The 114,021-nt window shown below is 43.1% G+C and overlaps 1 protein-coding gene across 2 annotated transcripts; it reads right to left on the bottom strand.

The window, feature by feature from the left end:
• Positions 1–7,442: 7,442 nt before the first annotated feature.
• On the bottom strand, positions 7,443–109,050 carry DENND5B (DENN domain containing 5B). 2 transcript variants are annotated; one of them, XM_082279936.1, is made up of 22 exons: positions 108,923–109,050; positions 65,461–65,526; positions 60,597–60,706; positions 54,789–55,455; positions 44,630–44,817; positions 40,348–40,881; positions 38,749–38,980; positions 36,505–36,655; positions 27,660–27,753; positions 24,186–24,317; positions 23,072–23,224; positions 22,477–22,555; positions 21,177–21,258; positions 16,509–16,637; positions 15,651–15,772; positions 13,760–13,905; positions 12,010–12,128; positions 10,766–10,953; positions 9,994–10,076; positions 9,722–9,848; positions 8,793–8,967; positions 7,443–7,949 (listed from the first exon to the last, which is right to left on the bottom strand). In XM_082279936.1, exons 1-22 carry the CDS (start codon positions 109,032–109,034, stop codon positions 7,766–7,768), a joined length of 3,873 nt encoding a protein of 1,290 aa, XP_082136062.1. In that variant the 5' UTR covers positions 109,035–109,050; the 3' UTR covers positions 7,443–7,765. The 2 variants fall into 2 exon arrangements, with proteins under 2 accessions (XP_082136062.1, XP_082136063.1); XM_082279937.1 differs by lacking the exon at positions 65,461–65,526 and having other exon boundaries at positions 108,923–109,037.
• Positions 109,051–114,021: the final 4,971 nt, after the last annotated feature.

Here is a 114,021-nt window from a genome sequence, read left to right as displayed (position 1 = left end):
TTGGGGGAGAATATCCTGTGCACCACACCCACTTCTAGCCAGCTTCACACTATTTATACAGTCAGGAACCACAAACCATCGCGAGAAGTTTAGATCTCAGGCAAGCCAGTAGCCACACTGATTCTAGGCTGGAGGGTTCATACTGCATGGTCCAATTTAGAGCACATTCTCGTTATCTCAGGGGGTAATGACAGTTCAAAAGCTGCAAGTGTGCAAGCAGGTGAACTTAATTTAGGTGAGAGCACTGAGCAGAAGAAACAGGCTAAGGAGACTTCATGGAAGAGTTCACACTATCTCAAGCACAGAAGCACAGAGTCTTTGGGCTGACTTCCCAGCTCATTTGAAATTAAATCCATGCCTTTAAAAAAACCCCACAACCGCACAACAGCACCACAGAGATGGTTCTCAGTTGTACTGACCATTTCTGATTACTATTGGAAATCTCTTGCTGGCTAGCACTTCACAGGTCTTCCACCATGCATTTTCTGGTATGGGTGTGGTGGATCTGGTATGATCTATCTGGGCTTGCAAGGAGCAGGGACAGGATGTGGGGCAGAGAGGGGACATGATTAACTTGATGTTAGTGAATGTCTGCACCTCCTAAAAGAGCTATGGACTCAAGATGAAAAGCCATGGAAAGGTGCTTTTGCAAAATACCTGTTTCCTCTTCCTCCCTTTTGGAAGGGAATCACTGCCATCCTCACATAACAGCCAAGCAAGGATTTTTATGCATTTCTGCAGTGCTTAATCACATTGCTGAAAGTACCCATAATTACTGTATTGTAGCTAAGTAGGGAGAAAGCCTGTTCTTCTGTCTGGACAATTGCACAACTCTCCAACCACACACAGCTGACAGACTTGCAAGCCCAGAACACCACAAATCAACAGGTTTCACCAATGCCTTTAAACTGCATTTAATCACAGATGAGACCTCAGGGCACCTCTGCCACAGCAGCACTGGAAAGCAGCTCTCAGTCACACACCAGTGGATGCTGGAGGAGCAGTTACTGACCCCAAGGCTGAACAACCTTCCTTGGTGAGGCAGAACTGGCTGCAGCAAAGCCCCCCACTCTGTACATCAGCTCCCTACCTGCAAGATGGGATATGACACAAGCAAATTGCTTAAAGCTCTTGGGGGAAATTGAAGCCACCTTTTCTGGTCTTTATTGTATGCCTCTGTAAGAAGAAAAAGGAATTTTTCTTCATATCTAAATTATCAATATATTGTAAAAAATAACTACCTGAGTCCATCACCTTTAGATTTTCTTCTTGTAAACTGTTTATTTTTTGATGTGTAAATATATCACAATATATCACTTGGGTGCCTTTGAAGGAAAGAATTCTGCATGGGAGGACATTGCTGGTGGGAATATTGATAAAGATTAATGCTTGCTTAGCCTCCAAGGGCAAGCTGCCTCTGTTGGACTTCTTTAGGCATAATTAAAAGCAGCCAAGTGAGGCCTCTCCTTGCAAGGCCTACTGAAGGAGCCCATCTCTTCCCACTGGCTGCAGGGGCAGGGTAAGGGAAATGGCTTTCCTAGGCTAACACCAGCCTTTGTGGAAAGCTCTCGCCGAAAGCAGGACAATGCAAGGTTTGCAGAGCACCAAACCCAACATCTGGCTGCTGTTGAGTTTAATTCCATTTTAGTTTAGGCTTGTTGGCCTAAACCAGTTTAGGCTGGCCATAGGAGCAGGGGAAAATCTGCCACTGAATATACTGTGTGGAGATGGGGACATCTCTTGCATTCTCCATGCCTGCCTCTTGCTGAGAGAAAGATGCCCTCTGATAAGCATTTGAGCTCCTTGGGAATTACTTCTGCTGCACAGTCATGCCACATGCACTCTGCAAGTCCAACTCAATTGTTCATTCACCACATTCACTTCTTTAGCACCTCATCCTGCAGCAGGGCTGAGAACCCAAAACTGGGTGAACTGGCCACAATTCACCCATTTCAGCTAGCTGCTCTGGCCAGTGACTGAAAGTCACTGGATACAGGGAAGGGGCCATATAAAACTAAAAGGACCATACTGGGCAAAGAACAGTTATTTTCCACAGAGAGAATCGTAAGTGTTGTCTATCTCCTACATTTACCCCTTGTGCAAGATGAGTGAGGTGCACGAGTCCTGGACAACCACTGCAACATCTTACAGATTACTCTGTTACTCAGTGACTGGTGTGAACATCTGAGGCTCTCTTAAGTAAACCACAATTATTTTACATTTATGGACCCCACTGAACCCATTATTGAATGGCAACAAGGTAGTCATTAGATCACATAGCAGTGAGCTCTTTTCAGCATGAGAAATATGCTGTGGGTGAGGATTGGGGGGGTTGGCTGTGTTTCCTCTTACGGCTTTTCTCTCCCTCCTCTCAAGACAAAGGTGGGTTTGGTCCAAGGAGAAAATAATTTGCCTGGTCACATTCTGACAGAAGTTCATTCAGAGGATCTGAGATGCCCTGTGAGGTCTGCAGGGAATGCAGATGGGCCCTGTGAAGTGTCAAGGCTTCCTGCCGAACCACAGCTCCCCACTGACAAATCAGCTCTGCAGTGGCTTCGGCAGAGAGCTTACCATAACCAGCCACCAGATAGCAGACCCGTACAGGAATTTTCCCATTCCCTTCCCACCCTGTGCTGGGCTCAAAACAGCTTTTGATACATGGCTGATGGAATAGCAGGAGAGAAATTAGGAGTGTTGGCAATGAAATGCTCCCTGACTGCAGTGACAGGAGCCTCAGCCTCTGAGCTGCTGGTGTGACAGCCAGGGAAGCAGTTTCATTCATAACCTGAGCACATTTTTTCTCATTGAACGAGATTACCTGAAATGTTGGAAAGGAACAAACTAGGTTGATGAGCTATTTCAACTCCTACCCATGCAAGTTTTCTCAGAAAGTTTTCTTCTATTCCTCCTCTGCAGAAAACACTGCAGTGCTCCCAGACTGCATCAATGACAGCACAGTGGAGAGGAAGTTATCTGCACTTGCTCATCTGGACAAGCTTAGTTCTGCCCTACTACAAGTACAGACTGCCTTTAGGATGTCAGACCTCACTATCTCTGATTTACACACATTTAGTCAGGAGGTGCACAGGTACGGACACCCCAGCCACTGACATTTGACAATAAGCAGCTCTATGGATTTTATTCACATTTATGGGATGCTGTAATGTTGGTAAGCACCAATATCATCACACAATGTATTTCAGGATGCCCACATACATGGCCCAAGCTCTGAGACTTTCAGTCCTCTCTTGAGATCCTCTGCCTCTTCCAAACCGAGAGTTAAAATGAATGAGCAGGCATGCCCCGCCTCACACACACCATGCACACACACATGCAGGGCTCTGCACTTCAAACTGTCAAAGTTTCCAAAAATTCTCCTGTTTCTGCCAATTCCAGCATACCCAAAGCTGGGAGGGACATGGGGGAAATTTCTGAAAATCCAGTCCAACTTAGAAGAGAGGGCATTTCACAATCTTTTTTCTTTGTCTTTTTTTTTAACGCTTTTTTGTGGCAGGCATCCATCTCTCTCTTGTCCATCAACCTTTCTTCTTCCACAATGTGCTACCTGACAGACTGGAGAGCATGAGCTTCATTCCAGCATCTTAACCCTGAGTTCTAATATCAGAGCAACTCATCTCAAGAGAGGAATGAGACTCTTTGCTACAAGTTAATCCCATCCTCCTTCTCCCCACTCTCCCAGATGCCAAGGGCAAAGCAATCCAGGTTGCCTAGCCAACGCTACCCTGGTAAGAGCTCAGCTTCACTGTGATCCCATTTCTTCCCTGTAATCAGCCACATTTTCCACCTAAGCCTTGGAATAAAGAGCTGCTCATGCTCAGCATGGTCTCTGCCTCCCCTTTGTGTCAGGGGAGGCAGAAGGGCTGGTTTTGGGAACAGGCCCTCACACTGCCTTTTCCCCAGCTTTGCTCCAGCAAGTTCCCAGTACCAGTCACCACCAGCTGGATCATTCTGTTCAATTTGTTCCCTCCAGGCTCAGATCAGCTCCTCGGCTTGAGACCCGAATCTCTTGATTCCTCTGCAAGGAGAAAGTGACACCAACCATTATTCTCACAGTTTTATTTGTAAAGGACATGGCATGAAAAGCTGTATTTCAATGTACTTCAAAACCTGAAAAACCCATGTCGGTTTGTGGTGTGTATGTTAAAGTGCTCGATAGAACAATACTTTTACTAATGTCATCTTGAAAATAATCCAGTTCTTATTCCGTTAGTAATAATGTAAGGACAAAATATACTTAATGGAGACATTTAGGGATCATTTTAAGCTATACAGGGCACATTTGTACATTTCAAGTGTAACACACAATATTTCCCCTCACGATGAGCACCTTCATTTGATTGAAAGGAGGAATTTTCTCAAATACGCTGCTGCGGAACTACCCTAAAAACACATTTTTGAACAATGATAGCTGATTACACAAACCAACTTGGAATAAACATGAGTAGGTTTTTCACTAAACAGTACAATTTCATTTATTTCAGAGAATTATAAATACACATTTTGTACATTGTGAGGCATCTGATTCTCTGACTCCCTCAAGTTACCACGCTGGCTGTTAGTAGAACAGGACTATGCAAACTCAGACATCTGCAGATGGGCATTGGATAGGAATTTTTTTGTTTTTTAAAAAGCAGATACCAGAGAGCTTTGGTCTTTTCCAATATTCCCTTTCTCAACCAAAGAAGGTGCTTTAACACTGAAGTAAAAACTGTGTTAGCTTAGAAGAATCTTGATGGGTTTCTCACCATTCTAGTGGGTAGAATGATTTCTGAAAACCTTACAGAAAAAAACCTCTCAGTTTCCAATAAACAAAAGTAGTCCACTAAAAAAAAATCATACATGGCAGAATAAAAATTCACTATGAAGAACTGTTCTCCCAAGGCTGTCAAATAACTACTCCTCTAGGAAACTGAGGCACTCAGCTGTGCCCCTTTCAACATATCTTGGAGTAGTTTATTGCCTACAAGGAAAGATGAAACATACATAATTTTTACTGTATTATTATTAATACGATGTGAAACCTGACAAAACCAAACAAGTCAACACTTGCTGAAAAAGCTGACGTGAAGTTGTGTTAAGTGCTAAAGGTTCCTTAATGTAGTCTGAAATGGGGAAAGGCCCTGATTTGAATTTTAAAAATTCTCAGGTTTTGACTTCTATTAACTTAAGAAAGACTTAATGTAGTTATTGCCTTTTTTCTCTGTGTGTGGTTTATTCTTTTAAATGAATAACCTTTAGAAGTGCCTACATTTCTACTTAATCCTGCTTGCACTTAACCCTTGTCATGTCAGATGAATGCTAGGACTGCTCCAGTCATATGCAGCCTTTGGAGAAGTCTGCAGCAGTGTACTTTGGGAAGCATCCAGCCAGCAAATGCAGATGATGCTGTGAAGAAATCCAAGGACTAAAGAGGTGGTTATTTCAGTAAAATGAAAGTCACTTAGACTCTGGGTTGGGCGTGAAAAAATCCTGTATAGCAGTCATTAGACATGAAAGGCCTGAGTTGTAATAGAAATCAAAACATCCTAAGCAGTCATTACCAAATAATGCTGCCACATGGTTTCTGGTGCTAAATGTATAATTCATTGATAGAATTAAGTACAGGGACACATTTTCAATTGCTGCTGAAGGGCTGTCATGCATTGTCTGCTGACTTTAAGCAGACATGCCTGGCTACACAGAAAATCCTAACACCCCAAATTTCACATTTCTGGAAACGTAAGAGAGATGTCACACATCTGTGGGCTCTCACTACTAACTCAAGACACCATTCACAGCCTTTACATTAGTTACTCACACCCACAGCAGTGACATGGCAGTGCTGCCCTACAGTATTTGGGATGAGTTTGGTCAGTTTAAGGAAGCACAAGCCCAGGAGGAAAGAATGGTTACTGAAAACTGGAACCCCCATTAAAGTCAAAGGCTCCTTGACAGTGTTATTTTACTGCTTTCTTAGAAACAAAAAGACTTCTATAACATAAAACTCTCCAATGAAACTAAGTTCCACGAGGAGTTTTCTTCTGGCTGGGAGTATGACGTGAAGCTTTGACACGGAAGTGAGGGATGTTCTAAGAACTGGGCAGCAGAAGGACCACAGGAAAACAGAGAAACTTAACAAAAGGCAGGTGAGAAAGCAAACCCTAATTTTCATCCTCTTTCCTTTTCCTCATCTCCCATCCCTCTTTCCACCACATGCACACTATGCCAAGACCTGCCACTGTCCACCATTGCCAAGTCCCTCCTAATGCCACTTGAGAGCACAGTGCAAGGCAACACACAGTACCAGGGGGCCTTTCCCAAGCCTCAGCTGACAGTGAGACATCCAAAGAATCCACTGACCAAATGCCCAAGATCACAGGGAATAAACAAGTGAAAACAAAAACCTACATTTAAACTAACTTCCAAAAATCAAAACCAGGTGAAGCTACCTATGTCCTCAGATCCTTCCAACTCCCATCCACAAGAATGGAAAACACACTCTGTGTCTGCTGCATGGTATTCACGAGGTGATTCTGACATAATCTCTTGTTAAATTTGTATCATACAGTGGCTCCCAGTTCCTCACCGTATCTCTATATATGCAGTGTATTAGTAACACATGAACTGGAAAGAGTGTAAGAGAGAAGCCTCAAAACACCAATGTGAAATTAGCCTTTCTTCCTCCTTTTGCTTAATTCCTTTTCTTTTTGTAGCTGGATAACAAGAAAAAAAAAAAATCCAAGATCCTGTACTCCCCCTAGGAACACTCATTCTTTTCAAAGCCAGCTGATACAGTTCAGTAGCACAGCAACAGCAGTGTTTGTGGCTCTACAGCAATGATTCTTCTCAAGTACAGCAAGAATTTGGTATAAACCAAATTCCTCACCATGGAAAAAAAAATGGTCATCCACAACACAAACTGGCTGAGGGTGAGGGTGAATCATGAGAACATCTAGACAGGGAAGGGACAGACTGAGTTGAGTCCCCATCTCAGGCTGCAGCAGCAAAGCTTCCACAGATGTCTCATACTCTCAGGCTCTAAGGCTGACAGCAGTCCTCTCCTCCAGTGTTTTAAGCATTCCAACACTTGTTTCCCCTTTTGGAGATCAACAGGAGTGACACAAAAGACCTTACAGAAAAAAAAAGACGACTCACTACTTCCCTGCGTGGGAAGGTGAGTCTTCAAACAAACAACAAACTAAGAGAGACCATGTACAGTAGGGTAACCAGCATATGCTTACAGCGTTTCCAAGAGTGACACGATCACAATGGCTACATAAGGATATTTGCTGTATTAATTTGCAATACCTGAAAAAAGCCCTGCTGAGTTTGCACTGTATTTACACATTGATTGGCTTCTTCCTCACAAGCAAGTAGCGGCATCCCTTCCCACCTTGGTCCTTCCCTCCCTCCCCCAAGACCCTCCCCTGCTTTAAGCTACTCATAGTCAGAACAAGAACATTCAGTCTAAGAAAAATTTCTTAGAGTAATATAATTTCTTAAAGAAGATAGCGTATTTACACACATCTAACACATGAAAATACTCTATTTTTTGTACTAAATTTCTGTTTCAAATAAACTACAATACTGCATCTTAGCATTCTGCAGCTTTAGAGGCCAGTCCCCATCTGGGCTTCCCAATCCTGCTTCCACCAGCAGCTTTGCCTTACAGTGGTGCACTACCGTGGCATTCAAGTCCTGACAGGTCTCCAATTGTGGTTTGCTTGTTTGGGAAAGGAGTAATGAAGTTCTCAGCAAAGCCATGCTAAACATCCACTCCTTTAATGAGTGATCCTTCTAGGATGATGTTGAAATCTTGCAATGTCTGTAGGACTCGGATAAGGGAGTTGACAGTCATGCGGTCCCGGAGGAGAGCGTTCTCCTCGTACATCCTCGTGATGGGCGGGCACTCTGCCAGCAGCGGGATCCACTGAGGCAGCAAGTGGTCCCTGAAAAGGGCAGGACAGGCATTGTTTTAGCACCAAGTACAACAGATTTCACACTGGAATTCTCCTCCAAGAACATGACCCTAGACATGCAGCCCCTTTTAGCGTGTTGTTTGCACGTACAAGTTTCCCGTGTAATCGCAACCCTTGATTTGGTTAGTAAAATACTACCTACTGTAGAAATGAGAATTGAAAGATACTAGCAGAATTGGACATTTGTAAAAATTCAGCAACATTTTCGGATCAGGAATAGGGAAAATAAAACTTGAGGAAAATCTGACGGATTGTTTTCCAACTGGTTTTCCAAGTATCCAGACAGACAAGACAAAAATGGTACTTATTTCTAGACATACCAATTTCTACCCTCCAAAATACAACTAAGCTCCACCCTCCTGCCCCTCCCCAAGTCCAAGAAAGAAAACGCCCTATTAGGAAAGAAAAGTTCATCTAGAACAGTTCTGTCAAAATTATAACAGACATCCCATTTTCACAGGCAACTGAATGAGAATTTAGAAATTCACCAGCTCCTGAAAAGGAACTCTACATTCCTGAAGTCAGTACTTCATCAAAAATAGCATTTCAAGACAGATTTCATACACATGACTGTCAAGCTAACAGTTACAAAAAAGCTCAAAACATTTTTAGCAGTTTAGACACTAGCCATGTATTATTAGTGCTTCTTTGCTCCAACTCTTGACGTAGTACTAAAGCAGCCTAAGATAGGCATTGGATAAAAGATAGGTGTAAGATGTCCTAAAATGGAAAACTAAAGGTAATAACAATGGTGGGAAAATATTCTTCTAGTCTAATGCCAGAGGACACATATAATGAAGAGCAGTTCGGTACCTTGTCCCCAGGCAAACCAGGATTTGGAATTTGCCATCCTTTCCAATGTTCCTTGGAGCTGTATTGATGGCATTCACATAATGACAGAAGGTTTTGCATGAAGATCTCTGAAGCAAAAAGGCCTCCTCGTTGTCTCCAATCTGATCACTGGTTTCAAAATAAGCAACAGCTTTCTCTGTGGTAGGGAGAACATCAGAACCCAGTGAGCAGAAGCACTTCATTGTGACACAGAATCACACAAGGGAATCCTTAAAACACCTGTTCAGAGCTATTCCACAGCTTATCTATGGATTCCTGATTCTGAAGACCATAGGTAGGTGATCACTTCCACCTTTAACATGGCATAGCATTGGTCAGTCTGGCTGATGTCTAACACAGGTAACACCAAGGAGCTGCACCAGTGCACCTCTCAATGGTTTCACTGTAAGTGATACCATCAGCCTTGGTTTTTCACTTTTTCTGAGTAAGCATTTACCCTCAGGCTAACCATCTCAGCCTGCAAGCCTGTTCTAAGGGAGAAAGAACATCTTAAATTACCCCTACATAGGCCTGCAGGTAAGGATCACCAGAACACCAGTGCAGTGATTAGGAGAGTTCTCATAAACAACTAAAAATCCAAACCTTTCACTTCCTGCCCTTTCCCAGCTCTCCCTCTAACACTGATCGCTCTTCTACTCCAGCCCATCTTCTTTCTCTCAGGAAAGCAGCTGTTTGAACTACAAACTCTTAAATTTCTACACAGACTCATATTCTTCTCTTACACAGAGTTTAGTAATTCTTGTCTTCCATCGGGTTTCTCATTAACTTTAAGCAACCTGGAGCAGGTGCTTGGCAGGAGAAATGGCACCCTAGCTGATGAGAATCCAAGGTCTGCGTGTGAGGAGTCATTTTGCCCTAAGCTTTCTCCTCCAGATCACATACCAGCTTACCTATAAAATCCCAGATGAAGACATTCTTATGAAAAATGCGAGCTGATTTGAATCCATGGTGGAAGACCTGCTCCAGTGCTGCAACCAGACCGTTTTCTCCACACAACAGAATGGTAAGGCTCCCTCTCTGTGGGTAAGGGAGAGTAGGTAAGTACAACTTGCCTTGTTTGGATGGCAGAAACTTCAAATCTAAAGGTAGTACATCTACTGGTACTTCAGTGCCATTTCTGTTTATAAGAATATACAGGCAAGTAATGAAAAGTAGGAATTACCTCTTTCTCTGGCTTGTGAAAGTGTTTCACAATATTGTTCACGGCTTCCCCAATTCCCTCTTGGATCTGCCCCGCATTAGGCTCTGTGAAATGATGGAGAGCAGACTAGCTGAAGTGGTTGGTTTTAAATGCTGTATTACTCCTGGAGGCTAATCTTTCCTTGCTTGACATTTCAGCAGTCATGTCCTCTAATTTTACAGGAGCTGGACAGATGTATGAACAGGATCTACACTGTCCCATCTCCGTGCTTTAGCACAGAATGCCTCCTGTGACCCTCACAGTCCCGTGTCCTGTTGCAGCCAAGTGCAGTTACTCATAAAAGCTAATTTTAGGGACGTGAGGTTGATGTGCACAAGGGTCCCTCCAGAGATAAGCTCTGCCATAAGGCAGTTCACAGCAGCCACATCAAGCTCTGAGCTGCCCTGAGAAAGGCCTGTCTTCCCACAGACTGCAAAGTAAGCTGGGAGGCTGAGCAGCATCAGCTACTGCAAATTCTGCTGCCTCCTCCTCCCTCATCTCATATCTCCATGCTCCAAAGAAAGAGATTATTATCTCTCAACAGTCAAAAGGGGACATTGAAAGAGGCAACGTGTAGGTCACAGAGCAAACACCAACCAGGGAAGGCAGGAAAAGCTCATCAGCTTGCAGCTGCTGCTCTGCACCAAGCCTTGCTTCAGGATGAACCCTCCTGTTCACAGCAGCTTTTTTTTTCTCCCAGCAGTCGGCAGCTGCCCCCTTCTCTATGACCCTGGGGAGGAAGGCAAGGACTTACTGGTGTTCTTCCCTGTGAGGGAAGTGATGCTCAGCCGCCGAGTCACCGTAGGAGATTTCTGCTGGGGCGGGGTGCGGCACTGCTTTCCCAGCTCCTCGTCAGACGTGGAGGACACCAGCTCTCCAATGAGTATTCGCTCCAAACTGCCATCGTCAACGCCTTTTCCCAGCCACCGCCCACAGGGGAACCTGCAGCGCGCCCAGGACAAGCACAGCTCAGCCACACACACAGTGCAGCCTGATCTCAAAGCTGGGGGACAGCTGGCACCCCATAAACACTGCCCACAGGCAGGGAATACTTAGCTCCGAGAAAATTCTCACAAAGCAGAACTCTTTGGTGCAGAAGGAGCCCCTGCACCACAACTGATCGTCCTTAGAAACAGGGAAATAGGCAAAGTTTGGGTCACACACATATTTCATGGTCCACACATTGTTTTCTACCAAGCTGTTTTTCACTTGCAACCACAACTGATATTCACCCTTTAAGCACGTTGTGATGATGAACAACCAAATCCCCACAGAGTTCCCCCCAGCTGAGGCTGTGACATCTCCTTATATTCAAACCTCACCTCACATTTTACTGCTGTGCTTTTGGATCCCATACACAGCCCTAATAAAATCCATGCACATGTTCATATCCCCAGTCACCGTATCCCATGTCATCCTACTTTCCCCCTATACACTGTGCCAACTCTGAGATCTGGAGCTCACCTCTCTGAATTACAGTCTTCCAAGTTCACATTTTTAAAAAAATTAAGTCTGCTAAGCCACGTTTTGTAAAACCAATGATGAATTAGGAGATCAATTTGACAGAGACCTATGTACTCAACAGAAGATTAAGATATCATCAAAACCTTTTATTTTCTTAATATTTCCCCTAGACCACCCTTTCAGCTCTTGGGGTTTAAAGAGTTAATTTGTGCACAATTTTACCACACTACTTTAAATCAAGAGATTTAATTATTAGACACAAACATATGAATCACTTCAAAAGTATCCATACTGTCTGTCCTGTCTCAGACAGATGCAAAGAAAATCCTGCACTCAAATCTCATTTAATATTTATCAAATTATGTGACTTCCACCAAGGCTTCTGAAATGAGAGAAGCGGGGATGGGGGAGACCAACCCAACCCTACCAGGGACTCCAATCAGCCCCAGTCAGAGTGAAGGAGAAGGTGAATGCTTCCTTTCTTTCTCTAAATTGAAGAATTTCAGACAAGGAGAATTAAAACTTGTTGCTTACTTGTACGTGTGTCCTGTTATTTCATTCCTGACCATGACACAATCAACCAGCCACTTGGCCAGTAGCCCTGAGTTGTCATGGCCAATCTGAACGGTCGTCAGCTTCCCCAAGTTCTGGCACTGAAATGAGTAACAGTTTTTGCTTCATTTAAAAAAGAACAGACAACACACACCCCCACCACACACACACATATGGTCTCAAATACAGGCTTTTATTCAGTTTTCTTTGATTTCTAGAGTAAGTATTTTCGACCAAACATGCAGAGCATTTTGAAAAGCAGCATAATTAAGACAGGAGAAAAGAAATAAAACTATTAAAAGCTTGTGAAGAGATTGCGTTCTTTGTTGGGAGCACTCTGAATCCTTCTGAGAAGTATTAATTACACATTTCTGAGCTAAGGTGATAAAAATGCATACTTTTGCAAAAGAAATAGATCTTCAATACAAACAGCTTTTCAAAAATGCATTTGGAGCATACTGACCTTCAGCTGACTCACTCTACACTATGCAGCAGACCCTACATCCTTTCTTATTTTCAAAGATTGATTTGCTTTGATTGTTGGGCCAAACAAAAATCTCTAACATGAGACACAGCATCACGAAGACACAGAAGAAGGAAAACAAGGCACTGTGAATTCCAGTGCAATATGTAATTGTAGGTGGGGCTGGCAACAACATCTGTTAACATCACCTAAATGCTTCCCTTGAAAGACCTTGGTTTTCACTGCTTCTGAGGCTGCCAAACAAGCAGCTTGGGCTGACATTTTCAGTAGTGGGTGGCTACCCAAGTCGATATTTTAGGAAAGTTTCAGCCAAAGGAATAATCCAGAACAGCATCAATATGGTCCTTAGAAATATCTAAATATGTCATTTTGCCTGTTAGAAGCCTGCAGATCTTTTCTACAAAATAGTAATATCTGAATGAGACGTGGGCATTTATCTCAGAAATATCCTCTATGTCAAAATTGACCTATATTTGGCAAGAGGCTTTTTTTTGCTATTGTTGTTGAAGATCAGTCTGCATATGTTCAGTGGATACAACCCTAATTTCAGTAGCAGATTTTCCTACAAAATCACTCTTTAATGGATATGGTACAGCCCGGAGCTAGAGGAGCTTGAAGGGGCTTTTCCCTGCAATTCCCGCTACCAGCTGCTTTGGCATGGCACTGAGCCAACCTGTAATTGATGGGTGGGAAAGCAGAGGGGAAAGCAAAGAGAAAACCCCAGCAAGCCTGGAGGAGAGAGCCCGCTGGGGATGGCAGCTCCCAGTGTGCCAGGGACAGCACCTGAGGCTGGGAAGTTGAAGAGCAATGCCAGACAAGGGGCTGAAAAGAAATCTGGGACTGGCCAGAGGTCAAAAGGGACTTGGGTGGTAGTAGATAAACAGAGCGAAAGAAGGGAAAAGAAACTTGGAAGAGAGATGAGGAGTTGGAAATGAGCACTGAAATGGAAAATTAGGCAAGAAGGTGTGGAAGGGAATGAGACATGGAAATAGATCTGCAAGATGAGGAATCCTGGGCTGGACAGGGACAGCAGTGATGCCTGCGGTTAAAAGTGGTGTGTGCTCACAGGAAAGCTTCATCTCACACAGGAGAGGCAGGCTGTTTTCCTGTACATGTTTGAACCTACAGTGACGTTGAAAATCAGGACAGAATCTGAAATGCTGTGCTCTTAATAACCCCTTAACAAATTAATATTTATTTGGAAGCACGTTTCAAACTGAAAGGAAAATGTGAAGAGCACATACTCACCTCAAACGTCATTTCTAGGTGGTTTTTAGGAATCTGCATGACGCCACTATCTCCCAGTTCTCCTGACACACATATCCACGGGTTTGATGTGGTTATTGCATTGCTTAGTTTTTTGATAGGAATTATCACTGACCTGTAAGGGATCACTGAGAACAGGCAGAGGGGGAAGCACATTAGTCTTGATCTATTTATTTTTTTTTTCCCCTTTACAGTAAACGCAATTTCTGGCAAACCACGCCTTTCCCTTGAAGGCAAGCTCTCGTTCCACGTCTCAGAAGCCAAGCAGGAGCCCGCTCCCGCTGCGGGCGGGGGTGAAGGGCAGCGGTGCCGCACGGTGGAGCTGCAGCCCCGCGGCACAGCCGGGACCGCTCCGCAGCCCCGCCGAACGGGACGCACCCGCCTGCGGGAGGATGGGGCACACGGCAGGCCACGGGGAAAGGAGTGGCACGATCACTGAACACTCTGGTTTGGAAGGCACCTTTAGAGGACGTCTAGTCCAACCCCCTGCAGCGAGCAGAGACATCTTCAACCAGGCCAGACGGCTCAGAGCCCCGTCCAACCTGACCTTGAACACTCCCAGGGATGGGGAGTCCACAACTTCTCTGGGCAGCCTGTGCCAGGGTCTCACTACGCAAGATGCAAAAAACTTCTTCCTTGCATCTAACCTAAACTGACCCTCTTTTAGTTTAAAACCATCACCTCTTGTCCTACTGCAACAGGTAAATGATAAAATGTTTGTTCCCATCTTTCATATCGGCCCCCTTCAAGTACTGAAAGGCTGCAATAGGAAATGGCTGGCAGGCTGGTGACACCACAGCTGAAGTCTCAAGTATGGTGTGTCTCTGTGGACATCCCCCTGTTTATTCTTCTTCCTATTCCTGTTCTTATTCTCTTATGCTTCTGCTTTTAAATCTGTACCACCCGTACATGCTTAAGACAAGGACTGCCACCCACCCCAATTTGGATTTGACTCTGACACTGCACCTCTAGCACTGCAAGACTCTCTCTCCCCTTATGTTTCACAAGCTGCCTTTTTGACTGGGGAAGCTAAGCCAGCTTCTTTTACTTTTGTGTGCCATCCAATCATACTGCACCCAAAACAATACCCTCAAATTCCAAGCACTTGTCCTACAGGAGGAAGCTGTCAAGCTGGATGCCCCACAGAAATAGGTAATCAAGGATGAATGCACTGCACTAGTTCTGAGGGATTTATTACTTTAAAAGGAGAAAAAGTAGAATGAGTGCCTGTTTTGACAGCCATGTAAAACTTGCTTCACTTCACTCTGAACAGGCAGGGAATTTAAAAATAAGGGCTGCCCAGGTGAATCCAAATAATTAGGTCGTCTCTTGGGATCCTGCTTTTTTGCGTTGCCCAGTACTGGAGAGACAAAGATGCATTCTCAGGTATCAATCAAATCTCTCCTCTCCTCCTTACAAGAGAGGGTGACAAAGGGAATCTTTCTGGCATTTAAGAAGAGACAAAAATACATCTAAAATACACCGAGGAGCACAAAGTATTTCATCCCCCAATATTCCATCTCCTCAGTCTGAAGAGAGCAGGCTGTTTGGATGCACACTTAATGAAGGCCAGAAAGAAGCATTAGGAGATAGAGGACTTGTCTGGGAGGGAAGATGAAAGAAACTGTACAGAGAGCAGCACTCTCTGCTGATTACCTTCCTTTGTGCAATGCTCTTATCCAGAGCACTCCCACACAACCTTGGCTCTCCAGCTGGTTTCCCAGAGCAACACCCAGCACCCCTGAGCCTGCAGCAACAACCAAGGCTTCCAGATAAGGGCTCAGCTACTCAGGCACCAGCAACATCATCTCTTACAAATCATGACAGCAACTAATTTTTAATCAGAGGGAAAAAAATTGATTCTCCAACTCACTGATTGTAGTGAAGACGCTTGTGAAGCAGAAGTAATCCACAGCATTGAGTGAGAGCAGGTGATAAAGAAACTGTTCCCGTTCTTCTTCACAGCGCAGGAAAGCGTAACGCTTGTAAAGTTTCCTGGGAGAAACAAGTAAATGGCATTTTTGTTGTTGCTGTTGAAAAAGCACCATGTATCTTTAAAAGGTGTTTGAATCTCAAAACACCAAATGAAGAGGGGCTCTTAATGGGAGGTATGATTCCCCAGTAACAGAAGCTGCTAGGAACCCACCGAGGGCATGTAAATGTGCTGCACGTGTTTTACAGAGCACTCTTCGCTCCACGCTCCCACAGCAAGGCTACTGAGCTCATCTCAGTTTGGGGTTTGCTGCAAAGCACAGATAAAAAACTAACACTACTCACAGCAGCAGATCTGAACTAACATACAGCAACCTCCTTTCTTCCCCATAACCTCCCACTGTGGAATGGTCTCGTGTAATAACCTCATCTTAGTTCTGCTCCCTACTGTGACAGAGAAAACTCAGCAGAAGGCACCAAGCAGCAGTTGGAGTCCTCCCACCACTCTGTCACTTCAAGGATCATAGGGCTGCAGTGTGGCTTGGATCAGTGCAGGGATCTAACCAAGAACTGATGCCTCCTTCCTGAAATTTGTGATGCGTATTCCATGCAAATGAGTACAGTTTTGCCCTGCTGGGTGGGCACAATCAGCTCTCCCATCTACCTGCTGCCCTTCAATCCCTTCTAGCTGGAAACCATAGTACCCAAACGGGGTGCCTGGCTGCACCCCAAGTAGCAGCACCTTAAGACACCACTTCACAATGTGAAAGTGAAGATTTGAAGAAAAGAGCTGGCTTACTTTGCAAGTGCCTGGTTGGAAAGCAGCTGCTTCAGGTGCTGAGACAAAAGCTTCTTCTCCAGAGAAAGTCTTATCCAGGCACGGGCTCGCCCCACATCAGTCTTTATCTCACTCATGTTCTGAACATGCCTGAAACGTGTGGGGAAGAAAATAAATAGATGAATCATAAAAATTCTACATGCTTCAAATGGCAACATCCAGTGTGATGATGCACAGGTGAACTGGAAAATGTCTTCTGACATAATTTCTAGAGAGATCCCCAGCAGGGCCCTCCAGAACCCTGCACTGTGGGAATGAGATCCCTGGCAGCCCCAGGCTGGCATGAGGACATGTTGCAGCTTTTCCTGGGCATGGCAGGCCATAGGAGCTGCTCTGTGTTTGCCTGGCCAAGGTGAGGAGGGGTAAACCTGCTTACCCCTGCACTGCCAGGGGCAGATGCTCACATGGACACTGCTAGTGCTTAAAGCAGCCACCTTGTGAGACCCAGTTGCATCTCAGCTGCCACCTCAAGCTGCTGACTTGAACGGGTGCATCTGGGAGGGCAGAGAACAAACACATATCCTGAGAGTTTCTCCCAATCACACTGGCTCTGAAGGCTCTAACAAACCCCTCACGGGCAGCAGCAATGGCACATCTGAGAAAAGGAAGACTGCTAAGGCAAAAACAGCAACAGGAAGCTGCAAGCAGAATCCCATTTTTAGGGATATAAGAGGCTTTCCTGTAAGTGGTAATTTGAACAGCCCTCCATATGTTTCATCTGCAGGAAAGCAGAACTGTTCCATGGGGGCTTTCTGCTACAGTTTTGCTTTTCTTTTTTCTTTTTAAACTTCCCACATTTCAGTTTGGAGAATGCCAGAAACTCTAGTTTTAGAGCACAGGGAGTTTTAGAAGAGGAGGAGAACTGCCATGGCAGGGTGAAGCTGCTTCCAAAAACTCCCCACTTCGTTAAATACACAAGAAAAATAAGTAACAGTTTCCAGTAAGGGAAAGAAAAGACTACAATTTCTTAATTTTCATGCACTCTGCATGTTAAATGCACAGGCAATTCAACCCTCCAAACCTCCATGGCAGGCTCAAAGTACCATCAGCAGAAGTCTGAACTAGTCCCAGCTGCGATTTACTGTCCGACTCCTGCAACTTCCTTGACAGCCCTCCACGCATTGCTGAGTGTTGGGGAATGTGGCAATATTTACTCCAAAGGAAGTGCTGTGACTGATGCTTTTTACATTGACTACTATAGTCTCACTGTCTCGTGCTTTCCCCCATCTGTTACACCCACGCGTGTGCTTTGTGTTATATTTAGTCCCTACATTATTTGAGAAAACTACCCTCTTATTTACAGAGCCTCTACCGGAGCAGGTCCAGGACCTTTAGGTCAAATTTGCAAAGAACAACTTAGAGCTGTCCAGAAATATGAGTTTGCTCTGCACAAATGAGGAGCATACACAGCCCAGCAGCACTGCTCTGTGCCAGGCTGACCTGCACGGTTCAAGCCTTGCTCCTGGCATGGGAAAGCCCTTCCTGGCTCAGAGCATGGCAGCCAGCACTGGACCTTCCAGCAGAGAGCTGGACACGTGACCCTGCAGTCCTTGAGAAACAGGATGCACGCTACACTCAACTACATCATGTTGAGACACTCTCCTCAGACATTTCAAGTCTTTTGAGATGGGAAGATCAAAGCACAGACTATCATCTCCCTCCCCTTCCCCCCCCCCCGCCCCGAGTGCTCAGCTTGGATTACATCTAGTATGAAACACTGAACAGAATATGTTATTTCACTGTGAGAAGATTCAAGTACAGATGGACTCAACCTCATTCCATGCACGCTCTGTGCCTCTTCATTACCTGTTTCTGGTTCAGACTAGATTAGCATTAATTGTGCATTTGGGAAAAATAAAGATCTGCAACCATGCAGCTTGCCAGAGATATTACAAAGATTCAGTAATCAGTCTTGGTGTCAGCAAAAGCAGAGTGTAACAGAATAGAGCATGCAGGAACCCAAATTTATTTCACTGTCAGTTGTGAGAGTCAGAACAGCTCTATTTTTATCTGTGACCTCAGTGTAAGCACCGTATGCTCACCACAGCACAGCAAATTCTTCTTGTCAGAGCACTGAACAGCCATTTCGATGCAACTCCCCTGGTTTGGACTTGCTTTTAATCCCATTAGTAATAAAGAAAAATCTATTTGCCCTGTCAAATGAAAGCCTGTGGGTAAGGCAAGACAAACCCTCTGCAAACAGCTGTGCTGACAGCAGAGGTTACAGCCGCTCAGCATCGCCGTGCCCTGAGGATGCTGTGCACGCTCCCATCCCAGCACAGTCAGGGTTGTGCCTATAGCTCATGCCAGGGAGGCAGCAGGTCTTTGCTCAGCCTTCTTTTTGAACACAGCAGGTTAAGCATCACTGCTGTGGGCCCAGTGCCCAGCTCACAGCCTCCACTGCAAGCTCCTGCAGGAGGGAGGCACGACATGGGCATGAGAGCAAGTGCTGATAGTAAGGAAGAGCTTGCCCAAAGGGTGAGGATCAGAAACTTGAATCCAGCTGGACCAAAGGTTTTGGGGAGGCCTTGATCTTGACTGGTTGGGTTGGATGCTCAGCAATGCCTGAAGGGTGAGGCCACGCTGGAAGCAGGCTGTAGCTGGAAGAGGGGTGGGAGAGATGATGCAGATCCTTGCCAGGGGACAGGCTGGAGGGCATACCCCCAGACTGGCTTGTGCCATTGAGATTCCATGCACAAAACCAAAATAAACACCCCGAGCATCTTCCTTACCACATCTGTGATGCCAGGCTTTTAGGGGGGCAGAGGACACACCACAGTACCTGTAGCACAGGCTCAGGGCACATTCAGAGCATGACTGTGACTCAGTCCTACTTTTAAGTTGTTTACATAACCTTGCATGAGCCATCAGAAACAAGCACTGCTTAAGGCAATGCTTAATCCTCCAGCCATTAGTTCAGTCAGCACCACAAGCCCCACAATTTAACAATTACCCATCCTTCAACTTCAGCCCGGGTCTCTGTGTGCAAACAAATATTAGGCAGCATTCCTTCCAAGCAGGAGAAAGTGTGCCACGAGATTACAGATGACAGATTCAACTCACCATCTGCCCAGCATTTTCTATGACCAGACATGTTTGTGGACAATCATGAATACCCAAGATACTACAAAAGGTAATGTTCTGCTTCTGAACTTTTTCTCTGAAGAGTAGTAAGAAAGACTTTTGTGATTCAAACAAGACAGCTCAGATCCGTGCTGGGCTTTCATTACTCCAGTGGAAGCTCGTGGAAGACAGAACCCATGCACACAGCAGTGAGCACACACAGCCTCCTCTGTCAGCACTCCCCTCCCAGCACTGGCGTTTCCGCTCCACATCCTCCTTCATCCTTCCCTCAGACTGACCCTCTGCATGCCTGTCAGTCTCCCAGGACTGAATTAAGGAGATAGCTGCCACATCCCATGAGAGGGATGCTAAAATGGCAGACACATGTTCAAAATGACCTCTTGGCACTGCACCCCTAATTACACTGTATGTATTCTCTCTCCCTCTGTTGCATGTTGTTTTAGCCTTACATGGCATGTCATGTTCTTTGAAATCAGAACAAAAGACTCAAACTACATAGCATCAAACTAAAAGGTTGCACACTGCAGGTGGGAAGTAGAGTGATTTTTTTTCCCCCTGAAAAATCTGACTGATCTATCAACACAAATAGTAAAAACCACATTACTGTAATCAGGGTTTTGTGAACTAACGACAATTAATCTTATTTTTACCATAAGATTTTTTTTGCCATATTTTTAGGTGTAAGAAGGATGTGGTATTACAAGAAACAGTACTCATGTTGTCTCACACATTAAAATGCCAGCAATTGCTCTCAGCCCTTTACAGATGAGCATTACTACATTTCTCCTTCTCTCTTTGCGTGGCATGTTTATCCCACTGCTATCCTTAGCCCTGGCAAGACAAGTGTCAAAACAGTAGCCTGACCTGGCAGTGGCTTGATCAAGGAGATGCCCTGAAGAACTTCCCCCTGCTGCTGCCAAACCAACCTCCACCTCTTCTGACTCTCTAATCCTTCTGATTCCAAACAAACACTGCTTGAAAAGGTCTCCAGAGCCAGGCTGTGGTCTGCTGCAGAGAACCTGCCCAACTTCACATCCCAACTTTAAACTTACCCAAATTCTAGATCTGATTAAATTTCTGAACTTGTACATTTGTTACTATCTGCCATGAAATGCTAGTAGAAAAGAAAGAATATTGCTCAAGCATTGCAAACAGGTTTTTATGTCCCTTTGCTGTGCCTATAAACTGTACTTGCTGGGTCAGTAATTAAAAAATGGATGAAAAGAAACAAACTGAAAATACCAGGGAATTTAACATATCTGCTGTTATTTGTAGAAATTGGCTTTATTACTGGAAGAACTCCCCTGGGAAAACAGAAGTCCCAGTAACATATGTGTGGTTTTCATTCTCTGTCAGCTAAAACAGATCAAGTGAACACACAAAAAAAGTTTTTCAAAACAGAAAGGCAACACGCTGTAGATTTGAATGTGGGCTGAAGAGAAGGTTGAATTCTCCTAAGCCTTTGCAGACCCAAAGCCAGTGAGGACTTTACCTTATGCTACACAATTAAACCCACAATTAACGCTTTAGAGCCAAATTACATACCTCATATCTTGTATCAGGGAAACTCTCAATGTAGGCAGAGTAATTCCTGTATCAGACTTTCGTCTTTCTGTTCCACCACCAACTACAGTGGAGAAAATACACGAAGTTAATACAACACTACAGTAACAGTCTGCAATGCATTTATTTTACATACAGCTGAAAACAATCTTAAGTGGCTGGTAACTGCACTGTTTCTGTGCACTGTCATTAACTCTATCCTGGAAACAGTGAAGTAGACAAAATGAAAATTCTGAACATATCACCTATTCCTTCCTTAATCCAGCACGGAACTTGGAGATTTAGCTTCCTTTTTTGTATGTGAAATACCTTAACTTAAATCTGTACAGCAATGAATTTTATTAGCAGAAGTTTCTATGGAAAGCTCACAATTGAGAACAACTCAAATAAAATTAAGCTACAGTAACATATTCAATGCAAAGAATGCCATGCATTTCTGTGCTCTGTTCTGCACAAACCACTTTGTGGTGACACATTTTTCTCTCAGGAATTTGTGCCTGCCAGCCAGATTGTTTAGTGCATTACTCACTGAAGCTTATTAAAAAGTCCTTTCATGGGAGAGACTTGTTTGTCCATAAATGCCTCTTTGAGGACTGATCATACGAGTTCCCATCTGTAGGATCCAAACTGGAGAGTCCTTGAAATATGACCCACTGAAGTTCAGAGTTTTACTACAATACCCCTGCCACGGGGCAGGGAGATCTCAAGGTTATCAAAAAACCTCTCTTAAAACACTAAAGTCATTTAGTGACTGTAAGGGGCCAAGCCAAAGCACAAATTGAGTACCTAGACTGATGGACAGAGATTAATTACAGAATTTCTGAACTGTACCACCCACCAGCATAAAGATTTACTGAACATGGAGTTATTAATATTGGGATTTGAGAGACAGATTATGCTCACTGAAAGAAAAATGTCAGCTGTCTTCTTCCCAGCTCCACACTTCCAGCTTCTTCAGAAATCATCTCTTGTGGAGACAACTGCTTCTTATACCTCACTCAGTGCTCATTAAAAGGGAATGAAGGTAGTGAACATACATCGAGCGATTTTCCAGACAAGGATGGAAACTATGTTCCTTCGCCTCCAGTGATTTCAATCTACTTTGTCCAGACATCAAGACATCCCCACAATGATTATGACAAGTCACAGAACGTAAATGTGGTATTAGCAAGGAAATACACTGAAAATCCTGCACGGGTTTCATGTGGTTGCACTGTTCCTCCCATGGCTGAGTTCATTTGCTGTGATGGACTCCTCATGGAGTTACCTGCCAAGTACTCACCTGGGGATTCTGCACTGTGCTCTTGCTTCTCTTCTCTCTCCTGGTACTGAAGCAAATGGGACCACAAAGCAGATTTCCCCTGAAAATGGAATATGTAGTACATATCTTTAAATAAACCAGGCAAAAAAATAACCAATAATGGCCAGTAAACATGGCAGAATAATGGTATGGCATTTGAATGGGTAAAATGTTCAGTAATGAAAACCAATCCTTCTCTCTTGGGCCATGAAACCTCAGGAAGAGAGAGGACCATCCCACTGACCTAGCAGTCACACTGCCCACCTTTTTTCTTTGTCCTCCTTTGTCCTCTGGGTTTCCCTTGTGAAGGTTGAAAGGGAATAAACCAAATACGTACTTGACAACAGCACTGCAATTTCCAGAGGGGAAAAGCTCCAAACTATCTCCCCCAATAAAACCCCAAACACCCGAAACTCCTCAAGCCTTCACAAAATATGAAACAGGGACACTGATCCCAAAGACACCTCCTGCTTTATCTTGGAGTCACACCATTGAGTAGCAGCTTAAAAAGCAGAGATGGCGTTCAGTATTTGCTAGAGTACTGCCCACACAGAGCCCCAAGTTTCAAGCTACCAACCTGCTTGACCTGCAGACCATGGCTCCAGATTCTTTCTAGAAGATCACAGAGACTGGCAATCAGTGTATTTTCCTCCAGACCCGTTATATTGGCTTCTCCATGTCCCAGCTCAACTGCTTCATGGCCCATTTTCTCTACCAACATGCGTTTAGTCTATTAAAAAAAAAATCCCAACAGCTTCTAAGAATGTTATCCAACAAGGGACAGAATTTACAGCTGAGTTTATTTACACATGCTTAATCTAGAGACCATTGCTAATAGAGAGAAACTTCAAATCTATTTGCAGAGATTGTAAATTAACAAATATAATTATATTAAAAATGTTTGCTTGATTACTTTGAATCATAGAATACCCAGAGCTGGAAAGGACCCACAAAGACCAAGTCCAGCTCCTGTGCCTGCACAGGACAGCCCCAAGAGTCACACCGTGTGTCTGAGAGCATTGTCCAAACGCTTCTTGAACTCTGGCAGACTTGGGGCTGTGACCACTTCCCTGGGGAGCCTGTTCCACCTGTCCTATTTCTATACCCTTTTTCTATTGTCCTATTTCTACGCTGTTGATTTACTACCAAGCAGAGTACAGAATACATCTCCAGTCTTCCTCAGCTTCTGTTTTAATTCTTGTTACAACCATTAAACACTCAGGTAAAGCAGTATATCACCAACTGCAACAGACACAAAGAAGCTGCATGTCCATGGCTATAAAAGCTTCTTTAATATTAGGAATTGTTATACTTCATTTGCTCTGCATAAACAACAAGCACAAGCCACATGTGCTGAATTCTTCCCTTTTGACCAAGGATCTCCAGGCCATTCTGTTTAGGCTATGTGTAAATATGAACAATTAAAGGAAATCCTCCAGAAGATGTCTGATCATGCTGGTTCTCCTTCCTGTCCTTTCTACTCCTTCCATCAACTTCAACTGTGTAAACAGAAGAGCGACAACACGTTCCTTTCTCTTCTAGCTGTTGAAAAACACTACAGGGATATCCACCCTGCAATACCCAGGTATTCCAACAGAACAGTGCCATTCCAGCTGTGAACCAGGAGAACATCTGCAGGTGCTATTTAAGCTCACTGCAATCAAGGGGACAGCACACAGTGGATGACCTACCTTCATGCGACATTCCTTCAGCAACCCTTCCACAAATTTCCAGTTGGTCTGTGCAATCACAGCTGGAGAGAGGTCTGACAGTTTGGGCTGCCTTAAATTTTTTCCTAAACTCCTTGCCTCCTGCATGTATTTCTGAAAAATAAAGAGAATAATTTTAGATAGTACAGGTCAGAGTCACTCGCCTCATTCTACTCCTAGGCAAGCAAGGTGGGGAAAACAAATGAGCTAGTGTTAATCTAGAAACAAAATCTTTATTTGTCTCATGTTTAGGTGTCAGGCTGGAGAAATGGATTGATCCCTTTCGACAACAGAAAAAGCAAGGTATTTTCCTGAGTGGTAAAGAATCAGTCAATATTAGCCAGTAAACTGTGCTGTTAGTCACTAGCATGAAGTTAGGCACAAGTGCATAAAGTGTAATACCTTCATTCAGCAATAAAGTCAAAACACCAAGAAAAGTTTCTTTCCACTGTTATTTGATTCTCACTTAAAAAAAAATAAATTAAAAGAATTGTCTAATTTGTGACCAGACTGTACACGAATAGAAAAAAAAATCCTTTGAAAATAAATTGCAAGAAGCAGAAATAGACATAGTGAAGGAGAAAGATTTCTTCCATTACTTTACATATACATAGTTTATGTGGGAAAAATGAGACTTGATCTTGTTCTCGATTAACTTCTTGATTACAACTGAACCTCTTTTTAAACCGAGATGACACTTGGGTTCATTCATGTTTTTACTATGGTAATTGTTAAGTATGGACAAAAATCAACATACTTTTAAAAAAACCCCCAAGCTATAATAGAAGACTTTAAACTTTCCTGCTCCACTTCCTTGTCTTCAGGGGTAGGGTATTTTTTGCTTTGCTCTGATTTTTGGGGCTTGTTTTTGTTTTCGGGTTTTTTTTTTTGTTAAGCCAAAACCCACAAACCAATCAGCAAGTGACCTCTGACACCAACATCAGTGAGAGAGCTACATGCTGAGCAAGGCCAAGAAGTTGGCTGGGACTATCAAAATGTTGTTCAAGCATTATTTGTAACTGCTTCTTAAAAAGAGCAAGGTAATAGAATGGTGCCAAATGAAAGCCTTGAAAAGCAGCGCTCATAGCCTGGTGTGGGAATGCTCTGTTTCCACAGTGGGCTTTTGTCTGGCTAATGATGCCTCTCTGGGGGATGATATGTGACAATGACCGCTCTTTCCTAGAAGGAGCAGATCACATCCCTCCAGGGAATTCTTGCTGCTGCTGGCTGGGTTTTCTGGGGAACTGAGAGGTCACTATGGCTGCTGCATCCTCAGAGCTTTCTGTCTGGGCAAAAAATTTATTCCATAGAATCATAGAATGGTTTGGGTTGGAAGGGACCTTAAAGATCACGTAGTTCCAACCTTTCTGCCATGGGCATGGACACCTTCCAGTAGATCAGGAAAAGCAAAACCAAAATCTAAGCATATTGAAGTTAATTGCAATACCTCGTACAGCTTTTCTGACACAATTGGATTTTCTCAACACAGAAATTTGGACAAGAATCACTTAGCATCACTCCAACAGGTCAGGTAAGAATGTAAGGTTCTGCCATGAAAAGCTGTGTTCCACTGAAGTTTTCAGTTAGGTAACTACAGTTTCACCAATACTGTAAGGATTTTAGAACAGTTCAAAAACTACAGGTGGGAATAAAAGAAAAAAGTTACAGATGACAAAAGTGTGTTGTTCAGCAAGCAACCTCACAAGTGACTTCCATCTGAGTGCAAAAACTAACAGTAAAACCAGTGATAAAGTAATACAGGGAATATAAAACTAGAAAAACTAATCTTTCTTTTTAAATGTGAAGGGATAAAAAGTGTGGTTATAGTCTGAAGAGTATAAAACATAGATAACCTTGCTTTATTCATTGTATATCTTCTTATTATATTAAAATTTAAAAAAAATATTAACTCTAAGGTTCCAGAGAAGAAAAAGGGTGGGCTGAGAGAATCAGTTGATTGCCCTCTGCCTGTTCATCAGCATCCACGCACTTCAACCCTCTTGCACACTGGGATGCAACGATCCAACAGTCAGAAAGCAATGCTTTTGGGATTTGACACCCTAAACTGAATTGCCAGGTGGGAAACATGGAAAAAAAACCAATCCAAAGCAAAACAAAATTGTTGTCTTTTAGCCTTGGAGCCATTGTGCTTTCCAGGGAGCTGGTGTGGAAGCTCCTTTCCAGCTACGTTTCCGATTATAACCACACTTCCAAGCGCTATAGGGACGTGCTCATACTCTACAAGAACGGGGGAGGTTTGAGGCACAGTGAGGACAGAGGTTCCTCATGCTAACAACATCTCAAAAGCAGCTTTCAACAAGAAAAACTAAAACATACCAGGCAGCATTCAGAGAAGGATTTTTTAGGAGGCCGTGCAGGAGGGGGTGGTCCCTGATCCCACTCCCAGAAGGCCATTGAGTTCTGACGAAGCAAAAGCTCCTCCGATGGCTAAGAGGAGGCAGATGCCCCAATGGCAGAACAGCCAGAAAGAAAGAGGAGACAAAGCAAAAGAAGCATGCATATGATCCACAGCCAAAAAAAGAAGAAAGTAAATACATGACAAAGTACTGAAAGGGCTCTGCTGAGATATACACACACAAGGCACTGTTTAAAATATACTTGCAAAGCCATGTTAGCAAAAATAGCAACAAACATGTACAAGTGCTGTTTTGCTGTGTTTCCATGAAACATCATTCAAAGCTATGGTTGAAGAGTCCTCTCATCCACTCAGGTTCTTTTGGAGGGCAAACTGCAACACTGACCAACATTATTCAGCGAGTTTTACCACAAAACAGCATGAGTGTTATATTTTTGCTAGTGACGTACAAAAGAAGCAAATGGACATCAATGGAAAAATGTGGCAGAAAATATTTAATGAAGGATGAGGAACTGAAAAGATGGGAAAGAAATGCATGTATGTGACTGACATTTACAAGATGCATGGGAGTTTCCAAGCTCTAGGCATAAAAAGGCCCCAAAGTCTTAACCTTTCAAATAGGCATACTCATGTCAGAAATCAACGTAAGAGAAAGGAAAAAAGTTCCTTTAAAAAAAAAAAAAGGAAGAATCCTGCCTCATTTGCTTCTACAGGGCTGACATTTACTCAAGGACTTGACTTTTCCAGAGACTTCCACCCTGGCCAGAGTTTGGCAGCTGCGCTGCCAGGGCTCTGCTGTCTGCATGCAGTAACACGGCCAGGGTCTAAATCAGCAAATAAGCCATTTTCCTGATGACAATGGGGCTGTCTTGTTCCCATATAATAAAAGCACTTTATTTATGTTGTGTGCTTTGAAGTTGTAGAACATCTGTGACAAGCAGAGCAGCATCTAAATGGCCACAGAGACCCAACCAAACCTTACAGTAGCCACAAAACTGCCCCAAGCAATAAGCACATTGTTGTCCAAACCTCCACCTCCTGGATCACAGCCTGTGCTGCCCTCAGATGAGGCCACCCACCTCCCTCATGTCGTTGTCCAGCCCGATGTGCTCCGAGTGCTGCCGCAGGCGGTCCTTCCTGCGCTGCGTGGTGGTGCTGCGGCTGGCCCAGCGGCTGGGAAATCAGAGAGAGAAGACATGTGTGAGCAGAAGAGAATCAGGAGGGAAAGCCTGGGTCAGGAGCTGAAGGACATCCAATGGGTCTGCAGCAAAAGAAGGGAAAGCCCAAGCTTGGACCTTGCAGTAAACACGGGTGCGAGCTGGCGCTTGGCCTCCTCGTGGGGAACCACCCGGGAGGTGACAGGCCAGCACTCACCCAAGGGACAAAAATCCTGATGGAAACGTGCCCAGCTGCCTGCCAGGGTCTCCAGTGAGAGCTCCTGCTACCCGAAATGCAGGTCATGCCACAGCATTGATGCCATCACTAGGTAAGTCACTGTTCTTAGTTACCCAACACCACTGCTGCATTTGATGAGGTTTGGTAAGAACAGTGTCTTTAGCAAAAACCAAAATACAATGATTTTTTTTGAGCAGCAACTTCTACGATTTTGCTCTTTTGTGAGAAGTGCTACTTCTCCTTTCTCCACTTTCTGTGGTACTTCCAGGAATTATTTGAGACAAACTTCTCATTGCAAGGTTAACTTATGCACCTATGTCTAAAGGTTATAAACAATACTGGTGTTCCTGGGACTAGTCATGTTGCTATTTTCACTTTATCTTTTTTCTTTAATTTGGTTTCTAAGTACCACACAAAGCCTGGGTTTTTTTCCACCTGTTCATGTATGTCCAGTTGAATTCTTCCTCTCTCCACACAGGTGGTATTGGTGAGGACAGCAGTCTCCAGATCCCAAACCCATGAATTCCTGTGTGCACCCCGAACAGAAGCATATACAAATAAAATCTGGGATCTAATTGTTTGGGCAAGGAGTTTCAGCTGTTGACACAAGCAGATGAATGCCTGGGGAGGAAACTCTTGCACAGACCTGGACTTGGTTTCTGACCTGTCTGGCAAAACACTGGGAATGTGTAGGGAGTGGAATCTGACCCAAGAGAAGTGCAGGGATGTGGCCCCTGGTGACCAAAAAAACCACCTCTGTTTCCAGAGAGAAGGACTTTGCAAACATGTATGTAACTATCTTCACCAGTTCCTCCAGCAAGTCAACCAAAGACTGAATTTTGGCTCACCACACAGATACAAAGGGAAAAAAAGCCACAGGAACTGTTGTTTTAGAAGTCAAACTGAAGTCCCATGTTACCTCACAAATAACGTCAAGAAAACAAATACAAAGGAAGAAATCTGGGTCTGCATGTAATTATGGTTCATCACCTCAGGATCCCATATGACAACACATTTATTTTTAAAGCAATTTTATTTTTTTGTGGCCTCAAGTCTCTGCTAACAAAACAAAACAGCCCAATAGGTGTCTGCACAGCAAATGCTGATACCTTCACAGAGGAACACATCACTGACATAAGTGTCTTTGCACCTCCACAGAAGTCTTAAAAATATACAGCCCCTGAGTTTAATAAGTCACCATTATAAAGTTGGTTTTTTTTCAGAAGCAACAGCCAAAGCCTTGTTAGATGACTAAGAGGGGGGAAAAGAAACCCCTACATTTTAATAATCTCAACAAGCAGAGATGTCACAGGAAAACACTCAAACAGAGGATAGCAGATATTAATGTGACTTTAGCCACTGGGCTCTGGAGACCTTCCATCTATTGCAAGTCAGGACCACGTTTATGTTTCACACAACAGAATGCCAGTAACACATTGGAAATTTAAGTTATAGATCAAATACTACCCTGTATCACAGTATTTCTGCTCCATTTTCTGATTTTAGACAGAGCTTGGATCCCTCTCCACCTGCATTTCTGCAGTTACTGCAGATGAAAGAATTACTAAAAGTGTCCTTTGAGGGAGCACATCTCACCAAAGACGAAAGCAGAACGAAAGCCACAGAATAATTACAAAATAATACACCACCATTAAAGCATTTTCAGTTCATTCCACAGCTGTACTTCACCTGGGAGAAGGCACAGCCCATTCTCCAGATTATTAATCAGAACTATTTGAAAGTTTTAAGCATTAAAAAAGTGAAGATCATTGGGTGTTTATGAAAAAATAGACTGCTGCTTGTTAGCTGGAGCAATTACACACACTGAGCTGCATGTTCCCTCTTTTCCAAACTCTAAGTTGAAGAAGAGGAGCTGTTGAGTCGATGGGTGAGGTCTGTGCATTTGGATGCTGCTCTGAATCTGTCTGGGAGGTTTTGTGAAGATCTAACAGCAGATAAGCAGGATTAAGCAGCTAAATCTTTTAAAGCCTTTTCTTTACTGGGCCACATAGAATTTTCCCAAAACAACGCTTCAGTATTACAATAACCATTCCCTCTCCTCAGCAGTGTGTTTTAAATTGCTCTGCCTCTCCCTGTGATCACTTGAAGTGATTTTAAGGGGGATAAAAGCCCCAGTGGCCATACCACCTCCCTCGGGTTGCCGAAATCCATGCGGGTACCTCTCCTGGCCCTGTCATCAGCTGCTGCTCTATTCACACCTCAGCCCAGGTGCTGCCAAAGCAGCACGGAAAGCTGTTCCCCCACCAGCAACCCTTTGCTTCTTGTTAGCCCTCAGACTTGGGCTTTTCAGATAACCACTACTGCTGGTGTCCCTCCTCTCCTTGTCCTGAGGAGATGAAGCCCTCCTGGCTGGTCTGCCTGGCACCTGAGAGCACGCACAGCACTGCTGCTCAGCCTGGATGCTGCCCAAGTACTCCCTGACCCCCAAAATGTCCTCTCCCCTTTATTTTTTGCTGGTAGAGCCATGAGCATGGACTACTGGCATGTTTCATTTATTCCTCACAACAGAGACATTGCTACAAGCACCAGGTCTCTGGGGATGGAGAGGATGCGGCTTGGGTGCAGTGTTGCAGGGAGCCCAGGGACCAGCTGCCTCCATGGAGAAGTGAGGAAAGGCTCATTTCAGTGTGTCTGCCTGTATCTAACTCCCATGTCCATAGATGAATGCTCCTCACCTCCAGGGACTGTGGAAAAGCAGTGATATTTCAGAGGAGGGACCAGGAAAGAAGTTCAATACATGGAAATGAAATAAGGCACCTCCAATTACGACCTTTGTAACATGAAGGCAGTCAAGCCAGTATAGTTTAGTATCAAATTAGACCCAACAAGCACAGGAATAGGTTTGCAGAGGTTGAAGGAAATGTAATGGTGCCATTTGGAACACTCCACGTTAAGTATCATCTTTTACATTTCTGTAATAAAGAGGTAAGGTAGTCAGCAGCAAAGCTGCACTGTCAGAAACAATCTAGCAAACCAGCACCTCACACCAGGGACTGGCCACACTGTACTGAGACCATGTGTACACACCTCTTTCTTCCCCTACCTTTTCCCTGGCCTCCCTTTTTAAAGCTCCCTGGAGAAATGAAGAAATTATGTCTTCCCAAATCAGATATGGGTGTAGCAGGCAAGATTTATACTGCAAAACATGAACATGCTGCTAGAGAACTTCTTTCTCAGATGGATTTAATCAACATTGCTGTCACCATGAAAACCACTACTGTAATTTAGAATCCATTTACATGTGATAAAGGAGAGAAGGAAGGAGACAAATGCACTTGTCTATAGGACAGAACCTAAATCTCCTCATATACACCATCTCGTGAGCCAGGCTGCTATTCAGGTCTGCAAATCATGACAGTACCCATTCTACCTATATATGTCCATCAAAGGAGTTACCTGAGTTTCTGCATCCACAAATTAGCACAGAGCTGTACTACACCCACCACCAAACCCCCCCAAAGCATGCACACATTAAACACACACAGACTGCACATGCAAACTCCTTGAGCTCAGATGGAGTTTCTGTGGGACCACACAGAGATTCCAAGTCAAATACATGTCAGACCAAACAAGAAAAAGAATGTTGAACCTGAGCTCCACCTGATCATGCATGGGCTGACAGGGGAGGGGATCCACAGTGTGAATCTGCTCCACAAACACTGCTCCATGGTAAGGAGAATGAAGACTTAGATGGAGATCTCTGCTGCAGGGTGGAATAGGAAAGCTTTGAAACTGCTCATTGGGTGGACAAAAATTAGTAAAATGCCTTAAAGAGAGTGGCCTTGAATTGACAGGCTCTTTTACGTGTTTATATGAAAATAAGTGATTTTAAAGGGTGACACACACAACCGTCATCCTTTGCAAGGAACAGCTGTAGTGAATGACCAGCATCACCTCTTAAGCCCTGAGGAACCACTGTCTTATGAGGTATTTAATTTTCAAGTCCCTTGAGATAGAGGTCCTGTTCAGGGCAGAGCAAATGGAATAGCGGATGCAAGGATACAATGCACATTTTCCCCTGTCAGCTTCAATTCTGCACACCTATGTTAAAATGATATATTAACTCAGGGAAGTTAATTGCACTTTTCCTGCCTTGCACCAGCTGAGCAGAGGATCAGTAGCTCAGGAGACTTGCCCATCAGGTTCCAAGTCACCACAACACACATTTCCTACCTCAGAAACCATATTTAAGTACAGATTTTCCATCACAATTCTTGAAAATGAATATATTGGAATAAAGTGGTTCATATTTTCATTGCACCCATCAGTGGTTTGCTACATTAGGTTACCTAAGTACTGTAACTGCTTGTTTCAGATCTTCTTACGTAATAGGTGAACTTTTACTACTCACAAAATTTAAATAAGCTCAGTGCTGCGTATGGATGGCTCATTGCTGACTCATTTCATGCTCATCCAGATGCACTGCAGAGATGCTACTCTATATAACTTGCAATTGTTTGACTTGATCAAAAAAGAAGATATCTTCACTTAACATAGCCTTAAAACAGTACCCAACAGATAGGGAGGTAGTAAAAGGCCATATAGTATGAAGCACTCATTAAAAGAGAAAGGCCATTTCCCATACAAAAAGTAATTTAGTTAAAACCAGAATAAATTCTGCCATCATACAGAGAGCTACATCAAGCCCTTTGCATTATATTTGCATAATATTTCCTTTAAAATCATTACCCGCTGTTAAATGCTAGCAACAAGCAAACAAGAGTCCTGTTTAAAAATGAAGAGAACCATAGCCCCAGGCAGATCAACCCTGGGCAGTTTCCAGCTTGAAGGGAGGGCTGAGGATGAAGGCCACAGGACAGTGCCCATACAAGTCATGTCATAAAATGGAGCACAAAAATGAATCAATTTCATACACTCCTAGTGCAAGGGTTTTGTAAATAAATACTGACACAGTGGCCAGATCAGCAAAACACAGCTCAGGAACAAATGCCTGGAGAAAGCAAACAACTTCTGAAATCTGCTTCATGGGCAAGAGCAACACATCACTCAGCAAAAGCCTGAGGTGAGAGGCCAAGAGGTATAGTGGGATCTGTGCTTGAAGACTTGGACTGTGCCCTCCTTTGGGGATTGCTGCAGGTCAGGTAGGACAGACAAAAGCACAAGGCTCACAGAGAGCCGGGATGCGAGTGAGAGGGCTCAGGTGAGAGAAGTGGCCAGGGCAGGAAAGAGGAAACAGGCTGGTCAGGGAAGGAAGCAAGGAGGAAAGCAGGGCTCCAATAAAGAAGTGGGGGGAAAGCAGGTCTAAACAGAGAGGAAGGCAAAGAAAGGGTAATTAAAGCCATTTTGTAAATGTATAACAAAGCAAGCCCTTCATTTGAAAACCAAAAGAAACAAGAAAAAAATCAGTTCAGTTGTTCTTTGAGGGCATTCAATACAAATCACCAGAATGCAAATATATTCCCATGCTTGGGAATCACTGTTTTCCTCTGCAATATTTAATCTCATTTATCAAGCTTCTTAGTACAAATTAAGTTACAAGGTAATCAATTAGATTGAAAACACAGCTTGTTTCATTGTTTTAATTTTGCACTGTAAGCATATTCCCCCTAATTTAACAATTAGCTAATCAAAAACCATGAAGTGTTTATGTAGCTTGGCTTTTTGTCATTCAAATTCCACTCCTGGATCATTGCAAATGCATCAGCCAGTGGAGTCCCAGCTACAATTTTAAAGCCTGGCAGAAAATGCACACAGGGAAGAAGGGAACACATAGAAACCACAGTGTGGGCTGGGGTTTGAGAAAGGAAATGAGGGCTCTGGAAACCACAGCTCTTTTCCAGAATAATAGACAAATTGCCCAAGGGACTGCAGCGTGTTTTCTCCTGGGACGCCTTCTAGGAGGACTTCTGCAGAAGCCACTGCTTTACACAGTTAGAGCAGCATGCAGGGGATGCTTTGGTACCCAGAGGAAGCTGCAGCTACTCTCTGCAGATTCAGAAGGTTTTCCCATGATGTGGGGGATGTATCAGAGGCAATGAGCACAGAGGGAGTCCCTCAAGTGGGACACTGCTGCCTGGTGGGAAGGAGGACAGAACTGGATGGGGTGTTCTGGGTTTAGTTTAAATTGTTTAAATCACATATAGGATCTAGAACTGAAGCTAGAAGTGTTTGTTGTCTGCATTACATTTGTGATTTAGATAAAACATACCACAGATATAACAGCCCAGTAAATGACAGAGGTATCTTTAGTGCTCCTCCTGCTTACAGGAAGGGAACAGCCAGATAACATTATGAGCTCTGGTTATATATTTGTTAGTTTATCAGTCCAGAAAGGGAAGCAATAAATCCCTGACTGCTGGCCACTGAGGACATGTTTCCATTAAAACACCTTTGAATTGGTCTATTTGCTACTGTCCAGCAACAATCGACTGCAACATGGGAATTATTCCCACCTTCCCACAAAAGCATGTCCTTACAAAATTCAGGACAAAATTTGTTATGTAAAACTGAAGCCTGCAAAAATAATTGTCATCTACACAACAATATCCTTTGCATTTGTTTTATAATATAAATATACAATATCTACATCTAAAGTGTCTGGAAATGTAGCTGGAATATTCTCTTACCCCATACCCAATATGCAAAGGCCCAGTCCTATAAGCAAAATGTATCTCCAAGAACACTGGGAAATTGAAACTAATGGAAGGCTATACTTAAATTGATTTTGTGGTCAGAAGAGTCATGCTGTATTTGCAGAAAGCATGGAAAAGCTGTTCAATACGTGGCTGTAAAATCAGCAGAATTACATATCTTAAATGGGAAAGAAAGAGTCTTCTCAGCTGCTCACATGAAAACCAGGAAGAAAAAAAAGATATTAAACAGATGGTCTTGAGATTTTTCCAACTACAAACCTTTTTGGCAACATACAACTGGAGGAATTCCAAACATTTGTCACTTTGACATCGCATTGTGGTAAGCGATGTCAAAATGGGGTTTTGGTACTTACAAATTCTGAAACATGGTGCAATCTAAATGAAAATTATCACTCAAGGAGTTAAAGTCACATTTTAGAACAGGTACCAACCTAACAGAAGCAAATCTCAAAGGGCATAAGGAAAACTATTTTAAAGTGATGCTTATTCATAGATTCACATAGATTTTGCAATAGAGACAGAAGATTTAAGCAACTTCAAGCAGGCTGGGCACACTCACACTGTTGCTGACACTGTAAAACTGAAACCCACCCATAAGGATAAGAGGCAGACTGCTAAATACAGCACCTCACAAGATGAAGAAATCCTCCATTCCTCAAAGGACCATTACCCATAAAATTCTGTCTCTGTTTGCAAGAAGACTGAAAGCAAAGGAACTTTGAAATATGTGTTCCTCCTTTTTGGTTAGTCCTGGGGTTTTTAAAATTTCTTTTAAAGAATTGCATTTCTTCAAACATTCAGTGCTTAAGGATATCTCATTTTACCATTTGCAATTCTTACTCCTAGCAGGTTATTAAAAAGGGCTTAGCTAGCATGGGTATGCACAAAAGGTGTATAAATAGAACTTAGTGGGCACTTCATGCAGAAGCTCAGAGCAGCGTGTGTGCATGTACACAACTAAAACAAGAGGTAACTTTAACATTAGGACAGCTGCAGCCTTTGAAGCTCTTGGATTTACCTGTGCTCCCACATTTTGTCTTCCAGACTGGAATTGAGAGCTTCAACTGGTAATTTAATGAATTTGTAATCAAAGATGCACAAATACTTCACATTTGAAGAGGGAGAAACCCCTCCTCATTCAGGGGTTTTGAAGGAAGAAAGATTAAAAATAAAGGAACTCACAGCACTTACTTTGTATTATAACTGTACAGGTGTAAAGTATATCAGTGCTCCAGGTTCCCATTTCACATTAGGTAAATGAACCATGTAATGGCATGCTAAATTCCACAGCTATAGGTACCCCTATAATCTTATCAAAGTGCACCAAAGAACCTTATCAGACTCAAAAAAGAAAACCGGGTACAGAAGCACATACTTTCCACCCTCACCAAATTATTCGTCCAGGGTATTCTAATGTGGAAACTGAAGGAGAGCTATAGAAATCTCTGGGTCAAGTAATAACAGCTAAAGAGAGGAACAGAGTGGGCATTATTTCATTCTGCAGGATGGTATAGAGATGTCAATACCAAAATTTCTTCCAGAATCTGAATTTTGGCTTGAGTTCCCAAATTACTGTATTCAGTGCAAAACAGTCAAACAATTCATTTGAAACTCGTAAGAACATTGCAAACTATGTATGAGAAGACAGAGTACTTACCACTCAACAGAAAACAGTAGTGAGGAATCTTCCCCAAAACAGAGCTAACGCTTCCTGACATAACCCAAACAATGGTTATATCTTCAGAAGTGGCAGCCCATACAAACCAGAAATGGGAACAGCTGTTGGGTTCAATAGACTGGTTATATGCCATCCAAAATTAGGACTTCTGTCCAGTGATGTGAAACATTTGTATGAGAAACCTGCTTTTAAATACAGAAATGAAACCTGACTTACTTGTTATTGGTGGGTCCCGTTGCCAAGACATCAGACTGCAGCTTTGGGAAAAATCCTTGTTCATATTTCCCTTGGCCAATCTTCATATCGAGCAGGTGAGGGTGGATGGCTGTGTGGTCAATCTTCATCAGCCGCTGCTCGATGGACTGCGCTGCAGGTGACAGTCACAGGTGAGCAGCTGTGTCACCAACACCCCAGGGCACGCGCTGTCACTACAGCAGTGCTCATGCTCAGACCCCTGAAAACCCACTAGAATGTTAAACAGTGACCTCAGACACAGAAATCTGCCACTCACAGAGGTGAGGAGACACTTGTGCTGTTTTTTTTTTTAAATTTTGCTTTTAGTTTCTTTACCCAACACAACGAGCACTGGTGCAAACGTGTTAGCTGTTAAGCAAGCAGGTATTACAGGAGCCTACGAGATGCATTAGGAACTGGCAAGAGCAGTGCCATCTTCCACCAAAATCCCTTGTTTGGTTTTAAGGCTTCTTCAGCAGAACAGAGACCTCCAAGGCCAGCTGCAACCCCTGGGGGACTGGGCACCTTGCTTAGCCCCAGATGCGTTCCCTGGGCAGATGCATGGCTGGGGGACACTCGAGTTCTGCAAACATCTGGGACTATAATGATCCTCCTCCTGAAACTGGGTATGCCTTTACTGGATGACAGGCCTTCAAAAAGCACAGCTAACTGTAGCAAGACCTGAGCAGCATGAAGAAGATGAACAGATTCTTGGAAACAGGGAAGCCTGTGGTAAGATGGGAGAGGGCTCCCCAGGAATCTCAGCTCCACTGAGACTAAAGCGGTTCAATCCTTTGCTTGAAGGACTTGCGGGTTTCAATCTCAAACCTCGAGCAGGATGAAAATAAAACCTTGTCACCCCCCCTTAACTTGTGAAGAACTGGGGAAAGGAGGTGTATGGGGGAATTCAGCATTTAATTAGCAACCTTAATATTCAACTCTTTCTAGCCCATCTATTAACAGGCAGGCCTGTTCTTTCAGCGTATCACATCTAGTGAATACATATGCAAAACGTGGAAGCTAAATCTCTTTTTCATTTGTCAAGAACAACACAGAACTCATTTCCTCATTTTATAAAACTGTGATGGGAAAGAAACTGTCACAAGATTTACATACATTATCATTAGAAACTCAGCAAGTATTTTTTTCCCCTCTAAAACAACATAAAAATCACTTTGTATGGTTCCATTTTGGAGAAAAGGAGTGGGTAGTGTGGGGTCAGAGGGTTTGAAGGGTTCCAAAAACAGTTAAACAAACAGGTGCTGGATCAGTGCTGGGGTCACATATACTGTGAATGGTAAATATGAAGGAAAATTGGTATTACTATCAGTTTGCTGCTTTTCACAAGACAGAAAATGAGGTTCTGGTGCCACAATATCTGCCAAAACTAGACGCTGAATAGACAGTTGACCTGCAAATTAGAATTGGGTTTAGACAGAAAAAGTTAAGCAGACACAGATTTCTATTTCTGACATGTTGATAACAAGTAAAACACTGAAGGAGTTAAACAGAAAAAAAACCCATGAGAAATGTGTTTGCCCTAGCTTACTAATATGTGTCCCAACAAATTTAAGAGTATAATTTCCCTGTATTACTTAGAAATTAAATAAATACTTACACAAGTATTAAGTAAGAAACTCAAGTATAATTTGAAAATGCATCCTGTGGCTGTAATGGAAAAAAAAAATCCAAGCCTTCAGTAGAGCGTATTGTTCATTAACACTGAACATCTACTGCTGGAGGTACTAAATATGCCACACAGGATTACGTCCCCGGCATCCCCTGCTGCTTTAACCAAATGGTGTAAGGCAAAACAATGTCTTTTTATGGGAAGGGGGAGACAAGGCCAGTGGAGCAGACACCGGGGCTCAACTCCTCAGAGTGGCTGGCACTGGTCCAACCCCCAGGCTGAAGGAAAGCTCTCCTGGCAATGGAACAGGAGCTGCCTGAAATGAGAAATTGTGAGCCAGTTCCGTTTGGGTTTGGGTTGAGTTTATTAAAGGCACCAGCCTAGGAGAGCTCAAAGGGAAAGTAAAGCTCCTGCCATTTCTGGTGTTTAATAGCATGCTAAAGTTTTTGCTTAGATGAGATAAGGACATTGCTGAGTCCTCCTCAGGTAGCTCTAGGACTTCCTCATCAACTGCAACACTCAGATGACTGAGGACCTATATTTCCTGGTGGCTGATACTGTACTTTTGAATATTTTACCAGCCCGTCTGAACGTACCTGCTTCTTTCAAAGTGCTGCATTTCTGGTAGTTGGATGTCCGCAGTGCAGGGGCCCTGACATTATATAGCCTTATTTTCTCAATTCGGGAGTCAAAAACTCGTAGAAAAGGGTCCTTCTCTTCCCACTGGGAGATGATCTTATTGTCTATGAAGGTTGCAAACATCTGTGTTTCGATGAAGTGCGAAAGGAATGGGAGGTAAGGCTCAGGTTGGTCCGAAAGGAAGGAAGCCTGAAATACAGAACAGCTCATTAGAGCCATGTTCCTGCCCAGCACTGACATGCCCAGCCATCCTTTGGCAGAGAACTGATCCAGCAGCCAGCAGGAAGGCTTGGACAAGGTCTCCCCGCCATAAAAACACCACTCAGAGAGGTGTGAATGCATCTACAAAGGGGTTTGGTTCAGAACTGTAAGAAGTAAGCTGTCAGGGAGGCTTTGTGACAGCTGGAACAAAGGGAATATGGAGTCACTGAAGTAGGGCTCGTGCTGCCTGCTTTTTCAAAGCAACCTAGCAGCTATCACCCACAAGAATAAACCCTGTGCAATGCACGGCAGACCAGCACGTGTGCTCACTTGGGACCTCTGGTCTGGGCCTCACTGCTCAGGACCATATCGCTTATTAAGGTGTCACACCTATCAAGGGGTGTACAGTGCTCTTCAGCTTATGCTCTTCTGTGATGTTACACAGGGCAATTAATCACGAATTTCCAATTAGAACTGTGTGTCTAAGTCTTTAACTGAGCTTTGAAAACCCTAAACTTAACAGCCCATTTTATTGCAGAGGCACTAGCAGAGATTGCCTAAACAACCCCATCCTTTTGAATGCTGCACTGTTTAATGCCTGAATACAAACAAACCAGTAAAAGGCATGGCAGCAATTTTTTTTAATCAAAAACTCAGATCAGTATTTAGTCTGTTCCTCACTACTCATCCTTTTAACCTTTTCCTTAGAGAAGGACTTGTATCTGAAAAAGATGATGGCTAAGAACACTATCTACTTTGTAGGGTCACTCAGCAGTTGTGCAAGCTTCCCAACATTTCCCATTCCTTTTGCTATCCACCCATCTCTTTATATCCCCAATTTTAATCTTGAGGGATTCCATTCCCTCTTGTGCACACACTACAATGGAGTCATAACAGTACTCTTGTGCCATAACGAAGTGATAACCTTCTTCAGAACAACAGTACCCATTACCAAAAACCTCTACAGTGAGATTAGGAAACATGAAAGACTAGATTTGTTTTTTTGTGTCAAGTGTGCACCTCTCCTCTCAACAAACGAAAAAAGAAAGAAAGACAGACAGAAAAAGAAGTCACTTTGCATTGCTACCCTTCCACCGAGCCCACAGGAGCAGCCCCATGAGCTAGGCAGAAGCCTGCCAGCTTGGTTTGTACCAGTGAGGATGGCTCTGAACAGCTCAGTGGATGTGCTCCGATTTACTCTGGCAGGAGATCTGGCCCTGTGTACTGGAAATGGACAAAACTCTCCATGAGGCAGATGAGGAACAGCAGATTAAAGAGCACCTAGGCTATACATACAAATACAGCTATCCTCCCTCCCCTTTTAGATAGAGACACGAATACATGGCTATCTTTACTTTGTCAAAGTTTTGCATTTGTTCCCTGTTTGTCAGCCACGACTCCATGTCGGGGGCAGCCTGGATGACAAAAGCCTCGTAGTCAGCGAACATCTGTGTGAAGCGGTTGGCGAAAACCTCGCGGAGCTGCACGTTCAGTTTGTAGTCCCTCAGCTCCAGCTCCTCACACGACAACTTCCCATCCTTCTCCTCTGTGAGGGGAGTGGTGATGGTCATTTTCTCCATGGTCACGCCCGTCCTCTTGGCCAGGGCTTGCAGGCGGGCGATCGTCTCGTTGCCTTTCAGCAGCTCGTACATGTTGAGGGCATTGCTGGGGATGTTCCCGTTCTTCTTGTCATTCACCAGGTCACTAAGAACCAGATTCTTGAGTTTGGTGGCGCTGTCGCTGCAGTGCAGGTTGCCTTCTGGAGGGATCCCAAACTGCAGGAGTACCTCAGAGATTTCCTGGATAAACTCCAGCTTGTTGGGGAACTGGGGGAATTCCTCTGGCAGCTCGATGAAATGGTTATCGATGTCTACAAAGCACAAGTTTGCCTGAAATACAAACAGAAGTCTCAAAATGGACACTCAGCACTGAACTGGTTCCTCTGTGACGTAGCCTTTTTTCCCAGGGTGCTTCCAGACAGAAGGGTAAGCAACATGTACACAGGACACTTTAGCTGCGCTGTCTAGCCTGTGACATTTCAGACTTCAGTAAAGCTGAGGGCCAACTGGATGACAAATAAAGGCTCCTGCCCTCTCCTGTTCCCCCAGGACATGCAGACCCCAAACTTTCCACTACAAAGATTTCATATGCCCTCCCAGAGCACACCGGCTGTGGGAAGACATAAAAGGCAGAAAAGCTTTAGGTGTGAGAAAAAAGCAGGATTCAGGAATAAAGCAGAAGAGTTTAGAGATCAGCTTTGGCTGCGAAAACTTGAAGAAGATATACTTAATAGCAAGCAAGGACATTAAAACAATGGTTAGTTTCTAGGTTTGGCAGAGATAGGTTTTGAAGTTGCAAAAAATTTGCTTAGCAGGATAGATAAGTTTAAGCTTAATAATGGAATATTGTGTGTTCTTACATAAGGTATAACAAGTGAGCATTGTGTACAACAGATGTACGTGCGCTGTTTGCGCTTGGTTAAACAGTTGTCTGTAATTTTTAGAAGCACACCAATTGGCTAAGAAGCTTTTAAGAATGCTCTGTAACCAGGAAGTCTTTGGATGTCTGGGACAGCATGAGCTTTGTACCACCTCTGTCTCAACTCAGTATGTGAGACTGATAATGGACTAAAATAATAAAAGGCTCCTGGAATGCTTGTTCAAGCTCCCTGTCCTGTTTGCTGATGAAAACGCCAACACCACCAAGCAGGAAGTGCAGCACCACTTCTCAGCCCATCTAAATACCCCTTGTGTGAGTTACTGCATCTCACGGGCACATTTATTTTACCAGGATCCAACTGCAAGAAGCCTCTGCAGCTGTGCTACCAAGAAATGAGATGTTCAGCAAGAAAGATGACACTGCTTCAAGCAGAACTACAAAAGAGGGTCCCATGGAAATCCTTTGGGATTATATCTGAGTACAGCTTGTCCATTAGAGGCCAAGCCCTACCTCCCCACTCCCCTGACCCCCTGTTTCCATGGAGGCTTTTAATATTGGCAATTCCTCTGCCTGAGATTTAAAGAGAGTGCTCTTAGCTTTGTTATGAATGGAGACGGATCTCAGCCCATAAGATTAAAGCTAAGTGGAGACATTAATCTAGCAGAGCAGTTACTTTTACTAGGAAAGTGTCGATGGAGGGATGGAAGAACCCCACATAAAAATTAATTACATTGCAAATGCACCCTCAGGAATAACAGCAGAATGAAAAACAGTAATTGATCTTCTGAACGGCGGCTTACATCTGAAATTCGCTGTCTGAGTGCACTGTGCTGAGTAAAATCTTAAACCAGGTCAGATTCCCAAGGTGCTGGGCTCTGATGGGTTTTATCCTGGCATAAAACTGCAGAACAGGAGATGCAGAAAACTTACAAGGCAGCAGCAGGTCTTTGTTAGCCTGACTTGGCCATTAGCACAGCTCCTCTGCCTTCTCTCAGGCTCTTTTCATGTTCTTTACTTCTTACCAAATGCCCTAGACTAATCTTCAGATTATGTGAAGATAAATGATTTATTTTCCTTCTTTTTTGAAAAGGTTAATTTTCAGCAGGACAATACATTCCACAGCAAACATGTTTATAATGCATTGGGTATTTTGGGGACATGTTAATTAACATTAATCACCTTTCACATAGACACTTTAAAGGGTATGAGGATTCATCTGGTAAAGCAGAAGTGTCCCTTCAGCTTTTTCATATTAAATTTAGTCTGTACAAAGAAATGCATTTCTTCATACAAAACAATTTGCTTTATTTAACTATGCAGCTATTACAGAGTTGTGGCATGTGTCAGTACCATTCTTTTGCTCAGGGACTGCCTTCTTATCTATCAATATTTCATTTCAAAGGCTTTTTAATTTCAGCTCTGCATATCATTTACAAAATTTGAAAACTGAGATTTGGATTCAGAAAACCCTTGGGGAATTGGTCTCACTTCTCTCTTCAAAAACATCTGATGATTAAAGTTAATGCAGAGAGATTAGTAACCTTAAGACAGCATGATAGCCAGTTGTTAGAATTTTTATCTCTAACAAACAAATGGTTTATATTTAGAGCAAGAGCTTGAAAAGCTAGCCTCTGGCCTGAACAATAAAGGAATGCTAAAGCGAACGGTGCTTCACCACTGCTCACATGCTGAGGGGGTTTTTATTTTTTATTGTCTAGAGGAATTTGAGATTCAAGATCTTCCCTCTTCAATATGCTTTCTTTCTTTCCCTCTCCCACAGAGCACACTGGACCTGTGGTATTCATAAATGCTGATATTTTCCACTTATTTGTTAAACATCATGGAGGGGACAGATTCCACCCCACTATTACTCTTCTCTCCCTGGTGATATTTGTTATTCCAGCGATACTGCAATATTAAATACTGTCACGTTAAAATTTTAATTTAAGGAAAATGACAGCTTAATCTGCTAACCAAAAGCATGTGACTAAGAATTTTAAAAACCACAGTAATTATGTAATATTAGCACGGTTTTACTGAGGAGCATAGCTAGATAGCAGCTTTGCTTCCACACCAGTGCAGATTTCATGTGGTCTGGTCACTGTATCCATAAGGTAAAACTTGATTTGCAGTTCCATGCCACCAAGGCTGACTCAATCACCTTCATGCAATACTTAAAACAGACCTTTATAAAAAATTGTATTACCCCTGCCCTGTGTGTATCCCTCCACTTCCACACAAAACCTCCCACCCCTGCATATTCTCCTCTGCTGCTGCTCCCACGTGCATTCTCAGTCAGAGCAGGTATTTGGAAGCCTTAGGAACTCTGCCCCTAGGAGAGGTTCCCTCAGCACAGCCACTGTCAGGAGATGTTACTGCTGTATGAACAGATACTCTTGGCGTTCCCACTGATTTTAACAAGAAACCTAAGTTAAAAAGCACACAGCATGCACTGGTTCCAGTCACCACCTGGAATGCAGACAGGTGAGCCATGCTCCAAAGACTTTGCTGTATGGCCAGGTTAAAATGTGAAGCAGTTTTACTCACCATCAAATTTTGAGGAGCAAAATCTCCATTTCACTCTCCACCACCACCAAGGATTTAACCCTTAAGAGGATGACCTCTCCTTCCTTTTTTTTTCCTCTCTAAATGGTTCACAGGCACAGTATTAATGCAAACCTGGCTTGTTTGAGGCCAGGATGCTGGTCTAGTAATAGACCAGGAACACATGGGCTCAACCAACGATGGGATGGGGCTGGCAGGACAAGGTACACTCCTCAGCAGCAGGGGGACAGGAACAGGTTTACACCATCTAGCAACTGCACCTGACATCCAGATCCATCAAGATCCTCCCTGAATGAAATATTCTTTAGCCCTCTGTCAGTAGGACTGTGACACTGACAGAGTAACAAAACCTGGTGAAGTATGTGATATAGGGAAAGCCAAGAAATGTTCAGCTTTGTCACAACAAATAGCAGACAAGAAGCATTTAGAAAACAAAACAGTAAGTGGAACTCATTAAATTCAGAAATGGACCAAGAAGGGCTGTGGAGACTTCCCTACTATCTCACTCCTGCTGGCAATCAGTCCTCACAATGCCAGACAAGCCTCCTAACAGCAAGCATTGTTTTCCAGCAGAAACTCACACAAATATTAAAAAGGCATTTCAGGATAGTAACCCCAAAGGTGGACACTGACCTCCTGAGGCAGCTCCAGCTTGGAGCGGTCGGTGCCCTCCTTAGACTGCAGCCCCATCAGGTAGGGAACAGGAGCATCCAGAAAATGCAGGAGAGAGGCAGGAAGGATGGGGACGTACACATGCTGCCACTGAAACGGGAACAGCAGCGTTGTGATTCCTTCTGCCACCGTCATCAGACGCTGATAATCTAGACATGGGAGAGAAAGAGAGGCAGATATTGAATTATCTCCCTGTATTCTGCTTTTGAGACCTGTTTGGCAAGGACATCAGTGACAAAACAAGACAGAAACCATGTTTATATGATAAGATGTTGTTTGGAAAGTAAGACAGTACTTAAGAACCTTAAACATTATTTAATTTGTTAAAACTCCTTCCTCCCACAAAGAAACTGCTGAGCATAGATATTCATGCCTTATCTAGATCTTTTCTGTCATTAAATTAATATATTAAAAGGATACCAAAAGTTCCGTCTGTAGTACAGGATAATAATAATACTCTAATTTCATAAAAAGCATGTATTTTTACATGGGGAGAAGAGGAGAAAGAAGTGAACTTCAAGGAAATATTGTGGTTTCTCACTTGCTCCTGCCTGCCTGCTTCTGCCTCACTTGCTACTATTTCCAAGGCTGAGTGTACGTTCCAGAAGACTTGTCTTGGCCACATACCAGCAGAAGTTTACAGTCCCTAGGTATATAAAAGCAGTGCTTTTAAGTTAAATCCAAACAGAAGCCTAATATAAATTTAGTTCACAAATACATTCTGTATAGCTAGCATATGCATATTTATATTACATTACTTTCCCAAATTTGTATTTAATCCACTAGCTCATTGCTTTGCAATATTTTGGTTCCAGTAAGCACATTGTGCATTATTTTTGAAATTAAAATTTATTTTGGCCCAGCTGAGCTGGATGTTTCACATTTTGAGTAAGAGCAAATTATTTATCAAATATCCAGCTGGCATGATGCAATACTACAAGCTATTTTGTAATATAAATGAGGGGATAAATTGAGAACAAACTTTTAAAATAAATAACTAAATAAATCACATATTGGTATTAAAGAGATGGTCATTCTTACAGCTCAAACTGCAGACAATCCATCTGGAAACAGGTAAAGACCCTTGGGTTTGTAAGCTCCATGGCTGTATCCGAACCCAAGTCTCATCAGTGCCAGGCAAGTCTCATGAGCTCTGACTTGAGCAACTAAAAGATTTTCCCTCTCACTGAGGCCAGACCCAGATCCTGGGTAACACTTGGGTTGTTGCCCATCTCTCCTAGTCCTCTTTGCCCCACTCCAGGAAAGTAAAGATACACGTATGAACACCCTGGTTCTGAGTCAGGTAAGAAGGCTTTTTCCTACAGCCCCATTGATGGCTTTTGCCTGGAGAGGAGCCCAGCCTGACCCTTCCTGTTTCCTTAACATCCCAGCCCAAGACCTTGGCAGACACCAACAACAGCAAAAGCACTGTCATCTGACACTGCTCAGCTATTAGGAGGTCTCTGGGAAGATGCTCTTGAATAAATATGCAAATTACAGCAACAAATGCATAACCCATTCTCCTTGCTAGCACCTCTCTGTGAAAAACCAGCCACAATCTGCAGAAGGTCAGTTGGCAGGGCAAAAACATTTTTCATCTTGTCTTACCAATAGCTATTCAGTCAGTCTTTGAAATTATTTTCATGCATACAAGTCAGTCTCAAGGTTACACCTCCCAGCTACTGATCAGTCACTTACGAATCCCTAACCACACAATGGTCCATAATTATACATGTGCATTCACTGTCCTGGTGAGGAGCACTTACACAAACTCCAGTTATAATACCTACTGTCTCATAACATCTCATAACCCTGAAAGCTTTAAAGATTAAAAACAAAAGAAATCAAATAGAGAAAGTAGCATGTCTTAGTATGCAAGACACCTTCAAAGTCAGTTCTGATCTACATAGCCACATGAAGAAACAGGTCTTGGCAGCAAAGTTGCAAGGATCTTTTTGAATAAGAGCATTCAATTCTGGAAATGCATGCTGACTTTTCTCTGGTGCTACTAATAATATTTAACATGGTCACTAGCACAAATTTTGTAATCAATTTAGTACGAGAAGAGCTGTTTAAAAAAAAAAAAAACCAACGAGTGATGACCAAATTATTAGGCTGTTACCAACTATCAATGCTTGTCAGTGATTAGCAGATAAAAAATGTTTATGTACCCAGCAGTTTTAGCTGAAGAGAGGGACGTTCCAGTCTCCTCCAAAAAATAATATTCAAAAATCTCTAAATTATTTTTTTGTTATCTGTTTCAGGAAGTCAGAAACTCTAGTTACTTTTCATGTACTTTCAAGCCTGTACAAGGTTAGACACCTATCATGTAAAGCCTGAAATAATTTTTGATGGAGAGATTCTTGTACCTATCATCATTTGAAGGAAGCTTACATGGTTACTGAGGACAACCTGGGACCAAGGGATTGAGGAAATGACCTCAAATTGTGCCTGAGGAGGTTTAGATTGGATATTAGGAAAAATTTCTTCACTGAAAGGGTTGCTGAGCATTGCAACAGACTGTCCAGGGAAGGGGTTGAGTCACCATCTCTGGAGGCATCTAAAAGACATGATTTTGTGGCAGTCAGAGACATGATTTAGTGGTGGGTTTGGCACTGTTAGGTTTACAGATGGACTTGATGATCTTAAAGGTCTTTTCCAACCATAATTATTCTATGACTCTTCATGTTCAAAGCTCAGCCTCTAATTTGTTCACAGAACGTTTTCCAAGAGAAACTGCTCAAGGAGGATAACCCCAGGGCAAAATGGTCCCTGGGGTTTCTACTGCAACCACTGCCTCCTAACAGCTTAGCTGGACTCGGTGCAGTGCTGTCTCTCACACCCAACCTTTCCACTGAGCGAAGGAGAGGGCAACAGAGTCAAGCTCAAAGACTCTGGGTCCACCTCCCTTTTCTGGCACCATCTGCTGGGGGCCCTTGGCCAAGTATCTCAGTTCCCTGTGCAGGACACTCAATGGCTGCAGGGCCGTGCTCCACTGCAGGTTTGTAGTTCTGCTGCTCAAGCACCATATTCAGCCAAGGTCTGGCAACATTCACATGGCTCACAAGGTATAGTGCTTAAAATGCAAACCCTGAGATATTCCTGTAGAATTACAAATCACTGTTTTCTGTTGGAGGTGGAAATGGTTTCAGCATTTGAACATCAATTCCTCATAGAAGTTTTTCTGAAAGAGGACAAAACTTGACAATTATTTGTATTGATGTTGATTTTCTGTAACACACTAACAGGACAATAAGCAATCAGAAATATCTATCCCGAAGAGCTTAAAGTTCAAACACAGGCAGTGACTGAGAGAACAAAACAAAATAATCTTCTTTTCATTTTACAAACTGAGTATAGAAGCTCTGAGTTGTTAAGCAATTCACAAAGCTCAACATAAAAATTGCTTTTGCTGCCACAAAAGAGTGTGTTATCTCAAAATCCTTCCCAAGCAAAGCAAACTCAAGATCCTTTGAGAAGGAAAAAGACATCAGTGTTATCCCTGCCCCAAAGAGCTAAGACCTCATCCAGGTTCTACCGTCGAAACAGGTTCAAATCTTTGGTCATAATCAAACAGAAGAGAATTTCACCTGGGACCTTCTCAGCAAATGCCCAATCACAGGAATTTTGTGTATAAGGTATGTGTAAGAGCACACATGCTCATTCTACCCAGAAACGGCGTTCCTGCTGGGAACAGTGTACTGTTATTCCAGTTTCAACACCTCCAGCCTTCCCAACAAAAGCACAACTAGGCCATTTTCCAACTCTCTGTTCCAGTAACCTACCAAAGGTAGGGCAGAAAGCCTACCACAGCACTGGAGTCACAGCCTGGATCCTCTAAATCCAGTCCAAGGCTTTAAAAATAGACTGTGCTTCTTTATTTTCCTATTGAAGTCTCACTTTATATACAATTTGAAAGCACTTGGAAGCTTTTGAAAAGATGAGTTACCTGGACACCACTTCCTTTCCTCTACTGCTTTTAGAACACACATAAAGGATAACTGCAGCTTTGGAAAGCCACGTATTTAAAAATGTGTCCTGGAAAATAATGGTGTTCTCAAAGAGTACCTTATCAATATGCACCAAACAATTGTCTTTAAACAAAATAAACCAAACCAACAACAGAGAAAGAAAAAAAATCAATGAACCTTAATGAAGAAAAGCTAATTCTTTAGAGGGAAACACTTGAGCGGGCTTTAAAACATTCTTGTGACCAACAGTTTTTCCACATGCTACCTCTTCAAAGTATGATAAGCAATTGTTATTCAACTGCTTTTTTTTTCTTTTTTTTTTGTAACAAGATACGAATTAGATGAGCCAGATATATAGGAAAAACTGGCAAATAAAAATATTTTGCTTTGAGCTCTGAGTATGAGTCAGGAACAGCGCATAACCAGACCTGTCTTGGGTCTGGGTACCTTCAGATCTGTAATGTTTAAATATAGCACACTGCAGATGAAAAACGAAATCTGAAATTCACATTGGGAGACAAAAATTGTTTATGAAAGCAAAGGTTTTCAAATCAGATCTCAATAGCTCCACAGAAGCAGCACACACAAGTGCTGCAGACATCAAAGTGCCCTGGAAGCTTCCACCTTTCATCTGGTTTGTGTGCTGGCAGCTGTGATGGCTGACAAGCCAGTCCAGGTGACTTGAAGAGATGTTCAGATAAAACACACAAAAATGGTGCAGGAAATGCTTACTCAGTATAGAAATCACCTTGTTGCAGTGCTGCATTCAGGAACCCGGAGAGGCGCTGTGTCATGGGGTTGTAACCAGCACTGACCCAAGGAAATGACCCCTGGCATGTCACTGCCCCTCATCCCTGGGGGAAGGGTGGATTTACCAGCGGGTGACGTAGCACATGAGTTACACCATAAGAGCAGAGTGGCAATTTATGCAAATATGAAAATACATATTTTCTTAAAAAGAAGGGTCAAGACAAGCCTGCATCTAATTGCCTGAAGTAAAAATTAGCCTCTCAAACTGGGGGTCAGCTCTGCCCCAAGGGAAACATCCCAAGGCCAATATTCAATGAGGCCAATTTTCACCCTTTTTCCTTGTTGGCCAATGCTTAATGTAAAAAGCTTCTGCTTCAGTACATTTCCATTTATATAATTTAGCTATGTCACAGCCTGCCATCAGCAGTTCAGCATAAATTAATTTCTAATTAAAAGCCACCCCAAGAATTAGCTCCCATTAGCAGCATGGTTAGGACCTCTTTAGACCGCCATGTTATTTATCTGTCATTTGCCATAACTGCAATGTAAAGGCAAGTTTAAATTTCTTCCCTCCCCTCATTCTTGAAAGGTGAAGATGTTTCATCATGGAAAAAAAATGAGATCCAATTAAAAAAAAAAGTGGAGAGGTTGTGGTGTGTGTGTGTGTGCATAGCGTTAGAAGCAGTGGCCCAATCTCCCTTTACAGCTCACTGTGAACACAAACAGAAGTGGGGCTGTGGCACAGACCTGAACTAGCTCCTTCTCCTTTTTTCCCAATGCTTTAAAACCTTCACTTTTCAGGTCATACTGACTGGCTAACAAAACTGAGCAACTTCTAATTAAAAAATAATATTGTCTCTTCACCTAAGTTAAAAAGGAAGACTATATATCATTCTCTGATTATTCTACCCAATTGCTTGTCTTTTTTTTCAGGAAAACACGCACTGCAGCCTCCTCTGAGTGTGGTTCTACTGAGGCCCTAAACCCAGGTCTCTTCCACAGCATAGAAAGATTCTTCCCATAGAAGACAACTTCCCACTGATTTGGATGAATATTAGTGAGGAGGGCAACTGTTTAAATAATGAGCAGAAGAGCAAAGGTTTTCTATGGAACTATTTGGTGTAAGAATGCTTTAAAAGGCAAACATATTATGCATGTATTAATTTTTAAAAATCTCCCCCAAAACAGACTTCATAAGAAAGATTGTTCAGACACAACGTTCTCTAGGCACTGACTTCATATATGCATAGTCATTTGTATTATAATTTCAAAGATCAAAAAAAAAATAATGCAAAGAATATTTCAATCTTGGAGGAGCAATTACTCAAGCCCTTGGAAAAACAACTTGGAAAACGCTCAAAATTATAATGAGTAGAAACAGCCTAAGCTCTAAGAAGTTTATCTCTGTCTCATCCACACGTTCCCTCTCATGCTTAAATCCCTAGAAAGGCAGACATACAAAATGGATTGCTGAGGTTTCCACAGAGCTCACAGTTTAATTCATCTCTCTCCAGCAGGAATCTCACACCAGTGGTGTTTTGTTACTTATCCTTTGGAAATTGTAGTAGCTATTGCAGAGTGGACACAAACAAGACCTTACACCTGTGCAGTTGCACAGGAGAGCTGTGCTCTGAATAAAGGGCACTTACAAGAGCACTGCAAAGACTGCACCCTGAAGAATCGCAGGGAAAACATATCTAATCCCTCTTTCAAAGTCCAAATGTTGAAAACTTGCCCTATTTAATCTTAAAAATATTCTCTACATGCAGAAAGATGTAACCTGAAGCTACAGGAATTCAGGTACAGTGAAAGTGATTTCAGGTACAGCTTTCCACACCACCTTTGCAGATCAAAACTGGCACTTCCCACCAGCAGTGGTTGTGACTAATTCCCTGGAAGTCCACAATGTCTCCAGGAACAATAAGGGCTGATCTTTTCAGTCTTGCCACTGAGGTGCAAGCACAGGTCTCTGCCCATTACCCAGCTATGCAGTCAAAAATGTGTGGGAACAAAGCAGCTGAAAAAATGAGCTCATCATTCTTTGCTGTCAGTCTCTTCAGTCCTCTGCTTGACCACCACAGCTGTAAAGTGAAGTTACAGTCCACTACAATCCCTGCATTTTCCCAGGTGATGGGGTACCAGTCACTCCTAAGACACAACCAACAGTGCAGCTGGATACCCAAAGACTACTGCAGCAGCCATGGTACAAACAGCCACTCACTGGTCCTGTCCCCACGGCAGAGCTGTGCCAGACACTCTCGTATCGTGCTGGGAACACGTCCAGGCAAGCTGGGTAAAGTCACCCAACACCCTCACCTCTTCATTGACCTAGATGCCTTTGTTCAGACTGCTGGAAACATTATGCCTCAGCCACAGGGTTAAAAATAAACTTTTTCATCCTCAACTCCTAGTTCCCTTGAGAAAAACCACTCCAGAAAAGCCAGTACAGTCTCTGTGCAACTTTCCTGCCAGCCTTTCACTGCTGTTATCACCAACTAGGCTCATTGTACGGTCAGGGTTGTGCAACAATTTGTATTTTCACTCAACTTTGCAAAAGAAGCCTTTATTCTATAGAAGAAGAACAAAATTTTTGGCAAGCTTGAATGAAAAAGCTTCCTTCCAACAGGTCTAGGAGAACCACAAAAAAGTCAGCTTACATTTCCCATACATGTTAATTGCAGCTCTCTCACTGAAATAGTTTAGTGAACTGAAGCAGGTTTTGGTCCAGCTCTGATTTCTCGAGTATTACAGGATTATGTAAGCGAATTGTGATTTTGTGTAAATAATGCAACTGGTGGATCCTCTGCTAATCTCTTATTGAGTTTGGGTAGGTTGCACCAAGGCCAGGCCTCTGGAAACACAGTCCAATGAGTCCATCCTCGTTAAAGCAGGAAGGCAAAGAAGGATGAATTCGCAAAATCCCTCTACCATTTGTTATTTTGGAACAAGAGATACGTCAGCCAAAACCTTTTCATCTTTTGCCTTGAAAGAACTTGGGAGTTAAAAAAGTGTTTCTCCCTGATGGATCTCAAAGCTGAAGAGAGCAGATTTCAGTACCATCTAGGCTGGTTATATCTCAAACTGGAAAATAGCTGCTGTTTTCTTTTTCAGGAATCACAAGACTGACATTTAAAAGAAGCCTCAGTGCACAATTAGCCAAGCACTCAGCTATCAGGCTATGCCAAAACTGAGGCTTTGCACTTGCCCTCCACTCCACATTCCTCACCTCTGGGAACCAGCATTACGCTGCTATTTACATAATCACAGAATTTCCCTAATACAGCTATATATTTTCCCCCATGCACCATCAAATTGTGTCTATATTAGACAGACAAGTAAAATTCATGTCAAGGACATCCCTAGATTCACAAATAGAAGAGAAGAGAAGGAGAAGAAAAAAAATTCTGAAGTTTGAAGGGTGAAAAGAATTACTTCTCACTATCGAATTTTTCTTTTAAAAAAACCCCCACACAATGAAACCAAACAAAACAAGTAAACTCTTAAATTATAACCAGTAATTGGAAGAACAACAATTATTTATCTAACTTCTGGTGAACATGAAGGCAGAGTCAAAATTATTTAGTGGATATTTTGTATCTGTCTCAATGACTACTGCGGAAGTAATGCATATACAGGCTGCTCTCCACATGCACAAAATATTGCTAAAATGTAACCTGACAAGCACATGTGGGAAAGAAAAAAGAAAAAAAAATTCTCAGCTCTCAGGGAGTCCATAAGCAGGGAGCAGGGTGGGACTGATGAGCAGGGATGGGTGAGAGGCATCTCAGTGGTGCTGCGGTTTAATATCAAACTCCGGTGTAAAGTGGCAAAGGCAGCATGATTCAATCCGAGGAAGAAAGGGGTAAGTGCACACACACACACAGAGAAGCAGGAGGGAAGGGAAAAGCAGCCTAATCAAAACTAACAGCAGGATTTCTGCTCACACTTCAAACTGAGAGAAGATAAAACCTTTCATTTTCAGTTCTTGAAAGCAAACCCCTGGAGTCCATGTGGAGAAGAGCTCTGCAAAGAACTATCAATCCTTTGAATTCAGCCATTTGCAGAGGAACTACCCTCCTTCCACCTCCCTGAACATTTTTCCCCATTCTCAGTCATTTAGTTATTAGCATTACCATTACACACTTCCTGACCTTTTCTTTTATACGACAAACCCAAGCGATCCCTTCTGGAGCCTGAAGGTTCATTATCCACACTCATTTTAGACTATTTCCCATCCTCTCTCCCCGTTCCATTTCAAGCTGTTTGCTGCTCGAATCACTTCTCTTGAAAAGTCTAGGTATTCAGCATCTTTTCACTAAAAGGTATGTGTACCTCCTGGCTCCAGGTTTTTCATTCTACTCTGATGAAACCACTGCCCCACCCCCAAAATTTTTTCCCTGATGCACATTTTCCTAATGTAGGATATCACAGATGCCATTTGGGAACCTAAATTACATGGACTGGCTTCCAGTGAGACTTAGAGGAACACCCAGAGAGTCTGAACATCCCTTTGAAAATCAGCAGGAAAACTTGAACTTGACATGTTGGGCATCCAAATACAACCAGGGCCAGACTCACAGGAATCAACATCGTACAGGAAACAGTAACAGGGGTATAAAATCCCAGAGCATGCCCAGTGCTAAGTCAGGATTCCCCAAACCTCCAGCAGAGTATTCCACTATTACAGAAAGACACAACCATAGCACAAAAGGTAAAGACCAGATTTTCCAAAGTTTGCTGGCACACTTCAACACGGACAGGCTCTGTGCAAGCAACTTCTGCCAATGCTTGGCCAACTCCATTCTTAGGGTCTCAAAAAGAAGTACCAGCATCCTTGTCAGCAAAGTTCCCAAATATCTCAAGCAGGACTAAAAAGGAATGACCTGTAACCCCACTCAGTTTCAAGCCACCATTAAATCTTTAGCCTCCAAGTGCTAAAAGACTCTCAGTGTTCTAACAAGAACATATCCATCATATGGGAAGCACGAAATTTCACCAGACTTTGATACGCTAATGAAATTTGAAAAACAAAGTAGCAAGAGTGTCTTCTGCAAGATGTATTACTTTCTGCTGGTATTTTTGAAGAAGATAGGATTAATTTCATGCTGTCTTGCATGATCAAGGGCAGTGTGAGGATAATAATCAAATGTATTCTATTGCTAGCTGCCACAAGTGATAAATACAATGCATAATTAAACAAGCAGCACCTAGACTGCCTGGAGGAAACAATTATTTAGTGCTTTCATTAGGACACACTTATTTCTCTTGTTTTTTTAATCCATTCTCACATTTCAAAAATCAACCTTAGCTCCATATAACATTAAATTCGATGAGCTCCTGTGGCTGCAGCTGCCCAGGAACTGCCTGCTGGAAACAGGCATTGCTGGGTGAGTGCCCACCTTGTGAGTACAGAAGGATCTGCATCTCCAGAAGAACACAGGTGAAAACCTGGACCAGGTTCTCCAGGCCCAGCAGCTCGAAGACCTCCCTCAGAGGGTAGTCAGAGAGCGGCAGCTCGTTGGGCCCAGGTCTCTGGCAAATGATGGGCTCGTAAACCCCATAAAACTTGAGCGACCTCCCTGGGGGCGGCAGGGGCACCTCATAGAGGATGTTGTGGATGTAGCTCTCCAGGGGCAGAGGCGGTGGCTGCTGGGAGGTCACTGCTTTGTAGAGCTGGATCAGGAACTTCTTGCAGGCTTGCATGAAGGGCAGAGGGGTGATGAGGCATATGCACTTGGAGACGTAGAGCGTGTCCCTGCTGATGTCGTAGGAGTTGTAGCGCTGGAGCTTGGCGAGGGACGTGGCATCGCCCTCGTCAATGCTGCTGGCCAGGGAGTCCATGCTGCAGGAGGAGGAGGCGCAGACGCTGCTGTACTGCTCTGCGTTGTGCATCTGGTACAGTGTCTGCATGGCTGTGCAGATCTGCTTGCTCGTGACCTCCTCGTAGAACGTGAGCACAAAGCCGTACGTGCGGGAGCCATCCTCCCTGGTGATGATGAACGAGTGCAGCTGCGGGTCCCTGTTATCCGCCTGCGTCCTGAAAGACAGCCCCTTGGGCATGCACAGCTAAGAAAGGAGAAAAGAAAAGAGAGTTACTTAAGAGACAGTTTTGGTTTTTATTTTTGCTGTACAGGCACATTCTTTTTATCTGCTGCACCACAACAAGCCATTTACCTTTAAACATAAAAATGATCCAAGAACAAACAGCCTAAAACTGATGCTACTTAAGAGGGAGACATGAGTGAAGAAAGGAAAGCACCCTCCAAAATAACCCATCTATTAAGTCATTACAACTCATTTTCATTACTTGCTGAAACTCTTTTCACTGCTGAATAGCCTTTGTGTTATTTACTTAAGCATCATATAAAAACATCCAGTTTTGCTCTCATTTGCATATATCATGCCTACAGTACTCTAAAATCAGAGAGCCAAGGAAGCATCTTATACCACTGAATTTAAATTACAAAGACTTCTTGGAATTCTTTGATCTTCCCTAATTTTCTGGGGAAAAAACCCAACAAACAAACCAAACCCCAACTGTCTGGCAGCTACTACATTTACTTTCTTCTCTAAGTGCTACCAAATAGCTTAGATTGGAAAAAAGGCGGGGCAGGGAGGGAAACACCCAAAATCTATGAAAGCCTTGTTTTTGATTTACTACTCAGCAAAATCCCTTGCAGTGATTCTACTACACTGGGTGTTTCTCTGAAGCATGGCCCTAGTGACAAATCAGGCATTTTTCCAGACATTCTTTGGGAATGCTATCAGCCACCTAACACAAAATAAAAACCATCCAGCAAAACTTGTTTGAATGTGCATCAGCAGGAAACTCCTCATGTTCTAGCTAAATAGCTATGTTTATAAACCAAGAACTAAAGCTTTATTTGTACAATCTAAAGAAATAAAAGGAAAGAAGAGAAGAAGAACCTTCAAAGTGTTCCTTTTCAAAAAAGGCAACAGTAGAAGCCAACTTCACCACAGGATGTGAACCTACTCATAGCTGAGTGCGTCCCCTAATGTCTCACCTTGATCAGGAGTAAATTCTTCTGAGGCTGGAAGAGGTCAGGAGAAATAATTGTATATTTTCAGGCACATCCTACCCTGAACTTCAGCAGTGCACCTTGCAGAGACCACTCAACAGCCTGATAAAGCTGGGAATTAGGCAAGTGGTCCAGACTCACCTCACTACAGGCTATCAGGCCCCTAAATTATCTAGGACAGCTCTTATGTATTGCTCAAAAAGGTAATGTGTAGGGAAATAAGTAGCCTGGAGTTGGCAGAAGAATTTAATTCAATTGATGGGCTTTGCTGACACAAACCATGAAATTGCAGCTTGAACCATTTCTGAAGAGCAGCCACATTTTTATTCAAAAGCTTTATAGCTTTTATTGAGGCATTAACAGCAGTGCCATGGTTAAGGCTTCTCCAGTAAAGAAGTAGTAAAAAATCCTTGTTTCACACTTTATTTAAATTTATTCTGCACAATAAAGATCTCTCTTAACCTCATTTTTTGGCAGGCTAGCTTAATAAAAATTTATTTCTAGAATGCGGGCTTTCAATGGTGGCTATAAGCCTTATCAAAGCCAGCCAGGCTGAAATCATAGGCTTAAATCTCAGTGCTATCAGAGATTATATTTTCTTCACTTTACAGAAAAATACCTGGACAAGCAAATTAGATACACTATTACAATCAGGCACAGATAGGCATTAGGTAAATTCAGATCAGCTGAGAGTTTCAGAAGGCTGTTTAAATAAATTTCCTCCAAGACTTAATTATTATTCCCTTGTCCTTTATATACTGAGTAAACATACACAAAGGAATGCCCATCTATTAAGTTTCAGCCACAACTTGACACATGCAGAACATTGACCTTTTAAGACCCTAGCTGCAAACCTTGGCCCAGAGACTCCTGCTGTTGTTAGACCTATAAGAGGACATGGGAAAAAGCAGAGGAAAAAAAAAAAAGAAGATGGGAAGAACTGAGCCAGGAGGAATGACCAGGAGTCGCTTAAGAAGCTAAGATCAAAAGGAAGAGCCTGTACTCATTTTCCAGCAGTACAGAAAGCTTTGAATTTGTGGTTAATGCAAGAAAACTTTCATCTTAGGGCCTCGGACATCAATCACTTCCCATCTCATCTGTGTCACACATGCCACAGGAGAGTGTTGGAGAGTGGCTTGGGATGTGCTAAGGGGGGTGAAATCTTACCCGGCTGGTGTGAGTCTGGCTCACTATTGCTGAGAACACAGTCAATCACCTGCATTGCATCTTTGTATAAACACTGAGAACTATCCAAGATTACTGATTTTGGTTTCCAGAGCACTTCACTATTTATATTTAAACATAACCATCAGCAGAAAACCGTGGAATTACACCATATTTGCAACAAGGCTTATAACAAAGATGGTTTGTAAAAACAAAAGGAAGCTGCACCAGGATAGATAAAAAGGTATCAACTAATCCATAACCTGATTATCCATAACATGAGTAGGAGGTACCCCTTCCCCAAGCACAGAGGCAGGACACACACACACACTCCCCCACCATAATCCCTCCCTCCTTCTTCTCCTTCATCATTTGCAGATATTTCTGAACCAAAGGTCCCCCCCCGGACCACTGCCCACTAGCATTGGTTCACCTCTTCTCCATTAGATCCTTCTTTTCACTTTTTAAGCATCTACATATTTTTCATGTTCACAACTTGCCATGGCAGCAAGCTCCATACCCAAATTGCACTGTGGGTGAGGGGGTGGAAAGATGTTTTTGTTTGTGTTAAAGCCTGCTCCTTCCAATTCCACCAGGGAACCTTTAATTCTTTTATTTCAGTACATGAGACGTTAAACAGATAATGCTTCCTTGAGCTTCAGAAACACAGGCAAAGATATATATATACCTTGATGAATCAGAGGGCTAAAATAGGAGGCTCATTTCCTAAAAATTTCTGTTTCTCTCTACTGAGAACTTTAGTTTGGTACAACACTTACTTGCATAATGGCCACAGAAGATAGTATGTGAGTTAGGCAAGGATAATCACAAAAAGCAGTGGGGGGGAAAGACACAATTCCCTATTAAAGAGAACTCTGTACTTTGACACACACTTTGAAACAGAGAGAAAACATGACTCTTTGGCAGCTTGATTGCTTGGGACTTCAGGGGGCTATTTTTAAAGCGACAGGATGGTTCCAGAAGGCAATTGAAATTCCTTAGGCATCCAGCAAAGCCAGAGTTCTCACAAGTTAACCTTCAAGGATTTATGCATTTTCTTCTCTGAGGAAAATTGCTTCTGGAAGCTCACATAAAGCAAACACATAGGCAGAACTAATGCAGCAAGGCAAGATCAGAAAGGCCAATAATTGCCTCAAGGGATTCTGTGGAGGTGGATATTACTTTAAATTATGTTTCAGATCAAAACAATAAAGAAGTTTTCCAAAAGATAATTTAAAAGATCATTAAATATGGCTGCTGTTAGTAAACGCTTTTTTTTTCTCCAAGACACATTGCAAATGAAAAATGTGTTCTTCAGATATTTGACTTTAGTTGAATGCAGCTCAGTTCAATTATTTTAATAGGTCTCCTGCTGGTTTTAGCATTCCATTTTTGTCTGATACTATGATCACACTTCATGAATATTAGACATTCTCAACTGTAACATGAGAGACAAATAACGCAGCAATTCCAGCTGCTTTATTCCTGCTGCACACCCCTCACCACTTCGTCCTGGAACACCCCCAGTTCAAAGGCAGAACTAAAAGGCATAAACAGCTGTGGCAGTTGAGCTATTACCATCTTAAGTGCTGAGGAAGCATGGCTCCGAGTCCCTCGTGCCTTCTGTATAAGCAAAGTGATGTGGAGACCTGCCCAAATACCACCCCAGCTCCAGCAGTGCACGTTTGGAAGCAGAAGACAGAAATCCCCAGCTGTCAGCAGGCAGAGGGCATGACCGGGCTCATCTCTGCCTTTCTATGCACATGCAATGCCACAGGATCAGCTCTCTGTGTCACTGCTACTTCCAGCTCCTGTACTTTCATGTTAAATATTTGGCAGGATGCTAAAAATGAAATTCAGTGGAAATTGAGATGAACTCCAGGTTTCTACACCTTCATGACTGCAGGGAAGTTCCAAATGCATTTTTGCATTTGCAAAAGCCAACTTAATGTGGGTTTTATGTATTCCCCACCTCTCTATCTGCTGGGTGAGGGTCAGGAGATTCTCCTGACTTCACGCCTGCACCATACAATGAGGTCAGTTCTGTTTTGAAGCAGGTAGTGTGCTATCCTACCTTCCTCAAATGCCAAGCACACCTAAACTAGACTGGGGGAAGGGGCCCCCTAATTTTCCAAAATGGAGTTAGACCCAATACACATTTTTGAAAACAGCTAGGAGTAATATTGTTTAATGCTGTTGTTACAACAATTGGTTACTTTTAAATAAAGAAACAAATGGCATTTTCTGTACCGGGAAGCTCAAATACCAGTAATCTGTTGTCTTTGTCAGGTTATGTTTTTAACAAGTGCTTTGGTGATTTTAGAATCATCCTTTAATTACCAGTTCTTCAGAAAAATTCCCAGGGGACCATCAGTCTTTCAGTTGTCACTGCCCCCACTGTTTTCTCCTCCCTTCCCAGTCCATGGGACTCAGCCACACGGATGCTCACATCAAATATAACTGAGAGGAAAGAGATGTACAGGAGATGTATTGGTGCAGAGGTGCCATTAAAAGTGATGACCCAGAAAAAGCTGTGGTTTAGATAAGTTCCAGCTTCTGTGTAAAGATTCCTCTTCCCTTGCTGTCTGCAGAATCAAGGTGCTTTGTATTCAAAAACCTCACATGGATATCAGTATCTTAAAAATTAATTGGTTTGCCCCTCCTTCCTACCTGTGGATAGGTATCCCAGGTGACCACACCCCTTCTCACCCAGTCCCTGGGATGGTGGTTAGACTTGTTTCATCATGCAGCAGACTTAGAACTAACGAGGGAAACGCAGCACTTTACTTTTGTTGGGCCTGAAAGCATTATGAGTTTTCACAATACCTCTTCCTCTACAGCTTTTCATGCATCATGCCCAGTGAGTGCTCTTAATCCCAGCAGAAGCACCACAATCACAAGATCACAAGAGCATCACAAGGGCTGGCTGTAAACAACTCAGGAACCTCTCGAGAGCTGACACTGTCACGTAACAATTTGAGAAGAGAGTTTTTCTCTACCTACCATGTTGACAGCATCCTGGTCAAAGGGATTCCACTCAATGTTCTGAGGATAATGGGCCAAAACTTTGGACTTGAAGGTTCTTCTTAGGGGACTCTGGTCGAAATTCTCTCCTGCAACAAATGAAGAAATAATGACTCAAAACAGCAGTGAGGCTTCAGAGAGAGCTGGCTTGGGTTTTCTTTTTTTTTCTTTTTTCTTTTTTTTTTTTTTTTTTTGGTGAAATCTGATGGACATTTTAACTCTCAACAGAGGTACTACTCTTAAAAGAGAAACAGAAAAGATTCCCATTCAGTGTGACCTTACCCTCCTTTCCACAAAATCTTACTGCAGTTGCACAACAGCTTACAGGTAAGTATTTACAGAATAGAAATATATTGTCAAGAGAAAAATCACTGCTGAAATTTTATAGAAAAAGACCTTGCAATCAGCTGGATTCTTGACCTTCCCCTATAGCTTGAGTATCGTGAGATGGCTTTACTTAGTCACTGAAAGAGCACTTTCCCTCAAGTTTGTTAGAAGCTGTCTTTAAGGTCAATAAAAAATATGAGCACCTCTTGGCTATTATAAATTATTCAAGGATTCATTACAGATGATCTTTTTTATATTACAAGTCCTGTGTGAAAATTAAACATTTATTTTTTCTACATCAAATTTCAAGGACAGACTTCTGCCACACAAAGAATCCAGCAAGTGCAAAGAGGAAGACTGAAATTAGACATCAGGCAGAAATGCATCCAGTTATCAGCATACAAATTATTTCACAGTGATTCTGTTAATGGAGTTCCCCTCACTGCATTGTCTACAGCATGCAAAACAGTAGACATATTGCAGCACCATGGTGGTGGAATTACCATATTGGAAGTGTTCAAAAAACCTGTGGATGTGGCACTTGGGGATATGGTTTAGCAGTAAAAAGGCAGTGCCAGGTTAATGGTTGGATTTGACAATTCTAAAGGTCTTTTCCAACCTTAATGATTGCACAGTTATTTTTCTTTTAGCACTAAACGCTACAGCTGTATTTCCTGGGGAAGGAAAAGATAGGATGAGACCTGGCTGAGGGGACTGGGGGACAGACACCTTCTTGATGTCTCCAACTCCCTGAAAGGAGGTTGTAACAAGGTGGGGGTTGGTCTCTTCTCCCAGGCAACAAGTGACAGGACCAGAGGAAATGGCCCCACATTACACCAGTGAAGGTTTATACCGAATATTAGGAAAAATTTCTTCACAGAAAGGGTTATCAAGCATTGGACCAGGCTGCCCAGGGAAGTGGTTGAGTCACCATGGAAATACTTAAAAGACATGTAGATGTGGCACTTAGGACATGGTTCAGTGGTGGATTTGGAGTGCTGGGCAACGGTTGGACCCAGTGATCCTAAAGGTCTTTTCCAAAGTAATGATTCTACAATTCTACAAGAGGAGCTCTGGCAGGAGAAGCCAGCCTGCTTCTGGAATTGCTTAAGGCAAACCAGAAATCCAGCAAAAGTGTATGCATCATAGCAATAAAGAAAACTGAGGTTATCAGCTGAACTGGATCACATTAAAAGGTATGTCAGGGTTTAGTTGGTTAGTTCATCACTTCTGTCAAGTTGGACCTGACTTGCCATGAGCTGCTATGGCAGTCCAGAGCACAAGATCTATGAAGATCCTCCTCATGCTCAGTTACAAGCTCAGGCAATTACACAAAACCAGAGACCACTTCTCTATTTCAGAACATGGCAGTAGAATAACCTCTTATTTTGGTCCAAAAGTTCCTTGTAAAGCCATTAAAGATATGAAGTCCACCAATTCCTAAAATTCTACAAAATAAAGATCCCAACAAGTAAAGCCAGCAAAAATTCTGTCTCCAGGTTTGTACTTAGACATACTCAGCAACATTTTTAGCTCTTAGAATCAAACAGTAATTAACATGCTTGCACAATCAAACAAATCTGCATGAGGTTATTTCCCAATTAGATCTTCAATCATTCTCACATCTGACATAGGCTACCTTACCACCGTGACTTGGCAGAAAGACAGGTAGTTGATGCTAAATTTATTTGGTTGCTTCTATTAAAAGTTGGAAGAGAATATCTGGGTGACTTCATGAAGTTCTCCACCACTAACAGTAAGTGACTGCTGAAGTTTAAATTTCTTTAAAGGTTTCCTTTCTCATGACCAAAAAAAAAAAAAAGTTTTGGTTATCAAGTATAAGCATTGCTTTAAGAAATCCAGCTGCCCAAAACCAGCAGTTACAATGTCCCCGTAGGCTGACAACATGGATTCATTTTAGCCAGAAAAGTAAACGGCACAAACAACTTACCTCTCCAGAGTCTCTGCAGTGTTTGCATTTTACTACTCCAGTGGTTTAAGAAAAAGATAAACTTAAGGTAAATCACACACACAGAAAATACAATTCTCTCAATCAGTGACCATGAGGGAAAAGAGAAGAGCCAAGACACCACACTGGAGTAAATCAACGTGTCGTTAGCTTGAAAGGACATGACATTGCACCCTCCATACAAAGCTGCCTCATGCAAAGACAAGCAGCGCAAGCTTTTAGAGGGGATACATAATTTAGGAAAGAAACAGTACAAGGCTATGACAGGAGCAGCCTGTGTGTGAGGGTGAAATGTCATCATTTGCCCAAACTAGCAGGAAACACCCCAACTCCCACCAAAACCAGCTGAGAGGCATGGACCATGACAGCCAGCTCCACACTGACATGCAGCTGGAAGAGAACCACAGGGAGCAGAATCTTCTTGGCAAACATAAGGGAAGGGATCTGGACTGAAGGGTACCTGATGCTATCAGCTCTCAGCCTTGGTAGTTCTGACCTGCTGGGTCACACGTGGCAGAGAGAATTTACTTAGCTGTTACTCTGGGCAAACAGTGAATTTTCATTAAGTCTCCTACGTGCTTTTAAGTGCTTCTTTGCTAACTTTCCAAACAGGATTAGCAAGGCACATTAAAAGTGAACCAAGTATCAAATGCAAATTGAATCCATTTGCTAAAATACTAATGGCCAGATAACAGTACTATGAATATGGACAGGAGCATTGTATTTGATGAGTGCTGCCCATGCAAGCAGCACAACTTACAGAGACAGCTGCCTATCAGAGGCAAATTAAAAAACTGGGTTTGAATTGAATCCTTTTGCTTTCAGGATATTAAAAAAAAAATTAAAGTACTTTTAAAAATTGTGTAAAACGTGTCAGATTCAACTTCCATTTCATTTGGATGCTACATCCTGTTAATGGCACTCTTAAACAACTTGTGCCTTCCTTTTAAGGAGCTGGCTTTTAAAGGGACATCTAGTTTCAAATTAAAAACAAATGGTGAAGCGATGGATGCTAGATCAAGAAAAAACTGTGCTAATTTCATTTCAAAACAAAAAGATTGCTCAAAATTAGAAAATAAGCCTGATCCATGTTTTTGGATGAAGGATACAATTACTAGGGAAACTCAGCTACAGCAGTGAAGTTGTTAATCATGATGACTTTCCTAAGAGTGATCCTATGTAAAAAATTAGTGATCTTAAGTTTTAAGCAGATCTGCTTCAATTAATTATCACAGTGACAGAGGCATACAAAGCCATGTACCAAATAGGCAGAGGCATCCTCCACCCACACCCTCTGGTCCAGGGAATGTGAGCTATCTGTCACTCCTTCCAAGCTCTGGAACGTGGACAGGAATGCTTGTGACTACAGAAACAAAAATATCTTTTATTCCTTTAGAGGAACATTCTGGGAGCTCAACTATGCACAGTGCTCATGGTGACCACCTCTGTGATAGCTACCTCTAATTAAAAGCTCTCAGCACACGCAGCTATGTTCTCTCCCTGCAGATGGAATTTTGTTAAGCTTATTAAATAACAGGATGACCCTGCACGAGAAGCAAATAATACACAATGTGTGAGTGAGAAAACAATGCGGGCACAGGAATAACAGTGCTTGGCTGGGGAGCAAGCAAGCTGTTAATTGTCAGGCTCAGGAACTGGTTAGTTTAAGTAGTGCAGAAACTGTGCTCTGCTGCTTTTCTTCCATGCCTCCCCAGGATGCCAAGGTGGCAGTGGGAGGCTGATCAGAGTTCAAGGACATTAACTCAAAGGCCTTATTTCTGACCACATATTCTCATAATCTTACAGCAGAGGATGGAGATGATATGAAAAGGACTGCGACAAGGCAGACTGAACAGTTCTCATTCCAAAGTTTTAAAATCTGCATTGTCTATAAGACAGTAGTGGATTTTGGGGGGGCTGAGGAGGAGGGCAGTGTCTAACCTGACTTTCGTATGTCGATATGTAAAGGAATTGATGGATCATATTTAAGCAGGAAGTCACAGGGGGATGTGTACCCTATCAATACATCTAAATTATCTGGAATTTTTTGGAGGGGCTATGTGTCTGTGTGAACCTCACTATTGCTATTTAAATCTAGAGTACAAAATGTGCTTCCTTGAGGTGTCAGGAAGCTTTTGTGTCTCTGTAGCAGAAATTGGTGGAGCTGAACTTTCTGGGCCCCTTTGTTCACAAATCCACATAACTAAGCCTTGTTAGATTTCTGGGTTAGTATCCTCTAATATGGCCTCATGAAAGATAGTGTTCAGTCTGCCAAGCACAGAGATCTAGCACACTCTCCTCTCCACCAGCATACTGACACCACTACTGGGATTTTGCTGGAGAACCACATCTGCCAAGAGAGTTTCAAGAAATAGAACAAAAATTACCAAATACTGATTTAAATTAGGTAAAAGAATGAAAAGAGTCCAAGAGTTTTGGTTTTGATTTTGATCTGTGATCTTTAATTTGATTCAAAAGGAGTTAGAAGACTGAACACATACAAACAGAGAGGTCCTGATCATTGTTTTATCCTTAACCCCTCTTTACCTGAGGTTTTGTCTGCAGTGTCTGAGCTCTTGCCATGGAGGTCTGCTTGTAGCCATTGGTACAAGACTACACAACATAACAAACAGAAATAAAAAAAGCAAGTATGAACAAAATGAAAAGATACACAATGTACTAGAGAAGGGGAAAAATATGAAGCAGACATTAAATACTCCTCCTCGCAATCTCTCTTCCCCCTGCTACCAGCAAAGGGTAAATCCACACGATAAATAAAACCTTCCATGCCTGGATTACTACAGAGGTGTTGAATGCAATGACAGACAGGGTAGAAATACTTGTCAAAATTAGTAACAAGATTAAATTCTCAGTACTTCAAACAACACGCTGCTTTACAGCTTCCCTATTATGAAAGACATCTTTGTTCACATGTTGAGCCCTTCCAGAGCCTGAGAAACTCAGGGGAAAAAACACATCAGTCCTTCAGCTAGTGTTGAACTAAACCCAAGAAGTGTTATGTAATATAATAGTGTTAGCTATGCTGTTACACCTTCAATCCTGTACTGCATGCCATTTTCAGGACTTACTGAAGTTACCTAACACCTCTATTCATCATTTGTCTCGTAACTGGGTGTTTTTAGACTAAAATTTGAATAAATAAGCTATGTTTAGAACTTGGATGAACAATTTTAATGTCTTCCAGCAACAGCTACCACTTCTAAAGGAAGAGCTTCTTGCTAGCATGTCTAACTGAGGCTTCTTCCAACTGGTTTGCTCATCTCCTGCAGACAAACAAAAATGTTTCCACAGATGCCTTGGTATTTCTTCGTCAAAAAAAGTCACATTCACACACTACACAAAGGCATTACACAATCCTCTTCAAGTTAAATCTCTTTTTATAGAGCTGGCACCTATGTTAAAGCTGCAATACCAATGACCTCTCTGGTGATTCACTCTCTAGGTGTAAACTCAGAGTAGTTCTGCTACAACCTCCTACTTGAGCTGTTAACCCAGACATCAGTTTAGAGGACCCAGAGAGTTCTGCCAAGGCCAGATTTTTTGGGAAGGCAGCCCTCAGCAGAGGGCACAGGAGTTCTTTTAACGGAGGTGTTTAGATGTGAACTTGTATTTTAAAATCATTTTCTCTTTTCTTTAGGAGGCACCTGAACATAGCCCACATTCAAATCTGCAGGATGATGTTTTTCCACCCCACATGTCTTGTTTCATTCTAATTTTGAGCTGTTTGAACTAAAAACTTGCATAAGTATTAAACTAAAGGAAACAAAACAGTTGTTAGAACTAGAGATGCCTCCTGCTAATGGCCCATATCTACACTATCTTTACAAGTCTCTCTGCCAGGGTGTCCTTTCAGCTCTCCCCTAAAAATTTTAATTCAAAGGGAATTTGGCATTGAGCTTCCACAGAGGTAGCCACCACCTTTGCAGTAGGAAGAGCGAAACGGAGCAACTCATGAAGTAATGTAGAACCAGATGCACTGGGACAGGTTCTGGTTTGCTGCCCATTTCAGTCCTTTGACCATTTACTATCATCAATCACAGGGCTAAACAGTCACAGAAGTTATGCAAAAACTCCTCCACAGGAAGTGAAATTGACAACAATGATAGAAATACAGAGCTATGGACACTCCCCTGGGTTGTACAGCCTAATTCTTTACACAAACACAATGTAATGAAACACTATTATTCCCAGAAATTAATTACGCTTGGAAAAGGTGCAGTATTTAAAAAATTCTATTAAAAAGGAGATCTGTTCACATAAAAGTCATTGCACGTCTAAATAAAGACAAAAAGGCTCTTAGCATGAGAAATTTAGTTTGCCATCATCTCTTCCTTCTGTCCTTGATTAAAATACTGAACTATCTGCCTACTAAGTAACATCATACAGCATCAACACTGTCAGTCTTAAAATAGCCCCAAGTCCCAGCTGCCAAGAGACCACAGACATGTCACTACACTAGCAAGTCAGTATGAATTATGCCATCGCTTTTACATAAAAATTGTATTATAATCTTGTCAATTCCAAAAAATTAAATTATGTCCGTTTGGGTGGTTTTTTGCAGTGGAGCAGGTGGAGTTTAATAAACAGGTACCCAGTGCACGGTGCTCCAATGCTTGGAGTCTGTCTCCAAAGGCTGAAGGCATTAGCAGGCAACAGAGGAGCAAGTATAAAACTGGACCTATACTTAAAAGTACAAGAAATTATTTAGGCTTCAGGACTTCACTTTTTCTACGAATCAACGTGTGGAATTCACTCATACTCTTCATGCTGCCTTAACAAGTATGGGCTCCCAATCTAGGGAAAACATGCCCCAGAGATCCTTGGCCTATCCTGTTCACATACAAGTGGCATATTTTCATTTCTATTGCATGTTTATATTCAAATCTGCTGTATTTTTTGAACACTTGGTATGGAATGAATGAGCATTTTTATTAATAGAGAAAACAATCTGAGCAACAATTAAAAGCTCATTTAAACTGAAGTTTCATACATCATTATTCTTAAACTGCCTGCTAAGTTTTTGTTTGGTTACACAGGACATGAGCAAGGTACATAAACACATGAAATTGAAGAGTTTGAAATGCAGCTCTCAGCTCCCAAAAGAACATCAATGATGGCAGAGTGACAAATGTTCAAGCAGGAGTAAGACACCACCTCAGGTCCTTAAACACAGCAGGATGCTAAAGCCTGTCCAGCGAGGGGATCTCTGGCTTTGGACCAACAGGCACCTCACTACTGCAGTTTTGGGCTGAACTGCAAAGAAAACGAAGGCATTTTAGATGCCATCACATCCCCTATGAAGTTTGAACAGCTTCCTACTCACTGCAATGCCAGTTTCCCACTCCTTGCTTCATGTGCTCACCTCCCTCCACAGACAGAACACAGGATGAGGTGCCCAGTCATGCCTTTTGCACAGCACATCTTCCATGCTTGTGCTTTCTACTTATTTTCAGGGACAGGATCAAGTTCAAGTGCATCTAATTTCTGTCTTAGAATACGATGTTGCATTCTCAGACTGGTTTTGGAAATAGTCTCACAAATACAATTTCTGATTCAAATGAATCTTAAAACAGGTTTTGTTCTCTACTCCATTGTGACAGAGGTAGCACAAGAGTCTTGTCCCGAGATCTGTTTGTTACAGTTGGTATTTCTGGAAAAAAGGAAAGAACCCACCAAAACCCACAAACAAGTAGAACTTACCATCCTAAAAGTCCCTGTACTATTATAGTTTAGGTTTGTGTGCAAGAATGCAGGAAAGAAAGGGAAGTTTCTCAGTAAATTTTGCTTTGGGGCTTTTTAAAGACAGGAACAGCCAGCTTTATTTTTAAATTTCCAGTCCACTCAGTTATCTCTTAAACTGGGCTGTATAAAGATAGATTTTTTTTTTAAACCACTCTGCAATGCACATTCTACCATGCAGCAGTATTAGTCTCCACTCATCAGGATGGCAAGTTTCAGGTGTTTTGTTACTTGAAGTCAGAAGCACTTGCACCAAAGCTGAGTTTATATAGTAGCAGAGCATTAATTAGTTCACTGATACAACACCTCCTGCCAACCTAATTAAGCTCAGCTTGCAAATCAGTACAAAAAAAGAAAGTTTAACTTGGCCTGGACCATTTTCAGCACTAGACAACTTTGACATCAACAGAGCATGAAGATGTCCACACTGCAGCTTGAATACTTGGCTAAACCCAGGGATTTAGTTTTCTTTTTACCCACGTCACACAAGCTTGAGGCCTCAGTTCCCTGGACTCAGCAATGTTACACTGGATTTCTCCAGTTTAAAAGAAGCCCTTCCTTGCTGATGTTGCCAAGAGCTATCCCCTGATGTGCTGAGCCACACATGGGATGCAAGGGACTCATGGTTGGGCTTTACTCAACACTGTCCACATGCTGTTGGCACCAGAAGGAAGCTATCCCCAGTTTCTGAGGAAGATCCATCTTCTTCCAAGTGCACAGTCCATAACCCAAACACTGGCACTCAAGATGGATACTTAAAACACCCTGATCAGGGATAGCCTCTTTGCAGCCCTTTGAAGAGCTGGCCCACACCTGTAAGGTTTAGACAGCTGGTTTCATTAGTGGGGCAAAAGAAGGATTTAGAAAGGGTGGACCCAGAAGTGGCTCCCCACTGTAGTGAGTTACTTCTTTTGCACACCCTTTACAAGCACAGGGTTACAGGAAGGCAACTGTCACCTGTCAAAGCTGCAGCTGCTAAGCTTTAGGAAAACTTAGTTAATATGTGGTCTTGATGGGAAAAGGGTCAGTCAAAGAAAGAATTTTGCTTCTTGCAGTCAACAAAGCTCCTTCATTGGCGTAAAGTAGAAGCACTCCCTTGTGTAGCACAAACTCTGCTTAGGGAGTTTTGAGAAACTGCTGTTTAAGTTGCTGCCAATAAGGAATCGTCCTTATGACAGTTTCCAAAAGCCAGTCTTCCACTAGTTTTCAACAAATGAATCCTTTTAGAAGGAGAAAAGACAAAAAACCTTCTGCACGCTGAAAAGTCACAAGAACCCTCAGGCAAGGTTTGAAATTACCAGCGCTTCCGGACGGAGCAGGGTGGCAAGCAGGAATGGAGATGCAGAGAGACAAGGATCTGCTGCCCACACAGCCATATTCGTTCTTTAAAGCTGATACTTCCACTCAAGAGCTACCTGAAAACCATTTCAATTTGGAGACTCCTCTCAGCTGCTTCAACCGAGCTGTACCACAGTAACTGGAGATCAGCATAACACTGCAAATGCTTTGACGGTGGGCAAAGCTGTCACCAAAGGACTGAGGCATTTATACAACATGCTGGATGATGAAGTTATTATTAGCTCTGAAAAAAGGAACAATGGAGTTTTGTCAACTAGAAGCGTAAGAACATTGTTAAAAGGAAAAAATGCCACCATGAATAAAAGATCAGCTGTTGTAACTACTTCAGGAACATCTCTGCAAGAAAATACAGGTGTTAGACAACACCAGCTTCATTTACAATCTGAAGAATGACAGTGAGTTTACAGAAGGGATAATTAAGTGCATCAGTGCACAGTAATTGTGCATGTAAGCCACATGAAGAATATTCTTTATGCTTGTGTAAACCTTAAGTAAATCATTACTAGTTAGATTAGTTAGATACAGCCTTAGGTTTTATTCATTGCAGCAGACCTCTATTTCAGACAAAGCATAAACCCCCAGTTTTAAGCTTTATCACTCCTGCCTATTTTGTGGCCAGTTTCCAAGTTTACTAAAAATACAGAAAGCTGACACCAGTACCCAATCACCAGGTCACTGTAAAGCTTCAGGACTCAAATCCAAAGGCATGGACAAACACTAATTTCTGGATCCAAACTAGATTCCAGGTGGAAAACCCAAAGCACAGCATCTTTTCTACCATGCCTCTAGATTTAGTTCAGATGCCTACAAAGGCTACCAGAAACGAAATCCTTTGGCGTCCCTTAACACCTTGGGGAGTATTAGGTGCCAAAGCATCTGTGGAAAGAAGGATCTCACTTGAAAAGGCCAGAAAAGTAATTGTCTCTGGGTACAGCTCACAAATGCCCTTGTGCCTCAGAGGCTTTCCTGCCTTGTCCCACTCATCCCCACAGACATCTGGAAATAAAGGCAATTCTGCAAGTGTAGTCCTGACCCTTGTGCCTCAAAAACACCACTTCAAGGCTTCTACCAGATTTCCTCTCAGGGGTATTTTGAAGTTGCTTGCTCACCCAACAACCCAGCTTTAAACCCCAGGATACACCTTCCACTTGCCATCAAGATCTCTTAAAGAACACAGAAAAGTGCAAAGGGCTCTGTATCTTACAAGATTCCCCTTTGCCAAAGCTCAGCAATGAAAACCAGTCTCTCACCCCTTCTTCCATCACATTTCCACTGCCACTCCAGTAAAAATCCCTCTATCAGAAGACACCCATTTAAGAATGGCATATGTTTCAAGAATGTTTTTAGACCCTAAAGGTAAAAAGACCCAGGAGAGCCACAAAAGGGAACAGGGAGCAATTCCTGGCCTGAAACCAGATTGAAGAGAGCCAGTGGGACTCTGAAAAGGGAGAGATGCACAGAAAGGAGAGTAAGAAACTGAGGTCCACTTTCAACCAAAGTGCATGTCTTACCTATTATTCAGTGCCCTGCTAGTAAGAGTTGAAAGCAAGAGAGAACAGAGATCTAAATACACCTAAAATTACTTGGCTTTTAAGCAAATGTTTGCTCTTTACCACTAATCCTCTAATCTTCTGGTGCCGGGATTCCAGGTTGATTGGCATACTAAAAATACATAGGTAGAAGGCATGTAATTGCTGCTCTGATTTTTACATAAACATGACCTGCCACCAACTACAGATCTACTTGAAAACCAAGGCTTTTAGAGCCACCTCAAACAGACACCAGAGCCCTCCTGGCCGTTGCACACAACTCCTGTTATTTCTACAGGACACATGTTGTAGTATTTTACACCTTCCTTGGGCATAAAGTGGAATTTCATGGAGTTAAATAAAATGCTTCACCTAATGAGGCAAACTATACCATGCTGCTTTGGAGCCTCGGCCGTTACATTATTACACATTAGAAACGGAGTGTTTCATACTGAGCAGAGCAAGGCTGCATTAGGCACGGACCACAGCTGAATACACTTTAGCAACTACAGTCTTTGTGAGTGTACAAAGGTCTGGAAGGTCTAATAAACACAAGGAGTACATGCAAAAGGAGAGAGAATTAACACAATGTACGGGTGTAACAACGTAACTCTGAAAAGTGTGCTGTCTTGGTGTGACAATGTGGGGCAGCTAAATCTGAACATCCTGTTGCAAAAAAACAAGAACATTGTCATTTTGCATTGAAAAAGTTGTTATTCCTTCAAATCAAGGCAGAAGAGAGTAATTTTGGATGCTTAAGGATGGGTTTCAATAGTCCCCACACAACATTCCCTATAAAACATAGGCCCACTGACTCAATCATTTTTCTGTGTTAGAGCACACATGCTCTCACAACCTCACACTTGTGCACACTTCCTCTCTCCCAAAGAGAGGGGCCTGGCAGGAACACTCTGCTCTGGGATAAAAGCTGCCCCCTGCACCTGCGGCTCTTCCACAAAATGGCCTGAGCAACAATAGAGACAGTCCTCAAACCTGGACACCAGCTGGCTCCTAATTCCACACAGAAATGCGGCAGCATCAGGAGTTCCTGCATTGCTCCTGTGGGATTAAAATTCCCATCTCAAATCAGGCAGGATACACACATGTCAGATTAAAGAGACACAGGCATTTGCATATATCTTCAGGGTTTGACAGGTTTGTGGTGATTTATTCTGCAACCTGCAAACACACCAGGAGCATCCCTGATGGATGCCTCCTCAATGCCAAGGTTAACAGGTCTGTGTGCATTGTATTAAATATTTACATTAAGGAAGCAATTTCTTTTTTTTTTTTTAAATATTTAAATGGGAAGCACACACAAGAGGAAAGACCCAAACTAAAAAATATTTGTGACAACAAACGATGCAGATCTTAGCAGTTACACAGCTGTTAGCAATAAGCTAAGCAGAGGATAGCTGAGCACAAGTATTACTGGATATTTGCTAAAATCAAGTCTGTAGTTTTACTATCAAGATGAAAAAATACTTTCTTGTTAAGGACTATAAGATGATTCACTAATATTAGATTACCACAGAATATAATGAATATTTCAAGGGCCTTACATGTATACAGGCAATCAGTCCAATAGGGCTGCTCTCCAAGTTGTCACAAGAACACGCGGTGCATGTGGGGAACAGAATTCCCCTTTGAAATCAAAAACACTATGTATGTATAAGATTAAAGGAATCTGAGCACTCACATACAGCTGCAAATTCAAGGGTCATAAAGGAATTCCAAAACATTCAAACTTCTACCTAAACTTATTTATGAGCCAAACCAACAAAGCTTCCAAAACACACTTCTTTTGCCTCTGTAAAAGGCTGCTTGCTGAAGTAGGACTTCACGCCAGGCTTTGAATTCAGTAAGGTTTATTCTCTGTTTATACTGATATGACAGCCTGAATATGACTTATTTTAATGCAGAAATATGAAACTTCAACCTGAATCTGTATTTTGTAGCATCAGAGTATCTATTTATAAACAGCCTGAGGAACGGTGGGTTCTGGGGGTGCTTCTGGTTAACCCCTTCCCAAATTATTGCCTCCCTAAAGAAACATCCTTCTGCCACCCACGCCAGAGCTCTAAACTATTTGGTGTGTTTATTCAGGGACCTTCTCCACCTTTCCTGCTTCCTTTCTTACACTGGTGCTTCCCAACAAAGCTGCTTTAGGCTGCAGGTTAAGCGCTGAGCCCCATTTCATTCAGGCCAGGAACACTTTGATTTTGCAATGAAGGTGGAAGATACAGCAATCCTGTACTAAAGGCACTAACTCATGTCACCTTCGCACCTTTCCACTGCTTTCTCCATGACTAAAGAGTTGAGGGATTTTGATGCAGCCTGCAGGGGTAGATCTTGAGCAGGTGAATTAAGGGCAGCAAAACCTGAGCCCTACACAGGTACAGCTCCTTCTCCATGTTAGGTCAAAGTGCAGTGGCCCTACCCAAATGATAACACACAGACTCACATGACCCTGCAATAGTCATCCAGGTGGACTCTCCAACAGAGGTCTGCACTTTCCTAGACAAACAACAACATTGCTGCATCTCCCTGAACTGTCAGGGCATGACAAAGAAGCCATTGAATCAATATTGTCTAAAATAAGTGATATTTCATAAATCTTTATTTTCTGCTTTGAAAAGGCATTTAATTGCAACCTTGTGTTAACCTGTAGAAGCAAAAGCACTGACTTCTGTTCTAACCCAAGGTCAATTTTTCCCTTTCCCTAACCTTTCTTTTACTTAGTATTTTGGAAATTGTGCTCTTTTAAGAAAGACCGTAGTTCAGTAAGGAAACTACAGTATGGTGTATTCCAAACAAAAAGTAACACAAAGCTTTGCAAAGACCCTCAACAAAAACAAAACTCCAAAGCTAGATGATGAACTTGGAAATTGCTGCACCTCCATACATTTCAAGTCCAACATATCCCTTTCTTCAAATCCATGATCTGTGCAAGCTGAGCACATACAAAACTTGAAACCACACATGGTCTTTAAGATGGAGAAAGGAGCTGCACCAGCTCAAATTTACTGTGAGGGTGGTGAGGCACAGGAACGGGTTGCCCAGGGAAGATGGGGTTGCCCAGGGAAGCTGTGTTTGCCCCACCCCTGGAAGTGTTGAAGGCCAGGTGGGATGGAGACCTGAGCAACCTGTTCTAGTGAAAGGCGTCCCTGACCACAGCAGGGGGGTTGGAATTACCAAAAATTCCAAACCATTCTATCATTCTATGAACTTTCCTGAAGAGCCCTTCTACTTGATGACAAATAATTAATTCCCTGACAAGAAGAACAGCTCTGCACTTTTCACAGTGCAGAGGCAGAAGAGGCAGAAAGCAAGAAACTGAAATGTGAACATAATGGTCAATCAGGAGTGTCCTAGGTAAGCAAGCAGGACCTCAGACCCCAGCACTGGCCATCACAGAGAGCATCAAATCCCCTCCACGTTTGTCAGGGATACAGGATCTGTTCAAACAGATTTGTAGAATCTTGCTACTCCCTCCTGAAACCCGGTTTGTCATCACCAAGGTAGGAGTGAAATTGTTCCAGCATCCCTTTAGCTGCCATCTGTGCTCCCACAGGGAGGGGGCCCAAACTTGTCAAATGCCTTGAATTAAAAAAACCCCACTTCTTGCATTAGAAATGGGAAGAGGTGGCAAATTCAGGATAACAGCCTGAAGCCACTGGCCATCAGCAGAGCACACTGCCTATAATTAAGCAAGAAAAACAGGTGCCCCCCAGAATCCAAGTGTAACAACTGCATTGGGGAAAGCAATTTTTGAATATCCAGAGACTCTGAAACTCAAAGTGGTTACTTGTTTAGGAAAAAATACCAGTCTTGAAGGACAGAAGATAAAAGGGGCTTTGGGTTACAGCAAATCTAGTTTCTGTTACTGGCCCTACCTCATTTGAACAGCCCAGCCCTCCCCATCTGCTCCGCCCACCTGCAGCATGGGCACAGCTCTCATGCAAGCCATGATGCTCCCAGCCAAGACTGGCAAAAAAAAAAAAAATTTTTTTTAAATCACTACCAGAGTTGGAGAGGTTCATCTATATTTTCCAGCCATTTCAGTGACTATTTGAGGATGTACACTGGAGACTCCTTTCAAAGCCCATCCAGTTCTGTAAGTACCCAGCTGGAGGGCAGGTTTTCAGAAAATTAGTGGTATTTTTGTTTAGTTGGGGCTTTTTTAACCTTTTACTCCTGCTTAAGAGAATGCCCCAAACCATTTCATCTCCCTCTAGGGAAATGGTGTTCCAGAAGGCACTGCTGGTAGCTAATACTCTTCTGCCTTAATGAATAATCTCACAACCACTAAATGTTCCAGGCCATCAGACACTGCCTGAGGAGACCATATCATGTATCAGTAAGCACAAGGCAAGGCTGGGCCTTTGGTCCCTTTTTCTTCACTGAGACCTGAAGGAGTTTTCTAGTGATGAAAGTATTCAGAGACCTGCTCTGTTCCTGTGTCTCACTTCACTCATCTCAGACAGGTTTGCTGCTCCAGATTTTTCCCTAAGAAGGAGGATTTCTTACGTTGTGTAGCTTATAATTAATTGGGGCACCTCAGACCAGAAGGTCTGCTTGCTCTCCCTACATGAGCTTCTGAAACAACAAAAACATGCTTAGCATGTGGCGGGGATATGGTTCAGAAGTTCATTTGGGCTTAGCTTTGTACAAGAAAACAGTTTTGACATGCAAATTTAGGCAGACTCATATTTAGCAGAGGTTTAGGAGGCCTAGAAAGCATTCAGAGCATGGCTGTGCCTGCTATGGATAACACATGAGCCCATTCCAGGTTGTTCCCAGTGAACTCTCATAGCTGCAGTCAGAGAAGGGATGACTAATGCTGAGCATATACACAAACAGACAGACCGCTGTCAGAGTCACAGAGGAAGCCGAAGAATTTCAGGTATAGAATCATCCAAAATATGGACCTGTAAAAGCAGGGGGATCAGGATTGAGCGGATCAGAATAACCAGATCAGGAAGGACCTCTGGAGGTTATCTAGTCCATGTCCCTGTTCAAAGCAGGGCTGACTTCAAAGGCAAATCATAGTGCTCAGGAGCAAGACAAAAAAAATTTTTGAGATGAAAAACTGCAATGACAATTCAATAGCTGCAAGGAGGAGAGAGCAAAGTAAGACATCAATATTTCAGAATCTTTGGAGCAAACAGTGTAAGGCAGGTTCTCTCTGATTTAATGCTTGCAGTGCAAACCAGGAGGCACTTGTGAACCTGCAAGGTAAATGCCAAGCAGGAAAACAGAGTCTGTGAGGCACTTGAGCTATGAATCAGCCCTTGCCAAGCCTCTGCTCTTCTCTTCAAAATATTTCCACCTCCTAGTCTTCATGTTGTTTAGTACTAACACATCTATAATGGTATAACACAATAGCAGCAGCATCTCTAACATCATCTCTTGGCTGGAGACCACACACTGAACTCATTTCATTGTCTGCCACCTTGCCTTTCCAGGAGAGGAGAGCCCGGCACACTCAAAGGCATCATTTGTATTTCCTGGATATTACAGCTCTGTGGACACTGCATCTTCTCCTGACTTTTTTATCTATGGCCACATACAGTCAATCATGCTGATTTCTCACTGTGAAGCCACTTTTTTTGGCAGCTGTCTGCTTTCACAACAAGGCCCAAGAAAAATACTCTGCACAGTTTCAGTGCTTCTCCTAGCACAGCTGCATCTTGAACAGGACTTAGGCTAATCCCTCCCAAACAGCCCTGTTGCTCTTGCCTTGCCACAGAGCAGCCTGCTGCAGCCCCTCTGACATTGGTTTAATGCTGATTAGTCCCGACACAATTCTGGTGCAGGCTTCCTGCCAGGCAAGGGAATGAACAAAATTGGTTTGCGCACAGACCAGACGACAGCTGCAGTCACTCCAGCTCAAATCTGTTGAATAAGGACCCTTTTCTTGTTTACCAAGATGAGGCTAAATTAGCCCAGCATGAGACAGAAGGACAGAGCAAATCCTAAAAGCCAGCGATGCCAACCTGGCTCTGAAGGTGTGAGATGAAACTTGGTCAGGCCCCAGCACTTGGGCTTAAGGAAGCCACAGGGGAAGTGCATGCTTTGTGTTAAGCAAACTCCCAACCCAGGGAAGAGCTGGAGTTTTAAAAAGAAAGTATTTTGTGGGGAAGATTACAAGCAGGATGCCCCCAGATTTTTTTCAGAGCCCGAGAAACAGTCTGTGCATACTTTCTTGGAGCATATTTTTCCCCATCGCTTTTTTTCTCCAGCCCTAGGAAAAAAGCCTCCAGCCTTCATAATCCCCCTATCCCCACACTGCCCTTGTTTCTAAAATGCAGAGCGGTATCCTGTTAGGAAGGTTTCCTCCTCAGGAGTGACCTATTGATTTGATCTGGAATATCACCTCTGTTTGTGGAACTACACACAGATCTCTTGACATGAATTACAGAATCCAACATCTTCCCAGAGGCAGCACATGCACAGAGGCAAAAGATGCATGTGAACTGCTTGCACAAACTTACTGTCAGCATGGCTGGTATTACTCAGGCTATTACAAAATGGATTTAATGGAAACGTAACACTGCTGAGCTTTCTGGTCTTTGAGAAGTCTTTAAACCCATATCCAAAACTGGATACAGCACCATAGGATTTTCCTTCTATATTTAAGAAAAGCCTGGCTTTTGGTGCTTGCAGGGTTGGCTGCTCACTGACTGGGGGTTTATGGATTTGCTAAGTAACTCCTCCTTTGGTCTGGGCACCTCAGCTCTGCAGAATGCTCTTTCCCATCACATTTCCTCCCTCAGCCACCAGAAACAAGGCTCCTGCCCACGTCAGCTACAGCTGAGGCACCACCTTCCCTGTTTTCCAGTCTATGCGTGGCCTGATCCAGCAAGGAAAAAAGCTTCAAGTGTTTTACAAGCATCCTCACAAAATGCAACTACAGCTTTGTGCTGGTTTTGGCTGGAGTAGAGTTAATTTTCTTCACAGTAGTGAGCTATGGCTTGGATTTGTCTTCCCAAGCCACTGTTACGCGTGCTGGAGCCCTGCTGTCCTGGGGATGGCTGAACACCTGCCTGCCCATGGGAAGCAGCGAATGAATTCCATTTTTTTTTGCCTTTGCTTGCACAGGCTGTTTTTAGTTTACCCACTAAACTGTCTATCTCAACCCACAGTTTCTCATTTCTACTCTTCCAATTTTCTCCCCCATCCCACCAGGGGAAAGTGAGCAAGCAGCTGCATGGGGCTGAGTTGCTGGCTGGGGCTAAACCATGACAAACTTCTTTCTAAGGGGGCTGCTCTAACACAGAATAAGAGGTAGAACATTTGCCTTCAGGCATGAAAAATGTGTTCAATTTTTTGCTTACTGGAATGAGGAGAGACTGTGTCTAAATTTCCCTCTCCCACTTCCCAAAAGAGGCGATATCAACCCAAAACGGCTTGCTGCACAACAAAAGAAATGCACCATAAGTACATTGAAAGAAGACATGCAAGAAGAATCCCAGCCATTATCCAGCTGTACTTTCAGTCAGTCCATGAATACATTTGGTATCTGCTCCCTGCCCAGCTTCACATGCACTGGGATACTCCTAACCAGCCCTCATATAACAGAAGGCTCTGTGTGGTATCTCTCAAGCGGTGTGTCTAGCCACCAAAGGAGATCCCGGCAACTAAAAGCATCTAAAGAAAGTCTCATTTTAGGTTTACTTCACATGTCACCTACAACACTCCCAAAAAGCAATATGCCATCTTTTATTTTAAAAAGCCAAAACAAAGTAACAAAAAAAGTGGTGTAGACCAAAGGAACTTTGCATTTAAAGCCATCTGGGGAACTGTGCAAAAGGACCTGGCCATGCAGAAAGCTGCCTCAGGTCACAATCTAAACACCTTTTTTCCTTATCAGCTGATCAATAGACAGCTTCTACACAGAGAGAAAAGCAAAAGCCAGTCTTTTTGAGGACGCTGAAAAGAAAAAAAAAGGAAACTTTCTTAGAAGACAAAAATGGACACAGAAGGGGAGGGGAGGTACAAGGCGAACTTTTATATATCTATATATTGACAAGACAGAAGTGTTACTAATTTTAAATTCAGAATTTATTCATGCAGTTACCAGTCTTTCTGAAGTTCCCCATTTTACCTCCAAGACTTGCTGTGTCTACATAAATATAACCATATCAAAGACTGAAGAAGATTTTAAGCATCTGAAGATGAGCACCAACAAACCACCAGTTTTTGGAACAGTAGTTTCACTTCCCTGAAAGTAGCAGACAGGGCAGAAAGGTCTCTCAGCAGTCAGCAACCGTCAATAAACAGTTCAGTAAATTTACCATGGCAGAGTTATTTACTGCACTGGTGCTGGGAAGTCACTTCTGCTAAAATATTATTACAGATGAAGCTTAGCAGAAGTCTCAGATCCAGCACAGGACAAGCAGTGCTTTCATCAACCCATCATCCCTCAGAGAACAGGCACTCAAGTGAGCTTTTGGTAATCCCTTTGCTACGTTATTCCCCTGTGACCAAGTTGCACAAGTTACCTTTAAATGGATCAGCACCTCGGGTGACTGATTAAAGTCATTGCTCATCTTGAGTGAGACCTCAAAGCAGGCGTGTTGATCGCTGTTACACCTCATATAGGTTTAAAGATTTGATATGGAAAAGTCTAAAAAGTCTAGTGATTTGCCATCAACCCTTTAGGACATAAGGCTTAGCCAGGTACGAGAGCAACACACAGCTGGCTGGCTCTTGGGGAGATGGGTTGGAGGGATACAAGGATCTCCAATGCAGGGAGGTACAGTCAGCTGGTTGGCTAAGCAGAAGGTGTCCAAGAGAGCACAGCTCTAACTCTCCTTTCATCCCTGTTCACCTCTTTTTCTCAACTTGGCAACTGTACTGTCTTGCATTTCAATCTTGTGATTTATTGAATGAAATAAATTTAAAACAAAGTATCTTTTATGCTGACCTCAAGCTGCTTCCCTTGAGAAAATGTTTCAGGCCAAGCGCTGGGCATTAGATACTGTCTTCCTTCAGGGTGGCTATGCCAGAAATGAGGGCACCAGAGCACCATCACTGTATGAAACTCTCTATCCTCTGGATATTCTGGAGAAACCAGCACAGCCCTGAGGTGGCTGTCCCCCAGGCTCTGTGTGGCAGGACACAGCCAGGCTGGCTCCCTGGCAGCAATAGGACAGGGGGGGTGAGAGAACCCCAACCCTGGTGCCAGAATAACACAGGCCAGAGCCAAGTGGCTGACTCAGAGAGCAGAGTCCACAACCGAAAGCAATTAAAGTATCACCAAGCCTAATTGCCAAACAGGTGTATATTGCTACAGTCTGTTGCTTTGTTACATTCCCTCCCAATACCCCAACAGCTCGAATCTATTCCTAACTCCATGGCCCCAGGTGTTCCTGACACATTACCATTGATACAAAGGCATGGATTGCCTCAGTAGGCACCATACTATGTAAGGCAGTTTGAAATTATTCAGAACAGGAAGCAGAGCCCCCATTCCTGATTTGTAGTCCTGCTGCTTTCCCTTCAGTCCCTCTTAAATGATATCCATATTTCTTTACTCACACATGACCTGAGTCACAAACAATTAGAAGAGAGTGGGAAAGCTTGCATTATGTGATTATAATCAGATTTTTTTGCTCCTTGTCTGCAATGATCTTCTATCCACCCTTTACAATAATGTAAAAAGCAAGGCAAATTCAAGCATGCAGAGAGAAGCAGAGAGAAGCTGGAATAAACATTGTTCTGTTTTAATGTGTCCTCAACTGTTACTTATATGAATGTCTAATTACCCTGGGTTTTTTGCAATACAAAAGCTGACTTGGCCTGCGCTCATGCCACAGGACTTGGGGATGTTTTCACAAAGGCAAAGCTTTTGAACAGAAAGTGAAATTGGGGAGACCACTCTGCTGCAGCCCAAAGGTGGGTGTAGGGTGGGAATGAGAGAGGGAGGAGGATACCATAGCTCCCACCAGCACTGCTGTGTGCGCCTTCCCCCAGGAGATGCGACACAAGGGAAACCCCACAAAATGCCCCAGCTGCAAGGAAATGCTTATGCTCGCTCTCAGATGGCAAAAATTAATCATGCACAAGGCAAATCCACAGGAGACCTGGGCTCCATTTGTTCCAGCACTCAAGGAACTGATGGTTGTTTGCTTTAAATATGTATTATTTCTACACAGTAGCAGTTAACATACCACTTATTACTCCCAGCATCTGATAGGAAGGTGCACATTGATGCTGGTTCACAGTTCCCATGCAAGTTACCCACCCATAACACAGGAACTGTCTCTTAGAACTGCACACAAAGAGTGCTTTGCAATTTAAGCTAACTGATAGAGGGGGAAAAATATAAACCCCCTTGCAAGCAAAACAAAAACCTGTTTCCAGGAGGTGTGTCTCCATCATCTTCTAGCTACTGTTTTCCAACACTACCAGCCATTAATCCTCAGAAAGATATGCTTCCACTTAAGAAGAAAATACTGCACAGAAAACGAAATAAGTTGGAAATTATAAACTTGCAATCATGACAGCAACTGCTACTAGAAGATTTTCTCTGCCCTTCTGGCTCCTATTTAGCAGGTTTCTGTTCCAGTGTAACCATAGGAACAGCAGTGAAGAGTCTCATTTGAAAGCCTTCACTTCAGCTGGTAGGTTAACTTATGAGACTGCAGTGGGCTTGAATATTAAAAACATTCAAACAGCTCAAAAAAAAGCTCAATTTCTATTGCAGGAGACAGACATCTATGTTGTAAACAGATGAAGTGCCCCACCAATAAACAGAACAAACCAACCCTACTGATGGAGGTTACTAAAAATCAGGCTCAATAAACAGGTTAAGAATACAAATCCTGAATTGTTTAACACACTAAAACCGACACCATACGTTTCCTGTAGCTGTTTTTTTGTGTAACAGACCACAGCAAGACAACTGGATGAACAATGACAGTCCTCAGTAACACGACAACTTCACTGCAACATTCACCCAAACACGTGAATTTAATATTCTAAATTTTACTTAATCTTTCAAAATAAAAAATGACACAGTTCTGGCACATCATCTTTCCTTTGGGAAAAAACACAAGTCAGCTATCTTAAAAAAAAGCCACAAGAACCAAGCCAACCAAACACATGGCCCAAAGACACAGGGATGTTAAAGGGAACACAGGTAAAATAAATAAATTATGAATCAAAAAGGTCCACCTAGGCGCCTCGTATCTATGCACTTACACCTTTTTCCTAAAGAACTTTAGACAGCCACTACCCTAAAGCATCTGTTAATTTTCACACCTTAGCAGTAAGACTCAAGAGTTGGAGACACATTCAATTATTCAGCAATAGCTATTTAAAACACTGTATTACAATAAACAACTGAACAAAAAAACAGATGGGAACATGTTCATGTTGTATTCACTACAATGACAGGCCTGTACATTACGGGAAAGCATCGTGTCCATTTTTTATAGATTAGTGAATACAGTAACTTTTAAGTGATTATTATGTCCATGATCTAAAGAAAAAGCAACTAATCTTTTGGTACTTATCTGTTTGATTTGCTGCCTCAGTTCAGAAGGAGTATCGACATTTTTCAAGCGGTTACAAAAATTACGGGATCTCTGCGAGACCACAAGAGAGATGAAGAAGAATATAAAATGTACGTAGATGGTTACTGAAGCTCCATTTTAGGCAACAGGATTTGCTGTCCTTAAAGTGGCTGCAATTTTCTGCTTAATTTCTTATCCCTGCTCCTGCTCCACAGGCTCTGGCTGGGGAAGAGGCAGGAAGCGATGAATATTCTGTTCTCAAGGCTGTCTTAGCATCTCTTGTCAAGTATTTAGCAAGGATCAGACACATCCAGATTCTTTTTCTTGTAACTTTACTCATTACCATTTCACTGCCCCTTTTACAATTTTCTGTCTATTGCTGCTGCTCAAACACACTCTTCAGTCTGTCTTGCACACATTCACTTTTAGCTGATGCTGAGACTTTGCTCCCACAGGCCACTCTCTGCTTTGCCTGTAGCAATAAGATTTTCAGGAGTGTTTGGGACCCCACAGATCCCTGCAAAAGTACAGCTGATGTGGCAAATAATGTGGAAAACCCCAGTACTTTTATTTTCTCTTTGGTAATATTGGCCATCTCTAACCACAGCTTCAGAACTATGATCTGTGTAGCCTTAGAGAAACTGAATAAAACATATGCTCATGTCACTGGGAGCTCTTCACATCTAACCCAGAGCTAGCAGCCTTTACTGGCTGGACTGTTGTCAGGAGACTACAGGTGTTCTACCAAGAAGGTTTGTACTGGCTATAAATAGGAATAGGCACCACAAGCTGTGCTTGTAGTTAATTTTGGATTTATTTTAAGAGAGAAATCAAAGTTTTCTATTTCCTGTGTCCTTGTTCTAAACACCTGTAAAGCTGAGTCAATTCACTTTGTTACAAATGCCACAAAAAGATCTCGGACATCCCTGTTCCAGGTTTTCACATTTCTTCTGTTTAATGAGCTTCATTATTATTGCAAAGCCCTGTCCCTGCTTTATTTACAGATGGTAAATTATGCTATGTTCAGATCCACAGATAAAATTTTCATGTTAAACATCTGCACGTTAATTACGATATAAAAGTCTCCACAAGCTCCAGTGGGTTCCATGGTAGGCTGTGATGGCTCAGAGGAGTTTTCAGCCTCCTCTGTTAAAAAGACAGCTGGAGGATGTGGAGGATATGAAGAAAAGGAAGCAAGCAACACCAGCTTTAAACTTCAGGGGAAACTGTCTCTGGTTTTGCAGGCAGAAAAACTTTCAAATTTCTCAAGCGTGGAAATTTTACATGAAGGAAAAAGGATTTCAACATGCACTGATTAAAAAAATGAAAACAAAAGACAGACATGCTCCCTAGAACTTGAGGCCCCAAACTTGCAAAAGAAAACTGCTAGGACACAGAAGAAAGGAAGGTAAGAATGAAATAAGTGAAAACCAACCGAAATGTAGGATGATGAAAAATATTTAATTACCTCCTTTTGAAAGAAGGTTCCCATAGCTACCTTACCAAAAGCTGGCTTTTGAAGGAGTAATTGTGGGGTTTTCCAAATGTGTAGCCAGCAACTCCCTCTTACAAAGATCCTGATCATTTCTCCCCTCCCTCCCACTCTCCCACACACTGCAAGGCAGTCCAGTAATATGCTGCAATTGGACACAATTGCTTTTAAAATTTATACCAAGGCAACTACTACAGTGAGAGAACCTTGCACCTAAAGAGCCTGAGGCTCTTCACTGCTTTAGAACAGCCATCCCTGTGACTGAGCTGGGGACATTTTCTTTTAAAAAAATTTATTCATTATTGAATAATTGCTGTAACCAAGAACAAAAGGCCTCTTAGAGATGTATGAACAGTGCTTGAGTTCTCCGTATGGATCACCCAGCTGCAAAGGGGGTGCTCCAAAGCATTGCCAAGACAATCACTACTCACAGCCCATCATTAAGGATTAAGGAGTACTTCAGATGATGCCATGCCATTGACAACACTTTAGGAAAGGAAAAACATCGTGCCTGGCTAAGCCAGAAAGCTTGTAAAATGGCCACAGACAGGACCTGTAAAAGTGACTATACCTCCACAGTTCCCTGGTGACACCACTCATCTCACTGGGATGAGCTCAACGTTGTCAGGTGAAATACCTGGCCCAATCCACAGCTGGGTAAAACACAGGGACAAATCCTGGGAGTGCGGACAGGGACTTCAATCTCATGTTGAACCTGTAACTGCATTACAGAACTAAGGTTCCTCTTGAGCTCTGCAGCTTTCCTTAGGACACAGAGATTTATGAGCCCCATTAAGGAGAAGGTAATGAACAATTGCTTTTTACTTCCTGGAGGCGAGCTCTTTTATAGATACGAACCTGGTGACTTAAGTCCACGCATGTTGCTGTAACTGGCACTGCTGATGTCACACTTTACTTTCTGATGCTTCCTTCCTACTATTCTGAAGAGGAAGGGCAGGAGGAATCCTGTTCACATGCATATTTCAGGATGATCTTCGCCTGCTTGAACTCACACATTGAACATCAAGTTCTAACATTTTAATGTGGTGGCTCAGGCATGTTTGTTGTAATTAAAGTTTAAAAAGTTTTCAAAGCAAGAATTTAAGTTCTACATTAATATTTCACAATGTGCTGCATTACCTTGTGCCATGCCCTACCAAATACTTTACACAACCTGCAAAAGCCTTTTATTCGGCCAGATACTGCAGTTCTCCAAGACACAGCAAAGCAGTGACCTGGCTCCTTCCCTAGAATAATGCACTCCTTCACACAGCCCCTTAGAGCCACTACTGGCCTTGCAACACAACCAAAAGGTTTGTCCTTGTAAGCTGAAGCCTTGGAAAACAAACTACAGGATGACATTGAAAAGATATCAAAAGACATCAAATTGTGTTTTACACTGTAAGGATATTTAATCTTCTCATCAGTGACGACTGGGCCAGGAGCTGCTACTCAGAAATCATACGCAGCATCCAGTCCCAGCCACGACATGTGCTCACACAACTTCCAAAGAGATTTCCCACAAGAGACTTGCTGTAGGCAACCATCACAGACAGTGGGACCTTAAATTTTCCTCAAATAGCCAAAGTACTTCATATCCCCTTTGTGAGGAAAGTTTTAGCAAGAGGACTTCCTCGATCCCACAGATACTGAGCACCAATTCTGATGAGGAGGCAGCGTTCTAGTACCACTAACTCCTCTTGAGGGGCAGCTCAGGAATACTGCCTAGAAAGGAGAAGGGAAAGGCAGGGAAGAGCACACAGCCTGGGAACAGGACTCTGAAAGGGAGCCCTGCCAAGCCTTTGTGAGCCTGTGCCCCTCTTCCAAGGTGCTCAGAGGTGAAGATCTGCAAAACCCTCAGCCAACCACAACATAAAACTGCAAATTAATATGGGACCTAGAGGCTCTTTTTGCCCTTCCTAGAAGGATTCTGGGGACCTTACGAGGAATTTTCTATAGGCAAGCCCAAACTGGAGGTCTATAAATAACCACATGTATACTTCATTGGCAGACCTGTAAAAAACCACTGATAAAAACTAAGTTTTGCCATACCAAGTTGCTTCCTGTAAAGGACTGAGACTGTCCAGTGAGAAAAGCTATGTAACAAATGAACTGGATAAAATGAATACATCAAAAATCAAAGTATTGATGGAATCATTTGGAAGTGAATGAAATCCATACTGATGAGTCCATTACTTTGTTTCAGCTGGTTTTGTGGAGGAGGGCAGTTTTGATTAATGCAATGATTGCACTGAACTTCAATCAGCTTAATATTTTATTTCTTCATATTCTTGACTTTGTTTGAAGGACCATGGCTTGTTAAGCATGAGTAATCATGCACTGAGAGGCTGCTGTACCACTTGAGAGAGGTTTCCAAGAGGGCAGGGTACACCAACTCCCTTTTGGGGCAATGCACACACTGTTGCTGCAGTTTATTAAGACTACTGGAGAGGTCCAGCATCTTCCTGAGCTGGAAGAGTTTCCTAATATTGTGTAAAAGAGCAGTAAGCATATTCTTCAAAAATGCCAAATCTGCCTGCTTTGGGAGTCTTCAGAAAGTCAATCTGGCAGCCTCAAGGAAGCAATCCAAATAATTATGTTCTCCTCTCTCTCACTTCTAAAAATATCATCACAAGCTATGTTGCTTCCCTCCCCCTCTAAACTGACTAAACCACTTTCCAAAATAAGGTTAAAAGTTGCAATAGAGAGGTAATACAATGATGGGGATAAATCCCATCCATCAAACAAACTGAAAAAAGTCATACAACCATCACCTGAATTATTTCACGTGCTGGGGGTGATCATGAAGAGAAGAATTCTGAGTGCACAGAAGACAGCAAAACAAAAACTCGCTTTGATATAAGTAGAGGATGAAAAGCCATTGCCCATGCCTGCCTGTCACAGCACACTGAGCTCAGCAGAAGGATGCATGTGCACACACACAAGCTCCCTACTATTTCAGTATGTAAATCAACCTTTCCAAAGGGTAACCATGAAGATGTGCTCCCTGCAGAAGAGTTATTTCGTAACACTGTCCATGAATCATACTCCACAGCAACAGCATATACCAGCTATTAGACAAGATGGACATTACATCTGACCAGGACAGGAATTCCCACATAAGAGTTAACCATCGTTAAGGGCTAATAGAAAGCACTCTGAATCATCCCTGGCATTAGGCTGACTCTTTGGCAATCTACACAGACATTGATACGCAGCACAGAACAGCATCTGTAGCTCAAGCTTCTTAATAAACATGTGGGATTGCCTGAGTGAGACATCTTAGTTTTTAATTCAGCCTTTCAACAGAATTTAACCCAGTAATACAACACACGGTCACAACTATGATTAGCTGTCTCGCATTAAACTGGTATGTTTCAATAAGGAAACTGCTTTTCTTTGGACATGTAGAAAGGTAAGAGAGAAGGCAAAGAGAGTGGTAAGACCTTTCTCGGTTAAGTATTGTGAAGACAAAGTTCACACAGCAGATATCTCTTCTGAAGGGTATCTACTGTCAGAGCAAGTCCTTGGAAGCCTCTTCCACCACATCTCTCTTTGCAAAACAGGCTTAGAGACCCTGAGATAAACCCCTCCTTTTCGTTAACACTCCAATACAAGAGCCTAAGATTGGAGAAGAAGAAAATTTCTTTTGAAAATTGTTTTTGAAGGAAATAATTTCAGACACCAGTGAACAGACAAAGATTTTGAAAATTGTCAAATCTATTCCGTGCTCCTCAGGAGATTTTCAGCATGATAGTTTGGCTAAGTCTTCTTGTGCAGTTAAGTGTCACCTGTGAGACAGGACAGTCACAATCACGTCACACATCTCCCTAGAATCTGTCACGAACAGTTGCAACTCTGCTGTTCCTGCAGCCAGTGCTTTGTCAGTGCTGCAGTAACCATCACCACTGCCCTGAAATGGCCAACTCGGTCCTCACTCACTGACCCAACTGCAGGACAGCTTCTGCAGCCTGTTTCAGAAGCCCCCCTCACCTTGCTGAACTATGTGGTATCTGCAATGTAGTGACAAAGATGGTGCAGCCCTGAAAACCACCACCTTTGGCTGACAACATGCTACCTGCTTGGAAGCTTCAAAGGGAAAGGAAAAAAGACTGCTGTCAGCCATGAGTTGCTTCTAATTTCACTGAACATTTTACTGAACTTGGATGTGAGTGAGCTCATGCTTCCACAATTTTTTGGATAAGCTTGAGGAAATGACTCCACATCAGAGCCATATCACAAGAAAAATGTAAATGCTGTACCCATTCAAGAAATACTGTGATTTTGTCTGTCAGAGGTTTAACATTAGTTCATCTTGTAGTACAAATATACATATATATATATATGAGGTAATCCCTATATGTCATCAATCTCAACAAATCCTCTTAGAAACATTTATCGAAAGCACTTCCCATTTATGTCTTTTTACTACTTACCTCACAGATTTTGAAATATGGATTTTATATTCAGAGCCTTAAGAAAGTTAAGAACATTATCTTGATTTTTCATGAACATACACAGACACACACACACAAAAATATTGATTTCTTGTTTCACGTTTCCACAATTTTCTGCTAGTGAACTGAGGGACAGAGTGAAGGAACACAATGTCAAAATTCCTCCTGTTAGCATAAGGAAAAAGTTTGGAGAGATTTAGAAGATCACTCCTGGTGGAACAATAAGACCTGTGGAACAATGAGGCTCTTCAACAAGCACTAGAATTGGTTTTCATCTGGCACAAAAAAAACCCCACCACTGCACATTCCTCATCTGCAAGAGCCCTGGCACCAAATGAAGCCAGCTCCTTCACTCAGATCACTGACTGGACACCTTATGCAAAAGATTATGACAGTTCTCTGATCTGGTGCAGAAAAAATGCACACAAGAAGCCATCAAGCTTCCAGAATTCTTGAAGCCTTCCTTGTTGGCCAGCTGAACCATTGAGGTTCTTGTCTCTCATTTAGGACAATCAGACGTATCCAGTGAATTGAAATCTAGTGAGTAGAAAAGGGTCTCAGAGAGCTGTGAGCCTGCAGAAACTCCCTTTTCTAACAAACCAGGTTACCTGGGGTTCTTCTGTGATGGGAAAGAGTAACTTGACCCACACATGCATCTGTACACATACACACACACACACACAGAGTTCCCCACTGATCTGAGGAAAGAATAGGTGCCACCGCCCGCAGCCTCCCAGGCATTGTGCATCTTTGCTTTGACTTTCAGCATCCCTAAATCATCACTTCTGTTTGATAATCTTTCTTGCCTTATAACCTAAAAAAGCCATCAGGTCTCTTACTGGTTTTGCTTACTTCTTAGGCTACAGACTTTTCGTTCTCTACAAATTTCTGCAATTTAGCTTTTCCAAACAGTAGTCTGTATTCCAGCTTTGGTGTGCACTTTAACCTCGTTTTGTATCTGGGCTATTTTAGTTCAGTGTATCAAATAAAAGTGAAATTTACCTTACGTTAGAAAAATACTTTTGTTCATTGCCTTCTATTTTTCTCACACACACACCCAACACAATTCAATGCATTTGAAAGTCACTTCCTCTGGGTCCAACAGAAGCACACACCATTGCCCTTAATCCAGGGCAAGAATCTCACACACCCATAGGAGCACACCCATGACCACGGATAAACTACATCATTCTTCCTCCTACATCACTCTTCCTCTTACTGCATTAAAGTCCTCCTTCTTGTCAGGACATCTTACTAATCAGCATTTTGGATAGCACAAACAGAAAGCTCTCATTGCAGGACTGGAAACACAAACCCAGCACAGAGTCTGCCTGTTTTCTCAAGGAAGTGACACAGTCTCCTGTCTTGCTTGGTTGGTTGAAACTGGGCTTGCTTTTCAGAGGCATCTCAAATATATTCAAATATTATATTTAAATATACCCAAACAATTGAGGTCTCTGCCTCTTTTACCTTAAGAACTTTGAAGAATTGGCATTTACCCTGAACCAAAGCAACATGCATTTGACAAGGTTATTAAAACAACCTTCCTGCTCAGGCTTGAGCCTGTGCCCTCCAATTTCCTTCTCCACCTCAATTTATCTTCCTCCAATTGAAATCACTGTTACAGCAGATGAGGTTTATCAAGTTTATCAAACAAAAACAGCAGCTCCTACATCCAAATGAACTCAAATGGAAGGCATTCATTTACACACCACTCCTCTCCTTCCCGATTCAAGCAACAACGAATTTGGTAGGATGTTAGCTCCCCACTGTCTCACTAGGCAGGCTGGGACTACTCATCACTGAACTGGCTCAGAACCACCCAGCTGTATGTGTAAATGACTGCAGCTTTCATAGCCAACGCTTCATTGCCTCTACAAATAACACTTTTTTTCCAGCAGACTGCAGGAATGACAGAACATAAAGCTCCTCGGGACCTACAGTCAATGCCACATCAGGACTTAAATTCAGGATTTAGGCTCCTCCACTATAACCCTTATTCTTCTAGACAAAAGTAAGGCTGCTACGTAATGGTATGTAAAAACTCCTGCTTTCCTCTTGCAGCTCCCAACTAATCTGAGTTTTCCTTCTCTGTAGAGGCTTGATCAGATCAGATGCACTCTATAGAGCACAGCTTGTGCAGGCACCCGCCCGGACGGTGCTGAGTGCACACACAGACCTCTGCAGGGAAGAGAATCCCTGCGGAACACAATTCATTTCTGTGTGTTGGACATGTGCCAAATGTCCCAAACTGATTCAGAAGGAGGAAATGACCCGCCATCACCACCAGGTCAAGAAGGCATTTCAGTGCTGACTTTCCAGTTCACATAGCATTTGCTCAGCGTTTTTCATCACTTCTCTGCAGCTCTGAATGCTGCTGACTAGCAAAGGCAGGGGTTGAAACTGCTATGCCAGGGCTTGTTCCAGCTTGGCAAATTCAATTAAGTACAGCAGAAAAAGTTCTTCTCTGATAGAGCCAAAGATTCTTTGGCTAAACTGACTAAATCAACTGCTGTTTCTACAAATGTCAATTCTATCATTTTTGTCATCACTCTTCAGAAGTTTATCCCCTGCCACTCGCCCCTTTTGATCTTTTTTTTAAGGTGTGGAAAAGACAAAGACTACACAAAAAAGATACTGAGGGTCATACACCTACCACTTCGATAAATTTGATAGCTCCAAAGCTGCAGTATATATACATTGCCAAAAACCTGGAGTCCACAAATGGACCATAAAGAACATATTGGCTTCTCAAACTCAATACTCATTTTAGGTATAATGATAACACAACTACCTAGAAGTACTCAATGCAAATTTTTCTTAAACAAAACCCTTTCAATTTTTATCTGATCCTCTTAAGCTAATGACTGGACTTCTGTGAAGCTTGTTGTGTCGCCCTGTATTTTAGTGAAAGAGAGGCAAGTCTCGGCTTTGGAAATTTAAAATTAACTGCAAGAAAATGATGGGCTTCCTCAAGCATCTTTCCAAGGGTCCCATATAGGTGTTAGGACTTGACACCATGGCACTGCTGCACCTAAAAGGAGACAGAAGTTTCTCTGCTGCTTGAAAGTAGTTTAGAGGTAGCCGGATGGGCTCACTCCTGGGACATATATTTGATGGTTGAACCATTGTCAACGTCTCCAAAGAAAATCACCAGCATCAGCTATCCAAAGCTGTCTAGATTACGTGGCCAGACCCGACAAGCCCTTCCTTGGCAAACTATTTAAATTCCACAAAATGGCCAGATACAGCACCTAGGAGCCTGAATCAGTTGAAGCAGCCTGTGCTGAGACTGCCTACTATGGATCAGCTCTCATCTTCATATAAGACCTGGGCACCCCCTCATTTAAATTAATCCTATTGACCAGGAATGCCACTTTTCTCGGCCTCAGGTCTTTATCAGTAGCATTTTCCACCCTCCAGAGGAACATTTGGCAGAGGGACAGGGTATCAGCTCCTCTGGCAGAAAGCTCCGTACAGAACCAGGCCACCACATCAAAGACAGTCATTTCACTCCTTTAATTCCCTCAAAAAAATTTTTTTTTCCTCTTTTCACTGCTGCCTGCACAGTGCTGGCTCAGGCACAGTGCTGGGAGGAAAGCCAAGGCAGGGAAGCCAGCAAGCCCCCTCTCCCACATCAGCCCCCAGCACCATGCCGCTTGCCAGGGCTGGGAGCAAGTTTGGAGAACAGGTTAATTCCAGGAACAGCCAGAAACACGGCACTTCTGCAATGAGAGCATGAGTCCCAGTGCAGCCTGCCAGCTTTCTGCCAGTGGCTGGCAAACACTGGTTTGCAGGAGAGTGACAAGATGCCCGGGATGTCTGCAGAGGCAGGCCTTGGGCTGCTGTGTTTGGGGGCAAGGGGAAGGTGCCAGTTTCCTTTGGCTGCCACCACAGTCTTAACATGACATTCAGCAGCAGCATATTAACTCACTTGTCACAACATGGCACTTTCAGCCTCATTTTCAGTGATGCTCCTGTGTACCTGCACAGCTACAGCAGCCACACCAGTCACTCCCCTCAATAAAAAAGACAAATGCACCGTAAGAGTGTTAGGAAGGATTGCACCAGGAGAGTAATGGGCTAAACAAAGGGGCAGGACCAGATTGCAATCCAGGACCTCTTTATAGTGCTGGAGGTCCTGCTCATCTCCAACTGTACAGAAGGAAACTGCAGAGGCTTTACTCATTATTTTTGCTTAGTCCTGCAGCAGGATGTCTTCCTGCCCTCCAGACCTGGATTGTGCAGCTCTGTGGTTCCTCCAGCAGTTATACATAGAAACAATCCATTAACAGTCAGGTTAACACACAGAACATAAATAGACCGTATTTGTCAGCATGTCTAAGCCCTACAGGTCAGCTGGCCACTTTATTTAAGAGACTCTGCAGCGGACTCACTGCAGGAAAGCAGGAATTTCTAGTCTGGATTATAGAGGCAGAGTATGATCAACTGTTTCTCTGCTGTTTTTAAGACCGCACAAGACAAAACTTCAGCACAAGAGAAAAATCAAATGAAAGCTGAACATTATTTCTTCTCCAATCTGTATCTTATATGCTTATGTATATAATGCAGCAGAACAAAGGCAAACAACCTGAATGCAGCCAGATGTTGCATTTCAGAGTTTGGGTGGGGGCTGAAGAAAAGAATAGAACCCACTCTGGGGATCAGTGCATGCATTCTAAAATACAAATATTTTAGAAGACGTCAACACATCACTAATGTTATTTGGATGTTCAGCTTGCCTGAGAGAGGGCAAAAGGAGTCCCACTATTAATAAACTGTGTTTAATTTTGAAGTTAAAAGCTCAAATATAAGGGCACAGCAGCTCTCAAGAAATAGACCCCAACTTTTTCAGCATGCAAGCTGCATCACTTCTCCACAAAAACTTGCTTTTAGAAACAGATGGCAGCTTGCAAGACCTACAAATCCTTTGTCTGGAGTGGCAAACTAGGCCCTATTGCCCATCAAAGTCAACCATCACATTGTGAAGCACTGACCCAAACAAATCCATTATGTTTCTTTCTACCACAACGCTAAACCAGACAAAATGAGTCAGACTTAATAGGAAAGGGTGAGGGATTTTAAATCCCTTTCCCCACCATCCCCACAAAAATAATGACAAAGGGGAGAGTCCGCGTTGACCCTCCACTGACAAGCCCTGCCGTGAGGGCTGCCCCCTTGGGCCAGGCTGCCCAAAAGAGGATGGATTTGGGGTTGGAGCATTTATGTGTCGCAGTGCAATGGCTTTGGGATCAGCACGCACCGTCAGTCAAACTACCCACACAGGCAAAAGTGAATATCCCGAGCAGGAAAGAAAGGCCCTTATGCTGGCTGAATAATTAGGTCTGATGTGCTTTGTAGCTTCTCAGCCCTCCCTTCCCAGCTGTGCAGATACACAGCACAGAGATGGGGAAAGCTCTTCACAGGTACTGCAGGGAAGAGAACACAATGTTTTTTCTGGTCTGCCAGCTGAATCCAGGCAATGTGAAGAAATAGGAGCTCATATCAAACAACTGCTCCCTTCAGTCAAGGGAGAAAACAACAGAGAAGCCTGCTGAGGTGGTGACTAACAAGGAGATGGTGTGGAAAGGACTGAAAAGCCTTTTCCCTGCTATGGCTATTTGGTGCATCTTGACACACAAAAGGAAACACCCATCACTGGTACTCTGAGCAGACACCTCCCAGCAAGGAATACTTTGATAAAAGAAAAGATCTCTCTCCATAGCAGTGGGTCCAGTTTATGAAGAATTCAAATTGCTTTCATCTCACATATCTAAAAACAAGAGACAGCAAGAAAGTCAGTGTCCTCAGAGCAACAGTTTGGTCAGATTCTTCACACCCTCATAAAAATTGCTCCCCATCCATCCCCCCCCCCCACTTTACTGGTTTTCTTCAGCATAAAACAATCTCTCAAGGACATGGCAACAACGACACTGAAATTCAAAGCATTGAGATCAAACACATGAAGCTGACGCTCATTACAGCTAAATTATGTCACCTATCCAAAGGCTCAAGCTTATTATTTAAGACAATACAGCAGTGATTAATCACAGCCATTGTGTATTGCTCGAAAGGCGTCTAGAAAGCCAAAGAATACAACGGAGATTTATTATACTACAGTGCCAGATTTAATTACACGGTTTTCTCCTCAGCATCTCGCCGCTTGTAGTTCACCACCTGTTTGCACCAGAGGACCCGAAATAAAGACGTGCTGGCCCTCGAGGCCCGGCACGCAAGAGAGGCTTGTGCTGCGCTCTTCTGTGGTTGCTGTAGCGGAACAGACCGTTTTGGGGGACGCTGGCAGGCAAATCACTTGTGCAAAGCTACTGTTTTCCTCTTGAAGCTTTAAATTTCCAGTCCCTTTTCATATATGTTCACATGCAGAAAAAGCACACCGTAGAGCCCATGAGCAAGGAGAAACAGGTCACTGCAGCGCAAAGATTCATGCCCTCGCCACCACAACAATGTATTTAAGCAGTATGTCTGTCTGCTGGCAGCCTTCTGAGTTTGCATTTTCTTCTATAAATATTTAATGTAGAAGAACTGTTCATGTTACCCACTTTGACCGAAGTGTTTTGACAGCCATGCTCACCACATGACAATGATGCTCTATTTAACACTGCAGCTGCAGACAGGAGGATTTGGTTTCAGTTTTATACAATATTGTGAAACTGATGACCTCCTACAAATAAACCAGTTAATACATTTTTAAGAAGTAGAATTTAAATGCATTAGCAAGACAATTGTCAGTAAGCCACTACAAGAAAGAAAAACAGAAATTTAATTCCTGAATGCAAAAGTCTGCAATTCCTTTCTTCTTCTTATTATTAATATATTATTAAAATTCAGATGATGAAAATTAAAGATAATCAAGCCTGCAAAAGCTAAGTAGCCTCCTGAAACTGTTTCTCTCAAAGGTAGAATAATTTCCAAACCTTCTGGGCCACAAATTGTCATCAGCCCTCAGAGGCCTCTGCACATTTTTACCAACCAGTTAATTGAATACACACAAAAGATGATGATGGCTCAGTGGATCACTTGGCTGGCCCCGAGGGAGGTTTGATCCCGGCCTCTCTCTAAAGTACAAAGACTCAGCATGGTCTAGCAACAGCTAACCAAGAGTCAGTCTTTCACATCTGAAGATAATAACATTTTTCAGGTAAAGAAAGTTCAGAGAAGCAAAAAGGCCTAAGTAACCCAGCCAGTCAAACCCACACAAATAGCTCTGCTACTGTTAGTTCAGCAGAAAGGCACTTTAATACTCTCACTTTAAAATGGAATCACTTAAGCACAGTTTGGAAAAAATATGTGATGTAAGAAAGAGAAACTGAGTCAGCAATGTTTATCCTTCCCCATATCCCCTGGCCCCGAGCGTCGTCTCGGTTACCCAGGGGCTCATTAATGCATTGATCTATTACAAGCTTGCTGGAAGCATGGAGTGGTGCCACTTTGGTGTGAGCAGATTAATCAAGCATGGATTGCCAACCTTCCACTGCAAGGCAATGCTGTCTCCTTCTAGGCTATTTCAGCGGGCAGATTCAGCTGGATGTTGTCATTTACTTTCAAGACAACCCATAAATGCAAAGCGATTAGCCATCCCTTGCAGTGCCTTTTACTGGCGTTACTCAAAATTTAATGCACTTAATACAGTTTTATGACTCCTAATGCATCATTAGCACTTTAATATATCAGACGACACATCATGGTTCTTAACAATATCATCAAAAAGGTCAGAACAGCATTTTAGAACAATTAAGCACGAGGATGAGCTGTTTTGTTCTTGAGTGTAGGAAGGGGGAAGATAAGGAAAGAAAAAGATAGTAAGGAACTCTCTTCCCCAGTATATTCTGCTTCTGTATCTCACATTCAGTGCATTTTGAAAAAATACAGAACTGCTTTTCCATAGACATGCCTGGATGCAATAGTACCAACACAGTCAAACTCTTTCGTTGAGCTTGAGGGAGGACTTGGACCCTAAAAACAACCATCTTAGAACTGCTATTTATTGCCACACATAGCTTTGTTCCCACTGCCTGTTATCACACTGTAGGAGCTGAGACTGAGCAAGAAAGACTAAGAATGATGGCATTAACACAGCTGTAGGGTTTCACAGGTATGGGTGAATAGCACTAGGAATTATGCAACAGGATGCCAGGACAGAAATCGTGGTCCTCTCATCTGCAGCTCCTTTTGCTCACACAGGCCCGTTAGCTCCGATCTTCCTTCCTTCCTTCCCCCTCAGTACCAGGAGTTACCTTCACTCCCCACCCCACCAGATGGGCAGGAGGCAATGCATGCTCTGCTCAGATCTCTGCTTGGATCCAAACTCTGGGGCTGCCAATTAGCCTGCCAGGATACCCACGTGGAGGGGCCTCCCTTCCTTTAGAAAGTGCTGCTGCTTTTCCTGCAGCCTTTGTACTATTGGAAGGTTAATTAGGATCTCTGCTCTAGCTGCAGGGACTTAAAAAAAAAAAAGTCCCCCCTCTTTTCCAATCCATCTCTGACAAAATTAAATTGACCTGTGTGCTCAGAAGTTGGTAGATAAGGATAAGATTGGTTTGGGGTGTTGGTATTTTGACTTTTTTTTTTTTTTAATAAAAAGGAAATAAGCCTAGTGTGAGCATGTTATCAATCACTCAAGCTGAGTTTTGAGTGTGATAACACTACACTATTAACAACACAGATGGTCTCCTGCTTAGCGTCAGCTTCCCTTTTGAGTTATTCAGTGCATCACAAGCAACACTGGGACACAGAAGTCATTGTCACAAAGTGCTGACAAAATATTAACCAATAACTGAAACCCAATACAGATTTTGAATTGCAAATAGCCTTCAGATCGTTATCACCATCACATATGATCTATATCTTGGACACTCCACTGCAATGGCTGCTCTGAGCAATTCTCTGGGACAGACCTAAATCTGTGCCTTTTCTCCCTGGCTCCTGGACAAATGGCTCTTCCAGCACTAACACAGACCTGCAGGCGAGGAGCATGAATACATCCAGGCCCCCAGACAAGATGTTTTGTCATTCTTATTCCCGCCGAAAGCACAAGAGCTGAACTAATAGGGGCCCCGAGCTCCTGGGTCACAGCCAGGGCACCCGCGCCAGGGACCTTGGCACTTTCTCACCTGCTGACAGGGACAAAGCAGGGCTGAAGGGTCTGAGCTCATTAAGGCAGAGTTTTCATGGGAAGTTCTGCCCACATTAAGCTAGAGTGGTATTTTTCTTTGGTCGTTTTTTTAACAGTGTGTTAGGCTGAGCAAATTGCAACAGGGTTCTTTCTTTCCCCACTCAACTCACCACCCTGTGGACAGCTCCAAGTAGAGAGAAAATGAACACATGGGCATAGAAATGACAGTAAGTTATTACCCAGAACTGCTATTGTGAAAGTTAGCATCTCCCATCACCATTCCCCTTTTGCTGAGTGCAACAGCAGACCACAGCTACAACTGCCTCACCCTATGCAGATGTTCACATTTATACAGGAAAAAAATGATTACTTAATAGCATTCCCCACACCAGGATTCTTTAACTCTTGGTCATTCCCCAGTTTGAGATAGAAACACTAGACTACACATCCCTGCTTGAATTAAGAGAGTCAAACAACATCTGCTATCACACTCGCTAAAGCCAGAAGGAGTCAACATATTTGCAAATATGTTGTAAGAGAAACCTATCTTGAACAGCATCATCTTGAGAAAAGGCTAAACACCTAACCCATCCATGCTGAATAGTTGCTATCCTGATCTCCAGAGATAAATGTTCTCCCTTAACAGATTCATAGCAACAGTAGTTACAGACAAAGGCTGACAACCCCAAAAGGGGTGCGTTAAAGGCACTGTAATACCATTCTTCCTGGCCTTAATATTCCTGCAGTGTCTACAAGGCACAATGTACAGCAGAATACACCCTTCACAGCTTTGCACACATCTACCATCAGTCATTTTTACAAAGCACTTGGCAGTTTTCAAGCACTGTGAGTCATGACCAGCATTTAATCTTCATATCCTCACAAAATATTAGGGGGTTGGGTGTTTTCAGTGGTTTTGTTTGTTTTGTTTGGATTCTTTTGTTTTGTTTGGGCTTTTTTTAAACAAAAAGTGGGGATTCTTCCTCAGATACTTGGTGCTGTGTATTTTCATATGGTTATACTTGAAGAATAAACAAAGTGATAAAGCACAACATCTACATTACAAAAAAGTCCCATTCTAGAAACAGTGCAGCAGCCCTTTATCTTTACCACGCCAGCCAGCATCACAACTGAGAGAAAGTCTGTGTTAATAGGGCTGGTGTTTTGTTTCTAAGCATAAAATTGTTCTTCATTTTAAATTCATGTCAGAGTATTGCACAGCATAAAACAAACAAGAATACCAAGAGGGAATGCTGATGGAAAAATAGTATTGTGTCAATAACTAACTCATCAGCAAATCCTCCCCTCCCTCAACAATGAAAAGCCAAATATTTATTCAATTGCATATTGCATTCTTTGCTCAAATACTTCATAATTTAAAACAAAAAAATCTCAATTCTCTTTCCTAAGCATCTCGGGGGAGACCAGAGGGCCCAGCAGAAGGTATTTACACCATCTGACTGGATTAATCTCGGCAACAATTTGGAGAAAAAACAGGAGAGGGGGGCTCTTAAACAAGTGATTTGGACCCTGCAGGCAGGCTCCAGGTCAGTGAGGACATGGATTGCAGAACTGAAGTCAGTGTAAGCAATACCTATTTGGACCTGACAGCAGCATCCTCTCCCAGCAGGCTCCAGCTGCATCCCAAACACTGGTGAGTCCAAAGCAGGCTGCTTGGCCAATCTGATCAATATTTCATTGAGGAATTATCAGATAAGCAAGTGCTGGGTTTCATCATTTCATTATGAAGAGCTCAGCCCTCTTGTCTTTCAGCCACAAGGGACCTGAAGCACCTCTGACACCTGGGCAGACTCACGTAAGGAGCAAACGTGGTGATACTTGATTTTCCTTGTAACTCTAGTTCCTGCGACCGCAGGTCACATGGCACCACATCGCGTGCCACCGCATGCCAATCCGCTTGTACGTGAAAATAGCTCTGCATGGAAATGAGCAGAGGTTTATAGAGATGCTGAGGGGAAAATGCAAATTTATACAAATAATTTCAGTCATCCGTGAAAAGCAGCAGCCACTACACACCCATGACAGTTGAGCTTGGCTTTTTTTTTTTTTTGTTTAATCCTGTCATTGTTTACACAGAATGGTGCTTCAGATTAAGCCCCCTTACCCTTCCACACGTTAGTCCTTAACATGACAAGAGAATACCAAGAAGGGGGTGGACAGAGGATTCTTCGGGCTTTCAGGCTGTGCAACTTACCACTCACACAGATTCAACGCAGGATTTGACCCCATATGAAGCTTGATATAAAGCTTGCTAAGAAAGTGCTACTAGATCCCAGAATTATTACTGCAATTTGATTATTAAAATGACTGTAAAGCAAAGTCAAATTCATGCTCCAGGTTGAAGGGGGTGCTCACTCTACAAGACCGACATATTTAACATTGCCTCTGAACACAAACCAAGAACAGCTGACATGTTTGTATGAAATGGTGAAGGTTGTTCTCCAGTGAGAGATCAAGTTTCCTTTACAGATCCATCAAAACCAGGCCCCTCACTCCAATATTATATTCTACTAAGAGTCAATTTTTATACTGTCACTTGAAGCAGGTCACTGAGATCTGGCAAAGTTCTTCAAACCATGGAGTATGTATTAGCATGGGAATACTCTTTCAATTTCACTCTTCAAGCATCTTCTTGGATGTTTTGATATTATTTTTCATGGCTTGGGTAGATATGGAAGTAGAAGCAAAACCTCACATCTCAAGGAGAATGGCTTCATGTTTTCAAGCCAGGCACCTCCACCAAGCCCAGGACACCCTAATGAGAGAACCCCCAGCTGAGATACAATGATCACACAGCTGAGTAAAAATTATCTTTGACTCCAAGCAAGAAGCACAAATGGAGCTGTTTATATTTTCATACCGATAATGTAGCAGAAGTTTCTTCCAGCCATGCCTGTATCTGACACCTCAGCAGTCTGCCATGCATTAGTCATCTCCTCAGTATGTTTCTTTTACTATGATGACCCATCACCATTTCTTCCCTAATTACTTTTGGGATTATCAATATGGCTAATGTGATCAAAACACCACAGTAAAGGCTTACTGTTTCCTGACCAAATTTGTTTTTCCTCGATGCAATTTTTCCTACTGTATATATTTTTGCTATTTGCTGGTTAAGAGGTAGATAATGCAAAAAAAAAAAAGAGAAGAAAAAAAAAATATTGTGGGCTATATGAAGGTTCACATATTCCACAGAGTTCCTCTCCATGCACACCAGAGGTGCCTGAACAAGCTACTTGTAATGTTCTTTCCACATATGTCAGTGGTCCTACTTGATCTCAAACAGCACCAGCTGAAGACCACAGCATTAACAGCACCAAAGTGCCCGCACTGCTTTTTTCCCCTTCATTCACATTTCTCCTTGACTCCAGCCCTCATTGCAACAGACCAGAACTGCAGCAGGAGCAGTGTGCCAGCCACGTATCCAGCGCCAGCCCACGCAGAGGCTTTGTGGGCTGTACATTTGCCAGCATGTTTTAGGGACGAGCTGGCATTAAGGACAACTTGATTAGTCCATGACAAGCGGGTGAAAGAAGGCAGGCAAGAGAGCCCTGACAACCTTGCTGCTTATGTGCAGCTCAGCCTCTCCTGAAGCAGCTCATTTTGGAGTTATTCCTACATGGAGTTGTGCATTGGCACAGGCGAGCTGTGGGAAGGGTGTCAGGGCACTGGAACAGCTCCTGCAGCACTGGGAAATGGCTCTGGCGAGGACATGGGAAAACAGCTGAGCAGAGAAATCAATACTACAGTCACGCACTGCCCTGAGCAATTCTGACATATTTATGGGTACTGCTCTTCTGTTTGCAGAGTGGTGGGTATTGCCCTCCCCTAGAAGCCACCATCCTCCAGCACCCTGGGGACCAGGGTGGAGGTGGACATTGACACAGGAGCCTCTATCCTGGCAGCAGGGACCTTGACCTCAAGCTCCCACCCACCATGTCCATACCCTCGCTGCAGACACACAGCCATGCCGAGCCTGATCCGGCACTGCCGCACTCCCTGGGATGTGCCACGTTTGTCTTTCAGAGCTCTGTGCCACAGGCAGGCGGCTGCGAGCCCGGGGACCCCGTCTCTCCAGAGCCACTGCACCACTAAGCCGCCAGGATGGGGCCAGCAGTGACTTCAGGCTGATGCGCAGGAACAAGATTAGGGCTGGATTTAGGTCGTTCTTATAAAGGACAGCAGCTCAGCCATTCTGCCTGGCATTGCTTTGATTACCACTGCAGTTTACACTGTGTGAAGGAAAAGGGCTACCTCCAGCAATATTAACAGAGCAGTTCCTGGGGTTCTTACTGAAAAAGCCCCCCACCTACAGTATCACACCTTCTTCTTCTCTGCTACTGCAACAGCCACTGGCAGCCAAGCAGCCTCTGAGCCTGCAAGAGGCTTTAGTCGTTCTAAGTGGAAATCAAAACAGCAGCTTATCTGGCAAGCAAAGTACAAGAAATTCTCTTTGGTTTAGCATTAGTGAGTCAGTGCTATTGATAGGAATAATGATGTTTTTCCAACCCAATCAGTACCTTATTTTCAAAGGAATACAGTGTAAAAAACTTAGATGAAGGCAACTGTATAACAGAATCATCACACCAGGACTGGGCAAGCATTTAAATCCAGCATTTCTCTGGCATATATACAGATAGAGAATGAAAGTGCTATTACTAAAACACAGCAATACGTAACAGCCATCAGCAATTCCACAAATGCTCTGTTACCCAAGCGAGCAAGAGAGTTACTCCTTATTAAAGGTTATTGTAACTGGAGATCATACTTGTCAATAATATCGACAGCTCTTTATAAAAAGCACTGTTTCCTTTGGCTGCAGAAATCCTCCTACAGGAACAAAGTCTTTAATGCATAATTCAGATTTCTTTAAAAAAATAAAATTAAAATCTTTGTGATATTACAGTGGAATTCTGGTTTTCTCCAATAGCCAAAAAAAAAAAAAAAAAAAAAGTGAAGAATGAGCCATTACAGCAACTATCCATGCCACCACCTTTCAAGATGTAGAAGAGAGCAGAAACATTATTTCTGTTTCAGCACCCAATTTTGGTATCCCCAAAGCAAGGATTATCTCCGTATTCCTTTAACTAGAAACTCAACACTTTATTTATGCAGAATAAGATTTGGTTTCATGTGAGCAAAATATTAACCTGGCTTAGATTTTTATCAAACAGGTTTCCTAAATGAATGCAGTATTTCACTATTAGAATGACAGTTCACAAAAAATGACAGTTACTTCAATAAGCCAGCCACTCCATCCAATCCCTAATCCATGACACTTGCTTTTTTCCAGCTATAATGTCAGAAGATTTAGTGCTGCATTTGAGCATCACTTCTTAAGGGGGGGCTGGAGAAATGCTTGAATTCCATCCCTCCCACAAGCCCTGCAAAGATGAGAAATCCTAAGCAATCTACTTCAGCTGCTTCTGAGGAGCAAGTTAAGTTTTGTTAGCTTGAACAGCGTAAGCCACCTCTGCCTCTACTTGCACCATTCTCATCCACCTGGACAATCCCTCTGAAAGTGCTTTGTGCAAATCTGGACTTTACTGAAAAACGAAAAGCAAAACTTCTGCTTTTCATTTGTGCCAACTGAGTAAGTCATGAACAAGAATCGCAACTGCTCAGATATTCCTCGGTAAAGGGAAACTTCTTAGTCTATTTCCAGCAAACTAGGAAAAAATCCAATTGCCTATTTTCAGAAAAGCCACGCACACGAGAAGTTGTATCGCTGTAGTAATGCTACCAAGTTTTCTGGCAGTGCACTTCGCGCACAGACTTGGCACGGAGGAAGCGCGAAGGAGAACAGTGAAGGCGGTGGGGAGGCTCTGCAAGGCGTGAGCGCGCAGGTGCCAAGCACACGCAAGGACGAAAAAGTCTTTCGGCTTTCTAAAAATAAGAGCCTACTAGATAAGAAGCACAGCTAGCCAGACTGCAGCATGCCCTGTTTGGATTTCAACATTTCATTGAAGGGAAATTAATTACCAATATCTGGATATTTGTAGGGAAACAGCATGAGGTAGAAGAAATGTGCATTTCCCCCAAGACACTCAGCATTTTCAGTGAGCATGACTAGCACCCGCTCTCTGCTTTGCTGGCCGTTAAAATAAAGGATTTGATCTTTAAAGTAAAGGAATGAAGCTCTCTATAGTTTTCCAGTAAACACTGAATGGAGCAGAAAGACATTGAATCTTTACACAATGGCCAAAACTAGATAGTGTAAAATATGTTTGCTAGACAAGACACCATAACTAGAATGTCTCCTTATTATAAGCACAGTCTTGAGGTAATATTTACAGTTCCTGTGTGGAAAAAACCCTATAAAAATCCTATCAATCTTTTCACACAGCAAGCAGGCTACCACAATTCCACCAATATTCACGTTCTAAGATGGAGAAGGCACCATCCAACACGGTCCTTCAAGCCCCAGCTCCCATGCTGGTTTACTGCACCTTCTCTTCCTCCAAACTGCACTCTCAGTGGAGACCAGTCCTTCCACTTCAGAACAAAATGCCCATCCTTAATTCTCTCCCTACTTTCCTCCAGAGCACTAAATTACTTCCCCAATAAAATATATTTCATTTGCTTTTTAATTGAGTCATATGTATTTTGGATTTTTCTAAATTGTAGTTTATGATGCTCAAACAAGAGACTACAAATTTTAACATGCTCCCCAAGCAAATGGTAAAAGCTGCTACAGCCAGGAAACCTTGTGCCCTGCACATAAAGTTCACGTAGTATGACAAAACATATTATAGGAACAATTTAATGAATTAGGTCTTTCTGTTAAATGCAATGTTAAATATTTACTATAACAAATTCACTCAAGCACAAGCAATTCCAGGGCTGACAGTCTCAAAATGGCTTTACCTGAAAGAAGCAGGCATGAAGAGGAAGGTGAACTGAACTTTATTTTCCATCAGCCCTAAACATGACAGAAAAGCTCCCATCACCCTGCTTCAGTGGAGTTCAACAGGGCACTGAAACCAATACTGAAATTTTCATTCTTTTCAAGACATTTCAAATCAAATACCCTGCTTTTCTTTTATGACCTCTCCAACTATTAAGTGCCAAGAAATCCTTAGATAGTTTCCTTTCCTTCCTCAAGTCCCTGGAAAGAGCCTGGAAAAAAAATGGTTTTTTTCCCCTCCATCCTTGAGTGAGAGCTTTGTGATAAGGGCTACAAGTGTTTTGACAACATCATAATCTATACGCAATTTTGTTGTGTGCCTGGATACACTACCAAGTTGAGCAATAGGTAAACAGCTTTTAACTCTTCAGAATTAGTTCACTTAAAAACCCCAAATCAGCCATCTGTAAAGCCAGCTGTGGAGCAAGTCACTACAAAAAAAAAAAAAAAAAATCTGTACCAGAAAACATCATACATGCAAAACACACACACACAAAAAAAAAAAACTAAGGAAAATGAACCATTTGCTTGGTGGAAAATTCTCATCTACCAAACTTATTTTAAGCCCTGAGCATCCATCCAGTGGAGCAAGAACTATAAAACAAAATACTCTTCCCTAAAAGCATGTCAAAATGCTACACAGCTATAAATGTTGATTTTATTTCATTTTCTGACCAGACCTATCAATACTACAAGAAAAATTAGAAAAGCAGTTCTTTGTCCTGCTTTCAAAGACTGAAGCATCTCACTTCATGCCCGATGCACTAGATGAGGATCTTTTGGTGTCTTTTTTTTTGTTGTTTTTAATTGAAGACACTTTTTATGGAAAGAGATTTTGGGCTTAAGCCATGGGCAAGGAGAGCCTCCACAGAGGGGAGAGTCCCGGGCTGTCCCCAGAGAAGGCAGGGCACAGGTCAGGGATCTCCAGATGACGGCAGAGCTGACTCACAGGCAACTCCTTAGCACACCACGTACCACGGCGAGCTGCCTGTGTCCCAGCACATCACCACCGAGTCCATCTGAAAGCTGAAAACACCTCGAGGATTTTTTAACTACTGCTTCTCTGTTCACAGGAGAGGCTCTGGGGCCTCCAGAGCTGCAGCTGAGCTCCTCTTGTCCCTTCCCCTGCTCCTCTGCACAGCCCCAGAACAGCTCCATCAGGCAGACCTGGGACGAGCACGGCGCTTTGTGAACACCGGCTGCCAAGGGATTCACGGGTTTGGAGATAAGCATGCTCTTGATTACTTTTTTTTTGGCTAAACTGGGGATGATCTGCGCAGCAGCTTAAGTCACAGCAACTTTTCATTGATGCCTTGTGACTGACCTCAACAAGCTCTTGAAGCACAAGGACAGCAAGATGTAGCTATCCCTCTACATAATACTGAAAGAACAGGATCATTTACTTCTACAGAGTTTTAAGAACATTTTTAGAAAGAACAGCCATTTGTGGGTTTCCTGTGATACAACAGACTTTCTGTTCCCTCAAGCATCTTTCTCCCCACCCATTCCGACAATGAATTCAGTCCTAGTAGCTTGGTTTTTGAAACCTGTAACACAGATTTCTAGATGGGTTCTCACTACTGCCTGCCTACAGTGGCATTAGTACTCCCCAAGCTTTAACAGAAATGTTTTCTCAGCTACATCTCAAACCAGAGTTAATTTTTCCACGGCTGTATTATATTTGTGGCTCACAGCACTCCCTGTTCCTCCCCAGCATTTCCCACTGCTGAGCTCCCAGCTGATAGCAGAAAGCTCCTGTCATGAGTCCCTAAAAATATAACATTGCTCAGTGGCAATATTAAGTCCCATCATATTTCTATTACTCCACTTCTTCCTCTATCACATCCCAATCCTCCTAAGGTATTAAGAATGCCTCCCGAACTGGCATTACCAAAAATGTTTGTATGTCCAAACCATACTGCTGGACCTTGCCTAGTTTAAACCAGTTACAAAGACATTGCTTTAAAAATTACTACTTTTGGTAATTTCTCTTTGAAATTACTCACAGCTGCACTCTATTTTATAAATAGGTATATCCTAGATGTGCCAAAATTACTTTCCTTTACTGAAAAATGAAGAGGGAGATTCCTTTAGCTTTGAAATCTGCTCAGTGTTGCCAGAGCAGTTCAGCTAAAACCACTGAATGACCATGGAAGATGAGCCCTGTAGTCGGGGCACTACATTGCACAAACCCACCACACTCAGGCTGTCCTTGAGCCGTGCTCCCCAAGAACATACTTGTGCACCTCACTGAGAAATGGTGCAAGAATCAGCAAAAGACAACTTGGGAAGTCTGGGTACATCAGGGAAGGCACAGCCTACCAGCCAACACAGCTTTAAAACCAGTTTATTTTCAGATACAAGAGTTGGAGATGACTCAGTTTAGGTAGCTGAAACCCCAATAGGTCATATCATGCAAATCAAACCCTGTATGCCATCAGCTGGGAGGTGGCTCACGAGCCAGGAGTTTTCTGCTAAAAGCAGCAAAACTGAAAATACACAACTGTGGTCACTAGTACTTGTGACAAAACAAAGAGATGAAAGCACCTTCGGCTAATGCTTCAACTTGGAGATCCCAGGGCTATCTCCAGTGTGTGCTCACTGCCAAGGGTAGAGACTTACTTATGCTGCTTTAAGATAAGGTTCCTTGGAAAGTCATTCCTTGGAAAGATATGTGCATCCACCCCGTTTACAAGTGACAAAAACATGAACTTCAACCAGTGTACATTGATCAGTGATACAGATCATCATGTCTTTCTCTTACACAACCAGGAGGCAAGGTATTTCCTGATGCAATAGCTGCAGAGACCTCACTAGGATGCCACCCCCAGGACCCCATCCTCAGGATCCTATTACCAGGCAGAGGTGCTCACTGTGGCAGCTACAGCTGCCTTCAACTTCAGCCATGCACAGCTCATTCACCTGCAGTGCGAACGCACGGGAATGGGCAAACATTGGCACTTAAGCACTTCCGAACTCATAACTCCATGAAGAAACGCTTAGCTTCCATGCAACGAAGCCCTGCTATTAAGCCTGAAGTTGATCAAATTTTATACGTAAAAACCTGATTTAAATAGTTTCTTTTATATAAACAAAAGTGACATTGAGGAAGAACTGCTGCCTTATGCCAATGTAATCAGCTCATATCCAGTCATGAACCCACCAAAAATACATTTCAGAGAATGTGTTAGACCCTACAGCAATAGTTTTGTTCCTTTTTTTTCTGTAACATTCTTGGGGTAGAGGGGGAAGGAAGGAAGGATGCAGGAAGACTCTTTCTGAATAGGCATAAGACGTGAATAAACCAGTATAATAAAGATGCGAGTCTATTAATTTATTCAGCTCATCCCAGACCCCTCCCCCCCCTTTCCAGCGCAGATACCGAAGAAAATGCATCTGCCCCGGCAGAAAGCTCGGTCATTCGGCTCCCTCCCATTCCGTAACCCTGGGCTCCCCTCTCCCGCCAGTCGCACCCCGCTGGCCGCGGCCGGGTCGCTGCGCCCACCCGCCGGGGGCTGTCTGTCCTCGCCACCATCACGGACCCGGGCGAGCCGCGGGTCAGCGGAGCCCGGCCTGCGGGGGACGGCGCATCCCGGCGGCCAAAGCCCCCCCGCCGCCCGGCGGGAGCTGCCCTCGAGGGGATGCTCCAACAGCCCCTCCGGAGGATGCTTTATCTTTCAAAGTGGCTCCCTCCCTGCGGCTCCCACCGGCGCGGCGACCCCTCCTCCTCCCCTCCTCGGGGGGAGCAGACATTTTGAGGCAGCGCATCCCAAGCGCCCGGCGAGCCGCAGCGGTGCGGGCGAGGCCTCCCGGCGGCGCCGCTCACCTGCCAGCTCGTCGGGCTCCAGCCCGCTCTCCGCGTCGATGCCGCACAGCACGAAGTAGTGGGCGAAGCGGCAGGGCGCCGCGCCGGGCCCGGGGTTGCCGCTCCCGCTCATCCCGCCGGCGGCTCCCGGCGGCGGCTCCCTGCGGCAGCAGCGCGGCTCGGGCGCGCCCGCGGGCCGGTCACGGCGCGCCGCCCCCCATCCCCGGCGGGGTCGCGCAGGCGGGCACCGAGCGGCGGCGGCAGCGGCGGCTCCAGCGGGCGGCCCCGCTGTCAGCTGAGCGGGGCGGGGACGGGCGGGACGTGCCGCGCCGCCGGACCGCCCCCGCGGGGCATTTAAACCCTGGGCGGCCGCCCCCGCCCCGCGCCTCGGCCGGGCATTCCCGGCGTGGCGGGGAGCCGCGGGCGGCTTTGTCAGCCGTTGTATCTGCAATACTTGGGATATGCGATTAAAGCTTAAGGCTCCCCCGCCCCCACGTGTGAGCAGGAGAGGTTGGCTTTATTTAAATAAAGTAGAAGACGGTGCCGCTTCCTACCGGGAATGTCTCTTCCCCCCCCCGCCCCGGGAGGGAGCTCCCGGAGCCCTGCTGCCGGAACGGGCCGAGCCCCGCCCGGCGCCCGGGCTGCGCTGAGCGCTTCCTGCGGGAATCCTGCCGGGGGAAACGGCTTCTTCTCCTCCCCACCCGAATGTGGACGCGCCAGCCAGCACCCGCGGCGGATTGCTTTTGTGCAGTCTCCATCCCCGCTCCGTGCTGGATGGCACCCGTACCACGTTACGGGAGAGCTATTTCTTCGCCACCCGCACTCCGTTTCAAAGCAAAAATCTAAAATATTGCTTCGTTCCTAGTTTATTTAAGATTTACTAGCTATTCTGCAGCGTCCAGAAAGAAATCAGCGTTATTTTACCCCTACTGCTAGAATCCTTCTCCATAGGATCACCCGGTGTCAGAATACTGGCAGCTCCGTCCAGGAGCGGCACCTACTTTTACAGGGGCAGAGATGATTCTTTTGAAGTTCTATTTTTTTTTTTTTTTCTCCAAAGTGATGAGATCCCCGCATATGCCGATAATTCTGACATCTGGATATCATAAGGAGGTTGTTGGCAGAAATCAATATTTTTACTTTTATCCTTTTGTGTTTCATCTGTTTACTGGTCTTGGTCCATGCCCTCTATAGTAATTACAGTCTCGTCATTTGCTTACTGTGGACTCCTATGACCCCTTTATTTTTCCTCTTAGCAGTGCGAATCACATATTTTCTTTATATGGTTTACATTTGTCCTTGTTCAACAAGTGCCTTAGATAAGAAAATGCCTACAAGGAATGTGTCATTTTATGGAGGTACATGGAGTAACTATTCTGACCTGGAAGCCACCTAGGTCAGCATCTCTCTCTCTTCATCCCGTCAAATTAGCAAATTTTATGCCCTTTTATTTCTTAGCTTCCTGTAGTGTTGTAGTGAAAGCAGACAAGAGCTAAACCAATTTTTTCCCTTCACAACAACCCCAATGTCCAACTAAAAAAATTAAAAAAAAAAAAAAAATTAACCCTTTCTCACAATCCCAAATTCTTGTAGTTGCAGCACTCAGTAACAACCTGAACCTTGCTAGAGCCACAGAGAAACTTTCAGTGAGACCAGTCATTTTCTCGACTTTGCTCCAGAGCTAGGTTGTTTGATTTAGTTTGGTTTGTTTATTAACTTGTATGTATTTGCTTATTCAGCTTTAGGTCAGATGATAAGAGCTTGACAAGTCAGTCTCTGACTCTCACTCAAAACCAAGTACTCTTATTGTAGATATCTCTGGTTTTTGAGGCCCAGTGGCACGGGTGTCTCCAGGAAGTCCAGGACAGAGGCTTCATCAGCCTCTCTAAAGGATGTATGAATTAAGACTGCTCTAAAAATAACCTGAAAATTAACACAATGGTTCTGACTTTTTTTACCTTAAGTAACAGCTGGTTCTAGATTGCTTTGCTTTAGCTGTCTTCTGTATAGGACAGTATTTTTTGCTTGAATAACGTTCAGTGCACAGACATCTCAACCTCGATAAAATCAGTAGTGCATATAGCATTAAACAAGAGGACAAAGCACAATACGTAGGATTGGAGGTATAAAATTAATAAACTCATTCTTCCTGGGTTAGCTGTGAGATTGAGCTCCCACTGCTATACATATAGCTCCCACAGACACTTTTTTTGTGGGGGAATTTTGTGGGAGCAGTGATTTCTTCTCCTAAGACAACTGATCTTCTGGGCACAAAAGTCATCCTAATGAGACCACTCAGATTTTTGCCAAGCAGGGCCAGCAGACCCAGCTTGCCTGGGCTCTGGTAAGCCATATTATATGTCCCTGGGCCTGGATTTTCTTGCCTAAACCCCTCCATCTAAGTTCTTTCAGTCTTTCCCTCCAAGCTGATCTAGCTTTGGATACTGCACGCTGCCTTTGGGTAACTCTTTTTCATTCTCATGGGGTTTTTTTCCCCTCCATCCTGGCTCTCATCCCAAGGAAACAGTAGCTTTTAAGAGATTTTACCAGAATCTAGGCATTTTGGTTGTCTTTTCACCATGCAAACCCACCTTGTACTGATCGCCAGTGCCTCCCTAAAAAGGCTGCCCTGCTTTCAATACTTCTGCTCTACTTACAACATTGAGTGCTTAAATTTTACAGAAGTCTCAGCAGGTCCACAAAGGTGCTGTGGAGCTTCTTGCAAGAGCAAGAGAAAAACAAAGATGAGGCCTAAAAGCATCACAAAGTGCTGCACATACTCATTAATCAGCCAAATGCCATGCAAAAATTTTTGTACAGTAGTGTCTAATAGGATTGTGCCATGAGGTACATCTGGGATGATCAGAGATAACTGGGTGGGATATTGAGCATTTTTTCCTTTCACCAACAAAAAGTGTTAAAGTTCCACAAGGGACCTGGATAGGATGGATGTCCTCTATTCAAATCATGTTAACAATAACCCCAGGGAGATAAGGTTTGTCCCTGGCACATCAGAGCACAAAGCAGTGTCAGAACTTCTTACATGCTCCTCCAAGGAACAGGGATAAGGCAGGACTGAGAATTTCAGACTGGGAGAAGCACAAAAAACTTACTGGAATAGACCAGATCTGCCTGGGACTTTTTACTTTGATCTGCTCTTCCCATGGCTGCAGCTTTGTCCCTTCACCAGCTGGACTGCCACTGGTACAACAAAGCCAGGGAAGGTTTTCGCTTGGCAGAATTCTTCTTCCTTAAGTACTTGTATCTCTAGTTGCTATGAATATTTCTCTCAATGTCAATTTGGTTCAGGTTTCCCTCTCAGTAACTTCTCAGTGAGTCTTTGTTCCTCAGAACCTGTTAGTTTAAACTGGGTCAAATGCTAACAAGCGTGTCAGCTCTCCCTGCCCTTAGGATCTGCCATAAAAGATCAGACCATCAAGCTCTTTGTCCTACTTCTGCAAGAAGCCAATGCCCAATGCTTCAGAGGGGTGGAAAAACCTGCTTTTTAAAGGTTACATCCCTTCTCCTTGCTGTGACACTGCTGCTTCACTTTCTATTTTCTTCATCGTTCTTCCATGAATTGGAAATCATGCTGCTGTGATAGATTGCTCACTCCTCCATACAGCTCTATAGTTCCCTCTCAAAGATCTTTCACAAGCTGCCAAGCCACATTGATTTTCCATTGAAAGCCTCTCCTGTCCTGCTCTAGTATCTATGGGGTCATGAGATCCTGTAGGGTGGAAGGAAGGAAAACCACTAAGATGCAACACGAACGTTTGTAATGCTCAGAACATTTCAACTCTTGGCTGACTTTCAGTTGAGCAGTGTTGTCAGCTCCTTCACAAGGAGCTGGATGTGAATAGTCACCTGAAAGAAATGGGATAAGGATGGCTTAATGATGGACTGTAAGACTGAAATCCAAGTCATTCTGGCACAAAGTGCAGAAGTGTCTATAGCACAAGTTGGAAAAACAACAGCAGATTTTACAGAGAGGTTCATAAAGAGTGCAATTTTCATTCTCTGAGCTTATGCAAGAAGACTGCTTAGAGCATGGGAAAAGTGTTGGCTGCCTTAAGGTCTAAACCCAAATAAACCAGCTCACTAACCATAAGGCACAAAGCAAAGAACACTTCCTCCAGCCCAATCCATCGTTGCTTAGAAAGCAGATACTGCAGGCACATATTCTAATATCTAATCAAATTATAATACCATTAAAGCAAGTAGCTCACCTTCTATACCTGCCTTGTATCTATAAAGATTAAACTTGAATAAAAGCACATGGCTTTCCTCTGTCACATTGTGTAATTATTATTCATACAGCAGACTTATAGATAAAGTAAAAGATGATTACATTCTAGCATCTCTGCCATAGGACCTCTGAAGCTTCTGTGATTTAAAATTTGAAGGTTTTAAATCTCTAATTCCCTATTGTAGACCATTGCATTTTATTAATTTTATGTACTTTTATCATACACATGCCCTTGCATTGCAAACACATATAGATGCATTCCAGTCTTATCTGCTTTCTGAGAGGATCCTTGAGGGACAGGTTTCATGAGGCAACACTTTCTTTCCCCCCTCCTTCTTGGGACTGGCTCTGTGTTCCCACTGCATCCTTCACAAACAAATCTGTAGCCTTGTCTGCCTCTCCTGAGTCCATCCAGTTCACCATCAGCAAGCAAACAGATTCCAAAACATAGGCAGCGATGGAACTATGTTGTCTGTTTTCATTCACATCATCATCATGCTGCAAGCCAGGCTTCTCAGCATGCAGCTCATCCCTCTGCTGAGGAGGCACCTCTGCTTTAGGGCTGGCCTCCTCTCTGGCCTTTCAAACCTCCCCCCAGCCTGAATCTGCCTCCTCAAGGGTTTAGTCTTGGAGGGGGGAAGTGACAGCAACCCCCCCAGGCAGATAGGGCACACAGACTTCAGACTTCGAACACCGCCTTAGAAACAGCTCCTAGGCAAGGCCTGCCATTGCCATGCCTGGTTTCTGGAGGTTTGTGTCCTTCACCACCCCGCTCTTTCCTCTCCATGTGTTCAGTGGCATGGTATGGCAAAAATCTGTGGTGACTCCTGCCATTTTCCTCCACTTCTGCCTGTGATTCTGTACTGAGCTT

This window comes from Coloeus monedula (genome assembly GCF_965178545.1).
Source record: "Coloeus monedula genome assembly, chromosome: 4".
NCBI lineage: Eukaryota > Metazoa > Chordata > Aves > Passeriformes > Corvidae > Coloeus > Coloeus monedula.
This window is presented reverse-complemented; position numbering and strand designations above follow the sequence as displayed.

Coding starts and splice junctions, on each gene's coding strand:
- DENND5B (XM_082279936.1), bottom strand. CDS start 109,034: ATGAGCGGGAGCGGCAACCCCGGGCCCGGCGCGGCGCCCTGCCGCTTC. Junction 27,754..36,504: donor ACGGGACCCACCAATAACAA/GTAAGTCAGGTT, acceptor CTGATTTCCCAG/CCGCTGGGCCAGCCGCAGCA. Junction 16,638..21,176: donor TCCCTGATACAAGATATGAG/GTATGTAATTTG, acceptor CACACGTTTCAG/GCATGTTCAGAACATGAGTG.